Source organism: Melozone crissalis, unplaced genomic scaffold (genome assembly GCF_028551555.1).
Source record: "Melozone crissalis strain CALT ecotype California unplaced genomic scaffold, PUWL_Pcris_2 ptg000006l_1, whole genome shotgun sequence".
NCBI classification, from domain to species: domain Eukaryota; kingdom Metazoa; phylum Chordata; class Aves; order Passeriformes; family Passerellidae; genus Melozone; species Melozone crissalis.
Genome location: NW_026535784.1, coordinates 32,033,578 through 32,156,296, shown reverse-complemented (window position 1 = coordinate 32,156,296; position 122,719 = coordinate 32,033,578). Strand labels below are relative to the sequence as shown.

The 122,719-nt window shown below is 37.9% G+C and overlaps 3 protein-coding genes across 9 annotated transcripts in view; 1 reads left to right on the top strand and 2 right to left on the bottom strand.

Annotated features, from left to right (window-relative positions):
- Positions 1-13,502: 13,502 nt before the first annotated feature.
- On the bottom strand, positions 13,503-56,285 carry NEK1 (NIMA related kinase 1). Of its 4 annotated transcripts, XM_054295628.1 has the most exons (34): positions 55,721-55,806; positions 53,181-53,329; positions 53,004-53,100; positions 50,933-51,030; positions 49,294-49,377; positions 48,828-48,895; positions 48,619-48,705; positions 47,496-47,550; positions 45,913-46,113; positions 43,413-43,473; positions 41,722-41,879; positions 39,412-39,471; positions 39,230-39,277; positions 39,066-39,137; positions 35,919-36,100; positions 35,705-35,836; positions 32,323-32,425; positions 29,307-29,390; positions 28,702-28,785; positions 28,115-28,192; positions 27,006-27,101; positions 26,341-26,514; positions 24,799-24,867; positions 24,489-24,720; positions 23,302-23,454; positions 22,450-22,635; positions 21,748-21,868; positions 21,463-21,545; positions 20,333-20,550; positions 19,615-19,769; positions 18,553-18,764; positions 16,385-16,518; positions 15,973-16,105; positions 13,503-13,997 (listed from the first exon to the last, which is right to left on the bottom strand). In XM_054295628.1, the coding sequence occupies exons 2-34, from the start codon at positions 53,295-53,297 to the stop codon at positions 13,984-13,986; spliced, it is 3,849 nt and encodes a 1,282-aa protein (XP_054151603.1). In that variant the 5' UTR covers positions 53,298-53,329; positions 55,721-55,806; the 3' UTR covers positions 13,503-13,983. The 4 variants fall into 4 exon arrangements, 2 of the variants coding, with proteins under 2 accessions (XP_054151603.1, XP_054151602.1); XR_008484387.1 differs by lacking the exons at positions 13,503-13,997; positions 15,973-16,105; positions 16,385-16,518; ... (1 more) ...; positions 19,615-19,769; positions 55,721-55,806 and adding an exon at positions 56,159-56,285 and having other exon boundaries at positions 20,464-20,550; positions 21,463-21,868; positions 28,115-28,207; XR_008484388.1 differs by lacking the exons at positions 13,503-13,997; positions 15,973-16,105; positions 16,385-16,518; ... (1 more) ...; positions 19,615-19,769; positions 55,721-55,806 and adding an exon at positions 55,340-55,372 and having other exon boundaries at positions 20,464-20,550; positions 21,463-21,868; positions 28,115-28,207.
- Positions 56,286-56,439: 154 nt separating this feature from the next.
- On the top strand, positions 56,440-115,263 carry CLCN3 (chloride voltage-gated channel 3). Of its 4 annotated transcripts, XM_054295632.1 has the most exons (14): positions 56,440-56,547; positions 65,577-65,752; positions 92,273-92,430; positions 93,387-93,486; positions 95,087-95,274; positions 95,921-96,043; positions 97,357-97,563; positions 98,587-98,667; positions 99,700-100,245; positions 104,225-104,411; positions 105,705-106,103; positions 107,940-108,156; positions 110,472-110,547; positions 112,201-115,263. In XM_054295632.1, the coding sequence occupies exons 2-14, from the start codon at positions 65,593-65,595 to the stop codon at positions 112,357-112,359; spliced, it is 2,601 nt and encodes an 866-aa protein (XP_054151607.1). In that variant the 5' UTR covers positions 56,440-56,547; positions 65,577-65,592; the 3' UTR covers positions 112,360-115,263. The 4 variants fall into 4 exon arrangements, with proteins under 4 accessions (XP_054151607.1, XP_054151604.1, XP_054151606.1 ...); XM_054295629.1 differs by lacking the exon at positions 110,472-110,547; XM_054295631.1 differs by lacking the exons at positions 56,440-56,547; positions 65,577-65,752; positions 110,472-110,547 and adding an exon at positions 79,269-79,469.
- A 1,683-nt stretch (positions 115,264-116,946) lies between these two features.
- The window catches only part of LOC128950711 (histone PARylation factor 1), an 8,951-nt gene continuing 3,178 nt past the window's right edge, over positions 116,947-122,719 (bottom strand). The window contains exons 3-8 of the mRNA XM_054295625.1: positions 122,532-122,718; positions 121,961-122,059; positions 120,782-120,932; positions 119,991-120,078; positions 119,228-119,400; positions 116,947-117,458 (exon numbers count right to left, since the gene is read on the bottom strand). Coding sequence (XP_054151600.1) covers positions 117,327-117,458; positions 119,228-119,400; positions 119,991-120,078; positions 120,782-120,932; positions 121,961-122,059; positions 122,532-122,718 — 830 coding nt within the window. The 3' untranslated portion in view covers positions 116,947-117,326. The remainder of the gene's footprint in view (positions 117,459-119,227; positions 119,401-119,990; positions 120,079-120,781; positions 120,933-121,960; positions 122,060-122,531; position 122,719) is intronic.

Below are 122,719 nucleotides of genomic sequence, written 5' to 3'. Positions count from 1 at the left end.
CAGAATTGCACAATTTTCAACATGCAAATCTTAAACATAAAGACATTTGGCGACTAATGCCCTAAATACACTAACACACTACAGAACAATACCATACCCAGTCTTCCTTTTAATCCTACAAAATGTCCCTGAAGATTGTTACCCTTGACAGCAGGGATAATCCATGTGCCTGAAAAAGTCATGTTAGCACTATATATATTTAGAGTAATAAAACAAAACTGAGTGCCATGTAGAGAAATGCAGGCCTGCAAGAATAAACATATGAAGGCATAATTAATTTATTTGTGAATTCCATCCTGAAAGTCTTCAGATAACTGCAAAAGGCTCACATAATAAGACTCATGGAAAAGATGTGTTATGTCCTATCAGAAAGAGAATGCAACAGTGTCTTGTGGCACTCATAGTCTGAATAATTTAATTTGTAGGTTCATAAGCATCTTTTTGTTTTGAGCTACCTTTTTGTACTAAAATATTTTTAAAGCTTTTTTTTTTATTAATTTAGTCAGAAAGGACCATGTTTTTTCATTTGTAATGTCCACATTAGCCTGTCTTTCCCGTGCAATTTAGATCTCAGGCACAGACTAAAAAGGTTAATCTTATTTCTTTGTAAAATGACCCCTGGAGATATGGTGGCCATCGCCTTTCAAAGGCCATGCAAAATTCCCACTGCCATCCTTTAGTGAAAGTTTGCTGCTGATGGCCACACTGATCTTGCAGGCTTTACATAGGCAAGTACAGCACATCATGAAGGACTGCCCATGGCCAACTTTCGTCAGTCTCCAGTGGAAATGAGCAAAGATGTTCTTCGATGGCTTCATTCCTTTTCCATCAAAGAGTTGATTTATTTTATTGTAGTTTGTTAGTGGTTTTGTTTTCAAGTTCTTCGGGGAGGTAAGGGGGGTTGCCATTTGTTTTTGCTTTGCTGTCTTGGCTTTTTGGTTTTTGTTTTTTGTTTTTGTTTTTGTTTTTGTTTTTTTCAGTTAGTACCAGCTTTAAATTATCTAGCTCAGTTACTGTTGGCAACAATTCTAGCAGCAAGGACCTCAGCATGGTTGATATTTGTCCAGTTGATTTGCTGGCAAACTGAGTTTTGGGCTATCCTTAATGCACTTTCTGGGTTGGGAACTAGTTTTAACTACATCAATGACAAATGTACTTCTAAGGCTTTTGCATCCTGCAAGAAGAATCTCTGCTGTTCTGGTATTTGTGAGGAGTTGGGAGAAATTAGTTGAAAAACTAGAAGCCCAAATGCACCAATAGTACATTTTTTTTGCTGCGTTCTAGGCATCCAGCTTTCTGGAGAACAGTATCATTTGTGCATTCATGTTGCAAAGCAGTTCTCCCTGATAAGGTGAACCTGGGATTGTAACTTTGTACATATTGCTGCTATTGCAATAACTTAATTTGAGCCACAGGAAGGAAATGTGCAATACAAAAAGTGTCTGTGGCATTAAAAAAAAACATGTTACAACTACTCAGTATTTGGGTGAGCTTCTTGTTACAGGACGTTCCCACCAGGTTAGTCACAGGAAAATGCTGGGTTTGTGGGTGCTTATGATCCCCATAACCTAGCTGCATCATTCAGTGCAGCTAGGTGCAATCATGTAGAAATGCAATAAGGTGTTGGGTTATGTAGTTGGTCAAGGACTTGATTTAAATGTTCATTATGCTAATGGGAACGTTGTGCCTGAGTCTCATTAACCAGTAAGCTTGAATTTGCCCTTACTACAAATAAGGTTAAAAGAAAAACAAAGGAGAATGCATGTTTGAAGAAATCAAGCCAGATGGTACAACTGTGAAGATTTTAGAAGAGGAGCAGAAATGTTAGAATACATTCTTAATAAGTTTATTCCAAAATCAGAATATCTTTTCCCTTCCTTGCATACAGCTGAAAAACTACAGACCTAATCTATGAGGCTGCAGAATTGATTCCAACACTTTGCCCCTCTAGAATCAGTGCTCTCTCCACACGGGACATTCTGGTGGGGACAGAGCATACCAGATTATGTGTTCAGTTCTGCTCTTGGTATCTCCCAGCCCCATTAAGGTCTGGTGTCCCACAGATTTGTAAGTGATTCAGAATGTAGTGTTAGAATTATTGACTGCCCTAGACATTTTGGACTGCTTACATGCTGTTTTAATAGTTTGCTATATTGTTAGCAAATTATAAGCTATTAAAAAGCTATTAGTACTTTCCCCACTTGCAAGGGCTGCATTCCAGTCACAGGGTAAAGCTCTTTCATATGAACAGTAAACCACTAAACATATAAATATTGAATTAATATTATCATGTTACTGACTCTAGACTGAGATGAGGCAGAACTGTAATAAACCACTTCCAGTGATAGTGAGCTAGAATGACTAAAGTCCAGTTTTATCTTTGAGGAACACTGTGACAAGTATTTGGAGGTTTGGACACCCAAATGTGTTCAAACACACAGATGAGATGAGTTGCAGGGCCCAAATAATTCTTCTTTTTAAATAAGCAAAAATATCAGGGAGGATATTCAACATCCATCAAAGTTTACTTAGTCTTCATTACCACACCTCATTACCAAAGTGTCTGAAAGAAATCAAATGTCTGGAGACTGGATACTTGGCACATGTATTTTTTGACCAAAAAAAAAAAAAAATTAAAAATATTAAAATTTGCAATTTTAGATAGGAGAAGGAATTGCTGAGGAGATTCAGTGGCACTTTTGCATCTGGGCTGCAGAGAGAGAAGCAGGTTTTGAGTTTTAGGAGATGATCCATCATGTCAGGTCTACAATTCCTCGATTCTGCCTTTTTTTATACTTTGTACTTCTAGAAATACACTACAGCTTCACTCTCTAAAGTCCTGTGAGAAGACAAAGCTAGTCAGTGAGTTTCACATCCAGGGAAGAATTCACAATACTGTGCTATTTTATCTAGAGGGGTCCTTCAGTCAAATTAACCCTTCAAGTTTAAACATCCATGGGCAAAGCCTTGGGGTGCCTCCAGTCAGTAACAGGGTGGAACCTCAGATCTATTCACACTTTCTCACCAAATAAATCCTTAAAGCATATTAAGCATTCTTTTCAGTCTTTCTAGATGAGAAATTTTCATGTCCACTCAGAGCACAAGCTCTACTAAAAGGTGATGTAGAGGATTTTATTTCTCCTTTGGGTAACTGCATGACAACATAATGAAAATTCAGAACTTTCTGCAGGTCTTAGGAAACACCTTATCCTGAGTGTCTTATTCCAAGAGAAGATATTGGAAGTGTATTTACAGAGGCTTAACTCTTTAAAAACACTTTTGCTTTTGTGAAAGCTAAAGTGTGACAAATGTATAGCAATAATGTATCTGTAGTGTGGTTCCTGTCATTTGATGATGAGTCCTGCAGTTCCTCCTACTGTCCAAATCAGGCAATCTGTTGAAAAGTACCATAATCCCTTCACCTGCATCTCTTCTGCAGAGACAGTTGGTTTGGATTTTATCCCAGAAGAGTCTGTAACTATTTCACTCTCAGACTTAGGAGCAGGGACTGGTAAGACACTCCAGGATAAATATGTGATATCTCTCCATGTCACATGGATTCATGATTCATGGATTCATGAATTTCATTAAATTCATGTCTTTTTACAGCAAAATCTACAAGAAGCTTAAATTCTAAGCTATTTTAGAATTTCAAGTGCTGCAACAGTTTGATAGTTTGCAAAAAAAAAAAAAGAAAAAAAAAAGTTGTCATGTTAGCTCTTAAAAGCATGCACAGCTAGCTTTTTTTCAGAAAGATTTATTTCCCTAAAATAGCGTTTTCTTACAAAAAGTGCCTGCTGGGCAGAACTATGTGACAGGCAAGCAGGATTATCAGCATGTTTACTTTTCAAACATCTCTGCCACACTTGAACAGTTCTGCTGCGGTGTCATACATAAGCGATGAGATAGATTGTGTAAGAGTTTGTGTACTAGGATATAAAAAATTTAAATATGTTACAGCATTTAAAGTGCACAACCATTTTAATTCCAAACTAGTCAAAGCAGTATCCTTATACCAAGGGAAAGCATTTTCTTTGACTTTAGTGTCCCTTTTTGGAATGTACCCTCAGCTCCAAGGAAAGTTGCAGCCCATTAGCACAAATTAGGCCTCTTGGCTGTCTGAAAGGTTCAGAAGGTCCTTTTCAGCTTTGGTTCTCTGCATTTTCTGGTACACTTGTGAAAGGATGTAGGCAGAGGTTCGGATGTGATCTGTGTACCAGCCATGTACCATGCTTTTGTCTGTGATATCTTGGAAGCAAAAACCAAGGATTTATGATGTAGCTTGACTATGAAGGAAGGTTTTTAATTACATTGGGATGAAAGTAAGGGAACAATGGGACAAGTTCCCTAGTGATTTTTTTGCAGAATCACTATCATTCTGCTACCACAGTTCTTTATAAACAGAGAAGTGTAGGAAAAAGGACCCCAAACTATCTTTGTTCAAAACAAGATTAAGGAAGTGAGATAAATTTATGGAGTATTCATGGCACTACTTTGGATTCCTTTCATAAAGCTTGAGACGTGGCTTCTAAGTCAATAAGGACATTGAGACACAAAATGAATTCTCTGAGGCTGCTAGCGCTACAAGGCTATATAATCACTCTGGGATTGCCAAAGATTTATCTTTTTTTTTTTTTAAGATTTGTGTCACTTTCACTCCCACACATCTGGCAAGAGAACTCTGCACTGGCTTAGCTGAAAAATCTTATCTCATAGATCATTACTAGCAATAAATTCCAGCCTTTGTGCTTACTTATATTGTCCCACAGCCTGGAGTCACTGATTTTGTAGAACTAGGAATGTGGGCTGTAAAATATTTACTCACTAGCATGCCCCCACCACCAAAAGAAACCCCAATCCCAAAAAACCCACGTCATGCCTCAAAACCAAGCCTCAAGCTCTTTCATTGTGAAGTCAGCTTTGAAAATGTAAATCACATGAAACTGGCTCTTGGGGCCAAAGAAAACAGGCAGCTGGATTCCATCCCCCAGCTAAGAATCAGCCCTTAAATACCTCTTAAAAAGACACTTTATATGAACTATAGTCAAATTCATTTTCGAGTAATGTTTTCCCACGTGTCCCAGAAAATGCAACCAGCAACCCTGTGTGTGGATGGACTGGAGCACTGACAATGGGTAAGTGTGCCAAAAACCTGCAAACTGCTAATGCTGTTCTACCAGAATTCTTCTCTAAGGTCACACCTGTGCTAAAAAACTGATGTCTTTTTAATCCACATCATAGTCTTTACATATAGCTAAGGCAGCTGTGCTCTAAAGAACTGTCAGCAAATGGCATGTACTAGGTCTTTTACTTCATACTAGTTCATATTGGTGAGCATTTTTTCTGGTATTGTCTCCTGGAAGCATTCTTATTTATGGCATTTATTGTGCTGATCCTCTTCTATACGACAGGCATGGAGAACATGAAGGCACAGTCACCTCATACATGGAAGACTTGGCAACTTGTGGCAAAAAAGACTGGAAAGATAAGAGAAGGTAAGGCAAACAAGGCAAGGATTGGCACAGATGTATTTATCTCTACAGGCTCAATTAAAGAATATGCTGGGGAGGAAGCAAAGAAACAATTCCAAGTACTAAACTACAGATCTTCAGTTTAGCAACCTGTCCCCTGGAGTAGAATTAATCCTACTATTAATCCTACTATTAACAAGCAGGATCAGAGTTAATAATGATCAGCAAGTGTTACTGGGCAGCAAATGTATTCTCTGGGTGTGGGGGAGTATGATATGGAGACACTTGAGGTACAACATACTCTCATGTCTCTCTATTTCAGATTTCAGAGGAAAAAGTGGCATCTGGCTTATAATAAAGCCAGAGTATTTTCCAAGAGTCACAACAATCATTCTTGAGTAGCTTACCCCAGCAAAAACACTGCAGAATAACCAATCAGCTTATAATGAACATGAAATGTCTTCCCCTTTGTTTTGATAGGACAAATTAATGTTTTGACTCTAGGTAGTGTTGCATAACATGAAACGTATTAGTTTTAACCAATATACCAGCACAAGCCAGAATAAGCTGTAACTTAATTTTTGGCATTGTTATTTTCAGTTTCCCCAGTGACTATTAGTGAGTGCCTGGAAGTGTTTTTTAATCAGTTCTGATACACATTCACATACCCAGCCATCAAGATTGAGGTTGGTGCATTATAGCTGCTCTGGGAACCTTAACTCACTTGCATTGACTTTAGGAGGTTTAAGTCAGAAGCAATACTATTTTAATGCCATTTTTTGTATTTACTTGGCAAATACCCTTGTCAATTTAAAGTGTCCCATGGGAGGTGTCAAGAGGTCACTGAAATTCTCCTGGGCAAAGGAGGGAGAGTGGCTGAAACCACGGTCTCCATGCTGCCTCCTTCAGTATTTTTCTTCATGTCAGTGCTGTACTCGGCACTTTCCCCCTGCTTCCATTGGAGTGAGCAAATGTAAAAATGTTATTGAGAAATGGAGACAAAAAACATAGAAAAGGCCTCCCTGCTGTTTTATTTGGCTACTTCTAGGCCTCAGTAACAGTAAACTTAGCCACAGAAAATTAGTATAGAATATATTGTCTAGTATGCACAAGAACTCCCAGATGCTTTCAGTGCCTTTTTTTCCCCGGTTCATTCTATTATTCTACAGTCTTCTGGCCAAAGATCACAAAGCCTTCTGACCTCTCTGTTATCCTACGGCAAGAAAATACAGTTCCCTAAGGCTGCAAAAGCATCAAGATTTCCAGAAATTAGGTACCTGCAATTTCCATGACCAGCAGCGTAGCTGTGAGCAGCATATTCTTCAGATACCACTAAGAATGGTAAAATGCAGAATGGAGGGATAGGGGACACCCCACATCTTACAGACTTGCCAGTGTTCTGAATCTCAGCTGAAAATACCTGTGTTGAAGTGTCATAGATAGCTTTATTAAAGCTAGTGACTGTAGAAACTGATCTGACCTGTGTCATACCTTGGATTATTGTGATCCTCTAAAAAACCCCTATGGTTTATTGTGTGATAAGCCACGAAATTACACAATTAGTAAATTATTTCAGTTACACATTTCTCACCTTTTTAACTGCTGTAAGGTAGAATAAAACATTTGTGGGGATTTTGCCAGCAAGTGAAAACAAAAATAGTGCTAAGTAAATACATTACAACTTGATTAATGCAAGATAAACACTATAGGCTACACAGCTTTAGCTCCTCAGCAGGTCTATTTCACATTGTATGTTCATACATAAATTTCTCTTACTAACACTGCACAAGCAGTCTGGCACCATCCTTGACAGATGAGCTTTAGGATCTGTTACAAAGTGGTTTAAGTTATAGCTCCATCTGTTATATCCCATCCTTCTGATGGAGATTGTGTTCACTGCGGCATGAGCAGAATGGAAGAAGTGTTCATATCCTCACCAACTGCAGCTCTGAGTCTGGTGCCTTGGCTCACACCCATCTTCTCAGCAGTTTCATCAATGACGCTCTGCTTCGTGCCCAACTATGAGGGTGGGCGAACATTTCCTTCTGCTGGGCCTGATAATCATCAGCAGAGGGAAAGAACAGACTATGCTGAACAAGAGAAGCCTAACAAATCACAATGGGATCTAACTCAAGCTTTCTTTAATTTTACTGGGAGGAAGGAGGCCTTATACAGCACTCATCCACGCTCCACTATTGTTATGTAAGTGAGATACTGGGGGTTTGTGGTGGAAAGTCTGCCCATTATGGATTTGAGCAAGAGAATTACTACAGTATCACTGCTTGGTTAACAAAGGTTGTGGGCCAGGACTGAACTGTGCTTCCTTTTCCACCTGGCAGTGTTTGACCTCATGGTCTGTGGAGTGAGAATTTGCTGAAGTTTCTGGACAAAGAGGATTGGCCAATGTAGAGAAAGCAATAGTGGTTGTCTGAGGAAAGGTGACAGAGCAGTATTAAGTGAATAGAGTGAGTTAGGTTACACAGGGCACTGTGATCATTAACTAATGTACTAAAGGCCACAGTGGAACTGGATGCAGAGGTTAGTGCAATCAAGCTTTTTCCACAGCTGGAAAAAAAGTGCTGTATTACTAAGTTAAATATCACATCAGATATTTTAGTGCTATTGAAATAATTCTCATATATGTAACAATAAATACAGGTCTACTAAATAAGGCTTTAAACTACTGAGTACAAAAAAAAAGCATACTCATATTTCTAATAATTAAAAGACACAAAAGTATGCCAAATGTTAAGTCCAAATATATGCTTTTGAGCTCAACTGCCATAGACTTAATCTTTTAGGTTCCTCTTACAATGTTTAAAGAAGAGGATTAAAATACTCCAAATGGCTCTGTAAGTTATCAAAATTAATGTCAGTGGGAAAGGCTAAATTCAATGTGCTATAATTATGGCAGATTATTGCATTTTATTTCTATCTTTCAGACATCTTTATCAATTGTTACAGATTCCCAGAATAACTGAGGTTGGAAAAGACCTCTTGAGATCATAGACTCCAACCTTTAACTGAATATCACCATGTCAGCCAGGCCATGGCAGTAACTGTCATGTCCAGTCTTTTCTTAAACACTTCCTTACAAAGAAAGAAACAGAATTTAGAGGAAATATAACAGCAACAGCAGTTTGTAAAAAGCAGTTTTAAGCGGGGCTCAAGTCAGTAGAGCTCCACAATAGACAGAGCTGTGTCTAATCACTAATGCACCTCAGGTTTTCTGTCCTTTCTCTATCCACATCAAATCAATCCCTTCAGAAAAAGGCTACATACCTTAGTTTTACAAAACTTCTCTGATAGCATTCAGAATAATTGTAGCAGCAATAAAACAAACAACAAAAAGAACATTTGACTGCTGATGGGGAAGGCAATAGGAGGAAATTATGGCATCCCTGAAGTATTGCTTGAGATTTAAAATTTTTCAAGAGAGATAGAACCACAGTCTTTTAGCCTACAATTTGAATTTAGGGAAGTTTTATTCTACATAAAGAATACAGCCAAAATGTATACTTCATCCCTTCCCCTAGGGGAGACATTACTGTCAGGACTGTGTGCAGGATACAACAAAAGTTAGGGAATGTAAAAGACCCAATTGGTTCTCTTCTCCTCAGAGCATGTCTGCATCAGCTCAAGCCACAGTCCTATTTAAACCTGAACTGTATTTTTTCCTGGCTGACTCCAGTCCCTAGGGGAACATCCATCAGCCAAGCAGAAGTGAATCATGCAACGCCCCAGCCTCACACTTGATACAGCCAACCTCAGGGATGACTTGGGAAAGAACTGTCACAGCCATCCTGAAACTAAGCAAATGCTGGAGTATTCCCACTCTGCAACCTGCCCATGGCTTTGGCTTGTGTTGTGAAGCTCATTGAAAAAACTCTCCAAGTCTTTGGCTCTGTGAATTCTCTAAACTGTATTGTTAGAAAGAGAGTGAATGGAATTGGCTAAATCCCATCTTCATTTAAAAACATCTTGGAAATAAAATCTGGAAGAGTGCACCACATCAGAGATGCTCAAGGCAAGCAATTTAGGAGCAGCAGCTGAACTCATACATATAAACACACACACACACACACACATATATATATACACACACATATACATATATATATGTGTCTCACAAGTAACTGCAAATTAATATATCTTTGTGGAAGCAGCTCAATTAAGGCTTTAGTTGATGAAGAAGTGTTTCCAAGACTCTTGCACAAGCCAACCATTCTAAGTGCTACAATTTGAATTGATGAACTCATCAGCTCAGCTGGAAAACATATCAATTTGAAAATGCATTTGAAGTGCAAATTGCATTAACACACAAATTTAATTTACAGGAAGCTCTTTATGGATTTTAAAACTACTACTTAAACTATACAAATTGCTCCATTTAAACTGCTATGACAAAAATGGCAAAAAATGTTTTAGGAATGGTAACCATTGATTTCTATTTCACGCTAAATTTGAGTCTCCATGGTTCATGAATGAACAAATGGTAAAATAAGACTTGAGAAAGCACACAGTTATTTGAAAAAAAAAACATTTAAAAGGATTGAAAAGTTAAATTTCTATATTTGTCTTTGGTTGATCACAGCTAATAAAATTATGTAGAATGTAGCCTTATTTGAGCTTTGATGTGGTCCTTTTAGTGGAGACAGAAGTCAAATCAGTAATTTAGTCAGGGCATGCTTCTGCCCCAGCCTCTGGCAAAGGGGAAGATTATACTGAGCCCAAATATACATTTCAAATGTGCAAAGAGTGTTGTATCTTATTTAAATTTACATCTAGTCATTTGGGGAAACTGGACATACCCTGCCACAAAGCTATGAGAGAGCATCCAAAGCAGGGCTACAAAGATGGCAAAGGACTGTGAAGGGAAGTCATATGAGGAACAGCTCAGAGCACTGGGTCTGCTCAGCCTGGAGGAGACTGAAGGGAGACCTCACCGCAGTTACAGCTTCCTTGTGAGGGAAAGAGGAGGGGCAGGCACTGATCTCTGCTCTGTGGGGACTGACCTGAGGGAATGGGCTGAAGTTGTGTCAGGGAGGTTAGGTCAGACATTAGAAAAAGGGGTGGTTGGGCACTGAGCAGGCTCCCCAGGGAAGTGGTTACAGAGTGACCAGAGTTTAAGGAGCGTTCGGACAATGCTCTCAGGTACATGGGATGACATTGTTGGGCTCTATGATGCTCGTAGGTCCCTTCCAACTCAGGATATTCTCCTATCCTCCAGGAAAAAGAATGTAAAGATCTGTAAGCAGACAAAGAATTGTACCTATGGGTATTTTCAGAGAATGGCCTTGCACAAGGGAATAAATGAATTGCGAATTCCCGTCCCGGCTCAGCCTGGCGGTGTCCCCCCCGCAGGACGGCCAGGGCCAGGCGGCCGCACCTCTCCGGCCGCACGGGGCCGAGCGCTGCCCCCTGGCGGCTCCCGCGCCGGCACAGCACCCGCGGCTCTGCCTTCTGCCGGTTCGGGCACAGTTTAACAAGGAATGTTTGAGTAAACATACAGCATTTATGCTCGCATGAGAGCAAGAGGGACACAGAAGCAGTAAAAGCTGAAGTAGGAGTTACTAATAAAAAATGCAGATTTCTTAAGAGCACGAAGAGCCTTGTTAGGAATGTGGTAGACTGGTACTTGATTTAAATCAGCCATTCACTTAACAGACCACAGAAAAACCTGTGCTCTGCTTTGGTTCATGTTGCCCAATCAGATATTACAAGAAGAAACTTCAGAAAAATGTGTCAATATGTGCACTCGTCAGAATTCAGCAAATTGAAGAACAAAACCCTCTTTAGGCTCTGTTCTTCAAAGGAGGGTTTAGGCAATATTTTAGGAACTCCCAGTAGAGTACTGTACCTGTTCAGCTCAAACTAGCTCACTGCTGGGGGTCTTACTCCTTTCTGCTGATGGATTTCTCCTTGTTTGGTGGTTTCGGTTTTTTTAAAACTTTCCTCACCTGAACTTAAGAGTTGGCTTCAAGGGTCAAGAAGCAAGTCTGAAGACAAAGACACCAATATTATATAGTTCACAGAACATGTTTTGTGTGAAAAATACCATTCCCTATCTCAATTTGCTACGAGAACTACAACAGAAAATTCTTCAAGGTGAATGTCATATGCATACAAGCCAAATGCTCAACTAATTTCAGTAAATTGCATACAGACCAATTAATTATCTTGCAGCCACACCGGTCTTGATGTCATTATAGAATACATTAAATATGGATTTAACATTTCAGATGAAAGTATTTCTTTTGCTGACAAACTTATTTACTGTGTCAGTTTCAAGTTAGCTTTTGAGGGATTTCAAGGATATTCAGTCTTGAGTGGCAGGTTTGAAGATTATTCTTAAAAAGCTGTCCACTATCTACATGTATTTTTCAAATTATTAATTGGTAAAAAGCTCTGTTTGCAAATCTTGCAGTCTGTAGATTATGCTATGTTTCTCACCAGAAGGAAGCCAGTACACTGCATTAGAAATGAAGACTGTCAATAATGACACGATTTCAATTTAAAAGAAGTGAACACGGTCCAATCCTTAACTTCACACCTTAAGAGGATTCAAAACCCTAGAGGACAGAATATACCAGTTGTGCATTTTGTTGTTTCCACACAGTTATTCTATATTATCTTAAATCTAAAGGTTTTGAGTCCTCCCTTCCTCCAAAAGGTGGGCAAAGTATGATTTGAAAAATCAAACCCGAAAAAGGAAAATAATTCAGTCTTTAGGGTGCATTTGCTAAAAGTCATGAGTGACGTAGCTCATGAAGATCATCTCTCTGAACAGATTATGCAGCAGTGGAAAGTAAAATCGATGAGAAACCTAGTAAAAAGTGTACTGTGGGAAGTTAAGAAAAAGGAAATAAAGGTAAGGGAATGAGAAAAGAAGCAGCATAGCCCAGAACCAACACTGTTTCCAAGAACTGATCATAGTTTGTCATCAGATAAACTAAGAGGTGTTTATCAAAGAAATAAGGATATAAAGAATAATCTATTAAAGGCAATTTTTTATTCTTATTATTAATAATTTTATTCTCACCGCAGATTCCCACGATACTGCTGAACTAGAGTAAGTTTGGTATCTAAAAAAATTTAACCCTTTTCAGTGGGCAAAATTTTAATAATGACACCATAAAGCAATTATACAAAAAACATATACCTATTTTGACAGTTTAAACAATAAATATATATATATATACTTATTTTTACTTTGTGGAAAAGCAAGTTTTGACAGTTTTAGATTGAGACTTGTTGTAGCTGAAAAAAAAAGAAACCAAACCTATTTTTCTTCAATAGGGCACTTGGAAGTTGGACAGTTCATCAAATTCATAACAAGAGACTTACTGTAATGGATAAACCAGTAAAGCTGATGCAGAGATGATGACTGGAAAAAACCAGAATTCCTAATGTCTGCCCTGTATAGCACTGCTTCAACAAGGAATGAGGAAATGTGTGTCAGAAGAAACCTGGTTTTGCTTGTAGGGTGGTGGAAACCAAGCTGTACAATACAGGAGCCAGAAGATGTGAAATATTACACAGCACTTATAGCTGCAATGTTTCATTTTGCCCTGTGGCTGCTGGAGCAATGACTAGAACACTCAGACTTCAAGGCCAAACTGCAAACCCCCTCCCCTTTTCAGTTCAACGGTGTAGTACATCATCACTAACCAGATTGCAAAATTTAAGAGAGGTAAACTACTAGGATTTTTTGGGAAGGGGATGGGAAAGGGGAAGAAGAAGAAAAATAAGAAGAAAAATTTTGGAAAATATTCTAGGTCCAAATGGATTTTACAATCCCAACCCATCCCCAGACATTTCAATGATGACTTATGTACCAGTTTGCCCTAATTAAGAAACACCATCAAGATATTTCAGATGTGACAGAAGCCTTCAGCTTCAAAATACAATAAAAGTGAAATGCTTGAACTGGACCACTAGATTAAGATATTATTAAAAAACCATGAGGGTCAATAAAAACAAAGCAATTTCTTTGTGTAGGTGTAAGGAAAAGCTATTTGAAGTATGTAAGTACTTCCACAACACAGTAATGCTTCTAACTGTTCAACCATACCAGCTATCTGTTCATACGGCAGAAAATCTGTTTCAATTATAGGTCTGAGTTTTGCATCAGAATATACACAGGTATTTCTTCCTCTGTTTTTTTTTGAAATTTGAGAGGTTACAGGTTTGGGGGTTTTTTGTTTGGTTCATTGAGGCTTTTGGGTTTTGTTTATTGTTTTTGTTGTTGCTGGTTGGTTGGTTGGTGTGGGTTTTTTAAAATTTTGGGCACCTAATATTTAAGGAATATGTATACAAATCCACACGAGAGAACTCTAAAGATATCTCAGTTTAAAAGGCATGTTTTTTCTCTTTTTCATACAATCAGCATTCTTTTTTGAAGTCTTGCCTCTCCTGCTCAATGTCACATTCTCCACTACAATTTGCTGTTCAGCTGTGCGGACTTTCGACACCGGTGTGTAGTAAGCACTAAGAATTTCCTGAGTCAGGTTTATTCATCATTACCTGTACAAAGCAGAAGAGGGGGAGAGACAGTGTGAAACAGAGACACACACAGACACAAGGGAAGCTAGGGTTACAAAACAATCTAGAAACCACAACTCAGTAAGCAATAACACAAGAATACACGAAGTCTGTCACCAAGGAGGTGACCATGACCAAAGCTGCCTTAAAGCGCTACACACAAATATTGAAAACTGTGTCATCTTGGATTAGTGAATTTAAGATAACTGCACCTCAAGTGGCCTGCTTCAGTTAGAACAATCCTCTTAGGAAAGAGGAACAGAGATTTTCTCCCAACATTTCTTATTTGAAGAGTATAAGACTTTTGAGACAGAAGCTCATGAAGATCATTCTGTCACTTGTCCTCTATTCACCCCTATTAGCATAGGACTTTTTAATTCAAGTGTCTGAAATGTATAGAATTACTTTTTCTTATCGTTTTTGGATCCTACCACAGATTTGTGAAATAGAGAATTAGAACTGAATCTAATAAAAATAGCCACTTGTTAATCAGCATTTTGCCAGATGAAAGTCAGCTCTTTTTAATAGGATTCACTCAGACAACAGCTTATAATTTATATGCCAACATTTCAGCAAATTTTCATTTAAGTCTCTTAGTACTAGTTTTAAACTATCCTTAAAGCAGAGTAGCAAGCAAAAGAAAATGGTGACACTATAGTAACCATTTTCTTATTATTTTACATTGCCAGTCTTTTGGACACTTGAAAAATGGACTACTGCAGTGCATCTTTCTGAATCTGCCACTAAATCAAGAAATTGTGCCTGAAAAATATTTTTCAGACATTTCTCTGTCACAGTTGTGTCTAACACAGCATGAAAACAACATGGAAACAATTGTTCTTACCTAGCAGTTCTAGATCAGTAGAAAAAAAAAATTGGGAAAACGTAATTTGGATTAGAATTTAAAAAAAACAATCATGTTTTTCTAACTAGCTTTAAGACACCTCCCAAGCATTCACATTAAAAAAGTCATAAAAAGCTGTACCCCTACTTGACCTTGCACTACCAATGCAACACACTTGTAAAAGAATTTAAAAGATGCAGAAAGTACTTATTGGTTAACATGCATTAGAATATTTTTTTGAAAATTGAAATGCATTAAATAGTGATCATTGCATATACTTCTAAAACCAATATATGATGCTTCTGATTACTAGAAAACTAATTAAAATCTTAGATTTCTTCTTTTTCTCCTCTCCAGTGAAGACTTTCACCATTAGAAATCTAAAAATACATAACTGCAGTTAAATTCCTGACATGAGAGAAATGAAAAAAACCCCAAAACCATTCCATTGCTGATGGTGGTCTGTGTGGTTTTTCCTAAGCATGACTCTGAAAGATGGAGCAACATACATCTGCCTTGTAGCCTCTGCTAAGCTGGGCAGGGCTCCAGGGCACAATGAATTATTTTCATGTATTACTGAGACACCAAATGAGATGGATGGTTCATACACATCAAGTTCTTCTGAAAAAAGCTAATTATAGGATAAAGAGCTCCATGAAATTTTCAGAAAAGGAGTGATGGTGCAACCTATTAAAAGTAACATTATAGAAAGCATAATACTGTTTTAGCTAAAAGTTCATTAATTCTTAAGATAAAATTGGTTTTGATTCTGCAAGTTGTGTGCTGGATTTCCTTTCCCCATCTGTGAAACTGTTTTACAGAAATTAAATAATTATATTGTACCTTTTGTAGGCCAATTATTGTTACAGTTGACTGCACGTGCAAATTCTGTTAAATCAGAGTAGTCAGCAAAGTTTGCCACATTTTGTTGCAGGAATAAAAATAACCTTTGTGGAAAACTTTAATTAATTTAGTCAATCAATATACCAAAGCAAAGACATTTTCTGAAGTCTGTGATACTATGATCTGTTAAAAGCATATTAGAACCTATATTATGTATGACCAAGGAAGAACATAAGACCAGCCATAATTGCCAGGATACATTGAGATTACCTTCTTGGTAGGCTCCGTCTGCCATTACCAGATGAAGTATTTTGGCATACAGGTGTTTGTGCTCATTTCCAAGAACAGTCTGAACTACAGTTGAACAAACATCAATATTTTCATCTTCATCTTCAAGTATAGCCTAGTGGAAAGAACAAACCATGTTGCCAAAATGAAAATGGGTATAAAATTAAGTAGTTCAAATCTATTAAATGCAATTCATGGTTAAACCAGAAGATTTTCTCTTTAATCCACTGGTCAGGCATTTTCTCTGATAAGAGTTTAGTATGCCAAAACAGATTAAAAGACTATAGAAAAAACCTTTTACTCTAGTTACACAAAGTAATTAGTTAACTGGCACAGCAAACACTGCTAGGTGCTTGTTTCTTCAAATATTTCCACTTGAGCTTATTCCACAAACCTTTATTTTCTCATAAACTTCAATTAATTTATCAAAGCCTATTTCCTGCTCCAGGTTATATCTCAACTCTTCTAAATGGCTGAAGATACTATCACATTCTTCACATTCGCTGGCAATCTCTCCATCACTATTATCTAGAAAGAAAGAAAACAACAGTAAAACCTCCTCAGTTCTACATTCTTCATGTTGCTTCTAAATCACTAAGACAAATATCCTTTAAAAGCAACCAAACAGGCAAGCTCAGGAGCACTGGATAATGTTGGCAGATGTTCTGACAAAGTGCAAGAAAATAGAAATAGTCTTTTTCTTGAAAAAAGATCCTGAATCCCAAATGGGAAGCATCCAGCTATCCCCATGAAATCCCCACTCTGACAATTAGCCATAGGGATATTCAGCCTGAAGGAAAACATGGTATGGTCTTAAAGCAGAATTTTAGTTAACAAAGTAGGTCAAGTTCCATACCACCACTCTATAAATTTCTGAGATGAAACTCATGAAGGGTTGGTGGCTGTCCCACACAAGGGAAAGGAGTTCCTTAATGAAGCAGCTGTCTTCTAGCAAAAAATGAGGACATGTATGTTACCCATCCATTGCTTTCTGCCCTGAGATGCATCTTGTTCCATGGAGCAAGTCTAAAAATCCCAATACTAATTTAGCTACAGAGTTCCTTGCTCTTTTATAAGTGCATCTCCTTTGTGTAGCAAATTAAGTAGGCCAAGTGGTGCAATAACATACAGGAGAGAAATCAAGATAATTTTGCTTATAGGCTTCAGAAACCTTGAAAATAGGTTTGTAATGGTAAAACGAGATAAATCTAACAAAAAGAATGTTTTAAAAAATACAAAACAGAATTCTTATGTAAAATTCCATTGTAAAATGCAGGAAAAAATACTTTCTTAAATAAGCATTCAAATTTGGAGAGAACTTGTCTCCCATGGAAAAACTTCATACATTTCAGAGTGTATACCAAACCTTTAAATACTATTACCTGGTGGATCACAGACTTCATGAGATAGTACTAGAACTCTACTACTTGCAATTCTTATATATGACTAGTCTAAGGTATAGTCCTGGCAAAATCACATCCTTCATTCAAGTATCAACAGTCAAATCAATAAGAAAGTATCAATAAAATAAAAAGTTGTATGGGTTAAAAACCCATTAGGTTATATCTAATCCTCTATTTAGCATCTAGATCTTGGGCAGATTTTGTCTCAAGTTCTATCTGTTACCCTTTTGAAGGCTGCCCTGCCTTCCTCCCTGCCCCAACAATGAAACTTGAAATTCTTATGGAATATCTAGAAGGTAGGACACTTGTATTAAACTCCAGCACTTACAACAACAGCAGAATTACATACACAGGTAGTGTTGCATGTTATCAGTGTATAACATCAGCATGCCACAAAATTAAAGACATTAACAAAGTTTATTTTACCTTAAAATAATTATTGGAATGTATTATTAGATGTTCAATTTGTTGAAAATTTTCTTCAATAAAAAGTACACAAAAGCTTTGTTTTAGATGAATTACTGATTTTCTGCATCTTTTCATAACTATATTTCTAGCTGCACTTCATTTTCCAGCAAGAGTAAAATACTTCCATTTCCACAAGAATTTAAAATACAGAAATGAGACTCCAGGAAGTTGTGCATAGCTAATGCAAAATGCTAAAAGCGGTAATTAATTTATCTGTCTCACTTCTAGTCTGACTGCATTAATACCTAATTTTGGCTAAGGACGAGGTGAACAATTTCATGTTCCTTCTGATTGCCTGTTAAATTACTTAACTGTAATTTAAGCTGAATCCCAGATACTCCAGTCATGTCAATTGCTATTTCTTTTTCACACTAACAGCCATGAATTATTCAAGACATACAGTGCATTCTGTCTTTGATCTTCCTTGAAGCCAAGTTTTAGACAATTTAGAGAAAAAGGCCCTTACCATCACTACCCCACAAACAGCAAAGTTTTAATTTGCAACATGGAATGTCGCTTAGATGTTGACCTTAACATTCAGAAAGTCTGAATACAATCTGTTTTATTTAAACTTGTGCATAAAAATTATCAATTAGAGCTTTACTTTGTTATAAACTAAATCATTATTAACATGAATAACATTATTAACATGAATAACTAACTTATAAAACAGGTATAACAGAAATTATACCTGACTGCCATTCTTCATTAAGAGCACTTTCACTGCTGGGGTTATTTTCATCTCCTTCATCCAGCTCAGTACCATTTGTTATGCATTCCATGGCATTAGCCTTTAAAGTAGACTCCTCTTCTTCACTCAGTTCCTCACCAGGCTGCTCCCTAAGCAACTGTTCCATTGAATCCCGGAGTTCCTGCAAATCTGTGTCCGTCTCTCCAAACATACTAAAGGAATGTGATATAAAGTTTATATAATTAATACTTTGCAAGACAAACACTGTAGAAAGAGCTCATTTCTTTTGTTAGCAGCAAATTGAAAAGCCAGTCTAGCTGGAGGGAAAAAAAAAAAAGAGGCACACTCCACCCTCCTCCCTCAGCTATTTGTGACCTCAGTCCAATATGACTACAGCACTGACACCTTTGTATCATGCAAAACACAGGGAATAAACAGATATCCCACAGTCTCATAAAAAGATAGTAAGCCCTCAATTCAACTTTATTAGTAAGGTAATTTCAAAATCCTTGTATTTGTGCACTATTATAGAACCCTGGCAAATATAACATTTTCAATTCAGATAAAAATATGTCTGGAGCAAAATATAGATCTAGATCTAAGCAGACTAGATACACCAGACTATCAAAGCTGCGGGGAATAGTCAATTCCAGGGTCAGATTTTGAGGGACTTGAAGAACATTCTAATTAAACAGTGGAGGAGATAAATGAGCAAGATTCCCAGAACATAGAAAGAAAGGAAATATTCAAGAAATTTTTAGTTCTAGAAGAGCAATAGCAATCAACTTTGAGTTGCTTGAGTAAAATGCAAGTTGCAGACACCAGACAGACCTTGGATAGATTTTGGGAAGGAAATTCAGATAGCTATTGTATGCAGTGTACCCCATTAGCTTCTCAATTCTCTGGAACAAGACTTAAAGTAAATGATGATCCAATACAAAATATTTAAAATCTGGGTAAAAACTCCATGCTGGTATAGTGTGTATAACAGTTAGTGTCTAACCAAAAACATTATTGAACTAAGATTCCTGTTAAAACACTTGATAAACTTGATACACTCACATGTCCTCAGAGTCAGAGGGTCCTTCTTTGGCTTGCTCATCTTCTGTATCATCTGTTTCAAGATTATGTTGATGCTGCACATCTGCTACACTGGGAACATCAACTAAAGTTCTGTATAGTTTGTAAAGATCTGGGAGTGAACATGTTCTCAACATCTACAAAAGCAATAGAAAGCTTGGTTGGTAACAATATTAAAGACAGCTTGAGTTTACAAAATACTTTAAAATGAGATTTCACTGTTCTTCAGGCTTCCTGCTTTACAGCCAGAAGCTGTGCTAGTAGATTGGATCCAACAGGAGAAAAATCGCTTGGTTGGCAGAAATGACAAGATATCTTTGCTGCCCTGTTCAGTGATTGTTTATGATGGCAAAGTAGTGATTGTTCTAAAAGACTACACAAAAGGAAGAAAGCAGATGGGCAAGTTAGTAATGTCTTCATGAACTCCCTCAGTAATGTCTCAGAAAAAGAGTGGAATTCCTTCACAAACACCTGGAACATAGAATGTTGAATGGTGAAACCAGAGACTTTCACTGCTGCATGAGGCTTGCTGATATCATGAGCACAGTGCAGTTGAACTACAGGGCAGACATGGCTTGACAAATACAAATACCTGCTTGAAGAGTTGTGCCATCTTTCTGGCCTCATTCAACTTCAATAAGAAAGTAAGAATAATACTATAGAACAAAAAAGTATTTCTTTTTTTGTTATTTAAACTTGCCTTTGGGTCGTTTGCATCAAAAAGTCCTGTAGAAAGTCCAATCAACAATGAATTTTTGCCTTTATTTCTTGCTGGTGATATGGAACGTGAACGAGGTACAAAAGACTCTTCCTGTGAAGACTGAGCTGACAGAACTGGTGAGGCTGTTGGTACAGCTGTGGGCTGTATTACCCTCTGGAATAAGGGTTCAGCTTGCTGAGAGTCACTGGAACAAGTTTCTGATGTGGTAAAAGAAAGTCTGTTACAAATCCAACCAGATTAAAAGCCCAAGATACTTAAGGAAAAGGTAACAGCTGTGAATTTACCTAATTTCTCTTATACAATTAAAGAGAAAAGTAGATAGCACTTTAAAAGTATTAAAATATTTTTGATAATTTTATTAAGTGCAATTACAATGTGAATTTTCACATTTTAACTTTTGGAGAATATACAACCCTCAGCTATAGCCTGCTCTGTTCTCAGGCCTTCTGTTTTCTCATTATTCAGTCCATGTCTGATACTGTGTCATCCATTTTCAACCATTGCTTATCACCTTATACTAGATCTCTTTGAAGCTATCTCAATATAATTTGCCCAAACGGGGGGAAAAGCCTATCTAGTTTGCTTAAGCCACCCTTAACTAGATGCAAGAGTATCACCAATGATACTTTACAGCACTGACAATGTTTTTTCTGAAGTTACCTCCCAGACCTCCAAGAACAAGCAACTCTTCTATGCAATAAAGATAAAATATTGTCATCAGCAGCCACTTAAAACATTGAGCTGCAGCTCAGTATTCATTTGAAATGTGTATAAACAAAGCAACACTTCTATTAAGTAAATAATCAGATCTCATAACATCCTAAATAGTCATGTGAAAAAGCTGTAACATTCAGAAAGTTGACGTTCATCAGTATGGGCCACTGTCCTGTCGACCTATACACAGTGTAGCTTTTCTTGTAACATGGTTTCCTCCAAAGTGACAAACATAATACCCACAATTTGTCTTCCTAATCCAAAAGAAATTTCTTTTTTAGAAGTAAGAACTGAAGAAGCAAATAAAAACTTGCTCATTTGGGGTTAATGAAGCGAGGAGGGGTGACTCAAGCACCCCACACTGCCAAGCCATGGAACATGAGATTGGCACTGACCTGCTGGAGCTTCCTTCTGTGGTTGCACCTCGTTGAGTGCTTCTTTCTCTGAAGCTGCCCCACTCATTCTGTCATGTTGTGCCCTATTATAACACATCACATCATGGGGAAATGCCATGTAAAAAATGGTCATTAATCTATTGAAGTAATCAAGTGCAGTAAAACCAACACAGCAGCAAGCAATGAAGCTTTAGCTAAGTGTAATTTTAACTAACATGTCCAAATAAAACTCAGTTAAGGCTCCGTTGTTTGAACTGGAGAGAGAGGTCAGAAGAGAGTACTTACACATCTTCTTTCTCTTTTACCCACACTTCATTAACAGTGCTAGGGAACTCCTTATTCTCCTTACTCTGGTGCATTTTATCTTCCATTTCTTCCAGCACCTCTGCTTCCAAATCATCAGGCTCTAAAATTAATAGTCATTTACCTCATTAAAAATTAATTCCAATCAAGCAAAAAGATGGGGAAGTATACATTTTAAGATTACACTTAAATCCTTCATCTTAAATAATTTTGCAGAAACAGCAGAAGTTTTGTAATCCCAGAGCTAAAAGTTTTGGTTTTTTTCTGATACCAGAAGTGTGTCTTAAAGCTCCAATGAACCATGTCTTCTAAAAACCTCAGCAACATACCCCTAGAGATCAAAAGGATGCTGATATCATAGCAGAAAAGATTCCAGCACAATTGATGGGGAAAAATAAACCAAAACCCCATCAAATTAACAACAAAAAGTTTGAAGCACTTTGGAATTCTACTTGTTCTCTGAAGTTTTCTATAAGCACACAAAAATGTTTCAGGAAATCTAGTAAATACATTACTGAATCAGATTACAACACAGGCATAGAGAGCACCTGGTCCTACCTAAAATGTGTTGATAAAAAACCTGCACATTAATTACGGGAAGATATAAAAGTATACAAGGTTGTTACTTCATTTATTGCATTCAATAAACAGATTTTAAGTAGAATTACTGATGAAATGAGCTACCATCCAGCACAATAGCGTTGCTCTGCACCAGGGTGGGTCCAGTTCTTCGAGATTCTTCTGGTACAGTTATGACAGACTTTGTAACACCAACTGGTACTGCAGACTGAGTTCCAACAGGAGAAAAAGCCTTCTCTTCCTTCTCCTCTGATAAAGACTGATGATCTCCTTCAAGAAGTTCTGCAGTACCTAACAGAAAATGATTCTATTATGTAAACACTGATTTATGTTTTACTATATTTGGATAATAAACTGCAATGTGGCTAATATGGTAGGTTGGGGATTTTTGTTTCTTTAAAGGAAAACAGAAGAAAAAATTTGCATGCTTTTAGTACAACTATATAAAGAAAAAAGCTAGAAATATTAAAATCCTAATTTCTTATGCTACGTTATCATTAGTACAAGATTATATTGGGAATAAATGTAAGTCCTTTTGCCCTTACAAAGGACTAAGGGCAGGAGTGGACCGGGCAGAAAAAAATAAAATAAAATCAACTGATATGTAAGTCACATGCTGCCAACAAAGTTACAGGAAGCATCTAATGAAATATTCAGATGATGACATCCTTTCAAAAACTAGGATTGTTTCTATTAAAAGGCAAAGTTTAAGACTTTTCAGCAAAATGAAGATCCTTTCCTTTCAGCACACCCTGGTTAATTTCTTACCACTCAAGTGAGTTTGAAATATTTTGGTGTCCTCCAGTATCAGCTTGTGCTTACATTCAGAACTGAGGCAACACCCAGAAGTAGAAAGCAAGAGAAAGTATAAGAATATGCTTCTATTACTTCAAAATCTTTCTCAGTAGATAAACTGTCACTACACTTGCAGTGCAGATAATTACCCACTGTGCTTACCATTTATCTCATCTTGTTCCTCAAGGATGTCAGTTTGCAGCTGCAGCTCTGCTTCTCCTAGGATCCTTAGAACTGAATCAGTTGGGCTTTTGCCCCAGACTTTCCTGTGAGGTTCACCAATATCTAACTTGATTACTTCTCCCAGAGTTTGACCTGTTGGGACACAAACACAAATAGAAAAACTTTCCTAAATTAGAAATTTTTATTCATTTTCTGTATAATAAATAATCAAACAAAAAACATCTACAAAACTTAAAACTAAAAAGGTGACAAAGCCAGAACTCATGTCACCTCACCCTAAATCAGACAGCGTACAGACTTTGCTTATCTAGAGTTTTTCTTCTGCCAATTCCAATCAATAACAGTTATTCAATATCAGTTGACATATGCAACTTAATAGCAGCAGCAGCAGCTCTTTTCAGAAATTCAGACACTCCAAAAGAAAGCAGTATGAGCAATGTTTCATTGGCACGGAATTGTCTTGAACTTTACTTGAAATGGTAAACAAGAAAGTTTCTTGTCTTGCTATCCTTTGACATTTATTTCTGTTCATTCTCCCTCCAAGGAAAACAGGATACAAAGCACCAAAGAAAACTAGAGTAAAAAGTTTCTTGATTCTAGCACTATAAAACTACTATGCAAAGATGCAAGTCTGTCACATTCTCAATGATTATTTCCTTCTAAAATGTGAAACAGACTTTTAGTAAGATATAGTGAAACCAGGAAAAAGAGGTTTCAACCAAAAAAACAGAGAAGGAAAGTGGAAAATCTGGAATAACAATCTCGATTTAAGAAAGGAAACCACTAAGAAAGGCTTAACATAAGTTACAGATCTAAATTGAGAAAAACCCTCAGTTGTTTCTTCACTACTGATAACACAATAACAGGATTTTCAAGTTAAATAAGAATCTTTCATATATTTTAAATACTTTTTTATTAGTTAAGTAACTGTTTGTTGTTGAAATTATGAAATTATTTATTGAATCTCCTGCAGGCTTTTAACTACTCAGCCTGTGCCTCATTCCTTATTTAAGGGAACACATAACCACCCACTTTTTAGAAGTGCATGACCTGTAACTGGTAACAAGATGATAATAATAAAGAGTAGTTGGTTTATAAAAACACACACTACACATGGCAAACTGATTTAGTAATACCATGGTGACAAAAAAACCCCAACAACTTACACTCTGCTCCAGAGAAAGAATCTTCCATTGAAAGCTGAGCTAGAGGAACGACCAACTCAGAGGCCCCAGATTCCCATTTTTTGCGATCTCCCAGAAGTGGCTGGTCACCTTGCTGCTCCTTACCATCTTCAGATCCAACCAATTCAGAGGTATTTTTACTCTCCTTTTTCCCTCTCTCATCTTCTTGAGCTTTAAGATTTTGATTTAATCTTCTCAGAATTTCTCTCTTGTTCTGAAAGGACCAACATATGTATTAAAATAGTGCCTTTCTTGAAAGCATACCTAAATGACGCTATATAATTTGACATACTTGTACTGCAAAATCTGGCTTTTTCAATTCCTCCTCAGACTCCTGGACAGCAGTTATTACATGTTCATCCTTTAAGTCCCCAAAGCATGAAATAGAAAGCAGAAGAACATGTCAGAAAAAAATTTTCTTGAGAATAGTAATAGACATAATAAAACCTTTCCAATGTCAACTGCAGGTAGACTGAAACAGAATGTTTGATTATTCTGTTTTATTCTATCCCAAAGACACAATTTCAAGGGCACCTTCCATCTTTGAACCAATCACTATCTAAAAGTGATGAGCAAGTGAATCACTCAATTTAAACAGACAAATGAGATTTTAGAGAATGAAACATGTAGAGATAAAGCCAGATACAACCTCTACAGCAAGATAACACTGAATTCCTTTGCTACAAATGAGTAATTCTACAAGAGAACCAAAAAAGTGGCAAGCACAGAGTCAAGGATAATTTATGAAGAAAAAACAGAAGGGAAAAGAGACAAATGTAGTGGTATGTAAATAAGCAAACTACATACTGAAGGCAAAATGTAGAATTTATAATCAAGCCTTTGTGTACAAGGCTTGTATTCTCCAACTCAAATTGCTCTAAGTGCTATTTTTTAGTCTCTTATTGTCCTCATTACTGTGAGACAAACTGTCCATGTGGAAAAAATATGCTTTATTAAAAAATACGATTTAGGTATTTGTCCAAAATATGATTTCCTTTTTCCAGCTACCAACTGACATCTTTCAGGGTATAACATTTTATATTTCACACACATTCTTTAGTGTAAGTTTCACTCTATTCCCACAGCTATAGCCCTCAGGGTTGAATACAGTATGAAGTACCACACTACACTGAAATTTACAAAGAGCTTAGGCAAATGTAAAAAAGCTAGCATTCAAATTAACATAGATTGTGTTAAAAATTTAAATTGTACACGGTTACACTCATGAGCTCAGGTTCACAATTGTAACATAAAGCAGTTGAGGTAAACATGTAAGTTTTTACAATATCAGGACCGAGAACATGCAGAATAGAAATTAGGATACTCTTTTAGACAACAATAAGAGACAGCACTAACAGATTCAAGAATCTTAGGCTTTGTCTTCTCTGTAATATTCAGCACTTTCAAGCTCACTGAAAACAATCAATCATTAATATAAAATAGTCCTATCATTCAAAATTTATCTGCTCACTTCCACCAAGTAACCAACTCATTAACTCCTCTCTTCAAGGGGCTGATGAAAATGCTGGAAGTTGATGTCTTGCTCAACTGAACAAAACTGCCCTGATCAAAATGGAAGTTGCCACCTAGGGCTCATCATAAGTTATTTTGCTCAGAACATGAATTTCAGTTTCAGCATACAGGTGTGTTTCAACAGCTTTCAAGCTTTGGTTTCTTTTTATATTTTTTTAAAATTTCTTTTCCCTAATTAGAAGCAACAAACATCCTTAACAATTTTTTTCTAGCTAACCTATACATTTTCTCTAAACATTCTCGTTCCAGTCACTACTTATTGCCTTTCCATTCATTTTACCCTGTTTGCAAAAGTACCTACCACACCCACTTCCTTCAAAGCAGAAGTCATGGAGATGACAGGTACACCAGGCTTCACTGGAAGTTGTGGCTTAGGAAGAGCTGCTCCAGACTCTTGTAGTCCATTCATAGGACTATGTTCTGTAGCTTCCATATGAAAAGGCACATTAGGATTCTTTACCCCTTTTGCAATCAGCTGTATAGATGCAATTAAAAAAAGTTAAATCAAAAATATACTTCAGGACTTTACACATTAAACACAGTATTATCAATTAGGCTCATGTAATCCTTACAAAAGGACAATAATGCCACACATTCATACAAAGGACAACTGCCCACTGCATGCCAGTTTGTCAGCTTCACATCCTGCTTTTTCTACTCACAATATTACTAGTTGGACTTGTTCCATAGCACACACAAGTAAAAGAAAATAAAATAAGTTTTGGTCATTAACAGACAATTAATAAAATAATTGGGGTGATCCTAATGATTCTTAGGTAGGATGTTCAGAAGTCTCCCTGCAAGCATACTTAAGATTAGGCTTCTAATTAGGGAATTCTGACTGACACGGGATTCTCTCCCCAATTTCAGAACTACTTGTCTTGAAAAATCACAGTATAGGATTTTATTTATACAAAGATATGGCCCTACATACTGTGACTGCATATAACAGATTTATTTTCTTACATGTTCTTCCCAGGCTCTTTTCTCTCTTTCATATGCTTCCTTTCTCTTTCGCTCCAACTGCTCCTTCAGAACTGCTGCACGAGCATTTGCTTGAGCCTACAGTAAACAAGCAAAAAAAGATCAACTTGAAATCATCAGCAGCCTATTTCATGGAACATTTTAAGAAGGAATATTCTTGGATTACTCATCTCCTTTTCTCTCACTACTGTATAGACTATGAAAGGAGGACTCCACTGACAAAATCACCACACATGTAGAATAACTGATGATCTATGTTGAAATAATGGCAACTCCTCAAAATTTAATTGCAGTTCTTGATTTGCATGGTTCTATTTTTAATATACATAGTAATCTTAAACAGACTAATGTAAAATTAGAAACTCTACTTAAAATTATCTTTGAAGACAAATGCATTAATCAAAAAATATTAAATATTATGTTTAAATTTTACCAACTTACTCATAAACAAAAAGCTTCACTTGCTGTTTCACCTCAAGTTTTCAGGTTAGGCATAGAGTTAGCTTATTTTTACACTGTACTTTGCAGATGGTGGAGGGAACTTCATGGAATAGATAAGAGCAATAGTTGCTATCTATAGTATTGTGAACTAGTTATTGATTTTAAATCACCACAATTCTAATTAAACACTGTATTTCTATGAAATGTGTTTGTTTTAAATGTAATTCATCACAGGGTTATATAACTCACATTCCAATCCACACATAATCCATGTCAGCCCATTTAAGGATCCTTTATTCTTTAACTAAAAGAAAGGTGTTGTCTAAGGTATATCTCCCTTACCCCTTCAGTCTCAAAATGCTGTTTTAGTTATACCAAATTGCCATTAGGACTACAGCTACCCTAGAGAGAATTCTCAAAGACTGGGATACAGAAGATCCTTGACTAGCAAGGATGTCTGTGTGTTTTAAAATTACCAAGATAAAGCAGCTGAACACAGTTATTTGCTCTATACAGTCAAACTCACCCCATTCCCCTTGTAGTGGACACATGAACAAACTATTGATAGCAAGATGAAATATAAGAAAATTCATGAGATATTAAACATATTTGACAACAGTAACTTCCATCTCCTCCCACTCCATGCTTACCTTCTGTGTTTCTATCTTCTTGCGCTTCAGTTCTGCTTCCTCACTAGAGTCCTGTCCATCAGAACTGGCAGCTTCACTCTGCAAAGTGAAAGTCTTCATGGAATTATCATCAGTGCATGTATTTAAACACTGAGTGATATGAGTGCCTACTCAGAATATTTTAACCGACTATATGACTAACATGGGTCAGTTTCACTAACTCCTTGCTTAAATGCAATGTTTACTTCAACAGAGCTTCGTCTCTGAGATCAGTGGGGGTTTTATTTGTTTGGTTTTTCAGGGAGGATTGGTTTTAAAAGATGTGAAGCTTTAATAAGTCAGGAAAAAAGGAATGTGCCTCTTGTTGCAAGGAAAGTAGCCTACAATGCTGGGCTCTCACCTGCCACCCCTCATCACTGCTCCATGTTCTGCAGGTGAGGATACAAGAAAGGTTTGATGCTCTAGAATTCCAGGGTTTTTTCACAATATATACTGTCTAAAATACATGTCTATATAAAACTGCCTAAAACAAAAGTCTTCACCAAGGGGTAAAAGAACACACCCCACACTCAACTTCCATAAGTATTGAGTATTATTTTTAAACCAACCTTATCTCCACGAAGTTTTGCTCTAATCTGCTGACGTTCATTAAAGTTTTGTAGCCGGATCTGTCTCAGTCTTGCCAAATATTCCTACACAAAGAAATGAAACAAGTTTCAGCTCTATGGAAACTCTCTCCAGTAAGGTTAACTTAAAACATATCAGATACCACAAAGAAATAAAATGAGTGAACCACCCCCCAACATTATTGTTATCACTCCACCAGCATATACTAATCTCCAGAAAAATTCTCATGTAATTAAAATGTATGTTTATCAGTATTAATTATAACCACATTTTACATTACTGAAAGCTAGGAAAGGTTGCATTTATCTCAACAGGATTAGGACATAGCTATACTTATGTGTATCAAATTCAAGAGCCACTCTGAGAAAGACTGATGTAAGCAACTACTATTTTGATTATTTTAAAAACAAATACAATTAAACGCACCCAAACTTTAGCACATTAACAGTAAATTATTTCCTAAAAATTAAAAAAGTCCTTTAATTTTGTTACACAGATGGAACCATGCAGGGAAACTGGGCACAGTTAAGGTCAAAATAGTGCTATTTTTGTGATGAGCAAAGTGGCAAACATGCAGCAAGCATACCTCTTCCTCCTTGTTTCTGGATTTCCTTCCTCTTGCAGAAATGGACCTGCCTCCATAGGTATCTGCCAGGTTTTGCAGTGTACCCTGTTTGCCATTTAATGGTATCAAATTTAAGGTGGCTGGGGCAGTAAAATTATCTGCTTTATCCAATAATGGTTCACTTATAAGAAACCAAATCCATCAAAGATCTGCAGATGTTCTGAAGTTAACCAATAAACCTTTTTCACTTACATGAAACATATGACAGCAGTAACTAAAAATTCTGAGCAGCCAAAGAGAGAAATAAGAGCTCTAAGAATATAGTTGCTGTTTCCCTTCGATTCTGATTTTCTCATAGAAACTTTAGGTTAGAAAACCTAAATTGTGATGGGTATGAGTTTTCTACATCTGGGTTATATTAAAAATGGTAGCACAGGGTTGAGATTTCTGCCATTGCTGAGTTAAAAAGTGGAATCTTTTTACGTTCTTAGATTAAGCTTTTTTAACAATAATGAGTCAAAAATCTAAAAAAGCACTAAAATATACTCATTACACCTAACAAGCTGTGCTAAATGTCTAATACACAGGCAGTATGCAGACTTGGTTCATGTGATGTACTCTGTGACTTGTGACCAAAAGGATTTCAACCTTTAAGAAAGTTCTGTATAGAACAGTAGACTTCATGTTTTCTGCTTGGATGACAATCAATAATGCTTTAATTATTTCACTAATGACATACCACATTTTTTTTTCTGAATAGGTTAAAAATTCCTTGATTTGTTAGTGCAACATACAATAAAGACAGCAAGCACACAAACATATGATTGACCTTCTGCCCCATAAAATGCCTGGGGCTTTGGCCTTCTCAAGCTTGCGTGTAGAGAACCATCAGTAAGTAAATATTCCAGTGAGGTTATTGACTGAATCCAAATATTCTGATTAAATAATCTCTCAGATTGAGAAAAATTAATAGCTCAAGGAAATAGCACACCACTGCACTTCAGTGGTTTAGCAATCAGGGGATCAGAGAACAAATTAAGGAATTTTGAGGAAGAGCAGTTTCTATACATTCATAAGGGCCCCATGAATGCTGGTTTCAGCTTGAGCATTAAGCCATAGAAAATGTAAAATAATATTTTCCATATTCATCTTTTCAGAAAATATTTGGTTTTATTTTTAACTTTTTAATACATGTTCCTGAGCTTTACAAAACCTTACTGGCACTATTGAAGGAATTTCCCTGTTCTTGGTTCTAACATTGAAGTTATTTTAGGTATTTCCATCACTGATGGTGATTTATATCACTGCACTTAAGAAAGAAACTGGAAGCAAGATTTTTGAGAACTGATTTTCTTTGTAGATTGTTTATTTTACTCATCTGCTACATTAAATTTTCAAAGACCAGGACTCATTTTTGCAATGCCACACAGCTACAGTGAAGTAGCAAATTAGGTCAGCAGCTGTCTTAAAAAACAGATGTCTGTAAGTACCATCAACTCAACTACTGAGTCAAATTTAGACTGTCAGTTGAAAATTAAAATTGACAGCAATTATATTTTATAGAAGCTGGGTAAATTAGTGCCAGTCATCAGACAAAAGGCTGACTATTAGTTGATGATTTCTCCTTTCAGATCAACATTGTCCAAACAACAGTCCCATCCCCATATGAGAACAACTGCCAGCTAGTCAAATTAATTTCCTGCACAAATAGAAGGAAGCTGTTGGTAACTTCCACTTTCAATGACAAATCCAGAAATGGACTTGGTACTCTGGCTTCAAGTTATAAGTCTTAAACATCTGGAAGTTACTTTAATTGTTCCATAACCTCCCTGTTTTATTATGGGAACCATCTAAGATTAAAACGTTTAGGCTCATTGAACACATTAGAGAAAACTGAAAAACATTAACATGAATAGTTGGGTATCTTAAATTAACTGATCTCATAAATTCATATCAATGCCAACAAAATCAAGAACAAAATGGAAGCAGTACTGGTACTGCTAACAACTTTCCAAGAGAGAATGGTATTAACAACAACCTGCCCAAGAAGAGGTAGTGACAAGAATTGCTCTTTTTTTTTTTTCAAAATTATTTACTGGTCTTGAATGTTTTAGAAAAACAGAACCATAGTTTTAGAGAGGAAGACTAATTTTACAACATAAATACTAATCTAAGGATACTTTGCCATGAAAGCAGTGAATCAAAGCACCAAAAATTGCTCACTGTAAGTGAAATAATCCCTGACATTAGGACCTGGCTTTAAATCATCATCTGATTATCAGGTATAACTCAGGAGATGCTGCTATGAATCTGCTGTTGGTCTCATCTCACTGCTACTCCCGCACAGTCAGTTCAATTTCAGCAGCTGACAAAGATATTGTCACTGAATTGCATATGAATAGTGTAGAGAAGCACCCAAGAAGTAAAACCCTCCTTGTTATCAAAACACATAGTCATTTCCAATATATGTTTTAAACAAACTTCCTAAAGGAATAGTGAATTTAGAACCATAAGCATAAACATTTTATGATACTATCTTCTACTTAATTTCTGAAGAGTAAAGGTTTTAGAAGATTCAGCATTGACAGATATGGATGAATTCATAATACCTTTTCACTAAGCAGAATGTGTTTCCCTAGCATGCACCACTATGTCTGATCATTAGCTGTATCAATTTAATCAAACTTCATTTTTGGTTCAAGCTACTGTATAACATGAAGTTTAATTTTAACCAAGACTCTAAAGCATAAGCAGAAAAAGAATGTAAAAGAATCTTCTAAAATTGACAATAGCAAGTTAGACACACGCAAACAAAGATAATTTGTTAATAAGCTTGAAGTAATGAGAAATGTACTACATGATTATGTTATGTTTTATCAAAATTAGCAAGAAAATGCAGAAAACTTATCTCCAATTCTCTGTGGTTTTTTCAACACTTAAGGAAAACATTTAGTCAGCATTTCACTTATGATGCTACTTCAAAGACTCACAAAGCATGCTGAAACAGTAATACACACTGGAAGACCAGATTTCATACCATGTGTCCCTGAGCTCGAGCTTTGTTTTCCATGGCTTCTCTCTTTCGTTGCCAGAATTCTTCAACTTGCTTTGCTCTATCTGCAGCTATCCATCCTTTTTGCCTGAGTAATTTCAACACAGCAAGATGAAAGTCTCTGAAATGACACTGTAAACACACCACCCCCACTGTCCTCCCCCCCGCACTTATTCTAACTAGAACACGCAGGGGAAAAAAGTAACTTTATATGAGTAAGACATCTTCAAAAAATGCCTTTCATCAGTCAAAATACAAGTCACACTTGCACAAAATGGAGGAAAATAGGCTTACTAAAAGTAAGAAGAACTACTAAAAAAATAAATCCAAACCACTGTATTGTTGTCCTTCCAGATCCTTGTCATTGAAAGAAAAATGAATGTCAAAACACAGTCTTGGTATGATTGTTTCTGGAAGTGTCTCAGCTTGTTTCATTACTGTTCTGATTTGTGAAAAAGAAGATTCCTTCAAGATTTCCCTTTAGAGATGAGCAAGAACTCATCACACGAGCCAATCAGTAAGGTCAATACTGTGACAGCCTTTCAAGACTGTCCTATATTTGCAGTAAGAGTTTCTGCCACTTAGGGAATTACTACAGTGCTCAGTGTTCTTGCAATTCCTTTTAGAGAATCTTGGGGGACATTTTCTGTTTGTTTTCGAAGGGTCCATGAAGGAATTTTCCTACCCTAGAATTAGCTGTAACAAGATTATTGTTTTTTGACAAGTTTCACCCCTGTCAGGGACCTGCTTGGCAAGACAAGAAGGCTACATTTAGTTTACCATAACTGAGCATCCTGCAACTGTCTGAGTACATTTATAACATCACAGAGAAATCAGATTCTGACAAATTCCTTAGAAGTAGACCCAGAGAAGGTAAGTACTAAAACAAAACTAAAACACTGAGAAATGGTTTAAGATATTCTACAACTGGTAGAATGATGAGGCCTTTCCAAGGTTCCCTGAGCCTTCTTTGACTGAGGACAATTGGGGGTTTGGCAACAGTCAGGAAGAGACTGGAATATGCTGACAGCAATACCCATTAGACTGAGGCACTTAAAGAAAGAATCCTTTTGCAATACAGGAAGCTCTAGTAATTCATAAATAATTATCACACAAATTAAAATACTCTCATTTTATTATTTTGACCCTTCACCCCTCAATCAAAAAGGAAATGAATTTTTTTCCAGATGCTACAATTCGTTATAAGGAAGGCAGAGATAAAACCACTTTCACACAATAAAACAAACACTGCTCTAAAAAGGCACGACAATCCACACAGGTGTTACTGGTAAAGAAACAAACACTCGTCAATCCTTGTGTACACATACTTGATTCACCAAAAGATTTTTACTCTATGTTTTAACTACATATGAACTCAATTGGTGGATATGAAATCTGAGCAAAGCCCTGTCATGCAGCTGAAGTCTGTCACACATCATGAACCTTACAGTGTTGGAGGAGAGGTCTTTCCAAAAACACCCAAGACTGTCCTATTTGTCTCAAACCAAATTCACAGGAACGTCTTATCTCAAAATTTTATAAAAATGGTTTTTCTTACTCCAAAGATGAGCAACTAATTTTCCTAAAACATTTCAACTAGATTTCTTCTGGGCTTCACTTCTACCTGAGACAATTTTTCAAGACTGTTGACACTGAATATATTTAGCTTTACAAAAGTGGTAGTACAATGAAAGACTTCAACTTGAAGATTTCTCAGCTTCTTCAATATGTGCCCTAAAATGACTATCTTTAACAAAGTTCTTGTTATTTAAATTCTTTCTTTGAGCAGAACATCATGATCACTTGCCTTCAGCAGGAAGAATAAGTCCAGGATGGAAATACAGCTGGGCTGGCTATGATAATAAAATTGCTTCTCGGTAACATGAAAATTCTTAATGCATTTAAGATGCTAAGAAACAGCACCTCCATTTACAGCTAACAGTAATCCAGTCTATAAAGAGAAAAAAACCAAATCTCTACCTATTTTGAAACTTCTGAGACAGTGTTTTCATTGAGTGCTTCCAAATTCATGTATTTGAGAAATGCTGAATTGGTTTCTCTTCCCAGTCTGTGTTATTTATAATTTGCAGCACTCTGCTATAGTTTCTCTCCATTTTAAAGCATTTTAAATAGTTTATCCAGGTACAGACAAATATAATCTCATATTTTCAAATGTACGAGTCAAACTGCTTCCTAATCTAGGCAAGAGTTGTGCACTTTGTGCAAAGCACTGAGAATAAATAGAGGAGGAAATACATTTAACTACTGCAGGCAAAAGATGCCTTCCAGTACTAGGTTGTACCAGGTAGAATTTTAATTATCTCACAACAGTCCAACCTACTACAGGGAATATAAAATATACCTCAGACCTTTCAGAACTGTAATATCAATGTTAAGCACGATGTTATTGCTGCAAATTTTAAAATAGCAAAAAACCTATAATTGCAAATACATCTTATATTAGAACATAAAATTGAATTAATTTAATTTACAAGAATAAATGGTTTCTTTGGCCACTTCCTTTTTCTCACATTAGCTTCATTTATTTCTTCCTCCATGGAACACATGATTGGCTCTGCAGAAGTTTAAATAATAAAGGAGAAAATTCGTGCCTCTAGCAAAGTCAGTTAGTAATGTTCACAGTACTAAACTTCCAAGAAAATGGTATTTTCCCATTTCCTAGTCACAGCTGCAGAATTCCTTGGGCAATATTATGAGATCTAAAGGAGAGTAAATAATTTTTGAAGAAGCTATTTAAAAGAGTGAAAATATTAAAAAGAAAATCAGTACTTGCTTACAATCTTTTTATATATAAAAATACCCTATTTACAGTAATTAGACTCAGGTCTTCTAATTCACTATTTGAATACCAAATTAGAGGTTGTACACCATTACAACACCTGGCATTCAGATCTCAATGAAGAAAGCTCCTAGAAGTTTTCCACCAAGAATTCTGGGATCAATCTAGATGCTTTGCAATACTACAGACACTTAGGTGCAGAGAAGGCAGGAAGAATAAGATGATGGGAGAAAGAAGCATCTTGTCAGGTAACACAAAAAGTCAAACCATGAACAAAGCAAAGGAGGAGGCTTATGTTGTTATCTGCAACCACATGAAGCCACCAATTTTGTCTGAAATCTACTTTAGGTACAATTGCTTAGTAAACTACTTTTTCCGTTATTGGAAAAGCCAAGATCTGCATTGGCTCTAAAAGAATTGTGGTCTGTGAGGGTCTAACGCACAAACAGACAGCACAATACCAATGAATCGAAGTGATTCTGAGACATGCTCAACTACTAAATGAAACCAGACACAGAACAAGAATCTAACATGGAGGGACAGATTCACAGATTATCATAGTCCAACCTGTTTGCATTGGCTTGTTTAGACACCTCCTTCAATCTTTTCACTTTTTTCCTAACTGCACCAACATCGGGTAAATGGTGATGACCTGCAGGTCCCTTAGGAACTCCTGGACGTGTTCCAGGTGGAATTCCTCTGTAGATAAATATGCACAGTAACTTTCATTACTTTCATCTAAAGCAGACCACATGCAGCTTCTAATAGAAGGTAGCCATACCTTTCAACAACTCCTCGGTCTTGTAGTTTAGCTCTCAACTTGGCTTCCCTCTCTTCAGCTATTCGGAAGACATTTTCCCTTTGCTGTTGCATCTGGTCAAAAATAGCATGATAGTGTTCATAGCGTCCTCTGGAAGATACAGGAAAAGGACCAACACCACCTCCACCGACATAATATGGTGCCTGGAAACCAAAAGGGGTAGGGTGGAAATCACAAATACTGCTTTTAATAGGCTCTTCCAATTTCTACCGCTCCAGCAAAGTAATAATACTAACATAATCTGCAACAATTATAAATTGGTACTAGTTTTATCCCTGGCATGCTCCTATTTTAACAAATTACAAGATAGATAATTTTTTTTTTAATTATGAGTTCAGAATAAAACACCACTTTAGCTTCCTTTAAAAATAGTACAGTTATACATGAGTCATCTCTCACACAGTTTGGAAGTCACTGAAAATGACTGCATTGAACTGTAAACAGAGACAGATAATATTACATGGCCAAAATCAAAATTTTAGCAAAAAAAAGGGATACATTCCAACTGAAGTAGTAACAAGTGACTTATAACCAAACACACATTTTTTTTCATGAAGCTGGAAACAGTTGAGCAGTTTTAAGTTTGCTGAATGGTACTATGTGCAGATTTATCTGAGAATCCCCATTGCCACCCAGCCTATCACTTTATTTCCATCACTAGACTTGTGATGCTTCTCTACTAAAGCTCAGACCAGGAGAACATCTACCACAAGGCACTGCTCTGTGCAAATTATACCTGTCATTCTCAAAGCATTAGAATTCCTGCAGAAATTTCAAGTGAAAATAATGAAAAAAATAATGTTTCAAGCAGCTGTGTACAGTAATAGCCAAGGATGGATGCAGAAAATGTGAAACTGGCAAAACAAGGTTAAGGTTGTCAGCACATGCATAAAAATGTTTCCTTTATGCCTGGGGGAAGCAGTCAAATAGCCCATGGTAGTAAATCTATGGAATTTGTTTCACCAACAGTGTCAATCTACCTTCCAGAGTGGTCTGAAGTATTTAATATAAATTCAGAAGGTGAGTACAGATGTGACAGGTTTAAGACTGCCTGTTTAGAAGTTCTTGAAGACACTATATCTGACAATGGAATTTATCTCACATTCTGAGTTTCAGTTGTTCAGTACCATCAATGGCTCCCCATAATCCAGATAAGAGTACTAAATCAAGGATTTTCTAGGCATTCAAACAAATATGCAGGTAGACTGTTGGTCTGAATAAAAATAACTATACAAGACAATGATTTCTACAAATAGAGGGAAAAGTCTTTAGACACTATTCAAGGTTTCATGTATCATTATTAGAGTTCAGTTTCCAAAATATAAAGAAATTCTACATAATGATCATCATTCTCCAGGCAAATGATATGAAGCAGGTGCTCTTCAACAGTCTAGAGAAAAGTTACAGCACTTGCTAGAACCACAAACCCAAAGCCAAACACTTGCCACGTCTTTCTCTACTTTTCCTCAGATACAGGTGCCAGCAATCAGACCAAAAATAAAAGAGGGCAGAATCATGGAGTGCATGACTGTTGTGCCTTTGTAAGAGGCTGTATGGCTTGTGTTATTGGAAAGCTTGAACAATGCTATTCAACGGCACTGTCAGGGAGTTGCTGGATATAGTTCTTGCATGCTGGAGAAAGGAAAAAGACAATTAAGTCAAGAATATTATAATAGTATATGGAAACCTGAAATGATGACAAACTAGCAGCCTGCAGTATGATTTACACTCAACTATCCAATTTGAAGAAGACATCTCAATGATTTTTCCATCTCCCAAGATGTTTTACACCAGTGACACTTGGTGAAAACAAACACACTCACTGGCCTCAGTTTCCCTAGATAACTGAGAATACAGCTAACAAGCCATCTGGAGCTACAATAGAGCAGCTCATACATTCACAGTAAAACTGTGAGTTAATCAGAAACACCGTGTTCAGGAACACACGCAGCTCTCGTCCAAATGTGAGGACGCATGCATGCCATGTTATATGGGAGCTTGTACTGCTGCCTGCCAACTTGATCTTGAAGGAGAGGAGGACAACATAAGAAGCCAATTACATTTTTTCCTTTTATTTTTCCATTAAATCAGCACTTTGTAGTTTTTAAAGTCTGGTATGCTTAAGTTTGTGTTTATATTTAAGCTTTATTTATAATGATGTGTGGCACACATCCAAAGGTGATATCTATTTTGAAAGGAAATATTTAATAGGCAGCTACTGAAACCTGGTTGGTGTTTGTGTATTCCTCATTTTTGTACAGAGAATAGTAATAAAACCTCTATCCATTTTGACTTTATTGCTCAAAGCTTGCTTACAAAAACCCTACTGAAGATGTTTATGCCCAGTATTTTGACCACAACAAATGCCTGTGTTTCAATCCACTTTCTATTGTCAGACAGACTTACCATCATACTACTTAAATTCCTATACTGGCTGTCTGATACCCAGACCCTTATAATCAACTAAATTGATGACATTACTTTCCAGGACAGTTAGGTTTCCACAAAACTATGACATGCCCAAATAGGGAAAAGGAAACAGTCATGGGAATCAGAATAAATTATGTACAAAGTGAATGGCTAAACAGCACACTGCATTAAAAATAATTAGATTTACTCAGAAATTTTTACCCCCCTCCTGAACACCTTATTGATATATAGAAACACTTACGTTGCTAAATTAGAAGGGATGTTTAGAAACAAGTATTTAATACTAGGAAAGAGGTCCATTACTATAATATGAAAACCTGGGGAAAAAAAAATTTAGGAACAAACTTGAATGTGAAAGAAGCTGCTCATGCATACACTCAGCACAGGAAAAGTAGCAAAAGCAGGTGTAGAAATAAGAAAGTGGTGCATGAAAACCATTGCTAGCAGAAAGAGACAAGATTCAGAAATTTAGAAACATTAAAAATGAAAATTGCATGTAATCTCCAAAAGGCCAGGGAGGAGCTGTTACAGTCTATCTCAAATTATCCACAGATTTATAATGGACAGCTTCAAGAGTTGACCTCCAAGAGCAAATCTTTCTGAAAAGAGAAGACCATTTCACACAATCAAAGGTGGGGGGGAAGCACACTGCACCACATTTCTGCATCTGCTGCCAACCTTAACACCACTTCCACCTGAACCAAGCACATTCCTCCATCCTTGTTCCCTGGCTCTGTTTATTCGTTCCATCTGAAGGAGAAAACAATACAGGAAAACAAAATTCAAGGAACCACTAAGTAAAAATTGAGCTTCACTCTTAACACATTTTAAACATATTTTACCCTTTCTTTTTCCAATCTTCTCATTTCATCTGCCTTCGGTAAACTGATCTGCAATGTGTAAGGATAAACATGTTAAGGAACTGGGAAATGAAACTACTGCATGTTCTTACACACCACACCACAAGGTATTTAATGAAAATTTCTATGGGGGAATAAAGAAAAATCTGAAGACTCTTATCTACCTGCTCTCTCTGGCGCTTTTCTTTTTCAGGCAATTCTAACCTTTTCTTTTTTGAAGGTTCCTGAAAAATAAGCATATAATTTGGTATTTATTACTGAGCCATTACTCTGTCAAGTCTCTGTCAAGATGGGTTATTGATCCAATTGCTGTCCATGAAGATTAAAAAAAAAATCACTGCTATATACTGTTTGGCAAAAAAGATGAGGAGGAAAGGTTTGAAAGTTGTATTTTGTCATTCTTTCTGTGGACTTGGCTTTTGCTCAGTTTGAAAAGAGATGATTTCATGATATTCCAAACATTTTTGCTCCTTTTTTCTACTGGAATAATTTTCATCAATGGGGTTGGAAATGCCTGCATAAAAGGTGAAACTTCAAATTAGACAGCATGATGCCAGAATGAGAGAAAAATTCTATCAGAAAACATATTCTTAAGTCACGACTGAGTGTGCACTAAATGGGGTTTAAAATACTTGATATTCAGGAGGTTTGAAGTGAAAAGCACTGCTAGGATATAGGGGTACTTGTTCATCCTGTACTAAAAGTTCTTCAAAACCTGAAGGCAATGATTTTTAAATCTTCTTTGTCTTAATTTTTCTTCTATGGCAGTATCACTCTTCATTACAACACTTTCTTTATAGAAACTCTTTGAGGGGGCCTAGATATTAAGATTCTCTTTTTTAGATGGTTGTCCTGGGGGTCTTTTGCTTGATGCTTCACTTGATTCCAACTCTAACCAAGGTTCTTGTTACCTATGACAACACAGTCACCACTGAATACCTGTTAAAGAGGCAGCTATAGTTAACAAAAAGTGCTGTTTACTCTAATCTTCTCAAAAAAGCCGTCATTACTTTTAAAGCTTTTTTTTCTGACCATACTAGAACACACAGAGCTTCACAGCACTGTGAAGCTCTTTCTTTTGACAATATGCAATCCTTTCAAATGGTTAATTTAAAATCAAGTATTGCAGATGTTGGAAACCTTTAGAGACTTGTAACAATATAATGTTAATGTAGTATTACTAATTAAAGGAGACAATTGTTACACACTCCTCTGAGAAGCCAGCTAAGAGCTGCAAGCTTAGACTCAGAGAAGAAAATTTATATTGTAAGTTGTAGGCACTGTTTCTATCCTGCATCTTATGGGGGATCATCACTAGGTACAGCTCACAGAAAGACTGTCCTAAAATAGCATTACTGACTCCTTCCATGTGGGAAGAGGATATTTCCTCAGTCTCTCCCCTGCCACATTAAGTCTCAGGGTAAGTTGGGTAAGTGTTGGCTGGTGAAACCCATGACAAAGACCCATAGATGGTTTTGCAACCAAGCCTTAAAACACATAAACCTTGTGATTTCATAAGGATACACAAGAAGTCTGCACTCTCCCTTTCCTGCTTTTTCAAACTGTGTCTCAAGAGCCAACAAGGCTTGTGTGATCAATGAGCTTCTCTCTAAACCTTGGATAACTGTTGAACTTCACAGATAATATGTATCTCCAGGATAATTTTCTATCCACCACCAACTTCCACAGATGGATAGAGGTCTTAGTGCTATGTTCCCTGGAGTGCCATGGGAGTAGGGGAAAAAAACCCAAAACAACCAAAATAAACACCACAACAAAGAAAATCTCAACTAGTTCCCTTCCTGAAGCAGCAGCGTCTTGGTTCTAGTTGTCTGGCATGTGTATATAGCTCAAAACTAGCTACAGCCAAAACAACTCCTGACTAGGCAGTAATTAATGGAATAAAGAGAGAAAATAAAAGTTTTATGTAATCAGGAATACAAAGAAGACAACAGAAAGAAAGGTTAGAAGTACTCTATGACAGTATACAGAAAACTTTCTAATTAGCTCATGAAATTACATCTGGGACACTTCTCTTTCAATTACACAATTTCTCCGCCTAATAACACTTTGTAAAATGGCTAGAAAAAGTTTGCCTATTTTTAAAACAATTTGAAATTATTTTGGAACAAAGAAAAAAGATGCAAAGGTTGCAGTGTCAATGACCTTGGTATACTGTCAGGCTTCCAATATTCCTATGAGTGGTTAACACCAACAAAGCAAATGAAAACACACAAATGTAATTCGGCCTTGGAATTAAAACCCAAGACTAAATAGGAGTTTACAAAAATTATATTAAAACCAACTAAACAAACAATTAATAATGAAGCAAGCCAAGCATTTAAACTACTAGTTCTACTTTCTCTGCAGGTGCATGAAGCATGTCCACATACCAAGACATTTTGAAAAGGAAGGCACAGTATTTGAATAAGGTATGAACAAAACAGCTCAATTTAACTAACTTAGCTTCTTACCTGTCTAATTTTAGTCAATGGCTTCTTCTCATTAGGCTTTTTAGGTGCACCACAAGACTTCCTGATAGTTAAAGGCACTCCATATTTTGCAGCAGGTTTGGTAATTTTCTGAGCTGGTGCAACTGAAGTCAGTGTTGGTTCTTGAACTGGTCTTTGAGCTGAAAAGAAGAAAAACCCTACAATGAAAAACCCCTGGTTTTGAGCTACCCAGGCTGGCCAGTGTATGGTATTTCCCTTTCCCAAAGTCTTAGAAAGCAAAACTAGAGAAAAACGGGTGAACCATGTGTCAGGGACCAAAGTTGTGTCAGAGGCCCTGCCATATTTGGTCTGCTCTTGTGCACATCCACAAGACAATGAGGAAAACTTTACTGTGTAACTGGTGGGAACTTGACCCTTGAATGAGAAACAATGCATTGGTCCATCAGTGGGAACTTAATCTGTGAGAGAGGAGCAACGCACAATGGAGCTGTTGTTAGCATGCAGGTAGGATCACGAGCCACTCTGGTGTAGCTGGAAAAATTCCACTCCTGAGGAGAAGCCTTGAGGTGTGGGTCTGGAGTGGAGGGGTGACAAGGATTAGATGCACACTGTGGATCCAGGGGATGCCCTGAAGGTGCTCTGCCTGCCTGCTCCCTGCATGAGCCCCAGGCTCTCCATGTCCTTTGCCTGCCCAGTGGCTTTGCAGGAACCAGGGGTTGGTATGTATTATTTGCTACTGCTACCAATAAAAGAAAACTTGCTCTGCACTCACAGCTGGGTCTCGAGTTTGGTGTGCATGGGCATCCTCCTGACCCTGTAACAAATCACTAACACTTTATTCACATAAGCTGATGTATTAGCTTGTCTAAGTTTAATGTTTGATAAGGAATAGAAGAAAACAATTCCTGTGCTTTTACTTCTTAATCCTTCAAGCTGTATAACAGACACTTTACTCAGCTGCCTTGCTTAACTACACAATGCTCATGTACACAGGGAAGAGGGCTCCTAATGGAATGGAGAGACAGGCCCTTCCCCACTAACAATACTGAACTGAAACCTGGAATGCTAATGTCCTAAAAGAGCTTCAATGGCCTTCAGGGATATTGCTTTCCCCATAGAGTTCCTGAACATGCACCAATATTGTGGGTTTGATTCTGGGTTAGCAGGGCTCTCTTACCACAGAATAGGAGGTCAGCAACACTATGAAAAGATACCAAAGCCCTTGCCAGGGCATCAGATAATTACAGGGAAATAAAATACCTGGGAAGGAAATCTAGGGGAAAAAAAGGGCAAACTAATGCAGTAAAATTAAGTAACACCATCTTGACAGAATTAATCTTTGTTAACAATAGCAGAAATTTTGCTGAATTAGACTGAAGCCAGGGCTTTATCTTGGAATCTCTAATGAAGCATCCCACATTTTTTTGGAAGAAATCATACTTCTCATTAGCCATTTTTCATTACTAAGGGATAAAAATAAGTCATACAATCATAGCATATGAATTAGTTCCATTATTTGCAGTCTACACTGTCTCCCTAAATTAAAGACCCATAGCTTGTATTTGTATCATTTGTATCCAACATATGTCCAGCTCCCCGGGGGACGGGAGGTAATTCCTCATCTCTTTTTTTCCTGAAAATCCTACAGTCAGGTATGAGAGCACACAAAAAAACCCTAGTAAAAGAACAAAGCTACATAGACATCAACTTACCTGGTGAAGCATGTAGTCCAAACTTGTGGAAAATTTTGTGACTGAATTCTTCTGCAATAAGCTAAACAAGTGGAAGAATTAGTCAATAGTACTTGTGGCCAAGGCTAGGAATAACTCATTTTCAGACAAGCGTGCCATTAGCAGTAAGCATCTAACTAAGAGCATTTACTGTAAATTACACAAAAGTAAATACTCAACTTTAAGCACTGAATCTAGTATTACTAGACTCTAGTATTACCAATATGGAGCTGGAGTATTTTCAAACATTTTTGGCATAATTACTCAAGTAGTTTTAAAAAGCAATTTAGTCTGACTTCTGGGTGGCACACGTTATCTCATTTATGAACTAGCTAAGAATCTAGGAAAAAAGTTAATGTGAGCATCAATACAAGTTTTATGCATAATTAATTTTAGATTTCTGAGTAGCTGCCAAAGTTCACCTCAATTTCTCATACAGCTAGTGTCAAAAAATAGTTCTTTAAAAATGCTTGCAGTTTTAAAGTGTTGCTATCCTTTTCAAGATGGGAAGATGACCACATATGTGGGTATCTGGAAAAACACATATGGTGTGCTGTAAGGCATATAAAATTAGCATAATGAAATATGGAAAGCAGTCCTACTGAGGTGAAAAATTTGAGACAAGACAAAGAATATTCAAATATTAATAGGCCATCATCTTAAATACTGTAGGTAGTTCTGAACCAAACACCTCCAAACCTATATAGCAGAAGTGAAAACTATTCAAGGAAGAGCAGCAAGGATAAATGAAAAGTGTCAGTTCAGGAATAGTCTTCACAGAATCTTGAACTACTGAGATTCCTTTGATTTGTACCAGTCAGTTACAATGGATGCTGAGGAGTTAAAGCTTAAAAACAACCCCAAAACAAGAACCAAAGTGCAGAACTTAGGGCTCTGCACATAATGGCAAAACAAATTTTTAATCTGGAGAGTCTGGCATCAAAGATTCTGTAAACCAGAAGGCACACAATTTCCTACAGTTTCTTAGTAATGGTATTTCAATTATCTTGAAGCTTCTATTTGAGTGGTAAGCTGTAGCAACTGAATTATGATGTTTCCACGATAACACCTTTACTGACAGAAAAGAAACCTGACTCTTTAGTATCTTCTAAAGAGTCCCCTCTCCTTTTTAAAAATTAATGCTAGTTTTGATCTGCTCTTTAATGCAACTTAGTAACTATGAAGGTAAAGAAAGAATTTACATAAAACTGGAAGATTGATTTCCTGATATTTAAAAATGGGATTTCAGCAACAGTTGCAACATCTTGAAGATGTCAACTATGAAATAATTTTTAAGCTTAGACTAAGGAAAACAGAAGACAACAGCACTAGCCATGGATGATACTTTACAGCTGTATCACAGAATGACCACCTCCTGCTGAATATGAATGTACCAAACTGATATATTTCATAAAAGGTGCTTTCTGTGAGGGGTTTTTTTTGGTTGTTTCAAATATTAGATAACACTTCTAAGTCACACACAGCAGTAGTACAGTTGGAAAAATTGCATCTAAGTATTCATACTCCCTCTAGGACAAACTAGTATCACCATCTGGAGATAGAGACAGCCCATTACTAATTATACTTTGACTGACTAACTCCAAATAAAAATTTCATATCCATTCCAGCTACTGGAAACAAGACCAGATCAAACTATTACTGTTGCACTTTTAGAACAAAGTTATCTGTAAAGATTTCTGAATTTTACCTTTCTTTGGGACTTCAATCTGAAGTAAGCTGAAAGTCTATTTCAACACAGAAATTCAAATTATATATAGCCTTTTCAAGATATTTCTTTAGTTGTGAGTTAGAATCCATTAGAATTATTTATACTGCACTTCCTTCATGTCCTTTCTCTTCTATATTTATTTACCTCATACCTGTACTATTATTCACTTGTTAATCTTGATCTCTTTTGACTAGGTTCATATTAAAATGACATTATTAGATATAAAATAATATGAATAGATTTTAAACAGAATAGGAAGTAACTTCTTTGAGGGTACATACACATGATACATTTAAACCTCAAGAAATTCAAAGATTATTTAACTTAGCATTATTTTCCCCAACAGGCCCTCAGGCCATTCCAAAATACAAACAAAAAATGGATTGAAGAGATTCTATACAGCAATAATGCTGAAATAATTGACAGCAGCATTTTATGAAAAGATACATATCTAAACAAATCATCTCAGTACTGATTCCTCACTCTATAGAAAAACACACAAAACAATGCACTTCAGAAAATGTCACTTTGGATTTACTTATGGAAACTACAAAACACTTACTAATTTGAGACTTTTCTTTACAGTCCATTGTAAAACTAGTTTTTCCTCAACTGACCCTGTCTATAAGAAAACTATTCTATGGAAAACTATTACTCTAGTTTTCCATGTAATATGCTAACATTAGGATAAAGAAAAAGGAAAGTGCTATGATACATTCATTAGCAAAGTTAGAATTAAAACTGACTCCATACCTCTGGTGTGAGAAATTTTTCAACCCGTTTGGCTAGAAAGTTTTTCTCCAATATGGAGTTTACTGATGGTCTATTCCTGGGATTCCTTTTAAATAGCTGTGACAGCAGATTACGTAGGTCATAGGAGTAATGCATAGAAACAGGAGGAAAAGGCCCAGAGATTATCTTCAGGACCAAGTTCTTCATGTTACCAGCTTCAAACTGTATCACACAAGGAACAGAACAGTTACTCTTATCACCTGTCCTCATGCAAGGCTGCACATACAGATGATGAGGAAACCAAGCCAACAGTGTGCGCCTTCCTTTGCCTCAACACACACATTTTCAAGGCAACACACACGTTTTCAAGGTCAACACCAGCAGTTCAAAATAATCTGTTGCCAAGTATCCAAATTAAAATTCCAATTAAAAATACATCACAATACAGGTATTTCATACTATGGAGGCACAATGCTGCTAACAAGTAATTACCTGCCTCCAGATCTAGACTGACAATGATATATAGCTAAGGAAAAAATAATTATCTGCTTGATCTCCTCTTCCAAAAGGCTTTGAACCACAACATGCCTTCTGCCTTTTTTAGCAAGCCCCTATTACAAATTAGAGAATGTGAGGTATTCACACTCATTCAGGGTGAAATCCAAGGGAATGCTCAGACTTCAGTTTAAGCTCAGGTAACAGAGAGCATCATTTCAATTCCTTTGTACAATAAAAAGAAAACAATATGTACCACCCAGATTACAGAAAACAAATTGTTGACATCAACTCCCCGAAATTAAACACTGTCAGCAGAACTGCCACATAAAATATCAAGCAAGAAGAAATTACAAAAGCTTGAAATTAACTTATATTCTTATCCCTTGAAAATAGTTCTTTCCATTTTCATGTTGTTACAATCTTTTTCTTTTAACAAAAACATTTACTAAAAAGCTCCAAACAAAATCCACAAAAAAATATGTGGAAAGGACAGAAAAAACCCCAAACATTTTCTTCCCTTCCTAACTGAAAAATGCATGATGAAGACATACTCTTCAAACTATAACACACATAGATAGAAGAAAAAAAAACTGGAAAAAGGCAACTCTTCCACATTGGGAGTTTTTTATAAGCACTATTTCTGTTCTAAACAGAAATACACTAATCCATCTGCAAAAAAGCAGAGTACAAATTCAGATTTTCAATGAAGCTTTCAATGAATTCAAGCTTTTTTGGAATAAAACCTAACCCAACCAACCAAAAATCCCAAACAACAACAACAGCAAGAAAATCCCCAAACCAACCAAACAAAAAACCCTACAAATGCCCCCACTATTCCTAGTATCCTTTATTATAACAGCTAACAATTTTTTCACCTAATACAATCCATTAAAAACAAAAGTGCCAACAGAGCTGAGAGACTGGCATGCAGCAAAACATCAATGAAAAGTGTTACTTGGCACAGAAAGTGGAGATGAAAATGCTGAAGGTAACTTTCAAACAGCTACCATGAAAGCATTTCATCAACTAAAATATATCTGCGTGACATCAGAAATAAATTCTGTTTGAAATCACTATTGTTTTATAGACACCAAGTTTCTACTCACCGCATGTTTAAGTGTACACATTTCATAGAGAACACAACCAAGGGCCCAGATATCACTAAATCAAAGAGAACACATTATTTTAACACAGTTCTAGGCTAACATTGCCAGTTAACTTGTATCTCTGAAGTCTATCTCTGAAGAGGAAAAGGGTGGATTTTTGAGTATGCACAAGCTCCCCTCTATGGACTTCTTTGACCCTGCAAAACCCCAAGGAAACAAAAATCCCCAAACTAATTAATTAACCAAAATAAGGCCATCCTGAAAATCTGATTATGCTATTTTGTCATCTGATTTAGAAACATCTCAGCCACAGAAATCAGACAAAATATGGACAAAGGCTTTTTTTGTTTAAATACATATATTTGCCTGAGGTCTTGTAATTAAACAAACAAAATCCAAAAAACCCTCATCACCTAATTCAGCAAACACAATTCTCAAAGTCAATTTATTCTGTTTAGCAGCAACTAAACTTACCCTCATTCATTACAGGATTTGGTTAGAACACCATTGGATAATAAACCCCGCATAGAAGAAATTAAAGGGAAGTAATTGTAACAATTTTTATCTCTTAAGAAATTAATGGAAATTATAATAAGGCATTCACAGCAATAAATGCAACAGATTGGTACTGTGCAAGGGTAACTTACTAACATTTAATTATTACCATGTAATTACACTGGGGACACTGTTACCAGGCTCAGGCTGCTGCCAGGGCAGCAAAGGGGTAAGTGAGGCACCTGGAGCAAGCTGAGTCCCCCCTGTATGCACATCACATGTGCACATAATCAAATTGCTGTGTTTCATCCTTAACAGAGTTTCACCTTGGTAGTGCATAAACAAAGGCAGTACAACCACTGTGCAGACAGGCAAAAGTAGAGCCACAATCAAGAACACAACTAGATCTAGAGCTTGGAGCATTAAGCTAAGCCATCTCTCCATGACATTGCTTTCTACTTCAGACCTACCTGTAGAGGTACAACCTCTACAGTGAAGCTCAGTACCTACTGGGGTAAGAGACAAACTAACAGATGCCCACCATCATTTGACTAGAACAGCTTGAAATTCCTGTAAGAGCTTATTTACTTCTTTTTACCAAAAATGTTTAATAAAATCCTTACTATACCTTTTATTGTTGTAAGGCTTGTTCTGACATATTTCAGGTGACAAATAGTACGGTGTTCCTATGCAAGTGCGTGCCAGCTCTGCAGTACTGAGACAAAAATAAGGATGGATGTTAACTGGTTAACTCACATGAAGCACACAGGTTGTGTTTTCCTTGATCAAAGCAATTTAAATTAAGTCAGAGGAAAAACAGTATCAAAAAGGACTTACCTGTTCAGAACCCTGGCAATTCCAAAATCTCCCAGCTGTATTGTTCCATCTTTGGTTAAAAATATATTCTTGACATAGAAATATTAAGAAGTCTGTTAATTAAAATATTCATACAATTGCACATTTTTTGCTCTCTACATGTTTTGAGAAGAAGAAAGTTTTCTACCATTTAATCCCCCTGAAGTCATTGTTACTTACTGCTATGGAACACCAGACTTATACAACTCCTACTTCATTAATATGAGAAAACACTACTTCACACTGTCAAACAATCTTTTTTGGTCCCCACATATAAATACATGAGTAACACTTGTAGCTTCATCTAATAGCCTCATCACTTTGTACAAATACATAAATCTCCTGCAGACTGAAGAAAAGTTTCCAGTATTAGAAATAAACAAACTAGGAAGATTTGAATGCAATCACTTTGAAAGACAATTCAGTTGAAAAACAGCCACCTACATACCTGTGACTTTATGTCCCGATGCAAGATTTTTCTATCATGTATGTGTTTTAGTGCTAAACAGATTTGTACAAACCAATCCAGAATCTATTAATAGAAGAAAATGCAACATCAACTTCATCATTTATCTAAAAACTTCCCTCTTACAAGATATTATCAAATCAGACTTTAATTACAACTGGATTTTACCCTCCTCCCCCTCTTACCCACTTCACTTATACCAAAGAATAATTAAAAACTTAGTAGTACTGTCACTTTAATGAAACCTTTTAATGAAGAATGCTTATTACCCAAATTTGATATTAAGCTTGAGACTATTTTCATTACCTATTATAAACCTAGCAGAGGAATGCAACATGGATCTGATTGGCTAAAATGCCTAAGATGTGGAACTTGGCAATTAAAAGATTGCACTTTTGCTGTAGCCAATACAAGTCTTCTTGCACACAGTTAATCAACCAAGAGTCCTAGGAAGCCTACTGATGCTCTCAGAAACTTATTTTACTTATACTAATTCTGTGTGTCTTAAAAGAAAAATATTACAAAGTAGACTTTGATGAGAAAAGCAACAAATGTCTAACCTAAAGATTATGAACAAGCCAACAATGCCCTTTTTGGGGTAAATTTGCAAAAATCACAATTTAAGAAGTGATTAATGACAAGAATTTTGCCATGTGAGTAGTAGTTTTATATTCACTACTTAGAAGTACATACATGACAAAATTATAGTATAATGCAAGACATAATTTTCACTTTTCTATTTGAAGTCTTTCTTGTAAAAAGTGAGACCAAATTAGAAAATTAGAAGTTTTACAAATTATATCCCAAATGTTTCATATACTACTAAGACTTTCCAATCCCAGGTAAACTGAGATCCTACTGGACACAGACACAAAAGCATAGAAACAACTTATAAACAAAGAAACATATAAGTCCTAACAAAATATCCACCCTGAATCCTACATAATTTATTTTTACTTAATTTAATCAAATCTGTACTTAAAATCCTCTCATTTATTCCAAACTATGTCACTTCTCTTTCACCAAAAATTACTTTATAACCAGTTTTGTGGCAAAATAAAATGTATTGGAAGTGTATCAGCAAAATATTAAATTTTTATTACTGGCAAAATGAACTTTTGAATGATGTCAACTCCATATTTCCATATTTCATATTATTATACTTACTATATTATTTTATACTTATGACACATGAAAATCAGTATTACGATACAAAAATCCTATGCCACTACATCTTAAAAAACTTTAAAAATTATTTCAGAGGTTTAAGGATATTCATGTTGTCTTTCAGTATTTTTCATGTCTCAGATTTAGTTCACTTCACAAGAGATCCAACTTTTAAAAGCATCTTACACATAGAGACAAAATCTCAAGTAACATACCCAGGACTTCCAACCATATTTTCTTTCTCTTTTTTTTTTCTTTGTGCAGTTGGTTTTTTGTCTGTGTTTTGGTTTGATTTTGCTTTTTAATGATATTACATTGACCAATAGCAACAAGAATGACTGTTTGAGAATCTCCTTTTAGATTAAGCAACCACATCTATAGCCTGAACCAAAATAATTTCAAATTCATGAAAAAGTATCCTGCAACAAACACTACAACAGCAGTTTGCTGTTACCTGATCTTCAGAGAACAGGATTCCTTTCTGGGCGTTTATCTTTTTAAATAGATCTCCTCCTTCACAGTAATCCATCACTATGTACAGACAGCCATTTTCTGTAAAGTAAAAGACAAAGTAACTCAAAAAGACAAAAGCAAGACTCTTCTTTACTTAACTTTCTAAATATCTTCACACAGTCACAGAAAAAGCAACAAAAAATTTACTTTTTCACATGCAGCTTTAGATGTAATTTATTAGTCTATTTTTTCAAACTTCAAGCAAAAATATGTTTATTATTTTGAGTTTCAAAACCTAATTTTTCCATTTTGGTAACACTGGACTATTTTGATAGGGAGGGAGAAGAATTACATCTACTGAACCAATGTTCCAACATGGTGCTCAAAACCACTATGAAATGAAAGGTGTCATTTTATGAACGCAATATAAAACCAATCTTTAAACTTTTTTCAAACATCCTATAGATCCCCCTACCCTAAATGGATCTTATGTTGCCTCTATTTGCCTTCTTCTTTCTTGGAATTTTACCTGGACTTGCCAGAACATGACAGCCATCAGTTTTCATACTAGACATGCAGTTTATTTCAGTCTGAAGAACAGTAAGAGAACCTCCAGCAAACAATGAGAGATGGAAACAATTATTTTCTCTTGTTTGAATGAAATCTCAGGAGACTTCAAAAATCCCATGCAAGTTTTCAGTAGGAGGTATGAACAAACATAATATATTTCATTCAAAGTTATGGTTTTTCCAGTTACTGATGAAAAAACAGATTAGGCAGAAGCAGACTGCAAGTTGCCAAAAGCGTAAGAACTACACTACTCACATACTAGGCATGATTTTGAGAAGAGATGAATAACTGCAGAAAATCAGTCACATGCTGGTCAAAGGAAAAAGAACCCCTATTTTATGAAAAAGTTAGTCACAACATTTAAAAACCTTTGAATTAAAACAAATTAAATCATCTAAGTCACTTAAACTTCACTCCCATAAAATGCTTCTGAAATCTGCCTTTCAAAACATCAAACTCTTAAAGTTTCTCCGTTTGGGTATTTTATTATCATCTTTAATTAGTGTCATTTTAAAAGATGATTCTAAGAGTCTAGATTTCTTGCACATCTATTGCAGAAATAATTTTCTTCTGTGAACTTTATATTCCATGTATTCAAAGTCAATGTGTTCTGGCCATAAAGATGCGACATAAATTCTCGTGTATTATGGATTACAGGATCTACCTTGTAAGAAAAAAGCAGTCTTAAAGAACAGCCCTCTACGACAAGGAAGAAAGCAGTGTGTATTTATAAACCTGAAGTGTGGCTGTGTAATATGATTATGTCACAAAAATCTAATTTAATGAAAAGACAAAGTGAAAGCCCTAGGCGAAAGACATAAGAAAGTCAGCAGAAAGGAAGGAAAGAAGAGACCAAAATCTCTAAATAGCAGTTCATATAATATTTAGGGGCTTTTAATAATATTTAATTTTTACATTAGGCTTTTGGAAACTTTTTTCTGTTCTGCCCATTTCCCAAGACATTCACTGTGAAGACAATGTGGAATTATATTTCTCCTTCCTTCACTGCCTGATGAAGTAAACAGTCCCATCTATTTTCCCAGCTCTGAAAGCAATTATATGGTTGCAGTTACTGAAGACTACATTCTAAGACAACAGACTTGGACATAAAACTGCTCTTGCTAAGTTATCAATACCCAAATTTAGACTGTAACTTAACCTACACAAGCATTCCAGTTGCTAGGGTATATTCAAGGAGACTTATGCTCTGGAGAAACAAGAGAATATCTTTCATTTAAGTATCAACCAAAACCAATACTATATAAGGTATCGTCATGAATATTTGTTTATTTGTTCCCCTTTTTCCTGAATTACAAATTCAGGAAAATTATTTTTAAATGTGGATGCGAATTCTGAAAAAAATATATTACTGAAGTAAGTAATAAAGGTATGAAAAATACCGATTAGAGAGAGAAAACTCCCTGACTTTTAGACTGTGTGCAGTAAGAAGTGCACAGAGTCACTCACGGTACTTCAGGTTTTACAGTATTAGTTCACCTTACCTTCAAATGACTCCCTATACAGGACAATATTTGGGTGTTTCATGTTAGCCAAAACAGCAACTTCTCTCCTTGATTCTTCTCTCTCCTTATTTGACATCTTCAGAAGGAAAAAAATGATTTGTGAGAACAGAAGTACAAAAAGAATGGCTCAGGAATTTATTAATAACAATTGCTTACCTTAGAGATGTTTATTTCTTTAATGACATACTGCTGGCCATTTTCTTTAGCTCTGACAAGTATTGCTTTCCCAAAGGATCCTTCTCCAATCTTCCGTACTTTGATATATTTATCCATAGTTCTCCTCTTAAGGCATCCTTACTTGAGTACTGAAAAAACAAACCAACAAACACAAAAAAACCATGAGCATGTTTAATTAGGTGTACCTTTTTCTCTAACTCAAAAGGTTGATCCATTTGTCTCTTCAGTTGATTTTCTGTAAATCACCTACTCTTAGTCTCAACTCTATTTTGGTACAGTTGGCTCATTTGGGCCAACAAGGGCTGAATAACTAAAACCCTGTTCCATCCTTCATTTTGACTAAAAAGGATCTGTTTTGTCTTAAAATAAACCAGTGCAATCAGTGCCAAGGCTTCTGATTCAACTGGCACAAAAACATCATAGAGTTATAGCACCTGATTAAAAATGTTTAGTTCAACTTGGAAGAAACACAATGGAGGCAAGGGGAATTCCTATGCATTGTTTCTTAAGAAGCACTAAATCCAGCTTTTTATCACCATAATGAAACCAAAAATGGCCTGAATTCAACAGATCCCCATCATGTTTCAAATCATTATTCAATACAGAGAGGAGTGGGCTTAAGCCTGACTGAAAGACTCTTTTCACATTGCATATAAAACATACAATCACAAAATGGCACAAATCACTATTTTCCATGTACTATCTGACCATTCAGACTACCTCTTCATATTAAAAGGAGTACTCAGGTGAATTTTTATGGTATTTAAGGTTCTATATTAAAAAATACTTTGGTAAAAACAGGACACTAGGGAGCTGCAAGCAGAAGCTATGGCAATATATAGATGTGTCAGAACAGCACAGTGAAAGGGCAAAACAAAGACCAAAGTGACAAATATGCCAGCAAATTCACAGAAGACTAAGAAATTATATTTTTTAAAGCAAAAAGAGCTTCCCTACCCTGAGAAAGTTTCTATAAGCTGAAAAAGACAGAAGTGTCCTAGGATTTTCTTCACTTAAGCCTCACTTGCAAGAACTAATAGCATTTCTGCTTTGCTGTAGCCAGCTTCCTTCCAACAGGAGACCCTAGTAGCTTAGAGCCAAACTTCACACACATCACAGGTCTCACAATCAGGGTCTCTCCTCAATTTGAGGGGTTTTTTTAAATAGAATTACCATGTACTAGACATGGATGCTGCTTAACAGGATCTCTACCATGAAAGGAGACCAAAATGAATAAGCCTGATAAGCATAGCAAGACAAAACAAGAGAGATCTAAAGTAATCTGTTCTGCAAAAGAGGAGATGCAAAGCTTACAAAGACTAAGCATAATTACCAGGAAAGTAAAAAATTAAAATTACAGGCCTGCAGCGTTTTGGTAAGGTTGTTTTTTTATTTTCTAACAGCACATAAAGATAGTTTAATACGAAGTTGCACTTCTAAACATAAGAAGGTCTTGGTATTAACTTCAATATTCTCTTTCAGGCAACAGTAAAAGCACAGCAGATGGGATACAATTTGAACTGTGCATGACTCTGCTGAAGTTCTCCTCCTACTCTATGAAATAACCAGTTGCTCTACAGTTCAAACAGCTGCATTAGGCGTAGCTTAGGGCTGCCTCTGCATGCTGCTCCGCTCCGTGCCACTACAAATGGGCAGTACCCAGCCTTTGGGCGATAAGTCACAGTTCAGGCAAAGGGGTGTATCATCCCCCATGAGTTAGATGGCTTATTTTCACATGTGGCAAGGGAAAAACAGGCGTCCAGAGGAAGGGCATCAGCGCTGACAGGGCGGTGTCTTTTCAAGCTCAGGGCAGCAAGTCAGTTCATCGGACACGCAGGAGAGTGGCGCAAGTCACGCCCGAGGCAGCCCGCCCGACCGGAGCGCACGGCCGGGCCCGGGCCGGGCTGGGCAGGGGCCGGGCTGGGCCGCGCTCCGCAGCGGGCCCCGCCAGGCCGCCGCCCCCGCACAGCCAGAGCAAGCCCAGCTTCGGGGCGAGAGGCGCGGCCAGGAATAGCCAGCCCCAGGGCGGCTGGAAGAGGCCACCCGGTACCTGCCCGGCTCCCAGCGGGGCAGGGCGGCCCGGCCCGGCCCCACCCCGCCTCTGCTTACCCCGCGCCCGGGGCCCCACCCCGCCATACCTGCCCGCCGCGGCCGCGACTGCCCAACCTGGCCTCGCGCCCGGCAAGGCCCCGCCCCCATCCGCCCCTATTGGCGGCCCCGCCCCGCAGCTCGGCTCCCATTGGGCAAGCCCGCACCGGGGCGGGGCCGCGGCCCTGCCCGCGTTAGCGGCACTTCACCCTGGTAACGCGCGGCCGCGGTCACGTGACGGGCGGGGCGCGCGCGGGCGTCAGCGTTTTTGGGGGAAACCCCCCCCAAAACAGCTACGAGTGTTTCAGCAACGAGCCGCGACCCGCAGCGCCGTCCAGGCCGGCTCCGGCGGTACGCGTCTGCCCCAGGACAGCCCCGGGGCGGGGCTCTGGGGGGAAGCGTGCCGGGGCGGGGCTGAGCGCAGCGCTTACCGGGGAGGGTCGGGCTGCACCTGTGGTTCCTCCGTTCCCGACTCCAAAGCGCGCCTTAGTGGCACCTATGGGCAAGGAGCCTCCCGCCTCCTCAGTCCGAGTGCCACAGGGCACGGCGCCCTGCGGGCTCGTTAGCCTCGCACGTAAGCGGACCAGCGGGCATTTTCCTTAGGGAAAGAAAAAAAAAATCCACCCCTTGACTTGACACGTTTTGGTGGAACTTGCATTCGCAGTGTGTTAAGCGGACCCCAGACTGGCCTCAGCACCTCGGCTGGCAGTACCCAGGAGCTCCGTGCTCAGCCCGACACGTGCGTTTTCTCCGCAGGTAAAACCCTCAGGCTCTCGGGCCTCCGCAGCGCCTGGAATTTAGACGCGCCGGAGTTTAGCCCGAAGCCGAAGGATGCCGCGATGTTCCCGGCTTCACTCTGCCTCCTTTACCTGGGAAACCGCCTCCACCCCGTTCTGAAGCGCGGGGCTGTCCTGCCTCCCCCTGGGTCCTCAACCCGCCCTCGCAGCGAGGGTGCCCGGCACGGGCCCCTCCCGGGCCTCGGGGAAGCCGCGCCCCTCCGGGAGGGCGGGAGCGGGGCCGGACCCGCGCCGGGCGGACCGCGGGAAGCAGAATCAGCAGTGACGGCGATGCTGACCCCGGGGGCCCGACGGGCGCCGATTCTGCGCGCTGGCAATCCCCGCCCTCCCCGGGCCGAGGGGGCGGTGCCGGGCGGCGGAGCGGCCGCGGGTCCGGGGGCTGCGCCCGTGTCCCGCTGGCGCTCGCAGGGAGGATGAGCCAGCGCCTCCCCGGGGATCAGCGGGCGGCGCCGCCCGCGCAGGTACGGGCAGGGGCGGGGCGGGGCAGGCTCGGGCTCCCCGCGGCCCGGGGACACGGCCGGGGAGCGAGCGGGGCCGAGGCGGCGGGAGGAGGGGAGCGGGCACCCCCGCCCGCCCAGCGGGGCGGCTCCGGCCGGGAAGGGACGGACGTGGTGGCGCCTCGCGTGTCCCTCACCTCGTCCGTGTGCCTGCCCCGAAAGGCCGGGATGAGGGGGGGAATGCCCCGTGTGTTTACACAGTGTAAACACAGGCTGTTTGCACCGTGTCACCCCATCCCGGTGCTCTTCCGGACAGCGCAGGGAAAGCGGGGCCTCTGCGGCTGGCAGTGTCCAGGGTCTCCTCCCCAGGATTATTCTGCATGAGTTACTCGCTTTATGTCGGCTCACGGGTTTGGCTAGTAGGGCCGCTCTTAGACAAGGGAGAGAGGTCATAGGCTCTTGTTGGAGCCTCATAATTATATGGGCGTGCAGGTCACTGAGGTTAAAACTGAATATTGAGTGCTTTCTATCATATTATCTTCCTTACTTGACCAAAATTTTTCCCTGACCTAGCCAGTACCGTGGAAATGGCTGTAAAACAAGTGTGTATCAATTCTCGCTTGAAATGAATGGCTGTGAATGTGACAGTGGAAAATTGTGTGCTGATAGTGAACTATGTTCTGTGTAGTGTAGTAAATTTGCTGTGTCACACTTTAAAGTACTAAACTAGGTAAACTAGGGCCTTACAACCAAATTTAAAATGTTTCTGGGTCTAACCTATGTTAGAATAGATGCTTAAATATTTTTGGCAACCTACTGGTAAATGGTAGTCATTTGGGCGTGAGGACTTGCACCTCATTTTTGAGGTTGTGGGACCTCTAAAGCTTCTAGTGCTGAGTTTGTGGAAGAAATTGTCAGGTGAATGTGTGCCTTTTGCTTTTAGATGCTTTTCTTTTTAGTGGACCTGTGAAGGGGTTTATTTTCAGTATCCCTTAGCAACAGAGATACTTCTTTGCAGATACAGCTATTTGACTGAAGGATGTGTTGGTATGACAGATTTGAAAGCAGATAGTCATCAAAACTGTTTCTCTATTTAAGGAAATGTCAATATGCTGTAATGTAAAATTTTAAAAAATATTTGTGCATTACAGGAAACATACCTTTGTGAAGAATAATAAAAGAGAACCACCAGCTGTCGCTATCACTTTTGCTAAAATAAGTCTTTCACTAACTACTGTAAAATTGATATCTCTTTGGCTGGCAAACTTGCTGCAAAGTTGTCAGAGTGGGAAGGACTTCTGCTCTGGGAAAGCTACAGGTAGCTTAAAACTTATAGCTTGAAACACAATGACTCTGCATCTCTCTGCAACACATGTGAAAACAGAATTTACATGGTGTTCAGAAAAATGGAGCTTGTTTCTTGTTTAGTTCTGTTTAGTATTGGTATGTGGTATGTCAGTCCTAAAAGTTCTTTGCCTGATAATGGTAGATGTTATACAGAATGTGCATTGTATGTTCCTAGAAACACATTTTACTTGTTGTATTCCAAGGTTTTCTTTGCCCAAAATTTTAAAGTGCCCTCTTTGAGTCGTTTACTATTCCACTGTTCTCTCTGTGGTGCAGACTTTCAAGTTAGAGTAATCCTGGGTAAAATTCCCCCCCTTCCTCCCTCTTCTCCCTTTGTAGTAAGAACAAGCCTATCCAAATTCTTGACCAGGAAAGACACTTGAAGCTGTTGGCTTTTGCTCTTGGTGACTGCATTGCCCTGAACCACTTTATTTTATGAACTTGTCATCGTTTTTCTCATGACCATGTTTATACTTCCTGTTGTGGTGTTTTGCACACAAACGTTTGTAGCAAATTGGTGTTTGAGTAACTTGTGAGTGAAAACCCACTGTGCTGGTTATTCTATGAGCAAGTGGGTCTGGCTGTGCTGTATATCTTCTCCTGTTCACTGAATGTACAGTTTGGCTTTCCCCCTCACGCACACTTTGCTTTGGGATCTGTGTGTGTGTCTTACCTTGAACAGCAGAGTTGCATTCCTTGAGTGTGAGCACTAAAGCTGGGACAACTGTTCCAAGTTCACAATCATTGCCAAAAGGCATTCTAGGAACATTGAGATAGTTTTTTCCTGCTCTTATTTAGCTGACTTCATATACATGTGAATAGGTGTAACTGTACAGATCAAGATTTCAGGGTAAAGTCTTATAATAATTTGGCAGTAGGGGTATTTTTAATTTGGTCATACATTAAAAAGGTAGAGTAGAAGCTCGACTGCTGAAGAGATTTGTGCCAGAAGTGATCGTGCCAATTTGAGTTAATTTCCTAATTCTCAGACTATTTTGCATGTTCCTAAATTTCTTGCTTTGGCACCTTGAGAGCAGCAGTAACTCAATAAACTCCAAAAGTTGTCAGCAGTGGCAGTGATCATGTGCATGGAACTGTTTTTGTACTCTCCCTGCTTATTTTCCCAAAACTAAGATTCCAGCTTAATGCCTGTGAGCAAGTTCCCAGTTCTGCCCTCCTCATTGCAGTTGTTCCCTTGTGTCATAACTTCAAAGTGCAGGTTCTGTGTTGTCTGACTTGCCAGAGCTGTTCAGGTGTCAGCTCAGCTTTTTACTGTGCTTGTGGACGAGGAGGCTCTGCAATACAGTACTTTGTGCTTGTGTTTAGGCCAAGCTTTGCAAACTGAAGATGCTCAGAAAAGTAGAAAGTTGACAATTACAAATTTTTAGAGTTAACTTGAAGCTTGTTTTTTGATTTTTGGAAGCCTTTATGAAAAGTCAGCTGAGAGAATAAAGTCTAGACAGAACAATACTCATTTAAATTCACTGTGATAAGAGGGCTGTAAACAGATTTTCTTTTCTGCTGGAAAATGTGCTCGGCTTTAGAAACATAGAAACTGAAAAATGTAAATTGTTGAGATAGTCATTAATAAATACTAATGAAATAAATACATACTTAATGAACTGATATTTTTTATTATTGGAGAAGGAAGTTGATGAAGTAATTCATAGGCTTCATGCATAATAGAAAGAATTCTAAGCAAAACTGTTAAAGTGGTTACGAACCTGTTTACATCTGGAGTACCCTTTTTAGTTTGTATTATGTACTAGGTAGTCTTGAGTGTATATTCCTGGAAATGTAAAGAAAAGAGTTTATAACTTCATAGTGGGTACCAGCAGTTACTTTTAATAACTTTCAAAGAGCGTAGTCTGCAGTCAGGTATTTTCCCCTTGAACTTTCTAGGCATTCAGCTGTTTTGTTTGTTAAGCATTTTCCTTAGGCTTTCTAGTTACAGGATTAGATTGTACTTACTTTGTGGGGCTAAGGAGGACTAGTAAATGAAAAAGTGACTTAACTTCAGTCCTGAAGCACAGACCCTTTGATGAAAATAACCTTTGCGTAAGGTTAAATAACCTTTGTTATTTTTTCTCCTTATTTTTGATATATTTTGATAAATTTCTCTAAAAATTTGAGAGAAGATGAAGTACTCAAATGTGTATTTAGCATGTTCATACTGCAATAAGTACAATGAAGAAATGTTTCCTAATTGAAATAGTAAAAATGGCATTTCACTTCAGTACTTTGTTTAAATTCCAGATAGAGCTACTGGGGTGATTTAATATTTTGACATCCTGCCAGTTTAAATTCAAGTACTTGTTTTCCTGAAAGATAAGTTTTTGTTTGAGTTCCTTCCACTTTTATCTCCAAATTAGTGTTCTCTGCCAGATTTCTTGGATTTTGATGTGTTATCTGCAGTTTTTGATCTAGTGCAGCTTTTTCCCCTGAGTTTTCCGCTTTTAATTTGTCTCATGTATATGATGGGAAAAAAAATCTGTTCTCCATGTGCTTCCAAACACAGTCATTTTCTGATTTTGAAAACTGAATCTACGGATTTCCAGAGTATATCTAGGAAAGAAAATTGAAGATTGCTTTAACTGTTATTTGACTTTTTTTGCTTCTAGTCTTGCAGACAATTTTGTGTTACTGTCACTCTTACAGACTTAGCAGTTTTCATTTGCTTTGTGCTGAGACACGAATATTCTTTTAACTTAGACAGTAAAGCTTCTAAGACATCTGAGAACACCTAACAATCTGTGCACTAAGTGCTTATGTCATTACCACAGTTAGAAAAATCTCAGTTTTTATTCCTAAGAAATTTTAAAGAATGTTTCTTTTATTTGGATAGGTAGAGGATGGATTATTTTTAATAAATTTGATCTATGAACTCAGCAAACTGACCTCATCTCTGTGGTTATATAACAACACATTTAGGATAACTCACCTTCTTTGCAGTCTGTTAGTTGGAAGCCTTTTAGTAAACTATAGGTGATTTTTTTTTTTGTAATATTAAAAATCTCACATGAACCCAATTTCTTTTTTTCCTCATAAAATACCCACCATGAGTCTTTGTTTTTAACTTGATAGCTCTACTGAGCAGTAATTTTCTCTCCAGACACTCCTGCCAGAAACTTGTCTACCATTTGTAGACCCTGATGAAATACAGATAATTTTGGCAATGCCCTTGCCAATGTTTCAACTAGGTTTTACAGCTGGAGAGAATAATATTCAAGTAAGGGCAACTTGCTGTGCATTCTGAACTGCTAACACACTTGCTTTAGGAAATCCTTTGTTTTGGTGCCATTTGTTAATCTTAACTACCTTATGATTTTTTTTCCATCTCCTTTAGTTAGAATATCTGTTTTTATTAAAAAGCTGGAACAGGCTATTAACAGTCCTGTTTATTAACATCACAGGTTCACAGGTCTCTCTGAAAAAATGTATATATTTATTTCATCCTTTGAAAATTACCACAATGGCCGCCAGTAATGGTTGGGAGAGCTGTTTTTAAAAAAATGAGGTGGCTTCTGTGTAGTCAAGCAAAGGATGTCAGCCGTGAGCAGAGCCAGGTGTTGATCACAGATCAGTCCCTCCTCACCTCTGAACACTGTTGCTTGAGAGGATCCCGAGCAAGAAGCAAAGTAAGTCTGTTGTCAGCACTCCTGGCCTTGAAGTTTAAATAGCTGTACTTACTGCATCTGTCACTTTATCACTCTGCTACTGTGATGTCTCTCCCTTAATGGGAAGGAAGCACTCAAGATTCATAAATCTCGTAGTCAAAAGGAACAACAAAAGTCAGAGAGTCTGCAAACAATCAGAAGGTTTGTTAGTGCATTACACACTTGGCGTGAAAGTTGCAATGTTAGTCTGTGTAAGTGCATGGCACTGGGTTTTGGATAAAGGGATAGGGTGAAAGGGAAGAGAGAAAAAGAGATCACTAGTCCACCATCAGTACATCTGATGAGATGTCCAAGGTCCTGGGGGCACTCCTGGGCTTGCTGGGGGTACTTATGAATAGATAGGTTTCCTCACCAGGAAGGCAGGTTTCTTGTTTTCTGTGCAAATTACCCATTGTGTGCAGTCCATTTGTTCAGACCTTTCTGGAAATGGGCTGGAGAGCTTCAGGGGTCTGGGATAGTGTGATGCCTCTGTACAGTCCGTGCCCACACCTTGGGCACATTCCTGTGCTTGCGCTGTACTGTGTTGTGCGTCTCTGTCGGAACGAGACCGAGGATATTTGTCCCGGGGAGTGCTGCCCTGCCTCTGCATGGCCCCTTCTCCAGCCAAGCTTCTTCTTTCTCATGTCAGTACCAGCAATTGTCTGTTATTACCAACAGTCCCTGGCTGGCTCCACAGCCATCCAGTTATCACTGTTGGAGACATACACATTAGCCCCTTATCTTCTGGGATTCAACAGTTGCAAAAACCAAGAGTGCCCAGCTTTTTTAGTTTCTGGTGACCAAAGGGTTGTCACTTCTGACAGAGGACAAGGGATATGTTCCTGTTTACCTGGTGTTTTTTTCACTCCTTTGAAGCTGGAAATGTGTTAGAAGGGAGCGTACGGACCAAGAACCACCAGGGGTCCCCACAAGATTTCACAAGTGGTCCGCAAGTGGTCCTGTGCCTGTGCTGTGTTTTGGAGAGCTCTATAGGATTTTTTTCCTTGATCTCATGGGCTTTATTGTGTCTCTAAAGAAATTTTAATACAGACCTTAAAAATCGATGGTTACTGCTGTTATTGAGAAGATGCTTGGAGTAAAGCTAAGGATAGTGGTGCTTTTTCACATTCCAGTTTTACAGTCCTGAACTATATTGAACTTCAACGAAATTGTCTGAAAGATTCTCAACTCAGGTGTAACCCTGAGTTTAGGAATCTGTGCACGTAGTTAGGGACTGCTCAGTACATTTTTCTGATAAGTTGAAGAAAAGTAGTATGATTAACGAGGTTTCTGGTGATGTGTAAAAGCTCTGCTCTGTTGTATAACCTTCAGATGACTTCAACACAAGTCCATATTAAAAAGGAGCAAAAGCCTTTAAAGACTGTAAAGAGACACTGCTGTAGTGTCTTTTCATCAAACAGAAAATTACCTAAGATTCAACAAACAGAAGTTTGTTGAAGTTACCTTGTCTACAATGGAAACTGCAGTCATAGTTCCTGCCCTTCAAAAGAGGAGGATGGGTTTTACCTTTGATTTGCCTTAACGAGTTGCAATGTTATTTCTCATCTGAGTACGATCACAGAAGGGACACTAGAGATTTTTATTATTTTTTGTTAAGGGAACTCTTGATCTTTTCTTTCTTGGACTGAATATTTACACCTGTAGGTACTGACCCATTGGTTTAGAAATTAGTACTGTATCTTTCATGTACTTTAGGCTTGCTTCAAAGCAGCAGCCATGGACACAGTTGTTTACTGTGGTTTGACTAAGGACCAGTACCTGCCTGTGAAGCTGAAGCTTTTGAGTCATACTTGCTTTCATACCTAGTTCAGGTTCATGCTAAGGGATTATGTGGTTAGCTTTTCTTTTTCTTTTCTCTCCTTCTTTTTAAACTGTTGGCTGAAAACCCCTCCAAGACTTTACCACTCATGGCTGCTTGTTACTTACTGTACCTGTGCGGGAGACTACTCTTCAACTCTGATAGCAGTTTTTTCTTATGTATCCATAAATGGGGTTAGTTTAGTAAGCTTAAGTTGGAGTTTTCAGCTAATCCAGCCAGTTTGGTTGAATGCTGTTAAAGTATTCACATTAGTAACTTGGTAAGTGTAAAATGCCATTAAAAAGGACTCCCATTAGTGACTGGGTGTGAAAGAAGCAATGCCTTCCATCAGGTAGGCTGATATCTTTCTACCAATGGGTATAATTCTTCAGCTGTCACAATATGGGTAGCCATAATCTTCCTGGTTATGACATTTTAGGGAGTGGAGATGCAGTGGTATTGAATAATTTATACAAACTAAAGTCAATGCCCTTAATGTTTGTCATCATATGACCAGGAGCATGAGTTCAGTATTCATCCGGTGATTATACTCTCAGGTTTTAGTTGGTTTTTTGTTGACTACCTTTTTTTTTCTTTTTTTCTTTTTTTTTTTTTTTTTTTTAAAGCTAAGGAGATAAAAAGAAGTATCAAAATGAGTATTTATTATAGGTTCTGCTTTTGTGAAGATCAGGTCTATAGTGATGAGATTCTCTGCTGGTATTTGTCATTAAAATGAAGAAAGTTTTCAGGCTATTGTTATATTGTTTTTAACTAAGATTGTTAAGATTCAGTAGAACATAAATATGAATACTGAGAGGTTTTGTTGCAGTTTTAAAGCTAAGACTGTGCTTTACAAATATTATCTTTTCATGTGGTTGTCTATGATCTGTTCATATTTGAGTAGGTCTCTTTCCTCCATGCATGTTGGTTTTATTTTGGAAGCAGCTGTGAATGAAACTAATCTAAGCTTTACCTATGGATATTTTTGGAAACTGACTTTTTGTCTTTATTTCAAGGCACTGGGAATCTACTACATAAACTCAATTTTTTTTTTTTTGGTATTAAAGCTCAAATAGCTTCAGTTAATTGGCAGAATTTTTCAGCAAATTGCTCTTTGGTTCCTGTCACCACTTTTCTCTCCTATATTCTTATGTGTAAAGCTTGTGTTGATAATTTTCATTACATCTCTCTTTGCTTCATGGGTGCATAGCATTTTCACTAAGTGCTGTACTCTAGTAGGGTTGTTGGAAGATGTATGAGAGTGAGAGGAGAAATGACTGCCTTTTAGCTTAGTAGTTAGTACTGAACACAAAAATTGAATTTTACACTGATTTTTTCAGTAATTTTAAGTAATTTTTAAGTAATTCTTAGTTTGAAAAAGAGTTCTTTTGTTAAGATAAATCATTCTGGTTTTTTATTGGTTTGTGGTTTTTTGTGTTGATTGTGTTTGTGGGGTTCTTTGTTGTTGGGGTTTTTTAGTTGTTTTTGATTTTGAACTATTTAAAGCAAATTTGTAATCTGGAAGAGTACTTTAAAGTTTTCACTCTGCCTCCCTTCTGGGAAAATAACAAGCCTTAGCTGCCTTTTTTGTTTTTCCTTTGAGATACAGAAAAGTGTTTTTGTGGGATAACAGAGCACATTCTGGAGATTTACTGATTGCTTGGATCAGCTGTCAGCAGATGTCTTGTAAATCTGGGTTTTTACTGGCCTGTTTTGCCTTTTCCATAGACATGTCTCTGCACTGGAAGTGGTTCCCTCAGCTGACTCGCTTCTGTGCTTGACCTTTTAGTTGTAGAGCTTGAAAGAGGGGCAGGATGTCTGACGTTGGAGAGCAGAAAAGTGCCTGTGGTACCAGACTGCAGAAAACTGCACAGCCTTACATGCTTTTTCTGCTGTTAATGTAGCTGTTTGTTCACTGTTCTCCTTTGCCAGTGTACTTCCTGCCTGCACTCTATTTAATTAGATTTTCCCCTATATGCTATGCCCAAGTGCTCATTGCTTTCTTTGCTCTCTCGAGTCATAACAGGTAAGATATCCTGCTTTACTCTGTTCTTCTGTTTGGTTGTATTTGTTCTGTATTGCTGCTACCTTTTTGTAATTTGTAGTAGTACTGTCACCATAAAAAGTTTTCTCCAAAGCCTAAAATACTCTTGTTTTATTTTGATACAAATTTCTTAGTGTTTTTTGACTATTCAAATAGGAAATAACTTTTTTTTTGTGTATACATACAGGTTCTAAAGCAGCTAAATGGAGTCTGAGCAGCTGTTTCATAGAGGCTACTATCGAAACAGTTACAACAGCATAACTAGTGCAAGCAGCGATGAGGAGCTTTTAGATGGAGCAGGTGTAATTATGGATTTTCAGACCTCTGAAGATGACAATCTCTTGGATGGTGATGCATCCATTGGTAAGTTAATCTCAGCTTGAAAGTTTCTCTGGGTTGTGTTTTTATGTGTCGTGGGGGGTTTTTTTGTTGGTTTTACTTTGCTTTGGTTTTATATGAGCAAATCTGACCCTTTTCTGTTAAGCTAATCCGTCCTTCAGAGAGAGGCTGTCGACCTAAAAGGGCTTGAACATTCTTCTGTGTGCTTGCCTAACAATTACCTTGTGGGATTACTTCTGATCCAGGGCAGATATTAACGTGCTGTGACAAATGAAAACTTGCTGTCAAGTAAAAGGATGGCTATTCTACAGGTACCTGGTCTTCTCTGCAGTGGGATTTTTGGAACTCTCAATGTCTCCAATGTTTCTTTGATGCAAAAATTAACAGGCTGTTTTAATCATTACTTCTAGAGATGAATCTCTTCTGATTCCTTCAGCTTCACCTCTCTAAAGCAGAGGCAAAAGCCAAAAGTAGGAGTGTTGTTAGAAGCAACAGAAAGCACAGTGCGAGCTGAATTTTTGACTAGATAAGAAGTTGTAAAGAAAACTTTCTACAGTGAACACTATAAAGGCACTGAAGGAATACAAAGAAGAAAGAACTGGGAAGCTCTTGTTTTTTAGTTTAAGAAAACAGTTCAGGCAGTGAAAGTGTTAACATTCATTTAGCAATAGTCAAAGAGGTGAACTGAAGGAGGGAAAGAAAGTAATTCCTGTTAAAGATACTAAACTTTGTTAAATGTCGACTCTGGTCACTTCCTCTCACTTTGTTTAAAATCAACCTCTGCTTCCTGTATTTTTTGCTGTTTTACTGTCTTTTCCTTTTCTCTCATTAGCATTTCGTTGTTTTCCTTCCCTGCAGTGTCTTTTCCTCCATATATTTTGCCTTTGCTGCACTTAGCAGTTGGATTTTGGCACAGTACTAGATGGTTGTGCCATATCATTATAAGCATCCTTCTCACCTGTATTCCTTCTTTCTAATTAGATATCTTGAATGTGCAGTAGGTTAACTTCTGTACCAATACAGGTATCACAAGCCAGCACACCTTCAATCTACATATTCCTTCTGGCACATTACTTGGAGAGCACCAGCATGCTAAAGTCCAGTGCTTAAGAGCTGGGAAATTATTAGGTGAACAGTTAGCTTCTGTGTATAATTCTTTATTCTAAGTATCTGGCACTTCTAATAAAGTGAGTGCCTTGCTTGTCTATCATAATATTTACAGCCTGTACTGAAAGCTATTCTGAGGCTATTCCAGTTATTGCTCATAAAAAAAATTTCCATCACTTCAAGAATGAAGGAGAAATGAGTTTACAGTAAAATAAATAGTTTCAGAGCCACTGTTCTGCCCTTTACTTGTTGTGAAATCAGATCCATAAATTGAGTCCAAACAGATGAGGTGGTTGTTTTGTTTGCATTGTCAAAATCAGTGCTAATTGCTGCACGTGCCAGCAGCTCCCATCTTGTTCTAACACTGAAGTAACAGAATGTGGGTTGGTACATAAATATGAATGTATTTTCTTTCCTGGAGCTTTAATTTTTTGCTAATGACTTCCCTGCTTGCCCCAGTTCTGGACTCCCTGTAAGAGGCAGCAATAAGCCCTATTATTTTGTTTAAGTGAATGGTGATTTATGTGTCTCCATACAAGGAAAATGTTTTATTGTACAGCAAATTATAGTAAATATCTTACTGGTAGATCAGAATCTGATGTTAGTTTACTTTTTTGGGCGGTAAGAACATACTTAGAAAAATGTTACACATCAACTTCCATTCAGGAGGTGAACATCTGTGTTTCTCATTCCTTAGGTGTCCAAAGGAGATAGGTGTTTTTTCTTCTGTGTTTTTTATACAGCAAATCTCATTGACAAGACAAAACAAGGACTTTCTTGCATGTGCCCATTTTGTAATTCTTGCTTAGCATTATTATTATTACTATTATTTAAATACTCTTATTCTTTAGCAGTTTTTTGTTCCCTTAAGTCCAAGTACAGATGGATTCAATATGGACAACATGGAACATTTCTCACCTCCTGAGGAAGGGCAGGACCCCCCCAGTAACTGGAAGATTACACACTTCTCAGCACTGCAGCCCTCCAGAGCATGATGTGAATGCAGAGGCCTCAGGTCTAGCTCTGTGCTCTAGCAGGTGAACCCTGCCAAAATCAGAATCCCCTATTTAAAAAATATAGTGTGGTTTAAGTCTGTGGGACTGGAAGAATTTATAAGCCTGGTATCTTAGCAACATTAGCAAAATGGCAAAAGTGTTCAAATGATTGGTGAAATAATGTGGATAAATTGAAAGCTGCATAGCTGCAGAATGTAAGCTTGTACAAATGAGCGCGGGCGTGAATTTATGCAATCTGCGTAAGTTGCCATGGACAGTAGAGTGCACATCAACATTTTACAGTTTATGTATTATAATACAGAATTGCAGATTTTTAAAAAAAGCAAGACTATGCACTGAGGAGAAAACAAAGGATTAAGAAATAGTCTTTATCTTCTTTTTTTCAACTAATGAAAATGGAAACATAAGTTGCACATATATGATGTAGAGAAATGTCTAAGTGTGGAATTTCTAAAGTAATTGTAGTCTTTCCCCCTCATTCAGAGGCTAGTAAGTTAACAGAAAAAGTCTGCTTATTACACTAGGCTTGCTCAGTCCCTTGGCTCTCAAGACATCAATTCTGTAAAGCTGCACTGTACTGCTATTCACATTACCACTCACATTAAGCACTTAACTGAGGTTTAGAAAGCCATCAAAGCCCTTACACAGTGATGAATATGCCTTCTGTTGAAAGCATGTGGAAATTGGATAATGTTGGGAAAGAAAGCTAACCTCATCTACTTCTTATGTGGGAAATTCCTTGATACTATATTGGATTAAGCAAATGAACATTAACTGAAATGAGTAATCAGAAACTCCTGTCACCTGGACTCTTAGGTTTCTTTAATATTTAGTTGATAGCAATTTGTCTTTTTAGAATCATCTTATTTGGAAGGCTGTGGATAGTTCTCTGTTGGGTAATCACCCTTATATTAAAACTGATGCTGTGCAGCAATCTTGCTTTTCTTAGCACCATCTGAAAGCATGCATGTGACCTGTCTCTCAGTGTCTCATATGAGGAAAATACAGAAATTGTGATGATGTAGCATTGTAAACCAAATGCATATATATGTATAGTAATTATATATGTACTATGCCTGTTATGCTTCCTGGTAGCTGTTTTCTTTGCAATCCTACAGATTTTCAGTGGCAGTGTTATGGAGAACAAGTAGGTATTATGAAATTGTGAATTCTTTGAGCATAGTGTTTTTTAACATGCTAAATAATTACATGGCTATGCATATGGAGGCTTGGATGGCCTGTACCGAAGCCCTGCCTTGAAGGGATGCTCCCTGTCATCCCAGATGTCTCCATAATTTTTCTCAGAATTGAGGGCTGTTTGTATGATAAGAGAGGACTGCATCAGTTTTGACTGTTTTTTATTTAAGTGAAGGGCAAGCTCAGTAGGAGGTGGGTTTTTGTACTGTTAGACTGCAGTTTTTTCAAGGCACTTTGTGAAATTAGATGATTAAACCTTATTTGCAGTAAAAATGGTTTGCTAACAAATGACCTCATTGGTGTTTACATCTCTATGTACTTTGATCTGTCTGTGGGAATCTGAGTCCTGAAGGAGCTTGCATTGTTCTTGATAGCTATAAAGATTCCTGCTGCAGCTGAAGGAGCTTAGTTGCTTATATTGTGAGTTCAGTGTGGAGACAGTTTACAATTTGACATATGGTGTTAGCATAAAATTGGCAATACTTAACCTTAGTATGACAACCTGTAAACTGGTAATTCAAAAGCTGCTGCTCCAGCCTCTACTCTCCTCCTTGCTACTATCTCATTGCTGCTAAAAAACAAAGTATGCCAGCAGGTCATAGTGTACAACTCTGTATCTCTCCTAAAACCTCCTTAACCATGATTTGGAGTCCCTTGCCTAAAGGCAGAGACCTAAACAATCCATTTTTGGTGCCTTAAATACCGACACAAAAAATCTTATAGTAGTGAACTAATATTATGGCATTATTTGAGGAATGCAACTTTCAGCAAGAGCAGGCTGTTCAGTATAATCAAGACATTTGTACCACAGCAGGGGGTAATTTTTTGAGCAAGAGCTAGTTGTCTTTTCCAGCAACATGTGAATGTTGTTTCACATGTATGCTTGTTTCTATTTAGCTATTGCTCTTTATAAATAGAAGGAAGAATACAAAGAGAAGAATAAAATAGCTTACTGTTCCTGTTGTATTCTTTATATGTGGAAATTGCATTAATGGATTCTTCCTATTGTTCACAGCTGATATGAAGAAGAGCCTTTGAAGTAATTTTGCACCTTTGGCATTGTTCTTATTATCCATTCATTACATTCATGTGTTATAAAACTGACTTGACTGAATAGTCATTATGATAGTTTGAAATATCACTTTCCTGAGTTACATACAGAGTATTTTCCAAGTTGGCAATATTTGCATTAAAGAGCTCATTGCCATTGAGCTGTAAGAAGTGTATTCACCCCCAAATGATGCCATACAGATCAAAGCATGAGATAACATGACTTGCTGTGATCACAAGGTCAAGCATGAGGCACAGCTAATTGATAGAATGCAATGAAATTAAATTGTCAGTAACTAGTTATAATTTACTTTTTTTCTGTTGGATTGTAGTTAGGCTGCACACATTTTGCCCATGTTTCCTACTAATAATGCAGCTAAACACAGGATATCTGATAGTATCAAACCATGATTTCTTCTGCTTTTTTTATTAATAATGCATGAAGTTGATTTTGCCCACCTTTCTTGAACAGAAATTGTTATACATTATGTTTAAATGGGTAACTGGGCTAATTAACAAGGTTCTTCTTCAGGGTTTTAAAAATTATAGTCAACATCCCTTCTCTTCCCCCCTCCCTCCGCCACTTCCCCAGCTGACTGGAAGATTCTTAGTTTAAGGAAAAAAAAATGTTTTGTCTTAGCTATGGGATGTCATTACAGAATGAGTGAATTTCAGTGAGTATGCTAGTGATTTCCTGAACTCTAATGTTTGTTTGGTTGGGTTTTTCTTTCTAGTTATTGTCCAAAATGTAAATTCAATTGGTGTTGTTGTAGTTGAACAGCCTCTAATGGTGTTATAGCTAGATAGTTAGATTAGGCATTAGGCTGTCTGAGGGATGGAAATTACAGCAGTGTGGATGTAGAGTTTTAGTAACCAAGTAGTTTCTTGTTCTCTTATCTGTTTGAAAACAAATAATTATCATTTCCATATCTCATAAATACCGTGGTCAGCTCTTTGAGGACTTGTCAACCCTACTAACAATCCTTGAATGGTCCCACTGGTCCTTCCTGCCAAAGATTTATTCAGCACGTGAGCGTGATGCTTTGGAAGAAGATGAATTATAGTACTAATAATCCATTCTTTCCTTCTTTCTGATATTATATAATTTTGTTGGCTTCCTTCTGCAGCTCTCCTGAAGTGCTTAAAGCACATTGGCTCTGTCAGCAGATGCTGCTGAAGGAGTTGTTCCCAGCTTGACAGCTTGGTGTAGTGTTAGTATGTGTATGTCCCTCTCCCAGACAAACAGTCTGAATAGTGTCAAGTGGAGGAATGAAAACAGAGGAATTGTGATGGCATATATATAGAAAGATGAGTCTGAAATTTCAAAGAAAATAATTCAGTATAATATGTCTATAAAGTCCTTAGGAGCTAAATAGACAAATTTTTATACAGATTTAATAATATTTCATTTATTCATTTTAGTTTTGATTTGTTCTCTCAAGTCAGCCAAAGAAGGCAGATAGGATTTTCCCCAAATTGATGTTGGGCTGTACTCTTGTTTTCTGCCTTTGAGAGTATTCTTGCTTACCAGCATTTTAAAATGAAAGCTTTTCATGTGCTTGGATTAAACAGAAATATTATTCTGAAAGAGGATATCATGCTATCCCTGAAACATGAGAAAAGCTGTACTGAGTCAAACCACAAAACTACCTAGCTTAGCATCCTGTCTCTGGCAGGGGTTAAAAGTTAGTGCTTAAGGAAGAGTAATAACAGGGTAAGAGATAGACACCACAGTACTTGTAGAGCAGTTTTTGCTTAGCTGATGGCCCCTCTTGTCTAAGTGGTGGGTTTTAATTTTAGTCTTTATCAGTGTATTTTTCTTGAACTGAGCTTTTCTCACAAATGCAATTCTTTAGCACCCAAACCATCCCTTGCAGGCTCTCATAGCTTAGCTATGTTTTATGTAAAGCACCACCTTCTTTTCTTTATTTTGAACCTAAATATAGGTATAAATACTGCTGAGAGCAGATATAAGTGCCAGAGTCTTACTTAGGTGAACACTGGCCCATGTGTTAGCATGGGCTGACACATGGATCTCCTTGTCACTTACCCTTGTGTGGCCTAAGTGCTTAAGCTCTCTTTTGGGTTTTTTTAGTTTTCATCTACAGTTGTAACTGCAGAAACTATTTCTGCTGATACAAAAAGTTTTAGGGGGTATTATTAGCTTATTGAAGTGAAACTGCTGTTGATAGGAAAAGGTTTGATATGAAACTAGGACAGGGTGACCTGAAACTAGGATTGTGGTGCCAAATACACATACCCTGATAAGCCTATCATGCAGTGGCCATACGCATGTGGAAACTAACAAGGATTAACACATGAATTACGTGATGCTGTCACTGTTATTAGAACAGATGGTGAAAATTTTATTTCCATTGCTACTTGTTTTTTCTTCTCCTCAGTTATGTCTTTTTCAGGTTGAGGTCTTCTTATGTGCTTGATCCAACCTTGTAGCTATCCCATCCTTTGGATCTTCTTCACTGCTCCTTTCTGAGGCCTTTGCAATATCTCTGATTTTAGGGAGGGATCAGAACTTCACCCAGCATTTGGAGGATGGGCATGTCCTAGAAATTGAGTAAGTTTATTCTGACCACTACTTGGTACTGAGCCCATAGTTTAGTGGAATTCAAAATATGCCTGGCATAATGAAGTGTTATATATTGACAACATCCAGAATTGCTGTTGACACTGTGTTCACAAAGCCTATTTATTTATGAAGAAGATGTAATATTCTCAAAGATAGAAGGTAAGCCTAACATATATATACATTTATATATATGTGGCTGCTGTGGTTTAGGAGTGGTACTCCCCAGTTTAGTTCTCCACTGAGACCTTCCAAACCGTACTGCTTGCTCCACCTTCCCCCCCATTCCTGCCACCTCCATGGGTGGCTGAAGAGGAGAATTGAAGGAACAAAAGACAAAAATCACAGCTTGAGATAAGAACAATTTAATGGAAACAGCAATGGGATAAGAAAAAGAACAGTGACAGCAACAATAGTGATAAAAAAATGTGTACAAAAAAAAGAGAATGATTCACATGCAAAAATTCTCACCTCAGAGCCTGACCTGACTGCACCCTACTGCAGCCATGTTTTCCCAACTGGAAAGGAATGTTTTTCTTGGGAATAGAAAACATAGGGCTTTCTTGGAACAGCCCTAAAACAGAATAAGGGCAATGGAGCAGATAAGACCTAGATCTTTGTATGCATCTAGGTATGAGGAAAAACAGAACAATCTCTGCAGCAGAATTTTGGCTAGTCTGCGAAAGGGGAGAAGTGAACTTCAGGGAAGGATGCCAAATCTTCCTGGTGATGCGTTGTAAGTAGAGCTTTAGCAAACTGGAATGTGAGAACACATATGCAAAGGTGAAAATGCAGCAGTACTTTTTTTCTTAGTAAAAGCCTATCCTGCAAACAAAATACAGAAAAAAAATTTAGTAGTAGTTAAGAGGCTCTTAGAGAATCAGAGAGAGCAATTTGTTTGTAAAAGATAGCTTGCTTTTCTTCCAAGTTCTCCTCACATGTTTAATACAGAGAAGTATATATTTCTAATTACAGTGTAAAACAGATAAAAACCAAAAAACAAACCAAAAACCAACTAACTAGCCAGAAAATAGCCCCAAAAATAAGAAAAAACCCAACAAAACAAAAAACCCCAAACAAAACCCCAAAGACTAAAAAGACTGATATGTACCTCTCACACCTGGTAGCTATATGTAGTCTGTTGATGTCAAGTCTTTTCTTCCAGCCTCACTGGGTTATACATTAAGTAGTGTTAGAGGCAGGCCTAGAAAGAAGTGGAAAGAAAATGGAGAGACTAGCCTTGCTTTTGGTGTTTTGGGCCAAGACGTCAAACCAGTCTTTAGGCACCAAACTTTTCTTTTTCTGCCCCCCAGTTTATTTTACTATTTCCCCCTTTTTAAGTCTATTATTTCTTCCGCCCTGAAGTTTTGTGTGGCAGTGGGAAACTTTTACTGCTGTTTCCCTGATTGGCAGTGGAGGTTCAACTTCCCTGAGGGGAAGTCAGTCTCAGAATTGATTACACAACATGCTTTTGGCTATATGACCTGTTCTACTGCATTCTGTTTGCTGGTTGGGTTTGACTTCAGTTACCACCTTCTGTGTCTGAACAGTGAATAAAAGCACCATTGGAAGTTATACAAAACTTTAGGAGTATAATACAAAAACCTGTGGTCAGCCAGTAAAAAGTGAGTTTATTAGGTGAGAACCTGAACTAAAGTGTTCTCTGGTGGGTGAAATGATTGTGAGCAAAATTAAGTAACAATTTTGTGGGAAAGCGATTACAAAAAAAGAAACTGTGATTAAGAAGCTATTTTTTCTGTATAATAAAATGGAAATAGGGAAAAATCTTACTGTGTATTACTGCTGTGCACATTTTTCTTTTTTTTTTTTTTTACTTCTGTGTTGCTTAAACCCCATCTTCCTTAAACTACTCAACAGCACATGCTATAAATTTGTTTTCTTCTGCTTTTACATTATATTTGGTCTAAAATTTTTCGTTTTGTTATCTGTCTGCCTTATTGAGGCTTTTGATGACATGGTAATAGTAACAGAGTCTTCCATATATAGCCTGATACACTGATCAAGGACAGAATTCTGTACACTGCCTGTGAAGAAATGAAGTTCAAGACTCTAATTTATAATGCTTCAAAATAATTTATCCTTGTTTTTTACTATGTATCAGTCTGAAGCTATGTATAACTGTACTTTTTTTTCACTCTCTTCCTTTCCTGCCCATTTTCTGTGGTTGCTTCTTTTTATATCATCCTGGACCATGTCTGGGAATTAGAACTGATAGAACAGTGCTTGTCCTTTTATCATCTTTCATATTCTCACAGAAGGCTCTGTGTGACCCATCTGAGAAAGTTGTATGGTTTTATGCAAAATGAACAAAGTCAGGCTGAAGGGGCTCCTTGATAATAAACATTAAGAGAAGTCAGTCTGGTAGAAGGGTTAGACCTTCACTTAATTTGGCTGCATGGTTTGAGAAAAGGGTTAATGAAAGAAGAAACTGGGAGAAAAGGTAGGAGAGTAAAGCTGGAAGGAAAAGTAATGATGAGGTACAGAGGGTTTTGAGATATTTTATGTATACTTTGGGCACTCTGTTGTAAACAGATGCTTTCCCCCCCTTCAAGAGAAGGTATGTATGAGTTAAATTCTTTTTAGAATGGTTGCAGATGGTAGCTACTTTGGTGAGTGCTCTATGTGTAGCATTTTTTAGGAGAACATTATCTTCTAGCTCTGCTGAAAGAGAAGCTTTAGTTTTGAATAATAATAGGAAAGAAAATGACAGTTGAGAATCACCAAAATCTTTTGCATCAGTCACGCTAACATTTGTAATTATCAGTCACATTTTTGGCATCTGTTTTTATGCTGATGAAACCATTCAGCATCCCAAAACTTACATTTGTAATTTCATAAAAGACATGATTTTAATTTTCATTATCTGGTATGACAAAGTTACATAGTCTGTCACCAAAACAAAGTAAGTAATTGGGAGAAGCAAGAGCATGTTTATTTTATATGTAGCACAGTGCTTGGCTGTCTTCTTTAAACCTTGCTTACCTTTTAATATGAAATGGTGGGAAGTGCTTCAGAATTAAGGTCTTCCCTCCAGCAGGCTTGGGTAAGCAGGCTGTCATACCTCTGTGGTACTTCCCTTCTTTTCATTGGCCTTTTGTCCCTTCAAAACATATTTCCCTGGGTGTACTGATTTGAATAACCTCTGACTTGTTTTTATATTGTCAGATACTTTGCCTTGAATGTGATTCTTTCCCTAAACCGGAAAAGACTAAGTGTGGAGAGAGGATAAAAGTGCCTTTTGTCATTCTTACTGTGCCTTAAAGGTGTGTCACCTATGCACATTCCAGTATTTTCAGAACAATGGACTTCTGCAAGGACAGGTGCATCTAAGTTATGGTTAACCACAGCCTGTGCCTGCAGAGAACAATGGGAGCACTCCAATGTGTGAAGTTATTTGGGCATGGAGGATTTCTGGGACTGAGACCTAGGCTATAATTACTGCAATGACATTTGGAAAACAAGCTGCTATACAAACCTGATGTTTACATGCGAGCTGTTATATGTAGTAAATTGGCAATTTGAAGGGCTCTCAGCCACTTAAAATAAGGGTATTGTTAAGCTTGCTTTAGGCCTTACAACAAGTGTTCATAATACTTTGTACTCTGTAATACCCAAAATACATAGTTAGCTAGAGACACCATTTAAATGACTATAATTTTGGAATTTGCAGAACTTCACAACAGAAATAACTGACGCACTCTTTGGAATATAAAGTTGTCAGTTCAAGCTATGCACTTTTTCAGATCAGGTAGAAAAAGAGTAATTTGGAAAGATTAAATTGCATAGGTGTTTAGATATTTACAAAGAAAAAAGACTGCTTATTATGTTAGTATGCATAGTATCTTTCTTTCTTAAGAAGACCAAAACAACACAAAAACTAAAATCACCTTTCATGGTATTGCAGGAAAGGCAGTACACACAGTGATGATGGGTATGAACATTGAGAACACAAGCTGCTGGTAACTGAGAAGGGAAAATGACTGCTCTGCTTTTTAAGAGTAGACAAAGGGCTGTATTTGGCAGCCAGTCTATAAGCAGTGACCTTTGAAAGCTGAATACTTTTTTAGTATTAGGTGGACTCTTGAAATTTCATGTAGCAAATATGAAGTCATCTATTTTTCACTGCAGACATCTTGTTATGACTTTCTCTCATACCCACAGTTGATCAGATATACTCTTGAACAAGTTATATCCCTCACCTTTTGCACCTCAAACTGGATTTCAATCTTGGGCAGAAATTTTGCATTTGCCTTAGTCCAATGAACAGGTTTTGGCCAACAAGTGAGTAATTTCTTTTCTGTGACTGATTTTTATTATCAGTTTTAAGACATTCCAGAATTTCAGTAACCACATCAAACTCCTAAAGTAGAGATGATCTTCCAGACTTTATTCATGCAAGTCCTTTATATCCTTTATTTCATATTCCCTCAAGTATGAAGTTGAATTTATAGTGTTGTCATATATAATCGACATATAATAAATGCACTAACGGTTCATTCTGTAATAGTTCTTGCTTCAGGTTACAGAAACTGTTGTATTTCTTCCTGCTGTGAATGACTTTTTATTTAGAACCTTACAATAAGATTACAGACTACTTCCAGGTTCTGTTGAGGTAAGGGATTAAGAATGTTCACGGATTTCTATTGTATTTCTCTGGAAATAAGGGATAGGAATAATTTGAAGTTAAGAGGTGCTTAGGTTTGTCTTTTCACAGGCAAATATAAATGGTGGTAATGCATAATGGCTCTGAAAGATTTGCATGTGCAAGATCCTAAAGATTCTGGATTTTTTGTTAAAAAGTTTGTGGGAGGCCACTCTTAAAAAAGCATTTGTTTGTATAGGTGATAGCAAATGGAGCTGTCTTTTAGAACTGACTATCTGTGGCTCAAGGGTTCCCTTTGTCTTGGAGATAAGGAAGTCTTTAAGATTTTGAAATGTATTTTGCTATATGCTCATTTCCCTCCCCTTTTCTCACTTGTTTTTCCACCTATAGAGATGCCAGCATTTTCTCAATGTTTGTATCAGAGACATATTTTTTAACATTTACTATATTTACAAGCCTATGAAGTAAACGTAACATTTCTTTATGTCCTAGTCTGTCCTCAAAATGATCATTTGCAGTACACAGCTTGTAACATTGGCTTATAAGAGAAATTTCTTCCCTAAGAATATATATGGAAAATTACTTAAGAAACGAATACATTTGAAAACTAAAATAACTCACTCACATTTACAGAGGTGCAAAGACATACACAATAAAATTAATTCCTTGTTTGCTGTGTGAATGAAGTGGAAGCTGGCTTTGTGCAGTAGGCATGCAATATATTTAACTTTGCTACCTGCTGAAGGGAAAAAAAGGAAAAAACTATGCATACCTTCTGTATGTATTTCATTACCACTGGACCAGCTGTGGAAATCTCAAGTAAAATAGGTTTCTTATCAATTGCTATTATCAGCAATTGCAAGACAGGACCAGGACAAGATCAAACATTAAACATAAAATAGTATATGGATTCAATATGTAATAGTATCTGTTTCAAATGGAAGCATACAGTCAGTGTAGGATTTCCTGTCTTTAGATCCCGGCTGTTTGTGTTGGGCTTTGCCAGTGCTCTAACAGCCACGGCTTGATGATGCATCACATGAATGCCTTGGTTAGATTCATGTGGGCTGTCGCCTATTTTGAGGCTGTGACTTTTAAGGGACTCGGACCATTTTATCAATGTGTAGAGTAATGCAAGCCAAGTGTGGACTTGTGTTTATTATATTTTCTTCCACCCCCACCCCAAGCTTTATAGTGTGGGTATGGATGTTACACAGTTGTAATACCAGAATAATCACACACACACACACAAAAAAAAAATGAGACACTATTCCTTTTCTGTTAGATATGTAATTAAATTTTTGTTTTATTTTTTTTGATGACACATGTTCAAATCTGTCAGTTACTGCTATAGGAAAGTTCTGCGTGAATGGGGCATAGGAGGTTGATGAAAGTGGGGTGAGCTGTCCTGTGGAGCAGAGGGGTTGGCTTTTGGCAGGTTAATGTTGTTGTTCCTTTGAGGTAATCATTTTAATGTTAGAAAAGAGTAAATGAAATGCCTAGGAAGGAGGCTTCTCCCCAGCCCCCAGCAATGCATGAATCTTCCCTTCCAGACAAAATGCGATTATAGGTGTTTAGAAGCGTCAGCAGGCGTGGTTCCAGGAAGGTGCAGGACCTACGGGCAGCTCTGTCGCGGCAGGTTCGCCTGTTTTTCTGAGCCGGGCCCCACCGTTCACCTGTTGACGGGGTGGCAGCTTTGGGTTCACCTGTGCGATCGCGTCCCTCCCGCCGTTCTGCCGGCGGGGCCGGGACCCCGCTCCCTGCGGGGCCGGCTCTGCCGTGAGCTGCAGCGGCTTTCCGCCCTCTGCCGCCGGCCCTCGGTGCGCGCCGTGGCGGTGCCGTGCCGCCGGAGCCGCGTCCGTCCGTCCGTGTGGCGGGCGGGAGGCGCAGGTGGCGGGGCCGCCCCGCGCTGACATCAGCGGCGGGGCCGAGCCCGCTCCGCAGAGCCCGGCGCTGCAGAGCCACGGCGGCGGCGCAGGCCGGGCCCGGCCGAACATGGCAGCGGCCCCCGCGGCCGCCCTTGCGTGAGGAATGCCGCGGCCCTCCTGAGCCGGCAGGCGGGCCTCGCGTTCGTCACGTCCATGGATGTCTCTTCCGATCCGTATCTGCCCTACGATGGAGGGGGAGGAGACGGCATTCCGCTCCGGGAGTTGCATAAACGAGGTATGCCGGATTGGCGTTTGGGTTACTTGTTTGCATGGCTGTACGTGCAGGAGCGCTGTCCGCTTTTGAAACGGGGACGTAAAGGCTTGCTAATTATCGAACTGCTTTTTTTCGCCTGCCCGATGCCTTTTGTGGGAGGAGAATTCAGTTCTGGCTGGTTCCTGTGTTGTCAGGGATTGTTTTCTCTGCGCGCAGATCAGTCCTGCTTCGCATCTCATCGCCCTGTGACTCCATCTTCGATATGTGGCGGGCTTGCCTTTCGCTCCCTCCCGGGTTTTTGTGTGTATGTGTGTGTTTTTTTAAATCAATAAAGCCATCTCGTGGAGAAAAAGAAACCTTCCAAAAACTGTGCTTGTCTTTGACTATGACCAAATTAGCTAGAGTTACTAAATAGAATTTTTACCTGCCTTCCACTAGCATAAATAGGCACAGTGTTTGTCTGGCTTTGAAGTTTCCGTACCTGGTTTTAAGACTTGACCGGTTGTTGCCGTCTTTGCTGTGCCAAGGGAAAGCTCTGCAATGGTCATGTGTCAGCTCAGCAAATATTGATGAACTCATAAGGAACTGGGTACTTTAGGGGAGGTTCTTTACACTGTTGCTTGTAAGGAAGCAGATTTAGAACGAAAAGTGTTATCAGTGTTCAGGGAAAAAAAAATAATCCTCTTTTGAGCTTATATTTTGTTTCTCACTGAAAATTCAAAGCATTATACATTCTGTAAAGATTTTATTTTGTTCTGAGAAGTTGTAGCAGGAATAAAAGTTAGGCCTTCAAATTATGAGAATATAATTATGTTTTCTTGTTTGGATTGGATGGTCACAATGTGGTATTTAAAACAATAAATGTATTGAATCCCTACTTTTGTTTAAATTGGGCAATCTAAAATTAGAAAGTTAACAACATTTATAGCTGCTGGCGTAAGCATTAGAGAGGAGGTAGGCTGAGAATAGAGAGACGATTTGCATAAAATGATTTTTTTTTCTCTCTATGTAATTTATTGGTTTGCATGTCCATGCAAACTCTTATTTCTGTAAATAAATTTATTTTCATTTATTTTCATCTGACAATTTGTCTATTTTTTAGTAGTTTACATTGAAGGTTATTTGTTGTCTTTTTAAGGTTCTTAGAATGTTTTTCAGCATATCTTAAGAACATCAACAAGTTCCAGTACAGTTTATTTTAGACAAGCAAATTTTACACTACCTAAGTCAGATTTTAGAACCACTTCTGAAAAATTGAGGCGAGTGTTTTCTTAAAAGATTTGCAAAACGTGAATTTGGGATCTTATCAAGGATGAATATAAATACCTGAAGGGAAGGTGCAGAGGAGGTGCAGACAGGCACTTGTGAGCAGTGCCCGGTGACAGGACCAGAGGCAATGGGCACAGACCGAACACGGGAGGTGTTCTCTGAACATCTGCAGACAGGTTCTTGCTGAGCACTGTAGCAGGTCAGATTGTGAAATTTCCTTCCTCAGAGATATTCAAAAGCCATGTGGACATGGTCCTGGGAAAACAGTATAGGGTTTGGACAAGGTAACCTGCAGAGATCCCTTCCAACCTCAACCATTCTGTGAGTTCAGATTTCTGATAGATTTAAATATGAGAACTGCAAAACAGTCCTAACATGACACTTTCAGACTCTGCAGTTATAGTTAGACATTGAAATGTGATCAGCTCTATGGAAAATAACAGGTTTTAGTTGATTTTTACAATACAAAAAGTAGATATTTGCAGTGCAAAGTGGTGTGTGCCACACTGGAGTGTTGCTGTTAAACATAATGCTTGCAAATACTGTAATGAAGGCTGTGGAGGATTCAGCTGGGTAGTTCCATTGTGGTGACACTGCTGGGGGCCAACAAGACAATTCCCAGTTGTGACTTGTCCTTTTTGCAGTTCCACTGAATTCTGTTAGGGCTTGTGCTTCTAATATTCTAATACTGTATTTCAAAACAAATGTTACTTGTGCTTTTTGGGCTTGCTCTAGTGAGTTAAGATTAAAAAAATCCAAAAACTGAATAGTGTTACCAAAATCTTTTGCAGTTCTGAATTTTTCAAGTGCTTATCAAACCACAACAATATGTCTCATAAGAAGATGACTCCAGACCAGTTTGTTTGAATAGATGTAAGCAAAATTTGTGAGTGTTTCCTGCTGGTTTACAAGATCCCAGTACTCTGTTACTGTGATTCAGTTATTAAAATAAAGCTCAAAATGCTAGCAGACAAAACCAGAAATTGAAAGTAAATTCTTCACATTACTTTGTGTGCTACTAAGATTTTTGTTTTCCTCTCATGTAGATTTCACAGCATTGTGATAACAAGCTCAGAGATCATGGGTAAAGATACTCCAAGAAAGCAGAATTAATTGTTAGAGGCTGGTGATTTTTTCCCCTTATTCACATACTCAAAACTCATATGTCCTGCAGAGTAATGTTCACATCATGCAAAATTGCTGTGTAACATCAAAGCATTTGTTGCGCTAATTGACTGCAGTGGCTCACCCAAAGTAGCTGTACCTCAGCAATTATGAAATGACTGTTTAAATCAGCAGGGGTCTTGAGGTTTAATTAACAACCTTCATTAATGTTCAGTGAGATGAAATACAAAGTATTATAATACATTATTATTGAAGGCCTGATCTGTTAGCTTGCATTAAGACGATTTTTTTCCCCTGTGCAAGTACACTATGAAATATCAAATGGAAAGATTTCAAAAAGTATGTATTTATTAATTGTATTTATCTGTTATGTTGATTACTCACTAATGTCTTTAAAAAAAAAAAAGCTAAACAGATATTATTGAATACTTCTTACCAGGAGCTTCTTTGACTTGTGCTGTCCTAATATTTCTCTTTATGTGATACTAAATGGATCATTCCAGACCTACTTATTCTCCCTGACACACAAATAAAAATTCAGGAACACAGTTCACTTCTGCTCCATTCTCTACTAAATAAGAGTTAAAAATTCTACTTCTCAGAAAGGGTTTAAAAGTTCTGATGTAGGATTGCATATATCCCAACTAACTGGCATGTACATTTTGGTAAGAATTTTTCATATAACAAACCATATACTGCAACATATGTAAATAAATTACTTGTGTTTCCCTCAGATCTATCTTGGCATCATTTTTACTACCTTGACCCTTTTGAAAGTTCAGAATGATCAGTATCTTGCTTGTCTTCCAGCCATTCACATACATGCTCACACTGATTCTCTTACCCCTGACCCTCTTTTTGTTATTCCTAAATAAGCATTAATTTTACCCCACTTGAAAAATTTGAAATCTGAGCAACAGCAGAACATGCATAGTGGCCAGATACCAGATCAAGCAGGACTTTATCTATAGTAGGCGCAGGCTTTGTTGACTCCTAGTTATTTTCTGCATATATATAAGCATGTCTTAGATTTAAGAAATTGGAAGTCCTCAAGCAAAATTAATGAAATCTTCTTTCACTAATAATCTCTGATAGAGTCAGTAGCCAGGAGATGTGAAAACTACATGTATAAAAAACATGCCAGATGTACTGATGGCTTAGTTTTTGTAAACCTAATTTTTTTGGGAGATAAAAGAAGTCACTATTTCATTTATCATGCACCAGTCTCCAGCCATGAAGGTGCAACTTCTCTTGCTTAGAAAATACTGATAGTAACAGGGGAAACATCTCAGCCACCTGGAGCCTCACCTCTTACTGTAAACTGTGGGGCAGAGAGTTTTTAATAATAGCCTAGGAAGACTTTGAGTCAGATGTATATTGAGCCAGTTCAGATGCTCCTAAGTGATAAAATTTTGGCATTTTAGGCTGCATTTCTGGTTAAGGTCCTCTTATGTTTAAGAATTAGTAATAAGTCAAAAGTCAATACCAGTGTGACCTTTGAAATAAATGGGTATGAATGTTGTGTACATATGCTCAGAGCTAGGGCTTGACCCTGAAATTTTATTAGTTGCAGAGTGAGACTTAAAAAATTATTTTTCTAGATTAATTACATGCTCACAACAGAAAATGTGGTCAAGTTTATTATCATTCTCTAAGTACTTGGAGAAAAAACCTAACTTGGAGAAACTCAGTGTGATTATGGCACTGTATTTCTGTATTTCTGCTGTGCTTTGTTTCTTTGTTTTTTAGGTTCCTTGTATAAAAGAGGGATAAGGATTTTCAATTATGAGTTTAGCATATTTGGCTTTGGTGATTAACATGAAGTACCATCAGATGTAAATGCAGTTCATTTAGGTAGTTACAGGTCATCTGTTTGCATGTGCTGTATAACTGGTAAGGTTCTCTGTGAAGCGTGTTTCTCAGTTTTGGAAATAATTTTTTGATGTATTTTTATTTGAGATATTAGAAAGCTAATAAACAGACCAAGATTATGCTGTCCTTGGGCCTGAATGTGCTCTGATTGGGATAATCATGTTAACAGAATTCTTATTTTTGCTGAATCCTGTCTTTACCCTCTAAAACAACATATAAGTAAATTGCTCTTATGGAAATGCAGCGGCGGCACTTAGAAATCTAATTATCTAAATTTCTGACATTCTCACTCTGATGGCCTTGGTCATTGCTAGATCATAGATAACTTCCCTTTTGTAATACTTGCTTTCTCTAACTTTATATATTTTTATACCTTCTATTTTTCTCATCTCCTTCCTCATTATTCATCTTAAATATAAGTGGTAAATTTAGTAGTGGGAGGATCTCAGTAACTTTTCACTTGCATATCTGAAGTCACTATTCATCATAGACATAATTAAATAAACATAATCCATCTGCCTTTATGACTACAAAAAAAAAAAAGAAATCTATAGCAGTACGTCTTTTTGTTTTTGTTCTGCATCATAGAAACAGAAATGTTTGTTTCACCTAAAGTGGAAAATCAAAGCTCAGGGTTTTTTTTTTTGTTTTTTTTTTCCCTATGTCCATTTGTGGTGGACACAAATGTTCAAAAGTCTTGGTTTAACTCAGAGGTGCTAGTATTGAACTTTGATTTCACTCCTACTTTTTAAAAGATTATTTTTAAACCCAGACCTATTTGGGAGCAGATGAAATGGAGGATATTATCATGCAGTACTTTGGTAAATAGTACAACTTATCCTTGTTCCTCAAAACTTGTTCCATATCTTCCTATTTCCCATGTATTAGATTTTGTCCAGCTGATTTTTTTTTGTTTGTGTATATATAGTTGTGTCAATTTTATATGCATTTTGATTGTAATGCAGAGACCAGTTTTTGTTTGAAAGCCTTTGATGCAGTTAGAAGAGCTAACATGAAGAGACATGCTGAAAATTCAAAGTTGCAAGTGGAATGTATTAATTGATTACAAAGACTTTAAGATCAGTAATCATCAACAGTAGCGAATAACACTGGCATTTTGTGCTGTGCTTCTGATCTGAAATGTAAAAATTGCTTCTAGCCAGGAAAAGGAGATTGTGCTTAATGACTCTCTTTGAGTGGTTACAGACAAATTAAAGTAAACTGATGTTTCTTGTCTTTTTAATTGAAAGCCTCATACTTTGAGGTCTGAATGGCGACAGAAGGAAGCTGAGGCACTCACACATGCCTTGTGTGTACAAATCTTCTTTGTTGCAAGCGTAAGTGATCCTTCCAGCGTGCGTTGCACACAGGGTGCTTCCCTGCCTCCACTCCCCTTGGCACCTAATGCCCAAGGACACACGGGTGAAGCAAAGCCTTGGATTAGAACCTGCCCTCTGGAAAGCTACAGCCCCTGCTGATTTTAACACTCAGCAGATTTGGATGGTCATATCAGGAGGAGCTTATTCCAGCCTTTACTGTAATCTGACTAACTTCATTTTCACTCCCAGAAGTGCATTTCATTTTTTCCTTCTTCCTTTCACGCTGCTGGGAGTAGCCCAAAGGAGATCTGTTGCACTGCTGTCAGCCATAAGAGCAGCAGCTGAGGCAAATGCTATGTAGTTGTGCGTTGTTTTGAAAAAGGGATGGGTGAGCAGCACCAACTATTCTTGCTGTAAGAGTTAACAATTACATAGCTTGTAGAGAAATACCTTTGAGAAATTAGGTCCTGTTATTGCTTTGCCATTGAATACAGCATTGGCATTGTTTATCTGTTGTTGTTTTCACAACTCTGGAATGTTTCTAAACCTTAGGGATTTTTGAGCTCTGTGAAATAGATGTTACTGTATGATGTCTGGACATTAATATTTATAGTTTTGAGTTGTTTCCAGCAGAAAGTTATAATTAAAATCTGACAAGACCCCAAGGGTGCGTTTATGTATTTCAGGATAACTAGTCTGACAGTTCCTTGCTATGGAAGAGGCTGAACTTGTTGCTCCCCATCTATTCTCTCAGTTTTTGCCCATGCACTGGCTCTGTTTCTTCTCCAGCAGCACAGAAACTTGATTCCAGTTCCTTATAATGGCAGATTTTTTTCTGTTGTTGTTAGTTTGTCTGCTTAGTTGGATCAGCATGTTGGGTTGGTTTACTGTGCAGTCAGATCAAGGGTGACAGAGCTGATTCAAGGGTGAGAGTGGGAGTGTGTGACCAAGAACAGAGGGGAGAAATAGGGGTAGCAAGATCTACTCATTGTGTGCCAGCAGTCAATTAGATCAGCTCAGTCTTACTGTGTAATTATGTCCCAAGAGGGACATGTCTCATTTCTTAAAATGGAATAAGGTAATATAGGCTCAGTTTGAGACAATGGTGTATTTTGTGATGTGCCTTCAGAAGATGGGTATCATGTGCTGTGTGGCATATAGAAGGGGTCTTAAGCTTTATCATAAGATTATGGTCCCTTGTTAACTCTGATAGCCACCCTCTTGAGAAGCCTGTTCATGTCTCAGTTCTGTACCTTGTTCTCTTGCGGGGGTGTAGCTGTGGGGATTTGTTCTCTAGGTGATAACTGGGGAATTGTTCAGATAATCACGTGGTGGATTACCGCAGAAAAATCTGTCGTGCATCGTTTGACTATGCAGGATGTAGCATTTTTCTTAAATCTCAATGTTTCTCTTCTCATTATTTTCATGAGAAAAGAAGGAATACAGCCTGCAAGGAAAGAGTTGGGGAGGATTGTTGACCAGTTATGCATGAATTGGGAGCAGCGTGTATGTTGTTAAACCCCTTTCTTGTGTGAAATAAATTAGCTATAAACTTACCAGTTTTTTTTTCACTTAAAACCTCATTTTTCATCAGCTGCATGTGTTCCAGGGTTATTTTCAAATTTGAAAGAAATCTCCTGAGTTGCAGAAAGACGAAGTGGTATAGGATTACTCCTGCAGGAGGTGAGGCAGCTTTTAAAAATACTGTGCACGGCCTCAACATTGCTGTGTGTAACCTACATAAATCAGCTTTCTGTCATGTTCATCATAGTTCCAACATCAATCAGGATTGAAAACTGCTCGTATGAGGCACACCTATAAAATAGGAAAGAAGAGATATTCCTTGCCTTAATGAGGGACAAAAGACAGGGAGGAATCCTGATATATAAAGCAGCTTCTGTGAGTATAGCAAAATCTCTAATTTTTTTACCTAGTGGTTCCATTGGCAGAAACTAGCTAGGCAAAGCAGGAAGTTGGATCAGTGTTGGGACCCAACAGCCATTGAGTATAACTACATGTTCAAAGAGAAATGCAGGAGAGCAGCATGGTAAGGACTGTTGGTTTTTTGTCAGACATAGTATCTTCTCAAGCTGTTTTGGATTGTATTTTTTATGTTCTCATTGAAATTTAAAAAAAAAAAAAAGAATAAAAAAATCCTTCACTTCTTCAGACATAAAAGCTTTTTTTATGGTGTTGGAATCCACTTTTCTTCTGGTTTCTTTTGTGTAGCATTTTTGTTTTTCTTGTCCTTCATTCTCATCAGGTGTCCCAAAGTACAGTGTTTAACTGCTAACCTTAGTATTATTACAGTTTTTTTCTTTTAAAGTTGTGCTTTCTTTTTTTTTAACAACTTCAGTTGAAACAGTTCTTCAGCAATACCAGAGCTGATTGCTGAGAAAGGATTGTGCTCTAGGCTTGGAATTACATGCATGGAAGGATAACAAAAGTCAGCTGCCTTTCTAGAAGGTAGTTCATTTAAGACTTATAGTGACTGACTCCCCAAGAGAATTTCCTTTTTCTGAAGAAGCATGTTGCCTTTACTGTCTAGCAGCCTACTGTCTATAAGCTTGCAGTCTGTGATTGCAGCAGCTCACAGCAGTTCCATGTTGAGATTCAGGACAGCCACACAGCTTCACCAAGGTTCCTGCCTGACTAACCCAGTGGCCTTCTATGGGAAAGTGATTCCATCAGTGAAAAAGGGAAGGGTTACAGATATCATTTAGCTGGGCTTCTGTAAAGCCTTTGATACGGGCCCCCACAACTTCCTTCTTTCTAAACTGGACAGAGATGGATTTCATGAACAAGCCACTAGATGGATAAGAAATTACTTGGATGGTCACATCCAGAGGGTAGGGGTATAAATGGCTCAGAGTCTTGATGGAGATAAGTCACAAGTGGTGTCCCTCAGGGGTCCATATTGAGACTGGTGTTATTTAATATCTTCATTAATGACATAGGTGAAGGGATTGAGTGATGCTTGGCAAATCTGTAGATGCCACCAAGCTAAGAGGTGCTGTTGACACTCCTGAAGGATGGGATACCATCCAGAGGGGCCTGGACAAGCTCCAGTCATGAGCCCATGGGAATCTCATGATGTTTAACAAGACCAAGTGCAATGGGGTGTTGGTGGATGAGAAGTTGGACGTGATCTGGCCATGTGCACTTGCAGCCAGGAAAGCCAAACATGTCCTGGGCTGCATCCGAAGCAGGGTGGGCAGCAGGGCCAGGGAGGGATTCTGTCCCTCTGCTCTGGAGGAGCAGAATGCTGTCCTTCCCCAGCACAGGAAGGACACTGACCTGTTGGAGCAAGTCCAGCAGAAGGACACCAAGATGAGCACCTCTCCTATGGGGAAAGGCTGAGAGGGTTGGGTTTGTTCAGCCTGGAAAAGAGGTTTTGAGGTGATGGAATTGTTGCCTTCCAGTACCTGAAAGGAGCCTTCAAGAAGGATGGAGAAAGACTATTTATAAGGGTGCATAGTGACAGGATGAGGGGGAAAGGCTTCAAATGGAGAGGAGGTTTATATTAGATTCTGGAAGAAATTCTTTACTGTGATGGTGGTGAGGCACTGGAACAGAATGCCCATCAGATAAGCTGTAGATGCCCCATGCCTGAAAGCATTCAGGGCCAGGTTGGATGGAACTTTGAGCAACCTGTCTAGTGAAAGGTGTCTTTGCCCAAGAGCTAAATGATCTTTAAGGTCTTTTAACCTAAACTATTCTGTGATTTTGCCTTATTTTTGCAAAGTGTATAATGACTGTGTTTGCTTTATAAGGACTCTTACAAATTGTACTAAGTCTGTGAGAACATCAGTCTACTGTTTCCCTCTCTCTAGTAACATGGGTTAGTTTGGAATAACAATACTAATTAATGTTCTGCATGCCACTTTTACCATTACCTTCCAATCTCATAAAAACTTAAGCAAACTCAAATGTAACAAAAAGGCTTTACTTTCTTTACAGCTCCAAAATGGCTTGGGTGTCCTCATGCGAACTTTAGAAGTGTTCTCTTATCATAGCTGGAAGCTATACCTATACATCTTGTATGCTAAGTGCTTGTTGTGGTTTTTAAGACCAAAACTGCTTCTGTTGTGGTGAAAGGCACGTAGCCTGTGAAAGCATCTTGAAACTTCAGGAGCGGGGAAGAGGGAGAGGATGGAAGAGGAAATATTTCTGAAGGTTTTCTAAGTGCTACAATTTATCTAGGTAATGCTGATTTCCTGCCTGATGGTTAGAATGTTGTGATGAAATATTTGTGTTCTGGTAAGAGTTTTAACATTGCATTTAATGAGACTTTGGAACTGGGAGTAAATAGTGAGAATTTGTGCATTTATGCTGATGAGAATCATTATCTTCATAGTTGGAAGGAGCATCTTGCTGTGTGAAATTCTAGAGGAGGAAGGGTAGAAAGGTTGGAAAAATGTTGAGTCTCAGTAAAAGTATCTTTCTCTAATATCCGCTTTAGAATAGTTGTATAGTACATAGATCATAATGCTAGCAGGAGAATGTTATCTCAGAGATCTGTATCTTAGATACTGAGCAGAAGATTTTGTACAGGCGTCCTCTTCATGGTCCTCTAAGGAAGCCTTGCTACCACACTCACTGCTGCCTGTTTTTTCACTTGGTACAAGATTACAGCTATTGAGTTGTTGCATCAGGAGCTCATGGCAGCTCTATAGTCAACAAAACCTCCTCTTCAGCTTCATATCTTTTTCTGTGTCTCTTCCCCATCATACAATAATCACTTACATTCCAGTATTTGGTGTGCCAGCAGCTGTTGGCAAAGTAGGAATGTGACACAGTTTCAGTGGGATTTTTACTGAATGGGACCATCATCATTTGTAGTTCTGCTATGGGTCAGGTGCAATTAGTATAGTGCCATCTCTGGTGATAGCATCTCTGATAATCCCCTGGTGGGAATTCCAGTTTAGCACCTTGTGGTATGCATAAAATAATCTTTTACTGTTTGTGATTCATTTATAACTCTCAACTTTCCTTTGCCTTCTGTGGCATAGGATTGCATGCTCCTTGTAGTTAGGTACTGCTTCATTTATAGCAGGGCATAAAACCAACTCCTCCAGAGCAAAGACAAGCTTTTGCCCAACCCTACTCACTCAGGTTCAGGAAACTGTGTCAATACATTGGAGCTTTGTAGGAGATTAATAATTAAGCTGTGGGTGAGGTTAATTTATGTCCCCTTGCTTTGCCAGAGGAAGCTGACTTCATGTAAATATAATATTTTAATCATGTATTCTGTTACTGTCTTAATTCTGAGAGCTAAACTAGTTATCACACTGTGAATTTTGTTAGTATCTCTTCCACAAGATCACCTTGCCTTTTTAGCTATCCAGACATGTATTTTAGACTTCTAGTTAGGAGAACTGGAAGTGGCAAGGGAATTGAATTCCTTATCCTAAAGCAAGGTTTTCACAATCACCTCTATTAGCAAACCTGATTTAAATTGTTGTTAGCCTTTTATTAATGGAAGCATAGGTAATGCTTCTTTACATCTGCCTTAAGAGAGACTGGCAGCAGCTTTGGGAAGAGATTTACAGGGCTTAGCTATGGGAAATAGATGAAGGGGAATTTAGTATGGCATAGACTGGGGAACAAGGTATTAAGGTAAAGATGGCAGCCAGGCTCACATAAGAGAACAATATTGGTGTTATTGGAGAACTGTCTGCTACATTTGCATTGTTTTCTGTACTTTTAAAAAAATCTTTGTAGAATAAATAGTAATAGTTGTTTGTGTATCTTGAAAATTATAATTGCATTTTGTCTTAATATGAATTTTGTATTATTTTCTTGTTTTGTCTTTTACCACTAAGAAAATGTCTGAGCAAACACTACGTTATAGTAGGCATCAACATGACCTCTTAAGCAATGGATGACTCAGGCACCACTTTGGTCATAGTGTACTGCCAGGTGTCACACTACTTCTTCTAGATTTTAGAATTCACAAAAGGCACATTTTACTTATGTGTAAATGTAATTGTGAGTTATTGTGAGGGCTTGGGCTGGTGAATTCAGCATTTATAGCATTTGGAAGTTTACAGGTAGGTCCTTTGACAGCTATTTGTTTGTTAGTTTTGGTTTTTGGTTAGTTGGAAATTTCTGATGACAATACCAAGAAGCGCAATTAAAGAAGCCTGGAAATAAACAAACAAACAAACCAACCACAAAAACAACCCAAAAAAACCCACCCCAGGTTAAAAAACCCCCCACTTGTCTAAAAATCCCAGTGTCAGTCTACACTGAAATGAGTTCTGGTGTCTGTCTGAACTGATAAAATCTTGGTCAGCTTAAATGTATGTCTTTATGAATAGAGATTACTGTGGTGTGCTGTGTATTGTTGGGCAAAATATTTTGTTCTTAGTCAAACAAGTGAGGACTAAGAAAAAAAAGCTGATATATTACAGAATTTATGACATTTGAAAGCTTAAAAAAAGTGAAAACATTCTTTTATCACTTTTGAAAATGGAAAACTTCACAGTACCCCCCTCCTGCTCTTCTTATTCTGATCAGTGCAGTAAATATTCCTGGGGCTGTTGCTCTGCAAGCTGCTTGTGAAGAAACTACCTAGTGATGACAAATTAGCAGAAGATATTTTCTTTATACAATGTTTCCAAAATTTCATTGCCAAGGACTGCTCTGTGATATACCTGAAAAAATACATAAAAACAAAATACGAGTATTTGTTTGGTTTCTTGTTGCTTTTTAGATGCATTTACAATCTGTTAATATTGTATTTTACATTTGATTTAGATGTGTAGGAGAGATTGGTAATCAATAGAATGTATATTTAGAAATTACTAGTTACAAAGGAAGGTACTGTGAACTTTCTAGCTAATCATCCTTGCTTTGTTTTTGTACAAACAGGTTTTCCTCTGGGAGTTCATAAACTGAAATAAACTTCAAGTTAAATGTGTGTCAAAGTTGCTCTTTTTTTCCCACTTGCTTCTATTGAAGTTTTTCTGGAGTCTGGACACAGAACAATAATTTGACTAGGACATTTCTATTTAACCACTGGAAACACAAAGTCACTAATACACAAATTTAACTTAACAGCTGAATTACAGTAAAGAGGAGTGGCATGCAGCATTGGGAGACCTAAATGACAACACAATATGCTTAGTATGGAAAGTGTCTTAATTACTTGTTCATAAATTTCTGTGCTATGAACACAGTTTGAATACTTCATTTATCACCAGATTAATTGATTCCTCTGTTTCTCTGCTGCAGGAACTCATTATACAATGACAAATGGAGGAAATATCAACAGTTCAACACATTTACTGGACCTTCTGGATGAGCCAATTCCTGGAGTAGGAACATACGATGACTTCCATACCATTGACTGGGTTCGAGAGAAGTGCAAAGACAGAGAAAGGCACAGACGGGTACTTGAGATTAATAAAACTTTTTTGGTTGCATGTTGGAGTTAAGGTCTGATTTTGTAGCACATACAAATATATGCATGTCCTTTAAATATGTACATAGTTACATCAGCTAAAACTACTTGAATACTGTTTAAAAAGCACTGCTTAGTTGGATACCTGCAGTCTTGCAGTATTATTATAACTTCAAAAAGAAGCAGTAATTTAATAGAGAGGGAATAGGTCCCTGTCACCCAAATACCTTTTTTAAAGTTCTGCATTTTTTTCATCCTAGTATATTTAAGGCTATTTTCCAGTGTAGATGTAATTGTAATAGTACAATAGTGGTTTTGGTGGTACTGGTACAGAAAAGTGAAGCATGATGTATATTGCTTTTGTACTGACACAAGTGTCTCTGCCACTGCAGCTAAGTGTGCAGAGTAAATAAGGATAAAATAAGAATAGCAACTTTTTCAGTACAATAATAGTTGTCTAGAAGTACTTTAGGGTAATTATCCAGTTTTTTATTTTACTTTACTTATATGTGTCTTTTAGTCTAAACATAAAGGTGTTTATATTTGAAGTAGAAGTTTTGGAATTTGAATCATATGAAATAGCTTATTATTAGTATGCTAACAGTTCAATTGAAGTTCAAAAATATTTAATGTATAGGAGGGAAATAATATTACAATTAACAGTTTAGGTGTATGCCACAGAAGGTATTTAATTTTCCTAATAATGTATTTCCTGGATTTTAGTTGTTTAAATTAAGCAAATACATGTTTCTCTGTCAGTTGCTTGATGTCTGAATAATTAAGCTGATTTATCTATGTGAAGCACTAAATACAAGCAGAACACTTGTGGTTTCAAGAGAGAGTTTATTTGCTTGCATCATGCAATTTGTATGTCATACTTCCTTTAGTTTCATTATTCATATTACTGAAATGCATACAACTCTACATACTGATTTCTCTTTGCAGATTAACAGCAAGAAGAAAGAATCAGCATGGGAGATGACAAAAAGTTTGTACGATGCATGGTCAGGATGGTTGGTAGTCACATTAACTGGTTTGGCATCAGGTAAATGAAAACAAAAAAGATTCTTTTCTTATTTGTCAGCAAGTATAGCTGTTGTGTTTTTCCTTTGTTCTCCACCAACCCAGCTAAGAGCTGGTTCAGTCTACTACAACAGTTCCATAAGGGAAGAAAAAAGTTGACTATCTCAATTTACAGGCTTCACCGTTTTGAGTTGAGGGTTTACTGATCAAATGGGAACCAAAATCCTCACTGAATTTAGAAAGAATTTCTCAAGTGTTTTTGAACTTCCACCTACTAAAGTATCAATGTTCTTTAATCCTGTGATTGAGATTTATGTTTTCCCTTTCTGTAAAATTTTGGATTTTACCTGTAGCATTTCTTGTGGAAGTGTTGATTGTAAAAGTAGCTCTGGTATATATGTAGTTTTGGCAAGCACACTTCCCTGTAAAGCTTGTATTTATGGACTAGTGAATTTTAGCTATATGTTTATGTTGTACCTTTACAGAGGTTCTTCCACAGAAAATACTGACTTTAACAGGTAGAGTTTGTTGACTTATACTTCAATTCTCTCTTTCATTCTTAATGTATTTTAGAATGGATTTTACAGCTAAAACCATCCAATAGTTTGTGGCCCAGTGGTCAGGCTTTTTCTGTTAGTATAGTCTGAAGTGACTAAAACGTGCAGTAAGGAATGGTCACAAACTTTGTGCCCAGTTTTTCAAAATAAGTACTTCAAATAGACATTTAGACATTTTAGATTAAATGTTAGCAAAGTTAGTTGTGGAGTAAGGCTATGCTTATTAAAAAGCATGGTTACAATATAATTACTGCTTAGGTATATACATAATCACTTTCACAAATCACATATAAATTAATATATATGCAAAGTTTGTAGCATGTTTATATACTTCTGGATGCACAAACCAGGAATGTGTAATCTGTATAATCACTGGAAATTGTTTATGATGATTTCAGTGGAAACATGCAGTGTAGTGTTTTCAACCCCTTAAGCTGCTGTTTATTAAAATTCCTTTATTCTGTTTCTGAGTAACAAAGTGAGCAAATTCTGGTCTTGCACACTGGTAGGTTTTTCAGTCTCAGATGCCTTCTCTTCTATGTCTAGTGGATCTTAAATAGTACAACCTTGAGTTCAGTCACAAGGAGATCTTATGTTTACCTGTTTTAATAATTTGGTTGAAATTCTGTTCTACTGAAGTACTGCTTTTCACTTGACAACACATAGACTAGAATCCTTTTCCACCTTTTAGACAGGTGAATCCCATCTCTTTCCAGCAGACTTGATGCTGTATAACTGCTTCATCACAAAAAAGTAACAGTTCACTTTCTACTCTTAACTCCTTGGTTTCAGTGGACTGTTGGAGAACTGTGGTATACGGAAAAAAAAAGGCAAAAAAAACTTCATGTAACTTGGGAAATATACAAAGTACTTAACTCTTCAGCAAATATTAGTCTTACCATAACAAAAACCAGGATATAATCCTGGAAATCAGTAGTATGTTAAATATTCATTTAATTAAGTTAATACCTAATACTTCAGTCAATACGAGCACATTCCTTCATTTTAGCCGTGTGTGTTATTTCTGTTTACCAGAACATTAATACAAAACTGTTTCTACAACAGGGGCATTGGCAGGATTAATTGACATAGCTGCTGACTGGATGACTGACTTGAAGGAAGGCATTTGCCTTAGTGCTTTGTGGTTTAACCATGAGCAGTGTTGTTGGGGTTCAAATGAGACCACATTTGAAGAGAGAGATAAATGTCCGCAGTGGAAAACATGGGCAGAGCTAATAATCGGGCAAGCAGAAGTGAGTATTCTTTGATGGTCTTGTTCAACAGCTTGGCTGAGCAGGGAAAAAAATAATGGTCTTAAGGTTAGGATTCTAAACATGAATTTAGGTTGTACTGTCTGTGCCATTTTTCAGCATTTGAATTGATTACTAGATTATAGTGTAATAAATGTGTATTTCATGAATTGCAAGGGAGCTTGGAGTATTGCAAATGTAAGGAAGTTATGAGACTATAGAGCTGTTGATAGCACAAGAATTTCTATTCCTGATAATAGCTGTATGTAAATATCCATCTATGGTATTTTCTGATAACTAAGAATAGATTTGCTTGATTTTTTTCTATCACATTTTTTAAATAAGGAAGATTTACTCAATATTCACTAGATTTTAGCAGCTGTTAGCTATTAAAAATATACCTGTTCAATGTTTATTTTTTCTTTTCAAGAGGAAGTGTTAGAACACTTTCTACCTTTTATAAGTCTGTGCTAATGTGCAAGTGTCATGGCTTCATGCTTTTCAAACAAAACTCTCTCTTGGCAATAATTACTGTGCCTCAAAATATGTGTATTAATGTACTTGCAGCAGAAGTGCTTCTGGATTATTTTAAGTAGTGATTTTGCTCTTATGTCAAACCTGTTTTCTGACATTTTGTGTTTGCTTTTAGGGTCCAGGTTCATACATAATGAACTACATCATGTACATTTTCTGGGCTTTGAGCTTTGCCTTCTTAGCAGTTTCTCTGGTGAAGGTATTTGCTCCCTACGCCTGTGGCTCAGGGATACCTGAGGTGAGATCTAACTAATATATATATATATATATATATATTATAGTTGTTTCATATTAATGTGTAGATTACTGCTGCCTTAGTGGGTCAGGGGAAAGGCAAGAGGAAGCACCCTGTGTCTTTGAAGAAATATATTAATACAACATTCAAACTGCAAACATGGTAATTTTGCTAATTGTTTCTGAGAAAATACCCCAAACTTAAAAGAGTCGCCTGAGTTAGTAGATTTTGCTTCTGTTGGGACCACTTTTTAAGGAACCGTTTGGATTAGTATGCTTCTGAAGAAGGATTTCAAACCTCCCCTCGTCCACACCCTCCCCATGGTGATAATAGAGCAGTGATACATTGACACAGTTTTGATAGAGCAATCAATCTTTTGTTGCAATGCCTTTAGCTGCCTTAACTACCACAAACCAATGAACAGTCACAATATGAAATATATAGTATCCTCAAAAACTCACTGTTTGCAATTGCTGTCTGCTACTATCCACCACAAAATAGGAGAGAAAAATCCAAAGTCAAATCAATCTGGTCAGTCTCACTTCTTCAGTTTTTCTGTAAATATTTTTTATCTACCTCTGTTTAGGCCTGGAGTAGTTCTGTGCCTTTATTCCAGAAGAAATTTCATCTTGAATTAGTTTTCAAATCTAGCTGTGTTTACTTTCTAGACACAGCTGCCCAATGTTTAATGTACTTCCTATTTATGGACACGTTGTGATATGGTAGCTGTATATTATTTACTCTGCATGGGCATATTTTCCAGGCTTATAATATAGCATTTTTAAGCACAGTAATACCTTTGGCAAGTGACAGATTTTTCTGGTGGACATAGGCGGATCTTTTCCATCTTTATGTGAAGAAATCTACTGTTGATTTTTATGTAGTGATGGTAAAACACGAAGAGAAAACAGAGGTGATATTGGTGCAAGTTGGGATATTGCTACAATAGATTGATCTTGAGTATGGTTTTTGCAGGTTTATTTTTCCTTTAGAAATTTTCTGCCTTTTTACATATTTTACATCATAAACTGATTCATCCAATCTTAAGAAGCTGCTGCAGATTAATTTTCTACTAAATGTAATTTGTACTGTAGTTGTATGTTGTTACCCAGTGTTTTAGAGTAAGTTGCAAATGAAAAGCTTCTGGCAGGCAGATAGACCTAGTGTGGCAATCTCAATGATACATATTTTAAAGTGTGACAAAGTTAGTAGTTTGAAACAGCTGGCTTTGAAGTTCTGCAGCTAAAATTAAAGGGTGAATTATTTTCTGAAAATTGAAAAATGCAGTAACAGATACATTTTTTTATTTCTTCCAGATAAAAACTATTTTGAGCGGCTTCATCATCAGAGGTTACTTGGGGAAGTGGACTTTGATGATAAAAACAATTACTTTAGTCTTGGCTGTTGCATCAGGTTTAAGTTTAGGAAAAGAGGGTCCTCTGGTACATGTTGCCTGCTGCTGTGGGAATATTTTTTCCTACCTCTTTCCAAAATACAGTACAAATGAAGCTAAAAAAAGAGAGGTAAGTTCTTGAAAAATCATTTCTAGAATATATTGAATGGTGCATTTACATTGATTTGTTTAAAAGATCATCTTTGTTCTCTTGGACAATGTTTAGTGATTATCAATTGTTATTTATTATGTTAAAAACAATGTATTATCCCCAGCATTCTGACAGGTAAATAATTTCTATGGCAGAGTCAGTTTGGTCTCCACTCTGGAATGGTCTCCCCTTCAGAGACCATTTGGTTTTATTTAAATTCTTTCTGTGTTTGTCTCTAAACTTTGGTAATTGATGGGTGTCTTCAGTGGTGAGGACAGCAGAGTATCTGAACCCATGACCAAAGTGTTCCTGGTGACAGCAGTGTTCTGTGCCCTGTTTCAGTTCACTGTTGTTAACGAGTGTGGTGGGTTAGACTTGGTGCCAGCCAAGCAGTTCTCTCACCCCTCTGAGTTGGCAGGACAGCAGGAGAGAGTAAGATGAAAAGCTCAGAGGTCAAGATGAGGACTGGGAGATTGCTCACCAGTTACCATTACAGACCAGACCTAAGGAAAGTTACTTGACTGCCAACAGTAGACTGGCGAGAAATGAAAACAAAGCTAAATGTATCTTGCCCCCACTGTCCCTTCTAGAAAGGCTCAGTTTCACTCCTAACTCTTCTATCCCAAAGTGGCACAAGGGAATACTGTGTCTCTGCTGCTCCTTCCTCTTGATACTCATTCTCTGCTCCAGTGTGGGCCCCCACCCATGGGAGACAGTCCTTCACAAATATCTTCAGCATGGGTCCTTTCTGCAGGGTACGGCCATTCAGGACTGCCCAGCCTGGTTCACCCACACCCTGCAGTGCTTGCAAGAAACCTGCTCCTGCTTGGGCTCCTGCTCACAGGCCATGGCTCTTGCCAGGGCTGCAGGGTGAAGATCTGCTCTGCCATCTATCTGCTCTGCCCTATCATGAGCAAACTTGGCTTATAGCTATGGTGAGATTTTGTTGTTCACGTTTACAACATAGACTGTGACAAACCCCTTACCTTTATTGTTTTCCAGGTGTTGTCAGCTGCCTCAGCAGCGGGAGTTTCTGTAGCCTTTGGTGCCCCAATTGGTGGAGTCCTTTTCAGTCTGGAGGAGGTATGTCAAGAGATGGCATTGAAGAATAAATGTTTGAAAAAATCTCTCTTACTTTAAATAATTTCTGACTCCTTTAAGCAATGGAGTCTCTCCTAAGAAGGAAATTAATTTTTGACCCATATTTCAAAGCCAAGAGTCCTGTTACCAGCAAACTCCTGAAGATATTTTTTTTTTAAATGAATGTCAGCCTTACTTTATTCTCAGTTATTTTATTCTGGAAAAGGCCCAAGTCTGTTAATAACTACAGTTTACATACAGATAGAGACACAGCAGCTTTTCAGTCTAGGAGTTTATTCTGGAAAAAAAAATATGGGGCTCTTAATTTTTGAAAAAGGCTTTCAAAACTTATTGGACAGTTTTGTAAAGCAAGTTTTTAACCAATACTTAAAGCTTCAGACACTAAACACAATTATATGATAATTAACAAAAATAGGATAATTATTAAAAGGGCAAATATACTGTAAAACTTACCTCCTAAGCTAGGAAATTCTCTTCTCCAAAAAATGTTTTATACTAAATTAGTTTTAATTGTAATTTTCAAAATATGTAAGAATGTTATTTCTATCATTGGTATTTTTAAAGACAATTAAAGCCCTAAAAATCTCTGAATTGAAAAGTAGGGAAGATACTTCTTTCATGTGTAATTTTGTTATGTTGTTAGGGTATTTTGAGGACTTCCTCTGTTGCCAGAAAATGAAGAAGAAAACTGTCTTAAAATTCAAATCAGGCTATGTGGGGCTTAAAAAATGAAATTGCATGTTCTGTTTTGAGGCTTTTTAATTTTTTTTTTGTTAGTTTTAATCATACATCTTAAAAATAACACATAAACCTTTCAATAGAGGTTGAAAGGAGATGAAAATATTAGCAGGAAATCTGAGAGTACAGCTAGTACACACTGGTTCTCATGAAGGCTAGTAAGAGACACAAAGCAGAGCAGCTTTTTTAGCTTATACCATGTGAGCAGCAGTATTCTAACATATGCAGAAGCCTTTAATTGAATCACTAATAATTCTCATGTATTGTCTTTTGCAGGTCAGTTACTATTTCCCACTGAAAACTTTATGGAGATCGTTTTTTGCTGCTTTAGTAGCTGCATTTGTTCTAAGGTCCATCAATCCTTTTGGTAATAGCCGCCTAGTCCTTTTTTATGTGGAATATCACACTCCTTGGTACCTTTTTGAACTGCTTCCTTTTATTCTTCTGGGAGTATTTGGTGGGCTCTGGGGAGCATTTTTCATCCGAGCAAATATTGCATGGTGTCGTCGACGCAAATCTACAAAATTTGGGAAGTATCCTGTCCTGGAGGTTATTATTGTTGCAGCAATAACAGCTGTGATTGCATTTCCTAATCCGTACACAAGGCTAAACACCAGTGAGCTTATTAAGGAGCTCTTCACAGACTGTGGGCCATTGGAATCCTCCTCGCTGTGTGACTACAGAAATGATATGAACGCAAGCAAAATTGTAGATGATATTCCTGACCGCCCAGCAGGCACTGGAGTCTATTCAGCTATATGGCAGTTGTGTTTAGCACTCATATTTAAAATTATCATGACAGTCTTCACTTTTGGTATCAAGGTAAGTGTGAATGCAGTAGCTCTCTTATCTACTGTCATCATTTAATTATTGCCTTTCTCATTTCCCAACTCTTAAGGCTAGAAGCTTTGTTTATTTTTTTCATATTATTTCTTTTAAAAAGAGGTCTTTTTCCTTTTAGTTAGTAAACAAGTCCTGTAGCAAACAGTAATAACTTTAATTAAATTCAGAATAATCCTTTGTTCAGCTGAGTAGAAATGTGCTAAATGCAGTAGGGAGCAGTAACTGTGTAGATGGATGTCTGTTTGTATGGGCCTGATTCAGCAATAAGGGATGATTCTAAAATTTCCAAGAGCAAAGTTTGAGCATAACCACTCAGATTGCCTAGTCTTCCTGTTACTTGGAAGAACAGACTGTACTTTACACTACTCATTGATGGTAATTCTTATATCCACTCTCCTCATTGTTCACATAAATCTAATTACTACAGATGTTAAAAGGAGACCATGATTTCTTCTGCTGTATTTTCCAGTACTGCATCCTGTGATGAGAATGTGGGTTTTGTTCATATGACTGTAATGGAAATTTCATCTCCATTACAAGCAGCATAATTTTTTGTTTTTCCCAGTTGTTTGGTAGATCTGTTTTGGAGGTGGCTTCAGCTTCTCCTCAGTCTGTGGCTGTTTTCTGAGTGATAATGTGTAACTGTCACGCCTTCATCATTTTCTGTCTTGTCAGGCTCCCTTCATTTTTTTTTTGCAAGTACATCATAATCAAATGTGTCTTAATGAAAACTTCCTGTAGAATGTTCACAAAGCAAGATTTGTGTTTCAATTTGCCTTAACTTTTCAGTGTAAGTTGCTGTTCCATGTAACAATGTTCTTAAGAAAACACTTTCTTTCTGTAAGGGTGTTTGTTCATTGGAATATGCTGTGCTGAGAACAGCCTTGGAAGTACTCAGACCTTGACTGGTTGCAAGCCCGAGCAACCTGCTGAGGGTGACCCTGCTTGAGCAGGGGCAGACAGTCTGAGGCAGGCATCTTCAACCTCAACCATTCTGTAACTGACAGAACAATAACATCATGTTGTGTTTCTCATCTTCCGATATTTTAGAAGGTGTTGCAGGTTGTTATTTGAAGTTATGTTCTATATGTTGGTTGGTGGGTGAGAGGAATCTTGGAGTGTGTGTTTCAAAAGCTAGTCTTCCTTAGGTCCATCATTCAGGCACTGTTATGTGATGTGACCACTTCAGTCTGTTTAGTTTTGTATTCACTTACTGGGTTTCATTTATATCTGGGACATTACCATTCACATGTTTATGTCCATCTGGCTCTTTGACATGGGGTTACCACCACAAGGTCACACTGCATACTGGATAGAATTCACTGCTTTACAGAATGGCAGAGCTTATACTTCATTTGAGTTTGGTTCATTTTCTCGGAATTTCAGCATGTGGAAATATTTTTGTGAAGCTGTGACAATATATTTATTACTCTGCCAATAGGCAAGAAGTTATGTTGCTGTCATTGATGGAGCTGGGCTACGCTAATTTCTTGGATGCTTTAAAGCATGTGGTTAGTTGAAATGTCAGCCAGGATCTGGAGAAGTTGATGTTACTTTAATGATATTCATTTGGTTTAGGCTTTATCTCTATAAAATAAGTAAATTCAAAATAGAAGGGGAAAAAAAGAGAAGAAATAATATTACACTGTCATTTAAATAATTTTAAGAGATCCTCTGGGCTCTCCAGGTCTTTTTTTGTTCCTGGAGCTGTAGCCATCTGCAAACACACATCTTCCCCATAGGAACTGCTTTCCTGTGAGGTGAGCAAAGCTACCCAGCTGCTGCTAGTGAGGCAAAGGGATTCCTGCTGCTAGTACTGCTGTGGAGATGCATTACTAGGAGGCTGATATGGCAGCATTTTTTTTGTTTTGTTTTGTTTTTTTCTTTCATGCTTTTGCACCTATACTGTACTGTTTTATCAGTAGACTCATTACTGTGTCTAAATGCTGATCAACAGGTGGGAAGTGGTTACAGTTTTGCCTCAGAACATGACTGGTACACACTGGCACTACCAAAGAGGTGGATCCTAGTCCTTGCTTCTTTCAAAGATGACACAGAACAAATCTTTTCCTCTGGAGTGTAATTTGAGCTTGTCCCAGAGAAGAAAGCTGAGAAGAGGAAAAACATAGCTGTTTTCCCTTGTTACTTCTCTGGGAAGATTCCTCTCCCCTTTGTGATTTGTGATTCACAGGCTTATGCAAACAAATGGACCTGTAAAATCATAATTACAGTTAGACTTGTAACCATTACCCACATATGGTGGAAAGAAGAGAAGGAGCTAGTGCATAAAAAGTTATATTACCAAGGGACCAGAAATAATTTGGATGCAATTTCCACATGGAGACTGAATTTCTATTGCATACTGCTAGCACAGTAGGATCTGAGGCAGTTTCAGTAGTTTATTTAGTTACTTTTATGTTGGAAATACGGGATTTTGTCAGGGTACTGTTGCACTGTTCACTGAGGAAGAATTTCACACAGGAAAAAAAAATTGATTTTAGCAGTTAGGAAGGGACTTAGATGCATAATTAATTATGTGTAATAACAGTAGTGGTATAAATGCACAATTTGAATACTATACTAAAATGCTAAAATGAAAACATTGAATATTACCTCTGTAAACACTGAAATATTAGGTAATTCAGTATAGGAATTAAGGATTATTAAACTTTTTCTCAAAACCCATGCTGCTGACTGTCTAACACAAAGTTATTTTCCCTTGGTTTCTTGGTTAGAAATCATCTTTGCACACACAAATATAGACAAAATACAAAGCAATAATAATTATAAGCTATGTTTGCTTTTCCTTTGTTGTTAGAAATCTTTGCAACCATAAATACAGACAAAATACAATAACACTAACAAAACAACAATTCTGAAATACATTTCTGCAACAGCTATTGAATACCACACCAAAATCTATAGTTTGGAATTCCACAGTACTTAAATTTCACAGCTGGACAGTACAAGAAAAATTAATGATGTGTCCTTTTACATTTAATTAAGTTATTTCATCAAGATGGGATGAGATGCATTTAGACAAAGTAAAAATTCTGCTCCTTTTTTGTAGTTATATCTGTACCTCAGTCACAGTATAAAATATCTTGATGTTCACAACTGCTGTGAGGAGAAGCAGCAGGCATTTACAGTTTAATGAGACACGTAGGTACCAGTATGTTTTTTGGAAAGATTGGCTTCGTGAGGCGAAGAAAAGATGTACAATAGTTTCTTCATATGAAACTGCTGATAAAAGGAAGTTTGCACTAATATTTTATTAAGCCATGGTTGTGTGACAAGGCTTTAGTTAGTAGCAGAAAAACATTTTAAATAACTAAGCTGACAGTAGGAGCTTCTTTCTTCTTTAAGCTATTGTGTTACCTGCTTTTTGCAGTGGGGATTATCTTGCCTTTTTCTCTCTTGGTGTGTTTAGCAGTCTATATGCACTCATTTCTACAGGAAACAGCAAAAATAGTACAAGGCCTCTTTTAAAACTCACCTGTTTAGTTAATTTATAGCAGTGTCAGGAAGCAGTTTAGGAAGGCAGTCCTGTTTAGTAAGTGAATGTTGACTCTGAGGAACGTGAAGGAATAAGGGAGACAGGAAATGATAAGGAACTCTTTCCTTTATGATTAGCACAGTTCACACTAGACATGCACATGGTAGAGAATTGTGCTGTTGGCACTGTGTCTAGTTCTTGGTCCTGTATTGGTGGTAGATTTTCTCTTAAACACAGTAAGATATAAACAAACATGCTCATAAAGTGGTTTCTCCTAATCAGGTGAATCAAAGATATCAGTAGAATTCTATCTACTAACCTTCCAAGGTCACTTACCATGGTTTTAATGTGACAGTTTGAGTATTTGCATCTCTTTCAGAAAAAAAATACAGAAATTCACTTTTTAAGTCATGTGTCAGGTATGTTCCCAGCAGAATGACAACAGTTCTGTTTTTGTTGCAGGTTCCATCTGGGTTGTTCATACCTAGTATGGCAATTGGAGCAATAGCAGGAAGGATTGTAGGAATTGCAGTGGAGCAGCTGGCTTACTACCATCATGACTGGTTCATTTTCAAGGAGTGGTGTGAAGTTGGAGCTGACTGTATTACACCTGGTCTTTATGCCATGGTTGGTGCTGCTGCATGCTTAGGTAAATAAAATATAACAAATAAGTGTCTGGTTTCTTCATATAGCAAAATAATTATTAAAAAATGAAAGGAGACATAAACTTGTGCAGTTTTGGAATACCTGTTTATAGGGTGTTCCCTCCAGAATAATACTTTCACATCTCTACACAAGACCCTCAAATCCTTGTGATCTGAGAAATAATGTGAAATCTAAATTTATGAGAAATAGGAGAATTTTTAGTAGTGTTTGCTTTCTCTTTTTGTTATCGAGAGATGTCATCACTACATTGGTCAGAGAAATCAGTTCCTTGAAATGTATGAAGTAGAGCATTTACAGTGTCAAGTACAGTTAAAATTATTAGAAGGAAGTGGTGTGATCAGCTGCCACATCTACATGAATTGCAAAAAATTGTTCTTGAAATTCATTTTCCACACAAAAGTTTTAGAAGTGTGTAAGGTATTTTTATCAAGTTTAATTGCTGAAAATCAGCTTCATGGAAAGAGGCTTAATTGGGGACCTAAACTTGTCCTCATTTATAACTTGGTTGCCTTAGAAATTAAACTTAAAAACTCTTAGGACAGATTCTGCAAGAAGTAGAACTTTTCTTTAAGGAAAGTTATGTTTGGGCAATCAACCTAGTGATACAAATTTAGGTTTTGGAGAGGTTGTTCTGGTTTTTAATAGTGCAAATTGAATCACTCTTGATTGAATTGAAAGACAGTTCATATTATTTTATTAAATGAAGATATAGCATCAGAAACCTTAGCAGAACAAAATTACTTTAAATAATAACAAAAGAAAGTATAATCCCTGTCTTCTGTTGTCCAAGAAAGAGATTTCTTTTCATCAGCTCATAATTCTGTTTAGTTTTTGTGATTAAGCAACAGCATTAAATTCCTAATCCTTTGGACAACATAGCTGTTGGTTTGTTACCTATGACATTTTTGCATTAGTTCCATTCTTTTTTCACATTCTTGCATCACTGGATTTCCTTGCATTTCACAGTACTTTTAACCCTGATGTGGTATGGAGATATACAGAGTTTTGTTCTTAGCTTACATTAAATAACTGTACATACTTTCCAGTTCCCTTTATTACCTCCTTTCTATGAATTTTCCCTAAAACTCTCTTTTTCACTTCTTGAAGGTCTGTGTTAATTTTCTCTGTCTGCTTCTGTTGGTATTACGCAGAAGGACATTTGTCAGATGACCTTTCATGTCAAAGTTATGTTTGTAGGTCTCAACAGGAAGGCACAAAATTCTAAAATCATTGTTATCTGATACTCAGATGTTACTGGCTGTCATTTTCCTTGCAGGTGGTGTGACAAGGATGACAGTGTCCCTGGTAGTTATTGTGTTTGAGCTGACGGGAGGGCTGGAATATATTGTGCCCCTAATGGCCGCAGTGATGACCAGTAAGTGGGTAGGAGATGCCTTTGGTAGGGAAGGCATCTATGAGGCACACATCCGACTGAACGGCTATCCTTTCTTGGATGCCAAGGAAGAATTCACTCACACAACGCTGGCTGCTGACGTGATGAGGCCCCGGCGGAGCGACCCCCCCTTAGCAGTTCTCACCCAGGACAACATGACTGTCGAAGACATAGAAACCCTGATCAACGAAACCAGCTACAATGGTTTTCCTGTCATTATGTCAAAGGAATCGCAGAGACTTGTGGGCTTTGCTCTAAGAAGAGATTTAACTATTGCAATAGGTAATTAACTTTCAGTATTGCATTATTATATACACCAATTTAAATTGGTTTATATTATTTTATATTTAAAATAGAATTTACTCTGTATGTTTTTACACTTCAGGTTGATTTAACTATGTGATAATATATCTTCAGTAGCAGGCTCTGAAATGAAGATAATCCTCATATCTTTGTCTCTTGTAAAAACAAAAGTTGTCATACTCACATAGGTCAAAACATTATCTAATCTGGTATTTTTTAGTTTTTTGCGGCTTTTGATAGTACCCCATTTCCTTGAGTAATGCTATAGTAATATTCTTCAAAATTGAGTAATTCTCATTTTGACCATCAGTATTCTGTGAGAATTACTGTCCAAGTAATTTTTAAATGTATATCCTATTTCTTTCTAACAGTGTGTTTTTTACTTTTGTTATAACAACCAAGGTTGTATTATGGAGAGGTAAGTGCAATATTAATTATTTTAGGTTTATGTTTTTCAATCTGTTTGTGTAATGGGAAATTAGTCCCTGGGCACATGAACACACAAGCTCTGTTTACAACATCTCTTTCTGTGTGAATATTATTAGTGCTTGTGTGATACTTGTGATAATGCTTTGTGCACAGGCAAGAAAAATTCTGTGGATTTTGAGGCTACTATCATAACCAAAGGAGGAAACACACTGTTATGTAAGAAAATGTTACAAAACTGTAACATTTAGTGCATGAAATAAGTGATGCAAGTTGCATCTTAAATGACTTTTTTTATATACATATGTCTTAAACAAAGACACTTGAGAAAGGGACAGGAGTCTCCAGAAACTTTAAAAACATCTTTTGTGAACAGAACACTGTTTGCTTCAGTCAGATTTTTGCCTGTGGTTTTACTACTGTGTATACCATGGCATTATATTACGTAGGATGTATATGAATGTACAAAACTTTGATATTATTACCAACACCATAGTAGTTAAAGTTTGCATTTACTTGAGTAAATGGGGGAGTAGCAGAACATTCTTCTTAGAAAATGCTTTCACAGGTAAGACTCATTTCAGCTGCTGGGATTATCAGTGAAAGTTGCTTAGTCTTGGGTTGTGTCTGTCTTAAGAGTCACTGTCCCCTGGCAGCCAGGAGGGCCAGGTGTGTCCTGGGGTGCATCAGGCACTGCATCTCCAGCCAGGCAAGGGAGGGGATTGTCCTGCTCTGCTCTGGGACAGCCTCACCTCAAGTCCTGTGTGCAAATTTTGGTGCCAGATTATCAGAGGGTTGTAAAGCCATTAGAGATCATCCAAAGGAGAGCCACAAGGATGGTGAAGGGCCTTGAGGGGAAGCCATATGAGAAGTGGCTGAAGTCACTTGGTCTGTTCAGTCTGGAGAAGGCTGAAGGGAGACCTCATTGCAGACTGCAACTTCCTCATGAGGGCAAGGGGAGGGGCAGGCACTGATCTCTGCTCTGTGGTGCCCACTGATAAGACCTGAGGGAATGGCCTGAAGTGGTACTGAGGGAGGTTTAAGTTGGCTATTAGGACAAAGTTCAGGGGGCTGTCAGTTGAGACTGACTTTTCCCTGGCAGTTTCTTCAGGAGCTGAGTAGTTCTTTTTTAGCCTTTCCACCTCTTTATAGTAAATAAAAGTTACTTATTTGAGTGAGACAATTGGTTGAATAATGACTAAAGCTGAATGGCAAAGGGCTTCTGTGATTTTTGCACAACCACTTCGTGGGGATAAAGCAGTGGCTGTGGAAATATATGCGAGAGCCTGGTATTGTTGATTGAGCTGTATGTCTGCATTAACATCTTACTCCAGGAATATAAATTCCTCTTCCTCTGCTGTTTTTCCCCCTTCCCCGTCTTTCTTAAAGAAAGTGCTAGAAAGAAGCAGGAGGGGATTGTTGGCAGTTCCAGAGTATGCTTTGCCCAGCATACCCCATCACTTCCAGCAGAAAGCCCTCGACCTTTGAAGCTCAGAAGCATCCTTGATATGAGCCCTTTCACCGTGACAGACCACACACCAATGGAAATAGTGGTGGATATTTTCCGCAAGCTGGGTCTGAGGCAGTGCCTTGTAACACACAATGGGTGAGTAAAGTGGCAGCAATGCTCTGCATTTTTTTAGATACAGTAATTTTCACTTCCAGGATCAGAGTATTTGAACCAGGATATTCACCAGGATCATGGTATTTGAACCCATGGTAGGTTTGGTATTGCAGCTGAGGACCCCAGCTGTTCATTAAGAATGTGCTGTGCTGTAGCACCTCTCTGAAATTCTTATGCCTTCCTTGTATTCCAAGTAAGCAGGCAGATTATTTCAGTCATTTCATGATGTTCTGTTAAAAATTTACTGCCATTCAGCAAGCTTGGTCTGTGCAACTTGCTTGTGGAGGAGACACAACTTGTCTTGCAGAAATTTAGCCTTGTGCTCTGCAGAGTCTAAGGCCTGTGTTTCCTGGTTATTATCTATGTTCTGGCAACATGCAATGTATCAGTAGTTACTGAACATCTACAAATACTGGGTTCATAAAGAGTAAAGCAGAAAATGATCTAGTCAGTATCTCTTCTGGAGTCTAGTGATGGGGATTTACCAGCAAGCTTTTGATTTTTGGAATACTAACAACTAAACTGCTGCTAGTTCTGGAACTTCAATCTGCAACTTTTGTTTCTACAATTCAAAATATTTCAAGAAAATAGTTTTAAGATTTAGAATGTTTGTAAATGAGACTGTTGGGAGTTGTCCTGTGATTATCTACTAAATAAATCAGCCCCCAGCATGAAAACTAAATGTTCATTGTAATTGCCTCTTATCTAAACTGCTCCTTGTTTTTTTTTACATGATCTTTTTCTGTGCAGCTGTTCCTTTAACATTCTGCTTTTCTATGTCTCTTGCATTAAACACTTGACATGCAACATTGAAGCTCCTACCATAGTATCTTGCTTTCCCTTTAGCATGTCTTTTAAGGCACCCGGGGAGTGAAATGTTGTCTGTTCATTCACATGTTTAGGATTGGTCAGTGTCCTTGGGACAAGAAATCTGAAATGGCTGGGACTTTCTTAGTTTTTCTGTGGGCAAAAGGACTGCTGCTGTATGTAGTGAATATTTATATATTTTGTTGGTTTCCAAGTTGGGGGTTTTTTTCAGATGTATTTTAAAACAAATTTATTTAAATGTTCTCCTGTCTGTTTTTTGTTTTGATTTTTTTTTCTTCAATGCATCTCTGTATGGAATGGCAAGTAGTGTTTCCAGAAGCCTTTCTAAAGGACATAATAATCTGACATTTAGAAGTTAGTCTGGGCATGCAATTATTCTTGTTTGGGGAGGGAAATTGGAATCAATAGAACTTCACTGAAAAATTATTACTATGATTTTTTTTTTCATAGTTTCTGTTGGGGTTGAGTGCTCAAGCATTGACATTGATGCTGAAATCTTTTCTAGAGAAAGCTTGATTGTGCAAAACTATGTCAAGCTCTACTATAAATTTTAAACTATTTTATGATAAAGTAGCAGGAATGGCTTTAATATTTATTTTATACTACTTCAGTTTACAAACTTGTGACATTCCACAAGCACACTGTCCATTACAAGAAGAGCAGATCATAAATACTATGATTTATGTAGTATTAACACTAGTGGTGTTTAGCGATGGCATACACCCTTGTGGACATCAAGGACTACTTTATATTTTCACTGGCAGATTTCCTGCAAACAGAATATACCTGTTTAAAGACTTGCATCAACATAGTGATTCCAGTCCAGACTGGATTGTACAGAAATTGGTGCAGATAACAGAGAGAAGACTGAGCCTTACTCATCCAAATTTGTACCAGAATATCTGTTCCAGGGAGTTGCTCTTCATTTGTCCTTTCATGAACAAGAAATTTGTCTGAATTTGTCTGTTTCTAAGGCCAGCAGATAGCCCAGCTCTGTAGGGCAGCTTTGAACCTCAGTTGCTATGACTTTACACAGTTATTACTTTGTTAATCTACTGTGGCTTGTTAAAATGTCAATAATTATCTGTATGTCTGAGGAGAAATAACTATTAAATGAAGGAGATACAAAGTAGATTTTAGTTTCATTACCTTTAAAACCCAAAAATATGTGAATTTAGGGTGAAGGGATAAAGTTTGCTACCCTGATGTGTACCTGATACAAGAAATATACTGCTCTGGGGTGGTTGTAGAGCCAATTGTGTTCAGCATTTTGGGAGAAAAAAGCAAAATCTGGGAAAGGGTACTGACTGTCAAATAAATTCTCATTTAATTATCTCATTAGCTTTCCTGCAACCATTTCTTTTTTTTTTTTTTCTTTTTCAGTTTGCTCTAATCCTTTTCCATTATGATTAGATTTTTTTTTTTCATTTGATTTCACACAGTTATTAGCATAACATAATCTGTTGCAGGATTGTCTTGGGGATCATCACAAAGAAGAACATATTAGAGCATCTCGAGCAACTAAAGCAGCACGTCGAACCCTTGGTGATTAGATATATCAGATCTCATAATTAGACACATTAGAAGTCAGGAAGCATGAAACTTGTGAACTGTTCAGGGCTTTTATGGTATCAGCTGAACCATGAAATCTTCTTATGCTCAAAATTTGTATTAAACATAAAACAACATGTGCAAAATCCTTTTGTAGAAAAGAAGCTGTAAATGTGAACATACCGTTAGTCACAACATTAAAGGAAAGTAAACAGTAAACTTCCTGATACTTGTGTTGATGAGATCACATCCATCCAGCTGGTTGATCTCCTGAATTCCCCAGGTGGGAAGGCACGCAGCTAGAAATACTTTTTCCCTGCCTAATGCAAATTAAGATTTTCATATATGCCAATTTCTTTTTCTGATTTGGACGGCTTTAAATAGCTGTTAAATAGCAAAGTATCACACCTTTTGAGAAGAAGAGATAAGCATGTTTTAATTGCATCATTAGATCTTCCCTGTAATCCCCCTTTGTTAACATGAATTTTTAAAAATATTTTTTAGCAAAGTCCTGTGATTTTATGTAAAGTCTGTGATTCTGCCACTGTTACCTGCAGCAGTGAGTGTAATCCTTTACAAAATGTGCAGTGATACCAGCCACCAAGTGGCCTGCTACTATGTAGTCTGTTGACTTCACAATCTAGATACGATTTTAACCATGATGTTGTGAACTAACCCCTTAGATAGGTGGTACACTTAGTCTTAATTTAGACATGGGTTGCTAGTTCCATGTCTACTAAACATACCCACCATGTTTAGCTGCTTATGTGCAAAACATGCTAATTATGTTCTCATTTTATGCTAATATTTCACAAGTATTTCATGCGTCCTTTAATAAGACAAATTGAAATGTACTAACCAGAATAACAAGGGCAGCAGCTCATCCATTCTGCTCTTTGCTTCTCTTGTGATATTATCCTTTTGGACAGCCTCACTCTATTTGATGTTTAGCAGTTATAGTTTTAAAAGACCCTGTCATAAGAGCACAGTATCTAAATTGGAAAATGAAAATTTTATTATTCACAGTTTGTTTTTTTCTTAAGCCATGAACTCCAAAAACTAATTAACTGTTGTTTATTTTACAAAAGTTTCATGGCCAGTACAGTGTGCTCCTATGAATACATTCAATCTGAGCCAGTGTGTCAGACTGGAAGGATCCTTCTTGTTTAAAATAGGAGGGAAGGGGAGTTTGATTTGGGGCCATCAAGCAGTACATCACTTCTGATGGCTAGGTTGGAACATGCCTCTCTTATGAAGTGGGATCACTGTCATTTCTTCTTCATACCTCTCTTTTCTTTGTCCCTCTTTGTTACTTTTTTGTTGGCATATGCTAATGAAAATTTGATTTTTGTAGAAACAAAAAGTTAAATAAAAATTGTAATGGGCTCTACTTGTATGACTTGTATTTCATTAAAATGGACTACAGCTGTCAGAGACCATTTGATACAGCGTCTCAGCATTGCTGTGTTTTATCAAACTGGTGGTTCCTCAACATTTTGATAAATAAAATGTTTCTGTTTGAATAAGAAAATCAGGCTGTTTACTTTTGCTCTATTCCTGTCAACAAAAAGGACTTGGCTACAGATTTGTTCTACTTCATTATTTTCCTGCTTGGATTAATATCAGTCTTCCGTTTATCCTTTTCAGGCGCCTCCTTGGCATTATAACAAAAAAAGATATCCTCCGTCATATGGCCCAGACGGCAAACCAAGACCCCGCCTCCATAATGTTCAACTGAAACCCATAGCTGAGGAGAGAGAGGAAACGGAAGAGGAGGTTCATTTGTTGAATAGCACAACACTTTAGTCTGGGGAAACTTCTAAAATCAGAGACGAGCTGGGTTTTTGCGTAACAGTGCTGCTGGCAATCAGGAGTCAGTCTGGGGGAGCTGATGGGAGTGTGGGAAGGGAGAGCTGCTGTCCTGCACTGGATGCGTCCCGAGACATCAGGTCTGCCATGATAGTGCAGTGGGTGAGCCGTGCAAAGCGGCGCCGTTCTCCAGCCCAGCCTGGTACTTCAGCATTGAAGAGATGTGTTATTAATCCCTGTTTCTGGAGGGATCATTCTGAATTGAGCCATCTTGTGGAGACTGAAAGGTCTTGCCCTTTTCACCATTGAAAACTGTTGTGTTAACTCATGAAACGTATTAACTATTACTCGTCACCTTTCTACATTCCAGAAGAGCTTTATTTCTCTCTCTCCTGAGCCGTAACAAAGCCTCTTTAAAATTGGTGTGCCCTTTTGAAGCAGTTGTTTCTCATATTGAGATGTACTGTGAGTTACTGAGGTGTGATCACAAGGAGGTTTTTCTTGTGCCATTAAATGTGTAAGTTCGTACATCACAAAATGCTTGGGGCAGTGCAGATGCACTGCAACAAAACCAGGTTGAACAGGTAGTACTTTCCAAGAACCACACAAGACTTCTTCCAACCCGTGTGCTGTCATGATATGAGAAAACTAAAACCAGGTGAAACCAGTATTTTAAAGAAAAATACTGGTTTTGCTGCAGAAAATATCAATAACGTGACCTGGTCTTATGCAATTTTTGTATTACTGAACACACTATGATATATACCAATGTTGTGCAGTATAAGGAAAAATACTGCTATTCTACTAGTTTAAGAGCTGGAACAATTCTGTATACGTGTATCTGGTAAAAAAATGCATGCTTCAACACTGGAGATCTTTTCCCCCCCTGTAAAATTTGAGAATGGTCATTTTTATTTTTTCTTCTCCACAAAAGACGTTCCACTGCTGACATGGTAGGAAGAAATGTAACTCATAATTTGCACTAAATGTATATTATTTTTCTTGAAGTTTTACCATTCTTTATTTATATTTGTATGGATTTAAAAAATCTATTAAATATGAATCAGTTAATATCTCACATAACTAATTACCTTTTTAATGTGATTTTATAGAATAATTCATAATCCTCTGCAAGTAATGGAGGATTAACAAATGTTTACAACTAGATGAAGGGTTTCAAGAAAATGGCTTCTTTATGATCCAACATACATGCAAGATCATTTTCAAATGTAACTCTCACTGCCGTTAACTTGGATTTCCTTTTTTCTTTACTGGCAGATAACTGGAACAGTAATAGTAGGGCTTTATTTAAAAAAAACTAAACCTGCAGGGTTTTAAAAGTAATAGGAGAAAGCAGCTATTAAATTGCTTTTGACTCTTCTTTTCTCCCAAATATACAAAGGTGTAAATTATATGTAGTCACACCTGAGCAGCAGGGCAGAATTGAATCCAGTACTTGAAACTTTGGCAAGACTTTAAAATTCAGCAGCAACACACACACACACTCGGAGGTGAACTGACAGACCCCTGACTTCACAGTACATTGTTTTGTTTCCTATTCATTTTATCAGACTGTCACCAGAACTGCATGCAGAGGAAGAATGACAAATATGCTATAAGCCTAAATTAGGAAGGAAGAAAATGAAATCTGGCTGACAAAAATCATGTTTTGTAATATGAGGTTGGATAAAATGTCTTTCTTTTAACTATTATGCTCACAAGACTGCAAAAATGGCAAGAATATAAACACTAAAAGTCTAACATAATTTTAAATCTCTCTAAGGCATTCATCACAGTTACCTCAAACATCTTTATTCATGAAGTACTCAGTATGATTTTATCTTAAGTACAATAACAAAATGAACCAAAATTCTGGAACTTTTGGCTGAACTGCACAAAAATGGCTGTGCCTAAGTAAGTGCACTGTTGAATTTGAACTTATTTTTCTTAGTAAAAAACTGCCATCTACATTTTATCATCTCAGTTCCAGCAGCAACTGGAACCTGTAGAAAGTGAAATTTGCCAGGGGGATCACAGTGATCAGGCCCTGTATTAAAAACAGGTTTGGAAATGAAACAGGGAATTGGGCTACATAAAAATAGGAGCATGGCACCAACAACCTGTACTCTTCCATGTGAAGTCAGTGCTAGTTAAAAATTTGCTCTGGTACATTGCATAAGCCTGAACAAGAGGAAGCCTCACAAAGAGCAGGATTAGGCCCATTTACAGAAGGCAGCTCTGGAAGTTGTCTGTGACACTGATTTCTGTTGTCTGATTTCTTTCTCTATAGTGGAAGAATACAAACTCACTACACATACAAAAATCACTTTAAATTAGTTTGAAATCTCTGCCCTGTTTGGTGTTACTGTAAAACATTGCTGTGTGTACTGTATTAACCTGCACCTAATTCTAGAGACTGCTGTCTCAATTAAAATACAGTTCACACTCCTGCTGTGTTTCATTTCTGTGTGGATCCCCAGAGCTGCACATAAATTGTGCATCTCTGTTTACTCTTAACCTGCTAAGCTTTCCCTGTTGACATTTAAAATGTCTTCTGGTAAACATGCAGTAGAGGTTCTGTTAATGAAGTATGTGTGCCTGTGCTGTGCAACAAAAAATTTCTAACGTGAAACTTGCAGCGCCTTACTCAAGTTACTAATTAAAAAAAAAAGGTGGTGGATGGGAGGGGGAAAGTGTCAGCATTTTTTTATTTTTTAAATCATTCAGATACTGGTTCATGAAGAATGCATTCTTTGTTAATCTGTGATGTTGCCTAGAGCTGTATTTAATATTGATCTTAATGTTTTTATTTATAAGTGTGGTAGAATGCATATCATTACAGTAAAAATTCTCATTACTGTGATGATTTAATCAAGCATTAAAAACTTCTATATGACCATTTATTGTTTTGTCATACTTTCTCACTCTTTTCACAAACAAGATTTGCCTTGATTTTTGCATTTATTTTCCCTGAGAAAATTAACAGCTAGGAATTTTACATACAAAACCAGTAAGAAGATTTGTCAAAAAGAATAGAGTATAGGAGATGCAGTATTTGCATTGCCTAGCTAATTATAGAATTAAAACAAAATCTTTTTTATTTAAAGTTAAAAGTGGATGATCCTTTTATTGTCTGAAAACCAGCTGCTGATGATGTACACATCATAGAATGGCCTGAGCTGGAAGGGACCTTAGAGATCACCTCCTGTCATGGGCAGGGACACCTTCCATGAGACACATTGCTCAGAGGCCCATCCAGTGAACACTTGGAGGGAGGGACAGGTACCACCCCTCTGGGCAACCATTTCAATATTTCACCCTTCTCATAATAAACCATGCATTCCCTCTGGCCAGTCTGAATCTTTTTTAGTTAAAACCATTACTCCTCGTTTTAGTGTAGCAGGCCCTGCTAAACAGTCTGTCCCACTTTATTACACAGCACATCAGTCATGTTGGAGCTGCTGTAACAGATTTCTCCATCAGGGACTATTATTCACACATTACATTATTCATGTATTAACCCTTTCTCCATCAGGGGTTAATACATGAATATGGATGTCCAGTCTCAGCTCCTCATTTTTGCAGATCTAAGTTCATATTTAAGTAACAGTTAAAAAGTTGAATTTTTAAGGTCCTCTCCAACTCAAACCTTTCCATGATTCTACTGTTTTAGTACTTGTGTGATTTACAGGGCCTTGATATTTAGAGCTCCTGTACTTGAAACAAAAATGAGAATGAGATGGAAAGTACCTGTTTTTTATATATTAAAAAAACCTCTAGGCCTATGAATGAGTGTCTGTAAGTCTGTGCTTGACATTAATATGCTGAATGAAAGGGGTAGTCAAATTTACACTAGTAGCTGTGGCATGTGATTTCCTCGTGCATTTGAAACTCACAATACTTTTGCAGCACTCTAACCTATATTTTATCTCTACTGCTCCCTTCTACCATAAAGTAACATATAACTGACAATCCTTTGCTTAAAAGAGTAGGAATGACTTAGATTTTAGCATGGTGCTAGCGGCCTATAATCTTTATCAGTAGTAATTAGTATTGCTGTCATTAGTACTGATGTGAATTGCTACAATGGAAGTCAAGTCACTGGATGGGGGCAGGGCTGTTGAGTAAGAGCAAATGTTATTTTCCATTGTTTCTGTACTGTTACTTTAATCAATTGTCAGAGAATAAACCTCCAAATGCAGTAACAAGAACGCAACTGGGGACTAAGGACCTTGAAAGCAATTAATTTGCACCTTGTACAAAATCACCTAGAGCTGGCTTCTTACTAGCAAGGTAGCAACTGCAGTGGAATTCCTAGTTTCTCTTGTAATGTCAGTTAGCATTTCCTTCATCCCATCAGTTTCGTCCCACTTGAACCAGCCCCAGCAGCGCAGGAGCAGGGATAGTGCTTTGCCACAGAAGGGAATGCTGCAGTAAGGGAATGCTTTACCTGAGGGGTAGGACACAACTGCAGAAACGGAGAGGGGCAGAACCATCCCCTGGAGCGGGGCCGTGGGGATCGGTTCGCATGTGGCACGGTGGGTGCTGATCGAGGCCCGGCGGCCCTGCCGTGCCCTGGCTCACCGGCGCGGTACTCTGAGCAGCCCTCGAACAGCAGCCCCGGCCCAGGCCTGGCTCCCGGGGCCTGCAGGGCAGAGCCAGGCAGGGGTGTCGGTCCCACAGCCCCGGCCCGGGCCTGGCTCCCAGGGCCTGCAGGGCAGAGCCAGGGGGGCATGTCGGTCCCACAGCCCCGCCCGCGGGCAGCTCTTCAGCCCCGCAGCTCCTCAGCCCCGCTCCCGTCCCGGGCCCGCCCTGCAGCCAGCAGCGGGGAGCAGCGTGTTCCTTAGAAAACCTTTACTGAGAGAGGGAACACCGCCACCGAGTACAAAAAGCCCCACAGACACACGGACAAGCCCGGCCCCGGGCTCACAGGGCCGCCCCCAGCTGCAGCCCCCGCGCCCGGCTCAGGGCTCCAGCTGATCCAGGTCCTCCTCCCGCCGGCTGCCCAGGTGCTGCTCGATGATTTCGGCAAAGAGGCTCCTCTTCAGCAGGGTGTAAGCCAGGGGCAGCAGCTGGCCCACCGTCTTGTGGAAGTACTGCAGGGGAGAAGCAAAAACAAGAGCCGCCCTCGGCCTCAGTGGCTTGGTTAAGTCCAGGAGCAGCCCCAGCTCCTGGCTCTGCCCCATTCACACCGCGCCCTTCAACCCCTCCCAAAATGCCTGAGCACATCGTCCCTCATGCTACACCCAGGACAGCCACAGTAAGGGCAGGCGGGGTGCCCGAGCTGCCGCAGTGAGAGAGAAATCGAGCAGATGATGATCCCGCTCACTACAGCATCCCAAACTGGAGCCTGCAGGTGAAGTCCCCTATCCTGTCACAGTCCCGTGTCTCATCCCACCCCACAGTTTGAGGATTACAGTGGTACTTACAGTAACCATTTAAGAACTTCAAATGTATAAACATCAGAGCATATTTAGCATTTGCAATCATTATTGTACATGTAAGTCCATTGTATCTCTCAAACAAAGGGGACGATTCAAATTCTTTTCTACCTCTTGGTCTGCAGATAAAGTGTCAGTGTTTCTCTGGCTCTGTAAGCAAATGGCCAGGAAGGCTCCAGTCAGAACTGGAAAACAGCTCCAAGTAGGAGCTCCAAGAAAGGCAGGGACTTAACTGAGCAAAACTTATGTGTGAAGTCACTGTTTCTTCTATTTACTAAACTAGAAGATGAAGGTTTCTAATTCTAGAAACCAGTTGTAAAGTTACAGGTGTTCCAAGCTGCAGCACAAAACAGACAAGACACATTACAGTACTGTAAACACAATTTTTCACTGCAGGACTTTGTCAGTGGTTAGTGTCATGTGCTGAGAAGCACAAAGCTTGGAAGATGAGTATTTGCCTCCACCTACTCAGAAAAATGGGAGGAGCAGTTTCCTTCACTGCCCTTCCAGTTGTAAAAAGGATGTAAGCAGCTGAAGCAGCCTAGTCTGAAAGAAGGGCTCTAAATGAGCAGAATTTTGAAGAAAAATACCACACATTTTCAGATGCTGTATGGAACTTAAGAGAGCAGGGCATTAAGTCTAAGAAACACATTACGAATTTAACAGTGTATGGCAAGAGCAGTCAGTTTTCATACATTTCAATGGCTAAGTATTTTAACCAGTAGACAGCACAGCTCTTTTGGGTCTACATTTAGTATTGAAAAACAATCCTTCCCATGATACTCTGGAGCACCACTTAGCCAATAATAGTTTCGCTAGGAGCAGCTGTTTTGCAGGGGTTGCTATGATGATCCATTCATCTTAGGTAGATGTTGAAACTTCATGTGTTTTTTTCTAGCCATTAACTAATTACAGCCATGACCCTTTTCATCAGCAGGCCAGTAGTAATACAGCACAAAAATCATTAAGCACAATTTTTATGTGAATAAGTGCTATTAATTCAATGCCCTCACTGACAAGGTTCCCTGTTAGCAGAGAACTGGGGAGGAGACTCCCGGTGGGAGGTGCCCTATGCAGTACAGCCAGGCAGCTCACCTGGGTTCACATTCTTCCAGCTGGGGTTACTACAGCATCAGGCTGTTCCCTGATCAGGCTGAATATGGGTGCCTATACAAGTAGCTGGGGACAAGGGACTCCAGCTGTTCAGTGTACTTGGATCAGGCACTTCACACTCCACTTGTGGACTGCAGGATTGGGCCTTCACACACACAATTTTAAATTCAACATGGAATGATGTTGTGTGACTTTTTAACAGTCTTCATGAATTAAGAATATTCTTGTAGACCTCTAGTTTCCTAGGGATAATTAATCTACAGCAGAACAACTTCTAGCCCATGTATAAAATTATGCACTAATTTACTCACATGTGATCCATAGCAAAACAGGTCCATGCCCAGCTCATACCCCATTCCATAATCACATTCATCATTAGCAAACTGAACAAAGGTCAGCATTTCCTGAATGGGTGCAAAGGCCTTCACTCTCTCCTCATCAGTTGGAGCATCAACAATGGCCTTGCAAATTTTTTTAAGATTAGCTGCAAAAAACCAAAAGCAGATATTTAGATGCTTAAGTAAATAAATTTAATATTGCACAGAAGTATTCCGTGGCAAAACTATACCCATGTGCCACACTTACACGTAAGGTAAGTGGGCACACCCTGAACTGCTGGTGAAGCTTCCCCCTTTCCTTGGAAGCTCATTCTTGCCCCATGCCATCCCTCTCAGTTCCTCACAAAGGGAGACAAGCACTTGCGTGATGAAATTTCATCAAGGAACTGATTCTGCTTAAAATGACACTGGAAGAAGGTGGTGGATAAGAGATAAGCCCACACATCCCTGAATGTAGATCAGCTTTCTGATCTACTTCCAGCATGGCTTTGACAACACAAAATAAAAGATCACCTAAACTACTACTTAAGGTATTTTCACAGATTTAGCATTTTTCATTGAGTCTCATCTGGTTCCTTTAATGACAATACTTTGAGGTCAAGTGCGATGGTTAGGACTTCTACATTTTACTCCTATCAGTCAAATTTTTTAAGTAGAAAACATGAATGCAGTTGGTTTTTTACTGAGGGTTTTTTACTTTAAAAAAGCAGAGGGATACAGTAAACAACATGTTTACCATTTGTTTCAGGAAGTTCTCTGTATCCAACATCATTTTTGTCTACAGGAACGACTAGGCCTGCTCCATGAAATGCTTTGGTCACCACCTGAACAGAGAGACAGAAAATGGAACATAGCACCATGAGACAGTACTGTGACCTAAAAACAACTCACCTCATTAAACACTAACATCTGACTGCTGGCGGTCACACCTAACATGGTGTCCCGGCTCCGAGACATCAACTTAGTTTCAAATTATATTGCAGTTAATTTCAAGTACTGAAGTTTGAAATAACTGGAAATGCCATTTCAGTGAAATTCTGAATTCTAGGAACCCTTGCAGTTGCACTGTACTGCATTTGCTTAGTCCCCTACCGTAATTATTTTTAACAGGTATGCAAAAAATCTCTGTTTTTATCATCTATATCATCTTTAATGGTCCTGCTTTTAACAGATCCAACCCAACTATTTAGAACAATCTTCCATTTAAAGCAGTTTTCTCCATGGCCTCTATTTGTTCCAGTTTTTCGACTACTGTGCTTACTGAGTTGTTTTTGGTGGTGGTTTGTTCTTGTTTCATTTTCAATTGAATGCCAAGCTATGATTAAAGTGTTTTTATTAAATCCTATTATTTGGAACACATTTGTAGTAATCTTCCCTCTTTTGAAGCTTTATAGAGAGCTGATTACCTTGGGAAATTCCTAATGTAGCATCCTTACTGACTAGAAGGATGGAAAAACACAAACAGGAAGTAAATGAAAAAAAATTTAACAGAACTTAGTTCTCTCCAGTAGATGAGGAAAGTCATACTTTCTTATCTCTCTGTTTCATCTTCAGGGTTTTTTGTTCCAGAGAATAACCCAGTTCTTTTGCTGTTCTTGTTAGCTTTTCATCTATGTCTCTCAAAACAGCATTTTTCTTTTTATCAGCCACTTCCTTAAGTTTTTTTGACAAAAATAATCTGAAAATAGATGAAACATATCAAGAAAACAAAAAAAAATTAATAGCCTTTTAAACGTTAAACCTCTAGATCTTAACAACAAAGATTAGCAGTCCTGTGTTTAATCACACAGAGACTTGAAAATGCAAGCCTCTTAAGAAGAGGCAAGAAAATAGTTTGGCATATCCAGAACTTGGGCTTTTCTCATCTGTACCTGCATTACAATCTAGCTTATGCAATCTGGTGCTCAAGGTTCTCCAGCCTCAGTAACTGTTCATCTTTCTATCTTAAGAATTCAGTTTGCTCTTTCTGTGCTATATACACCATTTGTCATCCAAGTCATGCACATAAATACATATTTATGAGCTTCCCCATGGTACTTTCAAAACACATGTCCTCGTTTAACTCTGCAGTGCACAAGGGTTCTTTTGCAGAAGCATTCTTCAGTCTGCTTTCACTGACTGACACGTGCCTGTTCTTAGAGAGCTTTCATTTTTAACCAGCAGGGATGAGGTCAGTTGTTTACCTTCCTGACACAGGAACACGTAAAGTTCCTTGAATCAGACTGAACTACATATCCACATCAGGGTTATCCTGCCACAGGGCAGAAATAGTATTTCTTGTAGATATTGATTATATACAAAAATAATGTATTTTTATGTAGACAAGAACAAGAGACAGATGCTATTATCTACTACGATACTCAGATTTCCTTCACCATTATTTGAGATGCCCTTTCTCTACTTACAAAACAATTTTAACACAGCCTCTAAATTGCAAAAAAATATCCACTGGATGTCTCAGCCAATATATTTAAGGAATGATGTAATTAACACTTATTTATTTTAGTTTTGAAAGGAAAATATTGTTAAAAAGCCTACAAAGGCTTTAGAGAGAATCTTAAAGCTTGCCAACAGGGGCAGAAAATAAGTGAGGGTTTCTTAAGAAAGCCATATAATAAGTTAGCTTTGTTATTCCACATCCCACCTCCCAATTAACAATTTCTCTCCATTCTGTTCTTTGTAAATAAAAGTAAATATGAACCTTACTTGACTGCAGCAAAGACATTATCACCAACTTGTGAAATCACACAACCCTTCTTTGCTTCATTTGCACCAACCCACACTGGCAGCTCATCTGGCACATCCCTATTGATGAAAAAGCACACACAAAACAGTCAAGCTGTGTCCATTTCTCCTATTTCAAAGTAAAACTAAATTTGCCTCCTCACTATGCTGCCATCTCCTTCAGAACCCAACCAAGAAATGCCCTTAGATCTAAAGCTCTAAAATCTTACAGCAAGCCTTGAAAAGAGCTTGCATCCACACATTTCCTTCTGGTAACTTGATTTTTTCTCCGCAACACGGCAAAAGTTAAAGATTAGTGAGTGAAGGTGCTTTGGATGGCTGGAGGAGGCAGATTAATAAATATTTAAGTCTAGTCTTCAACTCCTGTTACTGCAAACTTTTTTAATAAAAAGATAAAGCCACATGTTGATGTCTTACTACAAAAAAGAAAGACTCTTGCTTGGTGATAGCACACAAGTTCTGTTTCATGGAAAAAGAGAACAAAAGCTATGCATAGTTGTAGTGGAACAAGGGCACACAGGAAACAAAATACCTGAAATATCCCATGTGATACTGTGTTCTGCTATCCCCAACAAGTATAGTCTGAAATTCTGGGGGATCATAGAAGAATCTCCAATGAAGATTGAAGTTCACATCTGTTGATTTTGCTTTTTTGTGTTTTCCAGCAAGAATATCATATGGTCCAACCAGCTTAAGTCCAACACTTGACACAAGTGCGTC

Excerpts from the sequence above, each read along its gene's own strand:
- NEK1 (XM_054295628.1), bottom strand. The coding sequence starts at position 53,297 with ATGGATAAATATATCAAAGTACGGAAGATTGGAGAAGGATCCTTTGGG. Across the intron at positions 49,378-50,932 it reads TCCTGTTCTCTGAAGATCAG|ATTCTGGATTGGTTTGTACA; the intron begins GTAACAGCAAAC and ends TTCTATTAATAG. Across the intron at positions 36,101-39,065 it reads CAGGTGGAAGTGGTGTTAAG|GCACCATATTATGTCGGTGG; the intron begins GTTGGCAGCAGA and ends TTTGGTTTCCAG.
- CLCN3 (XM_054295632.1), top strand. The coding sequence starts at position 65,593 with ATGGAGTCTGAGCAGCTGTTTCATAGAGGCTACTATCGAAACAGTTAC. Across the intron at positions 92,431-93,386 it reads ACAGAGAAAGGCACAGACGG|ATTAACAGCAAGAAGAAAGA; the intron begins GTACTTGAGATT and ends TTCTCTTTGCAG. Across the intron at positions 97,564-98,586 it reads ATGAAGCTAAAAAAAGAGAG|GTGTTGTCAGCTGCCTCAGC; the intron begins GTAAGTTCTTGA and ends ATTGTTTTCCAG.